At 53.6% G+C, this 119,871-nt stretch overlaps 5 protein-coding genes and 1 long non-coding RNA gene across 9 annotated transcripts; 1 reads left to right on the top strand and 5 right to left on the bottom strand.

Annotated features, from left to right (window-relative positions):
- The first annotated feature begins 3,541 nt into the window (after positions 1–3,541).
- Positions 3,542–25,686, top strand: LOC119158444. Its single transcript, XR_005107864.1, has 3 exons — positions 3,542–3,682; positions 23,646–23,926; positions 24,012–25,686. It is a non-coding gene; the product is annotated as an uncharacterized LOC119158444 (long non-coding RNA).
- A 2,896-nt stretch (positions 25,687–28,582) lies between these two features.
- On the bottom strand, positions 28,583–38,062 carry PI16 (peptidase inhibitor 16). 2 transcript variants are annotated; one of them, XM_037410846.1, is made up of 5 exons: positions 37,156–38,062; positions 34,458–34,676; positions 33,744–33,853; positions 32,898–32,986; positions 28,583–30,013 (listed from the first exon to the last, which is right to left on the bottom strand). In XM_037410846.1, the coding sequence occupies exons 1-5, from the start codon at positions 37,306–37,308 to the stop codon at positions 29,871–29,873; spliced, it is 714 nt and encodes a 237-aa protein (XP_037266743.1). In that variant the 5' UTR covers positions 37,309–38,062; the 3' UTR covers positions 28,583–29,870. The 2 variants fall into 2 exon arrangements, with proteins under 2 accessions (XP_037266743.1, XP_037266744.1); XM_037410847.1 differs by having other exon boundaries at positions 28,583–30,010.
- Positions 38,063–40,031: 1,969 nt separating this feature from the next.
- C17H6orf89 (chromosome 17 C6orf89 homolog) lies at positions 40,032–65,553 on the bottom strand. Of its 2 annotated transcripts, none has more exons than XM_037410215.1 (8): positions 65,508–65,553; positions 61,317–61,524; positions 59,873–60,038; positions 47,761–47,915; positions 47,267–47,388; positions 45,876–46,002; positions 45,054–45,177; positions 40,032–44,674 (listed from the first exon to the last, which is right to left on the bottom strand). In XM_037410215.1, the coding sequence occupies exons 2-8, from the start codon at positions 61,503–61,505 to the stop codon at positions 44,589–44,591; spliced, it is 969 nt and encodes a 322-aa protein (XP_037266112.1). In that variant the 5' UTR covers positions 61,506–61,524; positions 65,508–65,553; the 3' UTR covers positions 40,032–44,588. The 2 variants fall into 2 exon arrangements, with proteins under 2 accessions (XP_037266112.1, XP_037266111.1); XM_037410214.1 differs by lacking the exon at positions 65,508–65,553 and adding an exon at positions 61,869–64,183.
- A 4,470-nt stretch (positions 65,554–70,023) lies between these two features.
- On the bottom strand, positions 70,024–84,834 carry RAB44 (RAB44, member RAS oncogene family). 2 transcript variants are annotated; one of them, XM_037410723.1, is made up of 17 exons: positions 84,587–84,834; positions 82,980–83,205; positions 82,779–82,893; positions 82,346–82,517; positions 81,921–82,064; positions 81,474–81,567; positions 81,257–81,352; positions 80,731–80,918; positions 80,303–80,351; positions 79,878–79,972; positions 78,929–79,323; positions 74,576–75,169; positions 74,006–74,087; positions 73,560–73,674; positions 72,709–72,810; positions 71,810–71,886; positions 70,024–71,359 (listed from the first exon to the last, which is right to left on the bottom strand). In XM_037410723.1, the coding sequence occupies exons 2-17, from the start codon at positions 83,202–83,204 to the stop codon at positions 71,275–71,277; spliced, it is 2,628 nt and encodes an 875-aa protein (XP_037266620.1). In that variant the 5' UTR covers position 83,205; positions 84,587–84,834; the 3' UTR covers positions 70,024–71,274. The 2 variants fall into 2 exon arrangements, with proteins under 2 accessions (XP_037266620.1, XP_037266621.1); XM_037410724.1 differs by having other exon boundaries at positions 70,025–71,359; positions 81,474–81,564; positions 84,587–84,833.
- Positions 84,835–87,156: 2,322 nt separating this feature from the next.
- Positions 87,157–91,752, bottom strand: CDKN1A (cyclin dependent kinase inhibitor 1A). The gene is made up of 3 exons (XM_037410701.1): positions 91,680–91,752; positions 89,090–89,500; positions 87,157–88,566 (listed from the first exon to the last, which is right to left on the bottom strand). Exons 2-3 carry the CDS (start codon positions 89,490–89,492, stop codon positions 88,517–88,519), a joined length of 453 nt encoding a protein of 150 aa, XP_037266598.1. The 5' UTR covers positions 89,493–89,500; positions 91,680–91,752; the 3' UTR covers positions 87,157–88,516.
- An 11,116-nt stretch (positions 91,753–102,868) lies between these two features.
- Positions 102,869–108,945, bottom strand: SRSF3 (serine and arginine rich splicing factor 3). The gene is made up of 6 exons (XM_037410437.1): positions 108,822–108,945; positions 107,834–108,041; positions 107,154–107,288; positions 104,904–104,942; positions 104,011–104,097; positions 102,869–103,727 (listed from the first exon to the last, which is right to left on the bottom strand). The coding sequence occupies exons 2-6, from the start codon at positions 108,037–108,039 to the stop codon at positions 103,700–103,702; spliced, it is 495 nt and encodes a 164-aa protein (XP_037266334.1). The 5' UTR covers positions 108,040–108,041; positions 108,822–108,945; the 3' UTR covers positions 102,869–103,699.
- Positions 108,946–119,871: the final 10,926 nt, after the last annotated feature.

Genomic DNA, 119,871 nt, shown 5'->3' with positions numbered 1-119,871 from the left:
CTGCATTGGGAGCACCTGGAGTGAGGGTGGAGGCAGCACGGGGCTCAGCTGCTTGAAAGAATATACATGAAAGTAGATATTTGGAATTAAAACTGACCCTGAGCTCCGCTGGAAGGGATGGCAGAGCCCCTTGGCTGGTGTCAGCCCCATCAGGTAGGCTCAGCCGCTCCCCCTCCCCTGCACGGCTTGCAGGATCCTTATCCGCTGGGCTTTTACTGCATTAGCTGGTTTCTTGCCTCCTCCAGCACTGGGCATCGTCTCCCCCAGAACCACAATGCCTGCTCAGGAACATACACCTTCACCCTCAAAATTAAAGCCACCTTCTGCTGGTCACACGCCTGTAAAGCCTCCGACACCCACGCGTGGCCTGGCTGCGGCTGCCGCAATTTCCTTTCCTTTGAGGAATTTTACCTAAACCTGCACCGGCACAAGCATCCTGCCAGCAATTCCTGCCCAGGTCACTGGGACCCACAGGCTTTGCTGGAAACACCACGCATTTTGTTGGTCAATTTAAATGAAAACCACATTTCAGAGCTTTCAGTGCATTGCTTTACCTTGAAGTAGGGGGCTGCCATTCATAGGATAATTCAATATTTCCTCATCTCCTGTTTCTAACCCTGGTTCTTCGATGTCCCGCACTTTGGGATGTCCCAGCAGGGGGCCAGCACCTGGAGCAGGCAAGGAGACAGCTCAAGCCCTGGCTGGGCACCCCCCTCCCTTAAATTGCTGCCCCGTTAGCAGATTCCCTGGTCCTGCAGCTGATGCTCATGTAGCACAGCTGATGGGGACAGGGCCTGATCCTGCTGGATAGGGGACCCGGGGTGAAACCTGTGGTCAGGAGAACAAACAAAGGGTTGTAGGAGGAGATTTGGGTCCAGCACCAGGGCACGGAGCAGGGGATTTCTCCCTACGGTCCCAGCGCTCCCCTGTCTGCCCAGGAAGCAAATTTGGGTTTAAATACTGAATTTCTCCTGCACAAAACCAGGATGGGTGGAGATCGCTGCTGCTCTGGGCTCGCACGGTTTATCAGCCTGCAGTGGAGACCAGAGATTGCTGGGACTTTGGCCTCATCTGCTCCCAGTGGCCGGGGGAGAAGGGAGCACCGACGGCAGCCAGGAGAGGGAAACTCAGGTCAAGGCTGCCCTGACTTTCCGCAGGGCGCGGACGCTTGGGTCTGGTGGGGTCTGGGGAGCAGTGAGGTGCTGGTGAAGCCCTCGTGCCCGGCGAAGGAGCTCAGCCCGATCACCGCACCCTTCCCTTTTACCCCCGGCAGAGCCGTCCTGCTGCAGACCTTCCAGCTAAACCCAAACCCGCGCCCAGCCGTGCCGCTTCTCCCCGCTGCCCACCCAGGGGAGCAGCCCAGCAAACCTCTGCCAGCCACTGCACGGTGCCCGTCACCCTGGTGTCTGGTCGGTGGGAAGGCCAGGGGCTGCCAGCCCCCCCCCGCCAGCCCTCGCCAGCCCCAGCAGCGATGGAGGGGCCCCGTTTTGCAGCCGTGCACGAGGAAGTGTCGCGGTGGCGCGGCTGCCCTCGATAAGGCTGTTTGCGCTGTTCTCCCACAGTGCCCAGCTCCACGTAGACAAATCATTCTTTAAAAAACATATAGATATAAAATAATAACCCTCATGGAGGAGATCCTGCCGCCGGGGGGGTGGGACAGGCTGGTGCCGGGAAATGCTCAGGGTGGGGACTTGGACCAGCCCCAGGCGCCAGCGGCACAGTGGCCTCGTCCCGGGCCACATCCTCAGCGTGGTGGCCCCGGACCCTGGGGTGGCCTTTGCCTGAAGCTGGAGGGAGGTGGATCCCACTGGATTCCTCCCCCTTGGACAAGGGAAATCCCGGCTGGAAACAAGGAGAAAAGGCCACGAAGGGCATGGCGGGAGAGCCCGGCGCGGCGGCCTGACCTGCCACTGCCACGCTGGCAGCGGCGGCTCCGTCCGTCACCGGTGGCTGGTGAGAGGAGGCGAGGAGCTGGGGAAGCCGCTTTCCACGCTGCCCCTGGCCTGCCACGGGCCTGATTTTGGGGGGAAACTCCCTCCAATGCCCCCAAACTGAGCCACCCTGTCCCCTCCTGGGATGGCAGTGCTCCCGGGGGGAGCTGGCGGCGTTTTATCCCACCCCAAGGAGACCCTTGGGGGAAGGAGGTGGCAGACAGGCTGGCCGGCGTTGGCCGCGATGCCTTCCCCGGTGGGCGCCCTGGCCCCCACGCCCCCCTCGCCGCTCGCATGGCGCTGGGCTCCCCCATCCCGTGGGAGAAGCAGGAGGCCCGGCGAGCTGGGAAAGGGGGGGAAAAGTCTCCCCGGCTTTTGATTCGGCTCCTCTCCCTCTTCTGCGACCCGACGGCAGGGCCGGCACGGCGAGGGTCCGCATCGCGGCCGTTGTCCCAGGCACCGTCCCTTGCTGCAAACGTGTTAATTCTCCGCTCTTTAGGAATGGAGTTTCTCCCTTAAAAGCCGCCTGCGCTCTGCGGCCGGGCGACGCGGCTCTTGTCAGGCTGCCAGAGGAGGCCGGAGCAGCGTCACATGCCGCAAAGTTTTACAAGGTGAGCAAGCCGTCTGGGGAGAGGGACGGGAGAGGGGACAGCCGCACGCACGCACTCCGACACGCACGCGGAGAAACCTCCTCCGGGCTCCCTCCAGCTCTGTGATCCCAACGTTTATTATTTTTTTTTTTTCCTCCTCCTTTTTTTTTTTTTTTTTTGGAAGAACAAAGACTTTGGGGTGGGTTGGCGCGTTTGTTTTTCCGGGGTTGGTGTCGGTGGACGGGGCGGGGAAGGAGGCCGGAGGCGGAGGGGGAACCGGTGGCTCGAATGCGAGAAAGTCCTGAATTTCCCTGGCCGAGTTGCCGAGATTGTCTCTGCGAAACTTGGAGGAGGAAAGACGGGGGGAAAAAGGGGGGGAAAAAATAATTAAAAAATAAAATATGATGACGTCACTTGGAGCAGGGGTGCCTTCCCTGCTGCCTGTCAGATGCGCCTGAAAAGAACAGGGCAATAAAACAACAGCCGCCTCTGTCTCCCTCGTTAAACACGGCACTAATTGGATGTTAATTTCTCCTTGCTCTTCTCGCTGCTCGATTGTGAGGGCTCTGCCTGGCTCTCCCTCTCTCGCTTTCTTTCTTTCCTGTTGCAATGCTCTTGGCAGCTCCGAGGGACTCCGGACTGTGCGCTCCCCTCCCGCTCGTGGACTGGAATAATTCAGGAGCTGGGAGAATTAAAAAAGACGAGGCGCGGGGGCGAACGGTTCAGAAACGGGGCGGGCACGATGGATTTTGAGAGCTACGCTAATCTCCCCGTTTCCCGTGCATTGTCCTGCCGACTTGGAGCTATTCTCTTCCCATTTGATTTCTCTTCCCCCCCTTTCCCTTCGCGTTGGGTTTGGGCTGCCGGGCAAAAATCTATGTTTCCAAAAAAAAAAAAAAGAAAAAAAAAGGAAAAAAGCCAGAAAAAAAGGGAAAAGGCAAAAAAAAAAAGAGAAAAAAGGCAAAAAAAAAGAAAAGGCAACCAAAAAAAAGGCAAAAAAAAAAAAAAAAAAAAGCATGGTTCAATGACGACAAACCCCCAAACCTCCTCCCAGCTCCCCCCGTCTCGCCGCGCCGCCTAACCCCTGCGTGGAAACAGGCGTTTTAGGGAGCCGGAGCAGGAAGTTGTTGTTCTCTGTCTTGCCCAGGTCATCCTTAAAGGGTATGTGTGCCAGAGCGGCGGGTGCGCGGGGCTCGGCGGGCGCCCAGCAGCCTTCGGCCGCCCCCTGTGTTGCCTCCATGGCCGACGAGGCGGGCGAGCCGGTGGAGGGGGAGTGGGGGGCCGGGTGGTGTTTTGGGGGACGGGAGAGGGGCCCAAGGGACAGGATGGGTGGGGGAGCGGAGGGGAGGGAGCGGGAGGCGGAGGTGGGGGGAGAGAGCGAGAGCCGGGGAGTAAAGTCCTACCTGGGATCGGTGCCAACTTCCTGCAAAGGGTTACAGACCCGCGGCTTTGAGAGCCCACCAGAGGCGAGTGCGCTCTTGTCACGGTTCCAAGGCGAGATGAAGGCAGCGGGAACAGGTACAGCAGATGCCGAGTGGCCTCGTTTGCCCGCCGAGCGGGGCTTCGGCTCGATTTAAACCTCGCCGACAGGGAGGCTTCGGTGCTCCCGCCGGCGGGGGCCTCGCCATCCCCGCACGAGGCCGATGGGTGCCAAGGGTGGGGTGCGTGGGCCGGCGGTGGCGGCGGGGGGGTGTGCATGCATGGTAAGGGGGGGGGCCTCCGCTGCTCGTTCGCCTTCTCGCTGTTTGGATTAACATGCGGAAGATGCGCCTGTCACTTTGCTTACTGTCAGCGCTGGCTCGGGGATGGGTGACGGCTTTGTTCGGCGCAGCCGGGGGAGCCGTGCCAACTCGGACTTGGCAGGCGAAGCCGGGTGGGCAGGGAGAGGGGGACGAGGGAGCGGGAGCGGCTGCCGGGGCGGCTGCGGAGGGACGTGGCCGCAGGCCCGCGTCTGAGCGCGGCGGCTTTCTGGCGTGCGCCTCCCTCTCCCTCCCTCTCTCCCGCGCTCGCCTGCGCCCAGGCTGGTGCAGACAAAATGAAAACGTGTTTTGTTTTGTTTTTTTTGGCATCTCCCCAGCAGCGCTACCAACCCCGGCCACCCCCACCCCCCCCTCCTCTCCCTGGTCCCTTCCCCAACCCGTTGCGACTCCCCTTTTACAAGGGGCACAACCCAGGTGCTTGGACAGCAAAAAAAAAAAAAGGCCAAAAATACCCCCTGGCACCCAAACCACCCCTAATCCGCCACCCTTGGCGGCGACTGCTCCCAACCTTCCTCCATGGCGGGTGGGTTGTTGTTTGTGTGTATATATATGTATTTTTTTTTTTTTGTCCTTTTTTTTTCCTTCCCCCCCATCGGATGCCTCTCGCGTTGGGTGTGTGTTCCTATTCAAGGACCCGCCGCCTCCTGTCGTGCTAAAACCAGGAAGGAGGGAGCCCAGGGCTCGTTTCTGCCTGGACGTTGGGGCAGTGGGCGAGGGAGCCGGTGATGGAGGGTGTGAGGAGGGAGGAGGGGGACGAGCAGGCGGGAGAAGGAGCCTGGGGGGCCGGAAAAAAGAAAAATCCACCTCCCCAGGCCTTTTGTTTAACCTGCATTGGTGCAAATGAAGGTCTTGGCTTTGGCTTTATATTTTTTTGCTTCCCCTTGTCCTTTTCCCCCCCGCCCCCTCCCCGTGCTTGAGCCTGGTGGGGCATTTTCAAGCCCAACGGGACAACTTCCCGGAGCGGGCGGTGTCGGAGGTTGATTTTTTGGGAGGTGGCAGCTCGTCCCGCGGGTGCGCGGCTCCGAGTGCAGGAATTCCTGCCAGCTCGCCTTTGTGCCAGCCTCCGTTGGCCTTGGGTGTCTCGTTCGGATGGAGCCTGGCATCTAGGCACCGCCCATTTCTTGGCGTTGAGCTGCGAGGAGAAGGAAAGGGGAGAGAGCGAGCGAGAGAAGGGAAAAAAAAAAGCTGTCTCACTCAAACTGGCCTTTCTCGGAAAAGGATCCTTCCCCGATGATTGTCCGGATAAGCGGAGCTAAATCCAGCCACCACTCACACAACAAACCACTCTCTTCCACGGTGCGTCTCTCTTGCTGCCTGGTACGAAATCGAACCTCACTCTTAATTTGGGTGTCTTTTTTTTTTTTTTTTTTTTTTTTCCTTTTTTTGTTCGTGCGGTTGGGTTTTTTTTTTGGTTTTTTTTTTTTTGCCTTTGATTTGAATAATGTTTTGTTCCTCCAGTTGCTCCAGTCGCTTTGTTGTTGCTGTAACCTGCCTTCTCCCCGAAACCCTTTCCTGTCGAGTCCTCGGCCCTTGGTGCTAAAACATCCGACTTTAAAATCGGTCTCCTATAGAGAGGGATGTATAGCAGATATGGCAGGACCCTACGTACAGGGCGTTTGGAGGAGAACTAGGAGGGTGATTTCTCTCCCTGCCCTCACACGGCCACCCGGGACGTCCCCGAGAGCCACCCAGGGCTGGGTGCGTGTCGTGCGGGTGCTTCTTTAGTTCCCCACCGGGCACCACCGAGGTAGGAAAAAATATGTCGAATCATGTCGGATTTGCAATTCAACATGGCAGCCGCAGCTAACGTGGTGGGAGCTCCGAGCAGAGCGGCGGGCACGCGTGCTCCCAGCCGGCCGTGCCAGTGCAGGGTGGGGGCACGGGAAGGGTGGAAGGAGGGAGAGGGAGGATGGGAGGGAGGGAGGATGCCCGGGTGAGGTCAGAGGAGGAGGATAATTTTATTTCATTTTGGGGGGGTGAATTACACCAGGAGGATTCGGGAAGGAGGGAACTCAAGCGTTTTGTCAGCGTTAACTGTTTAGAAGCTGGCTCGTTTTCCACGCTGGCACGGCGTGCCAGGGCGGGCGGCAGGGCTGGGGAGATGCCCAGGAGCAGGGTGGGGGGCTCTGCTGGCCCCCGTGGGCGAAGCTGGCTGAGGGAACGCGCCGGCGGCAGCTCTTCTCAGAGCGATGGCGGCCTTTAGGATTTGGACACGGACTGAGCCAGGCGTTCCTGGGAGGAAGCTGCCTTGTGAAGGCATCGGGATGATTAATGGGGCTGCTCGCGGCCGCCCGGCACCTCCTGCCTCGTGGAGGTTCGCGCCTCTCCCCTCACACCCGGCCGAGATTTGGCACTGCCGCGCCGAAGCTCTCGGGCTCTGCCCGGCCATAACCGAGCCCAGGGGTTTGGCCCTGGCGCATCTGCCCTCTTTCTGTCAAACTTAATTTAGGCCCGTTTGGGACACAACAAAAGCAGCTTGTTTGCAGGGCAGGGTCCTTCTTCCCAGCCGCCGTGCACTTCGCAAGCGCTCGGGAGCCATGAGAGCTGCCCCTCCTCCTTCACCAAATTTTTCCTCCACTTCCCACCCCCCACCCCAGCGTTCCCCCTCCTTCTCCCTTCTCGGAAAAAAAAAAACCTCTTCCAGCGAGCAATGCGTGACCCTACAGTAAAGCCTTTGAACCGGCCACAATGCACCCCAATGCCCCAGCGCTACTTTGCCTCTGTGACCCACCAGCCCGCGCTGGCTGTCTCGGCCCTGCTCCAGGGACACCCCCAAAATTGCCTCACCTGCCCCTTGCCTCTTAGAGATGCTGTCCTGAGCGTTGTGCATCTCCACGGCCCTGCAGCGAGCTGGGTGGTCTCGGGTACCCAGGTTTGGTGGCCGGGATGCCGGGGTCTGGCTCTGAAGCTTGCCGCTTGCTGGCATGCCATTCGGCGCAGCCGTACGGGGGGTTCACAATACCCTTCTCCCCCGTTGGTTTGGAAGCCAAAACTCCCATGCTGTGGGAGCTGGCGGCAGGCGGTCATTCATGGGGTCTGACCCCCCCAAATGTGTTGGGATGCCCTCTTCAGCGGAGCGTGATTACACCCGGCTCTACAGCCAGACCCTTTGTGCCAGTGAGAAGGCAGCACAAGTGTTTTGCACCTCACTCCAGCTTTCTCCTTACAGTTTATTTATACAGACAGGGGCTGGGGTGACACCAGACCTTTCCCAGTTCGCTCCCAGTCCCTGTTGCTTCCCTGGGAAAAGCTGGTAGAGGATGGATATAAAAAAAAAAACAAACAACAAAACACTGAAGCTCCAGTGGGCTTTGCAGCGGGCAGCCCGAGAGGAGAGAAAGTCTGAACTCAAGCAAGACACTTCTGACGTGTCCTAAGCAAAACATCTGGCACCCCTAGAAGAGCCATCCAGCCAAGGGACGCAGCTGTTTTATTCCACACAGCTCACAGCAAAATAGGGCTTGTGCTTCTAGAACATGGCTGAGCAAAAAAGGACAAATTCTTGAAATTGGGAGTTGGATCTTTCTGCTGTTCATTGCCTTTGAATCCCGAGTTTGCTCTCGGGCTGCTCTGGTGAGAGCTCTGCTCCATCTCCAGGCGGGGGGTCAGGGGCTTTTCTCCATGGCTCGAGCCTCATCCAGCTGCTGTAGCCCCCCCAGCAGTCAGCAGAGCCACTCTGGATTTGCACTGGCATTCCTGAGAGCAGGATCGGGCCTCCAGGTTTGTTGAGGGTGGCTCTGGGAAATTTCCTTTCCTTAAAAGGGCCATGTTTGGCCAAGGCAGAGTTTGGATTGTGATTTCCTTTTTGCTTTTTTTTTTTTTTTTAAAAAAAAAAAACCCAAACAAACATAGAAAACTCAGCAAAACTCGCACTGGTGAAAATCGCCTAATTTACAGTTGTAGAAAATGCTGGGCTTTGTGTCTCCACAGGCCAGACCCGAGGCGACCAGCTTCCCCCATGCTGGACCATCCATGTCATTAGCTTCACCACTCCAGTGGCCACTTCTAGTGGGGAAAGAGGGGATAAAAAGGCAGGGAGATTGAATTTAGCCTTTGTGGGCTCCATCCTCAGCCTTTCCACTAATTGTTCCAATTTTGGGGCACAAATTTAACAGGATCCTTGTAGGAACACATCCAAGGGAGAGCCGATGCTAGCAGCTTCATGCACCATGGGGTACATGCAGTGGCCAGAGGTACCCAGGTCTGATTCACCATCCCAGAAGTGGTCCTCAGAAGAACTCAATATCATTTGTTTTCCTTCCTGAAGGTTTTTTATGTTTGGTTGGGTTTTTTTTGTTTTTTTGTTTGTTTTCTTCTTCCTTTCTCCACCACCTCTTTCATTCCTTAATTTCCCTCCACTTTTTTTCTGTGGTACCGGCTTGTTATTGTGGAGTTGCTCGTAGCTACTGTTTATCTTTGATGTTACTTGGCTGCTGCGAAAGGTGAGGACTGGGAGGACAAAGCGAGGCAGCCGGTTTGTTATTGTAGGGTTGCTCATGGGCACTGAGCTGTGCTGTCTGGCTTTGCAGTTGGAAAGCCCATGAGATAGGTACGCAGGGCTAATGTGTGCTGGGTTTGGCACACTAGGGTCGCTCACGAGGTAGTCCTGGCCACAGAAAATGTAAAAGAAGTAGCCCAGAAAAGGGTACATGCTGCATAAAGTGAGGTCTGTGGAGTCTAAGAGGTATGTATTACATTATCGTGATGATGATGATGATCAAATATTGCCCGGTGTGTGACAGCCAGTGGTTTCAGGAGGACCGTAGCCAGACTGGGGTGGTGGTGGCTTTGCAAGCACCTCTCCGGCTCATTCCCACCAGTGCTGTTCTGTCCTGTGGCTGCTGCCAGCACATCAGCTTCACTGTCCTGGTGGGCTTGGGGACTGAGGACCAGCCAAAGGGAGATGGCTGTGCATCCCAGAGCAGCCCTGGCCTATGCAGGACCAGGCAGGAGGTTTCTCCTCACATGCAAGTCCATGGCAAGCGCTGTGCTGCCTCCTCCTCCTCCCAGCCCGAGGGCTCCGTGGGGCAGCCACAGCCACCTTTGACTTGGTCAACAGTTCAGTCAGGACCTCCAGGGTCTGGATTGAATTTGTGGGATGGCCCGTGCTGATATTTTAGTGCCAGGCGTAGGGACCTGAAGCAGCTTCGGCTGGGCAGGGAGGTTCTGGGAGTAACACCAAGAATTCAGGGAGTGGTTCTCCTCTCCTGCAGTCTTGGCTTGCTCGGCACTGGGCACCGGCTCTGCCGAGGGGAATGGAGGTCACCGGGGCGGCACGTGGCATCCCAGCGTGTGGAGCCAGGATGGCTTAGGAGCCGGCAGCAGAATGGGAGCCAGCTAATTTACTTGCACCGAGTTTGACAACAGAAGCCCGAGAGCCAGGAGTGGAGGCACCCTGGGTGTGCGAGGAGAGGGTCCCAAAAAGCCCAACTCAGAGCAACAGTTCGGGTTATAACATCTGTCAAGCAGGCTGTGGTCCTCACGTGGAGACTCCACCAACAGTCAGGGTGGGTGCCGATACCAGCGTCCTCGACAGCTTGAATTTCTACACAGTGTGGGAGAAGGATTGGGCTAAGAGCTGAGCAGCCCCACAGGGAGGACGCCGGGGATCATCCCTCCAGCTGCGCTGCCTTGGGAGCACATCGCTGCGGCCAAAGAGAGCTGGGTACACAGAGGATAAAGGGGTCTAGGAGAGTCTCGCTCCTTTCTCCAAGCTGGCACTGCACAAAAGCCAAGCAGGTGATGAAACCTCATGTTTCAGTCTCCCAGAAATAAGAATACAGATAAGGTCCCCAACGTCACCTCCCAGTTCAGCCCAGCCAGTCATCCTACAGCCTGCTGGGGGATCGCCTCTGCTGTTTTAAATCTGCAAAAGCTCCTTTGCTCCCCGGCTGTTCGACACACACGGGGCTCCACCCCAGAAGCGGCTGCATCCCAGCAGAGACGTGGAGGTGCACGATGTGCCGAGCCCCAGCGCTTGTCTTTGTTGCACAACTCTCTCTCCTTAGTCCCAAAATCTTCCCAGCTGTTCAGAGAGGTGGCGGCAAAAGAGAGTCCGGCCACAAGCTCCCAGAGTAGGGAAACTTGAGCCGGCGGAGCCTGGCTGGGCTGGAGCTGACAGCCAGGATAGGGCCTGACCTGGGGCTGGATCCAGCCGTGCCTGAGCACTGTGGAGTTCCCATCTGGATCTCAGCTTTGCAGCCTGGGCCCTCCCCTGCCCAGGGGATTAGCTGAGATGTGGTTCCCAGGGCGGGGGAAGGGCTAATGAACAGAGACAGGATAACGAAGCAGGTAAGGGCTTCCTGTACTTTAGCACTCAGGAGGAAATCCTGCAGCTGGTGGATCTGGATACGATTAGTGTCCATTTCTCCCTGTGTAATCAACCCATCTGTTCATCCTTGCGCATCAACAGTGCATGCCCCGTTGCAGGCAGATGCCTCCCGGGTACTGTTTTTATCCACGTCTGCCACGGCCACTTCAGGCAGGCTGAGAACAAGGCTTGCTCCGAGCTGTGGATGCCGTGACGGCGTCTGCTCCCTCTCCCCGCCGGGCTCAGCAGCGTAGGTCAGGCTGGAGGGAGCCCCGGGAGAGCTGCAGCCAACAAACCGGCCAGGATTGCTGCAAACAGCAGCATCAACCCCAGGAAAAGCCTCTTTGGAAGGCAGGCAGGTGTCTTCTCCAAAGGGCTTTGAACAGAAGTTCAAAGGGATCTTTGTAACGCACCGATAAGCTCAGCTTTCCAGGCGCTGCCTGCTCATCCGAGCTCAACTTTACTGCAAGCAGGTAAAGGTGGATTATGTTTTGCTGCCAGGCTTGTCAAGTCTTGTTCATCATGTGGGACCTTGAGTACAGGCTATACAGTCCCCACGTGGCCACGGAAGGGACTGGGCTTTCAGTCCGGCTCTGTAAGAACACTGGTTGGAGTTGGTAGGTGCTCGTGCAGGATCCTCAGGATTTGTTCCACTATCTTTTCCTCGGCAGTCTTGTCCATCTGTGCAAAAAACACATGGCAGCCCTGCACTGGCTTGCAAATGCCAGGCCGATGTGCCTGGCTTGGGCTGAAACGAAGTCAAAGGAGGAGCTGGTGTGTGGATCAATTCTTTTTCATAATGCCGCAGCTCAAGCTTGCACGGTCCTTTAGGGTCTTCTGAAAGGTCAAAGCTTGGTGACAGAGTCAGGACAAAATCGAAGGGTTGTAATTCCCAGTCCTGGTGTCCTGTATGTTCCAACTGTGTCAGACTGCGCTTATATTAGCTCTTACTGGTGTCACATTTGGTTGTGGGAATGTCTTGAGGGATCCATTCTACTGAGTGCTGTCCTTAGTAGATAAAGATGGTCCCTGCCTGGAGCAGTTTATGTGCTCAGCCCAGATCTCTCCTGTGTGTAGCGTTAAGTGACCCAGGCACCTGAGCTCCTGCCATTTGCAGAGTGCCAAAACATCATTAGCGGCCAGAAACAATTTGAGGTACGCATCACAGATTAAATATTTCATTTCCTGTCAAGGGCTACTTGTTGCTTAACTTCTAAATGCAACCTGTCTTCAACCCCTATTATATTGCTCTGGACTGCTCTTCGGGTCCTAAATCTTCCGATTTTTGTTTGGTTTGGAATGCACTGATTTACCGCTGAGGAATAAATGAAAAGCAAAAGAAAACAGCAGTACTTGTTTGCATAGGCCCTACATTGTTCTGTGTTCTGCTGCTACTGAAACAGAAGTGATAAATCCTACTCCCTGGACAGAGCGAGGTTTTTGGGTGGTGGCTGTGTGCAAACAAGGCCAGGGAAGATAAACAAGCAGAAAAACATTGGGTTTAGGAAATGACAGTTGAGGATGGCCAATCAACTGATGGGTCAAAGCCAACACAACACCATCAGTTAGCAAAGACATATTGCTATTATTTCTCCAAGGCATTTTTGCATCAACAAAGAGGGAAAAGAGATGGATCTGTGTGATGGTATCTGTGGTCAAACTTGGCTGCAATTAGGAATCTGTATATTTCTGTGTTGGAAAAAGGGGTGTTTTGTAAAGAGCTCAGCCTGTGGAAAAATATGTCCACAGTTCCAGAAGGGCTCAGCCGAAAGGGTGATGAAAATCTGTCTGCTGGTGGCATCGTCAGAACTGCTGGAGATGGGAACATTTGCTAATCTTGCTTATTTCAGGGGGTCTGCTTTCGGCAGCAGTTCATTTCTGAAAATGCAACTCTGAAAATCAGCCCTTTAAGAGCCTAATACAATACACACCTCAGGCTAGGCTAGAAAGAGGGATGCATTTTTCAGACTGTAGGTTCTTGCCTGCCTAATTATGATTTTCAGCTTCTAAAGATTAGGTCTTTGCATTGTATACATGTGAGACAGAAGAAATAGCTGTGACGTTGCCTTGCGCTTTCCTTTCCAGCTGGGGAGGAACCCAGCTGAACCCGGAGAGTTTCAGAGCTTGCAGAACTGATGCGGGAGGAGAATTTTGTTTCACATTTGGAAATCAAACTCCATCTCAGTTTTCTGAGCGGTCAAAATTGTCACAATTTGTCTTCCATCTAGCCCACACAGGATGACGAGGGAACAGTCTCACATTCTTAAGGGGCAACTTTTGGCACCCTGATGAAGCACAGGGTCTGGATGGGTTGCTGCATTCACGCCCGAGCAAGGCAAACAACCCCCATCAGCTCTGGCAGTTACGTCTTTGTTGGATCCTTTCAGAACTAGGTCATAGCCTCTGCTACAGGGTTTGACTTTACTGTTCAGTTGCCTCCACAGACACATAAGGTGCTTGAAGCTGCATGAAACAGCCTTTGGATGAGCTCAGGACTGGCCAAAGTCTAAAAGGGTTTGACTTGCAGGATTCATTGCAGCTGCAGCTCCAAATCCAGTTTGGGATGGGTCCCAGCGGGGTGGAAAGCGAAGCTGCCTCTCACTTCAGCAGGCAGAGTGTTCTCTACCACCACCCGTCTTCTTGAGGAGAGAAGAGAAACTGCCTCGGGTGCGTGCAGTCCCCCAGAGCGAGGTGGGATATGGGTCACAACCAGATGGCTGGGCACATACCAAGAAGACTAGCAATGCTGTCAAAAACCCTAGCCTGGATTTCCCATTTCCTTGCTCTGGAGCCCCAAAGCTGTGTTTGTGAGAAGAGAGGCAGCCGTATCTTCATCCTTGGTGGGAGAAGCAGGCAGGAAAGAGCTTGGATGGACCCCGGCAATTTGTGCTTCAGATGTGCTGTGGCAACAGAATGAGTAATGCATGTAAGTTCAATTCTTTTCTGGCTGAGGGCAAGGTGTCTCGGCTGGTAAGAGCTGGGAGCCCAACCTTGTCAAAGCCAGCGTTGGACTCAGACCTTCATGGGATCTACTGCCTCAGGCAATTCCGTTGTTCAAAGTACATTCACTTAATTAATACATTAACTAATTAACCTTCTCAGCATCCCAGGTAGGGACTATCTATCTCCCAAAGGAGGAAACAGGCAAAGTGACTCACTAAGAATGGATGCACAAGCTCAGCAACGCAGCTGTGAAGTCTGGGTTTTTTCTTCCTAAATTATTTTGTCGCTGCTGCTGCTGCCTTATGTATATAATTCCCCTGAGACAGAAGCAGAGGAGTCCTAAAGACTCCCAAGAGAGTCCTCAGGCCCAGTGAGGAAAGGTACAGCTGGACAAACCTGGAGAAGAAAACAATCCATCCAAATACCCAGAGAAGGCAGTTTGGTTCACCCACAGCTTGCACCAGCTAAGGGAAAAAAAGCTAATACCGTTTATCCTCATTCACAAGGAAAGTTCTTCTTACCAGCAAATGAATAACCCCCCTTTGCTTCTTAACTCACATTTTTATCCACTCTAAATTTCATGAACCAGAAGCAAAACAGCCAGCACAAGGAGGAGAGAGCATGTGAGGGTTGGCAGCAGGGCTGCGTTTGTACGGACTTGCTGGGATAGGAGCAGACCAGAAGGATAAGACCTGAAGAGGCTCCAGCCAAACAGCCAGAGGGGAAGCTTTGATGTTGAGGAAGTCCACCAACTCAAACACATGACGATAAGCAGCTGATTTCCACCGCCGTACAATGTGGTAGGAAAAAAACAGAGCTAAAGGATGGGTTTCTTTGGCTTGCAAGACCCATGACAGCATCACAGACCCCTTTTTCACAAGTCCTGATCACAAACAGAAATGGGAGTCTTGTCTCCCCACCCAGCGCTGATCTGAAGTCAGACAGCATGCTTTGCTCTACCTACTATCAAATGACAACCCTTGGCAGCAAGTATATGTGTGTGGAAGAATGAGAACCAACTCCCTCATTCCATGATTCACCCCTGAGGAAGGGTTTCCTGGGGCTGAAGTAGGGGCCCACGTGCCTTAACAATCCTTTGCTCTTGGTTTTCAACTGGTTGTTGCCCAGGCAGTAAGCTCTTCACAACACTGGAAGCTTGAAGAGCAATATCAAGGGTGTGCCTTGAAATGAAAGCTCCAGTGATGCCACAGCAGCAGCACGTGAAAGCAGAAAGCATCACCAGCGAGTGACCCGTCCTGTGGAAGGGAGTCCTTTCACAGCCACATCTTAATCTACCACCAGTTTACTAAGCCCACAACAACCCCGACTGGAGGCTACAGAAATATCCCCCCTGCTCAGCACCCTTACCCTTTGTGAAGCTCCAGCATTTTCATCACATTCACACCTCCTTCTCCTAACACAAACCGTCTCAGCTCTGTCAGTAACCCAGGTCCGCAAAACCTGTGCGTTCGCGATCGCCTTCCCTTGCTCATGTGGTCAGACACCGTCCGCTCTGCACTAATAAGCCTCCCAAGCACACAAACCCTCTTCGTTATTCTTCTTATTCCCATCTTTCACCCCATGCACCCCCACCCCCCATTTGGCTGAAATACATTGAATAACCAACTAGCGCCGAGAGGCTATATGCAATTTTGTGGGGGCTATTAATGCCTCCAGCAATCCCAGCCCCACGCACATCCCTAATCCTCCTGCTCTATCTCAGGACCCACCACAAAGGTGCTGCCCAGCTGGTCGGGGGGCCCTCTTACTGGGAAAAGCAAACCACCTCATCTTGCAGATGTAGCTTGTCCCGCCTTTTTCGTAATAAGTTTTAACTTAGAATAAGGATAAAAATAAAGTTCCTCAGTTTGTCAGGGTTTTTTCTAGAAGAGAGCAGTGGTGCCAGGGCAGCTGAAATTGTTTCTCATTCCTAGCTTCAAACCGATATGCTGCATGTGACCATTTCTTGATCTGTGGCTGCGGGCGATATAGCCCTTTGCTCCGCAGGCTGCCTCGACGTGTCTCCCGGCAGAGTAATGCAGGAAAAATGCAAAAGTCTTTCAATGTGAAAGCTAGGGGCTCCGAGCGAGCCTTGCCTTCCCAAACCCTACTGCAACAAACCATACCTGGAGCTCTCAAATACCTTCAAAATTCCCAAACTACAAGGTTAATACAAAGTGCACAAACCCACCTTTGAGGTCAGACAGCTCCTCCCTGAGCCCGTATGAGAAGTGAGGATGGGCAGGTACTTGAGAGTTTGTTACAGCTGATGCTTCTTTTCAGGACCACTTTAATAAGGCTAATCAATCACAGCAAATTACTAAGCAATAACAATTTTCACCTGGAGATCTTAGGTTACTTTGCAGAAGGATGCAGTGAGGATCAGACACTGAGGAGTAGTGGTTATTAAAAAAACCCTAAAGATTTTTGGGTTCTTTGCAGGATAATTCAAGATGTTGGCATTATGTTTCTGCTCCAAACTACTCTGCAGAGAAATTGCCCTCCCCACTGACTAGATAAAGTTTAGCAGGTCCAGCCTCCAGTGCTTAAATTTATCCCACATGAATATGCCACAAAGTGCCTTGTTCAATTAACAACCTTCCTTGTAGGATTTTCCTACCAGATCTGTAGCAGCTTCAAAACTGTGCTAGGTTTTGGCATTTCCAGTTCCCTGCATCCTTAGGGGATGGGGCTCGTAACTGGCAACTCTTACCCATCCTAAGTGCTGGGAATAGTCCTGATTTTCACCGCTTGCCTCACCTACAGAAGTGGAAATCCCAGTGGGTGTTTGATTCACGTGCTCCTAAGGGTCTTGCCGTGCCGGGTGCTCTCGCACAAGGTCACGAGGTGCTTGCCTTGCTCTAAAAACCTCTTGTCTGGTTTTGGTCAGCACTGGAAGGGCTTAACCTTTGTGGTGAAGGGTGGGATTCATCTCTGTGGCTTGTTGGCTTCAGTGAGGCTGGCTGCTAACCTGGAACTCTCTCCCTTTGGGGAGAAGTGGGTCGGGTGAGGTGCTGCTCCTGCATCTCGAGCCGTAGGCGCTGCCTGGACGGGCAGCGTCGTCGTTGGTCCATGGAAGGGCAGAAGGACAGCTAGAAGTGGAGCTGGCGAGGTGCTTCGCAGGTGCGAGGCAGGGCTGGGGGGAGGCTCAGCCCCATCCTCCCCTGCCCGCCCGGCCCTCCGCTCCTCCCGCCGTGCTCAGAGGGGCAGGGGCAGACCCGTGGAGCCAAGAGGTGTCGTCGCAGACCAGCCCTGCGCCGGCCTCGGCCATGCTGAGGCAGCGAGCGAGGGAACCTGGGCTCGCTCCTCCCCGGGGCCTCGTGGCTGCAGGTGCCATTTGGCTCTGGGTGGTAGGGGCCATGCTGCCACCGAGCCGCCGTCCCGAGGCCCGCGCCGGGTTCCTCCCCCCTCCCCGCGGGTGTTATTTACACCGTTTCCTGCACAGGGAAGTTCAGGAGTTTGACGTTACCGCGTTGGTTTCCGCTCGCCTGCCTGGCTCCCGGTGGGAGCTCTCACAGCGCCCAAGCCCTGCGGGGCCGGCAGCGGCGGGGCAGGAGCCTGCCCGTGGCAGTGGCCATGCCCGGGGAAGGCAGCGTAACCCCTGTCCGGCCAGACAACTCGAGCTTAGCCCTGGGAAGGCTGGAAAAGCCGACCCCATGTCTGTCCTTCCACCTCGGTCCTGCTGCGGGGCTGGATAGGGCCGCTCAGCCCCGGCGGGAGGAAGGCAGGGCGCGCCCGGGCATCACTGCGGAGCTTTTGGGTTCCTGCCGAATGGATGCCCTCCCCTCTCCCTCCCTCTCCCCCCCCATCCTCCCTGCGCACTCCCGCCTGGCCTGCGTCTCCCCTCCCTTCCCTTCTCCCTCCCATCCCGCAGCAAACAAAATGGCTGCTGCATGGCCATTTTGTTTTCCGTCTGGAAGGGGAAAGCCAGGACGCTGGGACTTGGCTCTTTTTTGGAGGCTGCGGCCATGTTCGAGCCCAACTCTCCTGTCTCTACGTGGCACCGGCAGTAGCGAGAGAGAGAGAGAGAAAAGAGAAAAAAAAAAAAAAAAAAAAAAAGGACCTTTTGGAACGAGACCAAAGTCAGAGGCAGAGAGTGGGTAGTTTTGGCGTATGTTGAACACTGAAAATGCCTGGAATTGCCAAACTGAGCTTTTGTATTAGCAGCATAAGGCTACTCGGTGCACGCAGAGTCGCAGGGCTGCACGGTATAGCCGGACGGAAAGGTTTGTTCGCTATATTCAATAAAACAGCCCTCCTTTCTTCTGTATTTATAAAGTACCAGAGAGCACTGTTGTCTAATTTGTTTTTGGACGGGCGGATGGTTTTACACATCGGCTTGGTATGATTAGAGCTGGTCATTGCCGGACGGTAGCATTTTAACCTGTTGTGTGTCCTCTTGTTTTTGGTGAATATGATATCTGACCTTACCACTGATCTGGCAGCACTCGGATTTAGCTGACGTGATACGGAGGATTTTATTTTTTTTTAGGGATTTTTCTTTCGTTTATTGCCTTCTTTCCTTGAGAGTTTTCATCTCAGGAATACAAAAATCTTAATTTAAATATTAAAAGGAATAGCTGTTCTTGGCTTTTTAAGCCCTTGCTTTTCTTACGAGGACGGAGCTGTGCTGTGATAACAAGCTGTTTACTGCACCAGCGTGTGTATCCTGCACACGTTAAGGTGTGATACACAACAGAGACGCCATCAACAGTAACATGCCTTGAAAGTTTAAGGGAACTTGGTGACGTTACCATACAATTTTGTGCAGAAGCATGGCAAAAATACCAGAACCATGCGCCAAATAAAGGCGATATTTTTTTTTTATTATTATTATTTTTTTTTTTAAAAAAAAGTGATTCTGCATTTCCTTCAGTAGCCTGGATGTCTTGGAGTTAGTAGTCACGTCTCTTCGTTCACGGATGCTTGGAGGAGCAGATCTCTGTCCCTGTGGCATGGGGGGGATTGGGCTCTGATAAGGCATCGGTGTTGGAGCGATCGTCCTACCTTTCCTTGAGGGGCTGCCCAGACACCTGGAGAGAAGCAGACACTTTCAGAGAGGAGCTGGGAAGGAGAGCAGAAAGAGGTGAAATCGCTTTTCTTGCACAGAAAGGTATTTGCCTCCATATCTGCTTGCCTTGCTTACAAATGGACAATGTAGAGAATTACACAGGTGACGGTGGTCCTGGGGCCGGGGCTGTAGGGGTGGGTGCTGGGCTGGGGGTTCGCATTGCAAATTAAATATTTTGGACAAAATCTACATTCGGGCTGGACGTTACCTGCACACCTTGCGCTAGCAGCTTTGGAACTGAACATCGAGAAATAAAACAGTATTAATGGAAGCGTTTTATATCACAGGAAAGGATCTGCTTGCTTTAGGTATTTAAGTGAACCTTTAGAATCGAGTATGAAGCAGGTAAAAATAAACCAGAAAGGTATTTTTTCTCTTATATCTCTTGATTTTTAGTGTTTCAGAGGAATTATTCTATGAAATATCAATACCGCCTGTTTTACTTTTATGACGAAAATTCTGGGTGGGTTTTTTTTCCTTCAGGAGAGTGGAAATTATATGCTAATTTACAAAGACAATACAGGAACGTTTAGAAAAACCGTTACCTTTGTGGCCACCTTTAATAATGGATTTATCAAGGGTTAATAAAAGATAAGTAGTGTAACAAGCAGGTTACAAATGCCTGTATTACAGATAACAGTATGAGATTCATTAATAGTGATCTAGGTGTTTATAAACATCTGATAGGACTTGAGACAACCCCTAACAGAGGAGTAGCTATTTATTAAGATACCTGCTAATTGTTTAATAATAAATGCTACGATAATACTGGTATAAAATACGACCTACGTCATTAAAAGAGCATGGAGGAAAAGCATTGCTGGGAGACGGGGGCTGTTGCAGGAATGAACTTTAAGTATTTTTACTTCCACTTCCGTTTCCCTCTTCTCAGCACCTTTGATTAACGCTTTCAAAGCGTGATCTTTTAATATCGGCTCTGGGACGGGGTGACTGGGAAGACGGCCGGCCTTGCTTTTCCGAGAGGTTCGCCTGGCCTGTGAGAAGTTAAAAGCAACTTGTCCTCGTGGCTGGTTTGGCAAATGTTTTTTTATTTTTTTTTTTTTTTTTTGCTTTCCAGTAGCGCAGGGTGCGTTCAAGATGTTTTTTTGCTCCGTCTGCTGCTTTTTCTGCGAGCGGGCTCCTTGCTGCCGGCCAGTAGTTGCACGGCTCTAAATGGCACCCTACATGGCGGCAACATCGGGGAGCAATTGCAGACCTTCCTCGCTTCTTTTTGTTTGGGTTTGGTAGAGCTTTTTCAGTTGGTTTTGGTTTTTGTTTTTGTTTTTTTTTTCCCCCTTTTGCATGTTTGCTTTTTGTTTTCCCACTCCAGCAAGGCGGCGAGGCGAGGAGATGAAGGCATGACCGGCTTCCCTACTGGCAAAGCTAAGGAAACAAAATGGCTGCCCGTCAGCCATTTTGTGCCAGTGCAGCCGGCGGGCTGCAGGCAGCTTGGCATCGGCTGGGGCCGGTTCTGCCCCAGCGCAGCCCATGCTCCAGGAGCCTGAAAAGCCTCTCGGAGACTTGGGGCCCTGGTTTCCCACTGAGAAGCCCTGCCTGTCCCCAGCACGTTTTGGCACCGACACACGGGACTGGGGCTATACAAAGGCTGAAAGCAGTGTCTGCTTTTCAAGGAGTGACTTTGTTGTTTTACGGTTTCCTCCTCCCCCCTCCTCCATTGCATTCAGTGCTCCTTAATAAACCAGATCAGCTCCTCAAAGCTTCGGAGCCTTTCCAGCTACTCTCCAGGCTCAGTGCCTCCCGGCTTTAAAGGCAGAGACTTGGCCGTGCTTGGGCATCTTCGGTCTGCAGATGCTTTGAAATTTTGGGAGGCATCAGCTGGGGTTGTCTGCTGGGGGGCTGCTGGGCCAGGCCGCAAGCCCCGCTCGCTGAGGATCAGTTGTGCTTCACCTCCCTCCCAAAAATTAATCTGAAAGCTGGATGGGAAATGCCAGTTTTTTGCCAGCCTAGAGGATCTGGCTGTGAAAAAAACGTATTAATCCTTCCCCTGCCAGTTTTCTCCAAGCCTCCAAGCACTTCTAGGCAGCTGGACTGAGCGGTGGCACGCTCTGAGCATGGGCACCTTCCTGCAGGCTCTCACAAAGGCCTTTTTTTTTTTTCATGAAAATTTTATTTTTTAGTGAAAATTTTATTTTCACTAAAATAAAATCTGGGTAATTTTGAAGGATTCGTATGAATCCGGAAAGGGAAGATTGCCATGCCACTACCTTAAGGTCTGCACAGAAAATGGTGTTTTTCAGAGGTCCGGTTCCTAGCAGTCAACTATCCAAACATCTTCAAAATCTGAGCTTAAATAACGTAGAAGGCAGTGAGAGGCTTTGGGGTACAGGCTTCTGGCTCCTACAGACCCTGTTGGCGATTTGATCTGGAATTTTGCATATCTACATCCCATTCCGGCCCTTGCAATCCAATGTTCCGGCAGCAATACGCTAGAAGGGAAGGCTCCGTGTCTGGAAAGCAGGGCAGAGCTGGAACGCAGCTCACTTTGGCGATTGCCATGGGATTATTTTTGCTGAGAATCTTGGTAGACACAGTTTGCACAAATCTTATGGCTGCGTGGATATATGACTAATTCGTAACGCCTCACAAAACCTCAGTGGGGTTCTACCATTGCACTGTTACCCAGTATGTGTGTGATCTCTCTCCCAGGGTCTGTGGTTCTCCTGCAGATATTAAAATGGAACATCACTTTTTCCCTGTCAAAGACAGTCGGGAGAGGTGGGTAGTGACCTGTGCTAACCTGGTTAGGTTGGTCCAGACAAACCATTGCCCTGGCAGTGCGACCAGGGTCTGGAGCAGGACTTCCCAAGGCTGGTACCAGTGTCACCATGGGTTTGCTGCGTCATCTTTGGCAAATTTGGTCACCTCTCTGCTTCTCCTTCTTTCCCCATCCTCTGTCTTGATGGTTTAGACCACAAAGCCATCCAGGAGAGGGGCTTGCTGTCGTTGCAATTTGTATAGCACCTAGCACAAACAAGTGTGACAGTGACACCAAGGGTAGGATGGTCATGGTGATCCTTACCAGGTGCAGTGTTTCTAAATTCTCCCATTTGACTCGTTTCTTCACAGACCCTGGCAAGATCGGGATTGCAGAGTCAGCGTCTGGGTATTCCCAAAACGTATGCTCATTAAGACAATTATTACAATTAAATCTCCTGTTTTCAGGGTTACTTATAGAAGTCAGGAGGAATTCCACCTCCACCACCCCCCCCATGTATAATTAGATTTATGTGAACTAGGAAATATTTAATGTAATTTCCCACCCACAGTTTGAGATTGGTCCAAACGCCTATTCTCTGCAATGGTATCAAAAGTGACCTTTTAAATGCCTGGCCCATACATCTTGCTTATATGTTTAAAGGAATATCAATCACCAGCTTGGGAATCAGGAATAACTGCTCCTCCAAGTCAGTTGCCAAGAGTCTTTTAGGAGATGATGAGCTTTCTCTGCTACATGCATCACCTGATGCCACCATCCAGGCCACCCCACCTCCCCAGCCCTTTACCACTGCAGCGACCGCTGGCTTTCTTGCCACCACAATCCCTTCTGGTTGGTGCCTGTGGCACTAGTTTAATTCTTGGGAAGCTGAAACGCTTTAGACTAAACTCATACTTCTGTCCCCAAGGAGGCAGAGTGGCCTGTGACAGACTGGATGGACCTTTGAGCCCGACTGTAACCTTGGTGAAGCTCTGGCTGGTGTTGCGTGTGAGGAGGAGGAATGTGCAACCTCTGCGCATCCCTTTCTGTGCCAATAAAACAGGGAGAATAATATTTCCCATTGGAAGGCTGTTTGGGATGCACGGTACTTGGCACCGTGGATGGGCTGGGTCCTTCGATGCTATAGGAATCAGTCCTGCAACATGGATTTTTTGACTTTTATAGCCCTTCACACCGGGACAGGCCTGGGCCAGATGGCCTGGCACAGTAGGGCATCCTTTGTGGAGGCTGAGTTTGTCAGAGGAAATTAAGAGAATTACCTGGACGGTGTTGAACACCAGTGAGAAGGACTTGTGGACAGCTCTGCAAAGGAAAAGGGACACTTTCCAAACCTTGCTGCGAAGATATACACCCTAAACTCTCACCTCAAGGACCCCGGCAGCCACAGTTCGCCAAGCCTTTGGGAATCTCGCTTATTTAGGCTGTTGCCCGTTAGCTGGGGAAGAACAAAGCATCAGGCAGCCATCGTCCCTTTGGGGACACTTGCCTTAGCCCCAGCCTCTCCCACCGCCGCACTGGGCAGCCTTTGGGGGGGCTGGGGACACCTCCCGCTGAGCTCTCATGGGAAGCCCTCCATGGGCTGCTGGTGGCTCCCTGGTACTTACGGCTGGCTTTAATCATCAAGGGGAATTCTTTCTCATTGCAAAAAGAACCTCACACGTTTCTTTTAAACTACCAGCTTAATACCTTGCATCTGTATTTGGGTGTACAGAGAAGGAGAAAGTCTCAGAAGGTGAGCCAAAGGCTTGGGGGGAAGCCAGTCCGTCTCAGATCCATGGTAATATTGCCTGGCTGCGCTACAGCATTAAAGGGACACCGAGCCTGCATGTTGCACTCATTTGTTTAGGAAATAAGATCTGCCTTGATGTACTCGATACCATTCCATTTGCAGCCTAAAAGCTTCCTTGTACTCAGTTATTTCTAATCTGCTCAATTCCCTGGAGTACATAGCAGCTAAATTGATGGATTCTCTTATCTGGTCTGGCAGGTTTGTTCTAGATAGGCTGTGTGTTCAAGAGGTGAGGTCAGCCCAGCTGCTGTGTGTTACTTGGTGTTACTGCAGTCTCACAGGGCCATGCTACCTGCACGTATGGCCCTGGGTTCAAAGGGGAGGGCTGCTGCTTCCGTAAGCCCTTGGGTACATAAAGTCTGCGGCCAGTGTGGTTGCCAAGGGTAAAGTATAGTCCAAGTGGACTGAAGGAGGTTTAAAAAAGGAGAGAGGGCTCCAGGACAAGGTTGAGTACGAGACTCCTTTTCCCTAACATCATGAAGTCCGATGAATTTTCATGCATTTCTCTTCACAGGGGCTGCAGAGTAGCCGATGCCTGGATACGGATCATCTCATTGCCTTTGGACTGCCATGGTGCCAAGCTGTCCTTGAGGCTGAGGTAGTAGATTGAATAGTTGTGGAGTGCGGTCCTCCCTTTGAGCTAACTATACAATCTACTGTCTTTCCTAAGGAGACAGTCAGGTCTTCGGTTCTCATCATCTACTTCTACACCAAGCACGGAGGCAGGTGGTGCAAGTAATGCAAAGCCAGCGGTGCAGCCGCGAGTCACCAAGGCCTCCGTACTGCTCTGTGGAGGTGAGGTAGTAGGTTGTATAGTTTGGTGGGAGGGATTTTATCCCATTTCAGGTGATAACTATACAGTCTATTGCCTTCCTTAAAGAGCAGCAAAACCACTTGGAGGACTGGCTCAGCCACGGAGCTCCTGAGGCATCATCAGTTCTTTCTGTTGAGGATCCTAAAACACAGCATGGTGTTGTTGAACAGCGCAGTGGTCTTCTCTTACAGCATCAAGGATTGCATTCTTCCAGGGACCGCTCTGTGCCTCAGCCGTATGAGTGTGGAGCCACCTCCTTACAGAAAACTGAACCTCTCTTTAATGGGTGCAAGAAAAACAATGAAATGAGTTGGTGCATCAGCTCCTAGTGTTCCGTTCTAGTCTTTTTTTTTTTTTTTTTTTTTTTTCTCCGGAAGATGGGCTCACGTTGTAGAGGTTTTAAGCATGCCGTTCTTTTCCGGTCTTCCCTCAAGCCTGGAGGGGAGTAGATACTTTGGTACAAAGCAGATTGATCTGAGCTTGCGATTTTAAGTTTGTTGTGCCCAGTTCTGAAGTCTGGGTTAAGAACTGGCTCCAAGAGCAAGCTTAGCCCGTGGACTCAAAGCCTTGGGAGCTGATCAGATTTGGCTGTTTGGCCCCTACTCAGGAAACACATTCTGTTTTGGACAACTTCCCAGCTCTCCCATGGTAGAGGGTGGTTCTTTCTGACTTGATAATCCGTATCAGCCTAACTCACTTATATGCAAATCCTGGCAAGGACATTAGGGCTCCTGTGTTTTTGCACAGAATAAGCCAATGTTTCAGACTAACACCCTGTCCTAGAGGGGAGACAGGTGGGGAAGAGATGTGATCCAAAGGGAGCAAGTCCTAATCTTTCTGGGTTCTCCCAGGCAGGTAGCACTGTCATCTGACAACAGGCATACGAGAAGACAGAACGCTGCAGAGCTCTGGTGCTTGACAAGGGTCAGGGAGTTATTTCTTCTCTTAGGAGCAGATGGGACTATTCCTCTGCCATATTCAAAAGTAAGTAGGATCAGGACCATAAGCGGAGCTGTGACACGATCAGGGCTGGAGGACATCTCAGGCCGTTATCACTGCCATCCCACTGTTAGGGAGAAGCGTGAGATCTGAGACATTGGGGCGTGAGGGCAAGCAGAGGACACCTTCTCAGATGAACCGGGAGGAAGCGAGCTGCAAAAACAAATTGGAGGCCTGAAATTTCACCCTGACCAAACACAGAGCGAGACCCAGACCTGATTGCTTGGGCCATGGGACTCCCCAGAATGAAGCAGCTTAAGGCTTCTCCGCTTCTTGGGCTGGGGCGCAGATGCAGCAGGGCTGGGACATGACTTCCTCAGGCTGGGCAACAGCTGGTGGGTGGGGATGCCGCAGTGTCTAGCGGCGAAGGAATGCAGTCCTCTCTCCATAAATCTGGCTCTTCAGCCGTCCTGGCAACTTGCTGTGCGAAACTACAGCTTAGTCCTCTTAGATGCGTTATTATCCTCAAGCTGCTTGCTAAGGGGCAGGGCTCCTACCCACAAATTGCTTGGAAGGTACCAAAATAGCACCACAAGCATGGGAACAGAGCGGTATATCCACTTCGTCTGTAAGAGGTATCCCCTAGTAAAGAACTCATCCTGTGTCCCCCAAGTGAAACCAGTTCATCCCCCCCCCCCCCGCCCTTCCCACCGAGAGAGTCACAAGCAGTGAAACTGTGCGAGCTGGGAGCCGTGAATTACTGGAGAGATTCTCTTGTGAAAATAAACTTGGTTTGATTTTTTTAAAACAGCGTCTTTTTACTGCCTTGGAGCCAGCTTGGCTGGTGAATTGGGACCTCTAGAGGGGTGGCCAGCATTCCTGACTGTGTGTCACTGGACAGATTCTCCATTTGACCAAAACCCTGAGCGTGAAAGGGAAGCCACGGCCAGGGCACGATGAGAATGTAGGGCAGATCGGGTTGGCCAGGCAGCGGAGACCATCCGTTCTGGCTGTCAGCACAGATCCTACCACCAAGCCCTAACCTGCTTCCTCACCCTCAGCCAGCTCAAGGGCTGCAGCTTGGGCTTCCCTCTACCTTGGATGGTCCTTGCTATAAGTGTGTTTGTAACCCTTGATACCAGCCACAGAAGATGGGGACTTCCAGGCTCCACTAACCCCTCGCCTTGTCTCCAATAAATCACAACTAGGGCTCAGAAAGCTGCCGAGGCAGTACTCACCGTCATGCCGATCCTTGCTGGTACAAGGGAAGGGCAGCCCCTGCCCAGGAGGGGGGTTAGCAGGCTGGCTGAGCTCCTAAGTACGGATGTCTGGGGCACCCAGCTAACGCACTGGCCAGGATCCCGCAGCGCATCTCGGCAGGGCAGCCCTTCTGGCAGCAATGCCATCACTGGCTGCAGTGGCAAGGAGGGGCAGGCACCTTGCCTTGGTGAAGAGTGGCTGAGAAAGGTGGGTCCCTGCCAACACCTGGGACGCTGTGGGAGAAGAACACTTTCAGCCCAAGCACCCAGAGAGCATACTTGGCAGCTAGCCCGTCCTACCAGCATTACAGCCCCAGCTGCACATCCCCCAGGATGGCGTGTATGCGTACCCCAGTCCTTCCAACTCACCATATTCAGGTCAGCTTCAGGAACGGGAGCTAAGCAACCTCCTCTCCCTCAACCAGCAGCAGGCACATTCCTCTCCCCAATGGGAAACAAGCCCCAGGGGTAGAGGAACCAGGCAGGTGGGGCTAATGCAGCAGCCAGACCTTATAAACCCCACAAATCCCATGATTTTAACCCAACTGACCACAGCTGATGGTTAACACCTTCTCCTCCTCCCACCACACCCAGCCATGGGGCTGCCAGGACCTGGCAGCATCTCTTCCATGGTCTTGGCTCCTTTCCCCCCCCCCCCCAAGGAGCTGCCTGCTGGGTCATCCTGATGCCAGAGCATCCTTCATGCCAGCCCCGGAAATGGAGTGGAAATGCTGCAAAAGTCCCCCTTGAATGGTTTGTGTCCTCCCCCGTGCCCCACGCCGTACCCTGCCCTTGCCATGTTGTCACCTTCCCTCCTTCCCTGACCCCCCCTAATTTAGGATTAATCCAAACCACCCCAAATGCCTGTGCTGGCAGGGCTCAGCCCCGCTGCCCTGGGGTGCAGAGGGAAGAGGAAAAGGGATTTCCCTTCTGGTTTTGAATTTTCTGTTACAAGGAACTCTATAAATAGGTTCTTACACAAACTGCGTGTCTCCAGAAGTCAAAACCTTAAAGAAAACAGAACTCAACAGTTTTCACAAGGTTCATTAGCCCCAAATTAATGATAAAATATTTAAATCCTAGAATTATTTTGATGGGCTTCTGCTAATGCTGTTAATGAGCAGCATGGTTGCTCCTAGCTCCGTGGTGGCTCTCAGCAGGGTGGGGGATCCGGCATTGCAAAAAATCAGGTGGTGACCAAATGCCCTGATTTTGCTGGGGGGAGAAACGCTTTTCTGCTCTTTTTATTTTTTGTAGGGAGTGAATGGCTAGGTTCTTCACCCAGATACAAAAACCGTCCTGGTCCTGAAGTGCTCTCCCAGCTTCATCCCTGCCAGAATCCTCACCCCTTAAACAGGTGAACCGCAGCTGCTCCGGCTGGATTTTGATCTGTCCCTAACCCAAGGCTGGATTTCCCCCCCCGCCAAGAGCAGCTCAGCAGCAGGAGCTCAGCCAACCATGGCACCTGGGCATGAGGTTGTTTTTAATTTGATTCTTAACTACGTCTGATGCTTGCGATTAAATAAAGCCCTAAACTCTCCATAGGGTTCCGCGTAGCGAGTTGGGAGCTGCCCAGTTCTCTGCGGGGTCTCTCCCACCGCCATCTGCCGGTCACCATTTAGCAGGGCTGGCAGTGACCGTGACCTAAAACAACCCCGCAGCCAGCTGGTTTCCTGCAGCAGGAGAGCTGGTGCTGCTGGGCTCCTGCTGCAGGATTTCAGGGAGAAGGGAAATGCCGAGCTGCAGGGCAAAGCGGGGGCAGAAAGGTGGGGAAAAGCAAAAAAGCAAAGGTCTGATCCCGGCATCGCTCCTGGGCTGCGAGTTTATGCCTCGCCGAGACCCTTTCCCCGTGTGCTGCTCATCCGCTGATGTCTGGAACTACTTGGCTGAGGGATAGAGGTGGACTGGAGAAGGTGATGTTCTCCAGCAAACGTGCTGCAGAAACACAGGATCTGGGGACACACTTGCATTTAGCATCTTTCTCTGCTGTGAAGGTGAAAAATTGTGTGTTTGGGGGCGGGAGAAGCTGGCTGCTGGACCTCTTAAAAGAGGGAACCAGAAACACTCCAGCCCCCCTTTTGATCTCTTTCTTTTTTCCTCCAACTTCTCTTCCTCTTGCTTTCCTTGACCAAAAATTCCTGGCGGGGACACATCTCTGCTTTGCACTCAGCTGGGGGCTCGGGGAACATTCCCTACATCATCCTCGATCATCTCCACCTCCTGCTGCTTTTACACAGGTTTAAAAACATTAAGTTGCAACCTTGCAAAAACTGGCCCCTGGATGCTTTTGGAAAGCCGAACCCACACCCCCTTCAGCACCTCCAGGAGTAATTCTGCATAAGCACACGCTCAAGAACATTTTATAGATGGAATAAGCAGGTCCCTGGCCTCTGGATCCCCCAGCGAGACACTGCACGCCCCACAACAGGCTTTTACAACAGGATTTATTCAGTGCATGCTCTGGGGATGCACAGGACACAGCATCGTGGAGGAGGACACAAATATTTGCCTTCAGGTCATTCTCCACCTCATCTGTTTAAGAAATCAAGGGATGCAACAACCAGAGAAGGGACTGTATCACCTAGTCCCTTCCACCGCTCCACAAAGCTCATCACATATCCAACACACCTTACTGGGAACCTTCCAGTGAAGGGAGCAGAGACATGGGGCAATAAACCACAGTGTCCCAGACAACGAAAGCAGCCCTGCAACAAGTCCTGGAACCGCTGGTAACCTCTGTCACCATTCACTCGTCTCTCTTGAGCTCAAATTGTACCAGCACATGTGATGACTTGTTGCTCCTGGACCAGGTTCCACCACACGCAAATTATATGTCAACTGGGATCTGCATCTAAATTCAAATACACAGCAGTTACGCAAGGAAGGAAGCCATGCAGAAGAAAGCTGCGTGAAGGAGCCCGTAACTCCTCTTTAGCGCTGAAGGTTTTTCTTCTGTGCATGATGCACCCAGGTGCAGGCACACGCGTAAAATAAAGTGGTGGCAACGGACTAACTGTGGAATGGGTACATGCGGCACAGGGCAGAAGAGAGGAAGGAGGCAAGGGCCGAGGGGTGTGAGGAGGAGAAAGGAGTACATCTGGGTAGTACTGGCCACATACTAGAACCAGGAAGGGAAAATAAAATCCTCTCCTGTGGGGGGAAAAAAAAAAGCAAAGCCACTCTTTCTGGACAAAAAGGGAAGAGATGAAACTTCTCCAAAACTGAGATGAACAGGCACATCAGGAAGGGAAAAGAGCATTTTTGTTGGAAACTCATCCTGACAAAGACCAAACCACCACGTCTCAGCTACAAACACCAAACCCAATGACCATGTCTCATCACCACTCGGGTTTCCAAGTCATTCTGCTTTCCCTGGGGACACGGTGCAGCGGGGCCTGCCAGCCACACAGGTGGGTGGGATAGCTCATCACTTCCAGTCTGGAAACGGACCAGAAGCCCAGGCTGGCTGGGAGGAAAGGAGAAGCATCCAAGGTCACCAGCATTATGTCAGACCCTCCTGCCCTTGGGTCTCTTCAGGAAGGGGACCAGGTTCCCATGGGACTGCCAGCTGCCCTTGGCTTGTCGGGGCTGGAGCAGATAAGGCAGCATAAGAAGAGAGTGTCAACCTGAATTGTCCATGATGTCTCCCAAGCCCACCATGGCTGTGGAACTACCAATGCTGAAGAAAGCCTTGGTGACTGGTGCAGGGACAGCTGAGAAAGACCATTCAAAGCAGAAGGCCCACCAGGATGACACTGGGTAGGAGGAGGAATGAAAGCCCCAAGCAGGTACTGGGGGCTCCAGCCGTAGGCTGATCCATGCTTGTCTGATCTGAGTTTGTCTCCGGTTCTTCGGTGTCCAGGGCACCTGCTGGCAGAAGAGAAGAAAACATGGAATTAGAGGTGAAGATGTGAACAACAGAGGAACTCCCGCTCATGCAGCTCCATCAGTGACGTGCACCAAGACACTGGGAGGTGCGAGGCAGCAGTGCACAGATCCAGCGGGGGCTGGTGCGTTAGTGGGGAGCAGGCTGTAAACAGAACCATGCTTCACGAGCGAGACATCCAACCGGTCCCTTTCAGTGTTAGAGAAAAGAGTGAGGGGAAGGCTCGGTGCCACAGACAAGAGGAGGATCCAGAGGACCAGTGCAATACTGGGTCCTCCCAAGCGCTCTCCATGCTGCTTGGGGATCATCGAACATCTGAGGGTCCATGCCAGGACAGACCCCACAATTACCTTACCTGAGAGGGAGGTCTGGAAAGCAGGGCTCTGCCCTTTTTTTTCTTTGGAAGATGATGTTAAGCGCAAGAAGGTGGGCTCTTCGGGGCTGAAGACCACTGACTTTGAGGGGGTTATGAGCTCAGCTTTATTGAAACCTAACCTGATGTCTGGAACTACTTGGCTGAGGGATGGAGGTGGACTGGAGAAGGTTGATTTCTCCTTCCCATCCTCTTTGACACCTGTATTCGTTTCTGGGACTGGTTTGGGGCTGAAGGCTGGGCTTTCTAATAAGGCTGGATCCTCTGTGGTTAAGGGGCTAACAGACCCTCGAGCGTCTACCTCTGCTTCTGGAGATGCTTTATAATCCAGGTCTAATGAGGGCTCAAAAGAAAGAGTCAGCCCCGTTGCCTCAGTAGGACTGGATCGTTCTGTTTCAGGGGGTTCTGGCTTTGTGGTTGTGGAAGTTTGTGGTTGTGTCTTTGCTGCTGTGGTAGGTGCTGGTGTTGTAGTGGTGGGTTTTGGCTTTGCCGGTGTTGTAGCAGCAGGTGTTGGCTTGGCTGCAGTGGTGGTGGGTGATGGCTTGGCTGGAGTGGTGGTTGTGGTAGGCTTTGATGTGCCCATCGTTGTGGTGGGTTTTGGTGTGGTGGGTGTTGGCTTGGTGGTAGTGGTAGCTGTGGTGGTTTTTGGTGTGGTGGGTGCTGGCTTGGCTATAGTGGTGGCTGTGGTGGGTTTTGGCTTGGCCATAGTTGTGGTGGGTGTTGGCCTGGCTGTAGTGGGTTTTGGTGTGGTGGGTGCTGGCTTGGCTGTGGTTGTGGTGGGTTTTGGTGTGGTGGGTGCTGGCTTGGCTGTGGTTGTGGTGGGTTTTGGTGTGGTGGGTGCTGGCTTGGCTGTGGTTGTGGTGGGTTTTGGTGTGGTGGGTGCTGGCTTGGCTATAGTCGTGGCTGTGGTGGGTTTTGGTGTGGTGGGTGCTGGCTTGGCTGTGGTTGTGGTGGGTTTTGGTGTGGTGGGCATTGGCTTGGCTGTGGTTGTGGTGGGTTTTGGTGTGGTGGGCATTGGCTTGGCTGTAGTGGTGGCTGTGGTGGGTTTTGGTGTGGTGGGCATTGGCTTGGCTGTGGTTGTGGTGGGTTTTGGTGTGGTGGGTGCTGGCTTGGCTGTGGTTGTGGTGGGTTTTGGTGTGGTGGGCATTGGCTTGGCTGTAGTGGTGGCTGTGGTGGGTTTTGGTGTGGTGGGCATTGGCTTGGCTATAGTGGTGGCTGTGGTGGGCTTTGGTGTGGTGGGCATTGGCTTGGCTGTGGTTGTGGTGGGTTTTGGTGTGGTGGGCATTGGCTTGGCTGTGGTTGTGGTGGGTTTTGGTGTGGTGGGCATTGGCTTGGCTATAGTGGTGGCTGTGGTGGGTTTTGGTGTGGTGGGCATTGGCTTAGTGGTAGCAGTTGTGGTGGGCTTTGGTGCAGTGGTTGTTAGCATGGTGGGCTTTGGCTTGGCAGTAGTAGTGGTGGGTGCTGGCTTGGTGGGTTTTGGCTTGGCCATGGCTGTGGTGGCTGCTGGTGTTGCAGGTTTTGGCTTGGCTGGGGTTGTCATTGGGAGTGTGGTGGCAGGTTTTGGCTTGGCTGGGGTTGTCATTGGGAGTGTGGTGGCAGGTTTTGGCTTGGCTGTCATTGTGATGGGTGCTAGTGTTGCAGGTTTTGGCTTGGCTGTGGTTGGGAGCATGGCTGTGGTTGTGTTTGGGAGTGTGGTTGTGGGTAGTGGCTTGGCTGTGGTTGGAACCATGGCTGTGGGTCTTGGCTTGGCTGTGGTTGGGAGCGTGGTTGCGGGTTTGGGCTTGGTTGTGGTTGGGAGCGTGGCTGTGGTTGTGGTTGGGAGCGTGGTGGTGGGTTTTGGCTTGGCTGTGGTTGGGATTGTAGTTGTGGGTGATGGCTTGGCTGGGGTTGTGGTTGGAAGTGTGGTTGTGGGTCTTGGCTTGGTTGTGGTGGGCACTGGTGGTGTGGGTTTTGGCTTGGCTGTGGTTGTGGGTTTTGGCATGGCTGTGGTTGGGGTGGGTGGGCTTGCCTTTGCTGTCACAGAGGCCGGAGTGGTCTCTTCTACTGTGGGTTCTGGTGAGAGACGAAAAGTGCCATGGGTTAGGGCTGGGGTCCTCAGCGGATCTCCTGCACTGAGCAGGGCCAGCAGAAAGCAGTGGGGGGTGAAGCAGCAGCTGACCCCTCTCAGGTCACCCTGGAGCATCCCTCACTCTGGGGTTCCCAACCTGGAGACATCTCTACTCCCTCACGCAACCTTCTGCCCCTCAAGGGGCATCCTCACGGGGAAAAACTTGCTGGCTAAGGGGGTACGAGGTCCTTGTCCGACCCTCCTCGTCCCGAGGCAGCTGACCTGTCCCAGGGGCTGCCATCGCACCTGACGTCTCACACTCCAGCCCTGGAACTGTGGGTCCAGGGCTTCCTGATAGCTCCAGGGGGGTTCAGAGCTTGGACCCCCAACCCAGGGGTCTGGGTCCCAGTAGCCTGTCAGGGGACACGCGCCGCTTTGCTTCACTCACCGCACAAGGAGTTGACGCAGACTCTGCCCTCGGGACACTGCGAGCATGAGGGTCCTTCCTTGTACGGCTTTCGGCCTTTCATGTTACCCCTGGTGGCAGAAGACACCAAGAAAAGGAAGGCGTGAGAGGGGGAAGCGCCCATCCCAACGAGGGGTCTGACTCAGCTGGCGTATCCCAGCCAGGGCAGAACTCAGGTTTCACGTAAAAACCAGGTCTCGGTCTCCTGCCCCAGGCTGTCAGCGCTGGTTACTCCACAACCTGCCCCCAAGGCTGCTAAAACCAGGGAGACAGCTCCAAGGGCCAGATTCTCCACCACCCTTTAGAAGAGAGCAGTGGGTGGGCATTCAGACAAGTGTCCTTGTCTCCCTTCCCCTCCGGACCCCTAAGAAGGTCTGCAGGTGATGGCTGCTCTTGGTGTCACCAGCTCCAAGCACCTGGTCCCCAGTGGAAGTCCCAGGGCTCTGCAAGCGGGAACCCACCTCTCCTCCCACGTCCAACCCTTCCTGCTGGTGCAAATGGGCTTCTCCACCCCAGGTGACCGCTGCTCCTGGTGGGGAGGAGCAGGGAGTTTGTACCCTCGGCTACTGCGACATCAGTTCTGGGCAGGTCCTGGGGGGGGAACGTCCCTCCCCGCGTCAGTGCCAGGAGCTGAAGCAGACCTCGGCAGTCGCAATCGCGGGCGAGGATCACCAGACAACCCTTCCTTCCTCCGAGACCAGCCCAAGATAACAAAAGCCTTTCTTGGAATTGCTTTGCTTTTACTTCTGAGCAAGGCCAAATCCTGCTCTGCTACGAGGACATTTCCAGCACCGAAACCCACCAAGCTGCGTGAGGTGTGGGACTTACGGGGGATAATAGTTGCAAACAAGCAGGTACATGTCCTCTGTTTCGATTCCATCGATCTTCTCACAAAACTTTGCCCCACAGCCGATCTGATGCGTGCTTGCCCAGACCACCTAAGACAAAGATAGAGGGTGAAGGTGAAGTGGTTGGGTGAAGGTAGATGTCCTGTGGGCAACCTGTGCCCTGGCCTTGAAGGCTTCTCTGTCACTACACCAACAGCCCCTTCATCTCTTCACGTGTGCCCCAGATCCCACATCCCCACATTGCTCCAGCATTCAGGATCCTGCTGCTGCCTGGACCACCTCTCAGCCTAGGGCTGCAGCCCACATTCCTGTATGCCACAGCTTTCCTACCACATAGTCTGCCCAGGTAGAGCATCACCATCTCCGCTTCGGTCCTGGCACCCCCCATCCATCCATCCTCACATTTGCCACCACCGTCTCTGCTCCTCCTTGCTCCCACCCAAGACTCAGCCATCTCTGCCTAAGACAAGCTGGCACCCACCTCTGCTCAGCATGACCTGGGCTGCAGAGCATGTTTAAAAAAAGGTCTTCTCCAAAGGGCTGCTCACGGCTGTCCCTGTGGCTGACCGTGCCTGGGTCCCCCTGCGTCACCATGATTCCCACCCGGCTCCTTTGCAAGGACTCTGGGAGAAGCTGGGGCTCTGGTACAACTCCTTTCCCAACAGCCCCATCCCTCCCCACCACCGCCCGGTACCTGGGTGTAGTGGCCACACATCTGCCCGGGGACACACGTGGAAGTTGTCAGGTTGTAGTATTTCTCCTCCCCATTCCAGTCTTCCACGGCAAATTCCAGGTCCAGGGTTGGGGCCATAGCGAAGAGGTTTTCCCCCCGTCGGCCCCTCTCCTTGTTGTGGTCCCAGATGCACTTCTCTGCGTAGGCTTGAGCAAAGGCCTCCAACTCCGCGTCCCAGCTCTGAAAGGAGCTCAGCGTCAGTGCCCAGAGAGGGACACTGGGCTCTCCGACACCAAAAGGACACATACCCAGGACCCCTGGGCTCTCTGGCCACCATTTCCCCATTGACACGTAAAATTCAAATCCCTGCCCAACACGGCCCTCAGGAGAGGGGAGCTCCACCGTCAGCTCAAAGAGGAGCAGGTCAGCGCATCGGCGCGACTCTCACGACCCCAAGCACATCTAACGTCATCGCGGAGCATCCTCAGCTCAGTGTGGACCAACCGTGAAGTCGGGTGGTCGCAGGGAGGAAACTCACCCCAGGCCACGCAGGAGGGGGCTTTGGGACACCCCTCTTTGATCAGGGTGGGGATGGGAGGAGAGCGGGGCGCATCCCCCCCAGCAGCTGCACAGACACTGGGAGCACGCGCTCCTGGGGAACATCATCTGCTCGCCTGGATCTGAGAGGCGGCCGCTGGCTGCGTGCCAAGAGCCAGCCCCCCCCCCCCCCCCCCCCACACACACACACACAGGCCGCCAGCTGAGCCCACTGGCCACACTGATATGCAGGAGGAGGAGGAGGAGGAGGGGGAGGAGGAGGAGAAGGAGGTGGAGGAGGTTTTCTCGCAAGGAGGCACACGGGGAATCCTACGCTGCAGCTGTTTGGCCCGTCCTTGTGCCATTTGATGGAGACAGCCGCTTTGCTTCTGCCGCGGGCTGGAAGGCAGCCCGGCCAACAGCGTGGCCTGGGGGGGATCCCCCCATTCGGAGCCAGGGCTGGATCCAGCGAGGGACAGGGTCCTGGTGCAGGGCACGTCACCATCGGGGTGCTGAGCGGGGGAGGACACGCCATGGAGCAGCAGTGCTAAGGGACTAGGGGGGAAGGGAACACCGAAATATCTGGATGGGGGCACAGTGCTGGTTGACCTCCCGCGGTGGCTCTGGGCCAGCGTGACAGCGATGGCTGGAAACCCAGTCTGGGGAGCGCGCATCCCTCTGGCACGGAGCTGGGCTGCGTAAACGGGCGACCCACACCTGCAGGGTTTGCCTCATTAAAAACTAGAAACGTGGCTTTAGGCTACGTATCCCCCCAGCGCTTAACTATTTCCACAGCAACCAGAGCCGTGTCCCAAACGGGGTGACCTCAGCTGGGCACGGTGCCATGGCAGCAGGTGAACTTGGAGGCGAAGGCAGCCCAAGCAAACATCCCGGGAGGGAGGCGAGGACGATGCTCTCATCGAAAACCTCTACCAAGAAATCATCGGGGCTGCTGTAAGCTAAACATTTGTTGTGCTTCCAAAAAAAAAAAAAAAAAAAAAAGACAACAACAACAGCAAAAAGCTCCAGAGCACAAGCGGGTCCTGGGTGTTTAAGCAGGAGCAAAGCAACGCTGCGGAGGGAGCATCCCAGAGCACGCAGTCCAGCTGGGAGCAGCAGGCACAGGCTCAGGGTTGCTGCTGACTTCAGGACCCTGCGAGATCGTTTCTCTCAGGCTTGCTCTAAGACTTTGCCTCCAAAGCTCTTCTACTCCCAGTTTTCTGTGCCTTGCTCCGGTGGGTGCCCGCGGGTTCATGGTGCTTAGGGTGCTGGCTCCATCCCCTTCGAGCCCAAAGTCAGCAGTCAGACCCTCCTACACCTACATATCACTTCTTGCTTCATTTAGTTGGCAAGTTCTCGTCTACCAGCCCACAAAGGTCTAATTCAGCCTGGGCAACATTTGGGCCAGGCAGGGAGGTCTCCTCCAAGCACCACAAGAGGAAAGCACCCCAGCTATCCACACTAAACAGTCCTTCTCCTCCACAAGTTCTGTTAACAGCGAGAAAAACCACGTGTGGTACAAGATACAACACGATAGGCAAGTCTTAATCAAATCAAGGATGCGAAGACAAAAAGCAGCATCAGCTCGAGAGCTCGGGTTTGCTCCCACTGAGCCACACGTGATGGTGGGCATCTGACTGTTTCCCCAAGCAAAAAGGGGGATCCCCCACCCCCAAGACAGCCGTGTGCAAGGCACGGTGAGCATTAGGAGCATGGTGGAAAGCTCAAATAATGGAATGGTCGTCGTGTTTGACGTTGCCGTTCCCTCCTCTAAAGAAAAGCTTGTTCACCTGCAAAGGTGAACACCACGCAGCAGGCGATGCCCCGCAGCAGGATTCCTCCCTCCAGCCCATGGCACCAGCTCATGGCAAAGTCTCACCGGCCTGTCCTCCCCATGGCAAGGGGCCCCAGCGGGCACTCAGTGAGTGAGAGCTGCTTTGCTTTCACACAGACCACCGAGGGGCTCGCATCCCACTGAGGAACTCCCAGAAACCATCAAAGACAGCTCTATAGATGAAAGAAAACTCATCTCTTCAGAGGGAATTTGGGGAACCCCTCCAGGGATGCCCAGCTGTAACCCCGCTCTGCCTCCCCTAGAGCAAACCCCGATCCCTCCTGGCATTAGGATGGAGGCTTGCACTGCGCAAACACCTTCTGCACGCCTGCAGCAAAAGCCACTTACCATCTTCAGCATATCCATAGCAGGGGGAGACACCTGGGAGCGGTATTTGTTATGCCCGTCCAAGATTATCTTCTTTTCTTCATCACTCAGGGACCAGCTCAGCTCCAGCGCTGTGAGCAACAGGAACGCAGGAGGAAGACCTGAGCTCAGCATCGTGCAGCCAGCTTCTGCTCTTAGCAGCCCACGGCTCTGGCAGTTGGATTTAAAGCACCTCCCAAAAGCAAGGAACACCCAACAGCCTGAAGATTGGGGAGGAAATGTATTTCTTTATTAGAGTGGAGTTTCGGAGCCACGCGGTACACACCCATCTCACATATCGGCCTTGATGGAGAGGCAGCAGCATGGCCGGTGCCAACAGGCACGCAGGGTCCACTCCCCCAGGCAGACCCCGCGCCTGAATCATAATCCCTGGGTTGGCATTTTTCACCTAAACCTCTGCTGCTCCGAACGTCAGGCGTCCCCTTAGCCCCCGGTTGTGGGTCCTCTCTTCTACCCCCGTCCCTTTTCTCCTAAATTGTAATAATAATAATAATCATCATCATCATCATCCCTAAGCAACCAGCAAAGCCCTGTTTTACACAAGGGTCCTCCCCTGTCCCTGGAACGCAGCTGCGTCTAGAAACGAAGGCAGCAAGATGCAGCCGCTGAGAAGAGTTTCCAGCGACTTCCCAGCTGGGAGCCAGAGCCCACCTCGCCCAGCCCCACATCCACGCTGGCCGCACTGGGGGGAAGCAGCGGGGGGCTGAGGAATGGCCCCCCCGGGGCTCCCCCAGCCTGCTGGGAAGCGGGGAGCAAGCAGAGGGTTGATGCCCCTTCCCTGTGCCACCTAAGCAGGAGAAGAACAGCTGAAATTGCCCCAAAAAAGGAGGGGCTGAGAGTCTGTCACTGCCGGCTGGAGCGCCCCGAGCAGGGGCTGTGTGGGGACAGGCTGTGCCCCCTCCCCAGGGCTCAGCATCGGGTGTCCTGGACCCTCCAGCCTGCCCCATGGAGACCCTCCATCCCGCCCCACAGGGACCCTCCAGCCTGCCCCATAGAGATCCTCCAGCCCACCCTGTGGAGACCCTCCAGCCCCCCCATAGAGACCCTCCGTCCCACCCCACAGGGACCCTCCAGCCCACCCTGTGGAGACCCTCCCCCCCATAGAGACCCTCCAGCCCCCCCCCCCCCATAGAGACCCTCCAGCCTGCCCCGCAGAAACCCTCCAGCCCCCCCCCATAGAGACCCTCCATCCCACCCCACAGGGACCCTCCAGCCCGCCCTGTGGAGAACCCTCCAGCCTGCCCTGCAGGGACCCTCCAGCCCTGCAGCCTCTTCCTCCCCATCTGCGATTGTGCAACCGCCCCGGCTCTGCTCCAGGAGCTCCTTCGGGGATCGCAGGCTGTTCGGATCAGCGGGTGGGCAGCTCTGGCCAGCAGAGCCAAGTTAATCACACGCTGTCGGCTCTGCCTCCCCCTCTCCCCTCCTGGCTCCCCAGGCAGCGCTTTGCCATCTTTCCTGTTGCTTTGGACCATGCTGATCACCCCTCTTACCACAACAGCTCTCCTACTGCCCCCCAAATCTCTTACCTCAGCACCTTACCTTCTCCTTCGTTAGGTCCTGGCTCTGCCATACTCTCAAGAGTGGAACAATTTCTGCAAGCAGGGTCTGAGGGTGACACCTCGACGGGTGATCTTCAACTCACCTGGTCACACTGGGGCCCCCGTGTATTGCTAAGGAGTCTGGGTCAAGGCAAACCTGTCTCCATCATGAGACACCTCAACTGCTCTGCTGCTGCGTCTCTGGAGACCTGGAGAAACATCTAGAAAGGACCCACGTTGGCTGCAGCTCCTGCTGGCCAGCTCACGGGGCCCTGGCTGGCGAGGAGCAAGGCAGTGCTGAGAAGACCCCAACGCACGCACTGCTCTCTGCAAGCGAGGTGCGGAGGTGAAGGGCCAAGCCCCCCATCACCCCCGGCACGGCAGCATCCTGGCTAAGCCTGGCAGGAGGTAGCGCAGCAGCAAGGAATAAGGAAAACGGGACACACGGTGCTTGTGGGGAAAACAGCCCCGGAGGAGCCACAACCCGGGCGCGTGGCTCCCGGGGAAACGTGAGGAACAGCCGATGCGCTCGGCAAGGTCAGGCGCGGCTGCTGGCAGAGGGGGCGCGGGGCCGTTTGTCAACTCCCCAACCTGCCCCGACGGCTGTTTTTGGAGCCAACGTCTGAAGCCTCGAGATTAACAGCGCAGGGTCCAAGCCCCACCCTGGAGCCGAGAAGCTCGTGTCCAGCCGGCATTAGGTAAGCGCGTGAGGAATGCAGCTTTCCTCCGGCTCACTCACGGAACAGCCCGTCCGCCACCCCCCCGGGAGCCGGCAGCCTCAGCGCGGGAGAGGGGACCCCCATGGCAGCACCCGAGGGGGTGCGGCGTCGGGCTCAGGGCCGGTGGGCTCCGGGAAGGCACAACTCTGTGCTGGGGAAGTGAGAAACCCTCCTTTCCTACTGACCCACGGCTCGAGGGTCTTCAGCGGGGCTTCTCCGGCGTCAAACGCATCGCCTCGGTAGTGGCTGGATCCTTCTCTCCTCGCTTCGCCTGTTTTGACGAGCTCTGGAGGAGTTTATCTTCTTCTGCCCCTGAAGGGTTGGCCGGAACAATCGGGAAGGAAGGACAGAGATTGTTGTTGGGAAGAAAAGAGCTGTTGCATCAACTTTGTTTAGGGAACCAGGCTGAATTGACAAAACATTTTCCAAAGTGTTTCTTTTGACATTTCCCAAACAGAAGCATCCCGACTTTTCACTCAAAATGACCTTTCTGCTTAGATAAAGTGCCCGAAAAAGGGCTAAATAACCCCTCGGTGGCTGACAGGCAACGTGAAAAGAAAAATCAGGAAAGGGGAAAAGGTGCATTAACACTTGTATTTAATTGTAAAAAGTAAAAACTTTTTTTATTCTTCTTACATACAAATCTCATTTATTTACACACTTTACAGGCTTTTCCCAAGTATTTACAAAGTTTGCAATATATTAAATTATGACCATCCATAAAATTCTGCATTAAGTGCATATTTACATTCTTTTTTTTTTTTTTGAATCCACCACTGAATTTATAGTGTTCAGCATTGAAACAGTCTTTATGCATATATAGCTTTACCTCCCAGCGCCCCTGAGCCTTTATAACACGGCTCCCCTCCCCGCAGACAAAAAGATAATGCTAAAAATAAATCACCTGTCACTTGTTTGAATGGCCAAAGCAAAGGGGAAGTCCAGCATCTCCCTTGTTTAACTCAGCAGGACAGTAAACCCATCCTTTACAAGGAGTTTCCTGAAGAGGCGAATATATAGTTCTACATATAAAATTTACGAAGAGGAGCAAATTTGGCTTGCAGGTAGCAGAAGCTCCACGTGCACCCACAAACAGCCTCACCCCCGAAAGTGTTTGGTTCCCTTGGGGACAGCGGGGCTAAAAGTGAACCACTGAGCCTGGGACTGGCCGATGTGCGAACGTCCTTGTCCCCAGCGGTGTCCCCGATGCGAACACGGGGTTTTGCAGGCAGGAGGATCACCCTCCCGCGATGCTGGCGTTCACACAGCTCACCCGGCTGCTGAGATGCTCTCCTGCCCCCACCTCCCCTCGCCGGGGCTGTTCCCACGCTGCGAGCCTGGCTGCTGCAGAGGCCAGCCCCAGAAGGGGGGTGCTTTGTCCAGCCCAGTAAAACCAGCTCCTCTGCCAGACCATTACAGCAAGAGGACTTGCAGGAGAAGCTAGGGCCCCCAGACTCTAGGGTTGGATTTCCTAGGAGAGCTCTCCAGGGCGCTGCAAAGGGAGTTTGAGGTTGGGATTTGTAGAGCTGCCTCTGGGGAATGAGTGTGTGCAATGCCAGCGAGGAGAAAAAAAAACAAAACAAAACAAAAAAATCAATAGAAACTGGCAGCTTGGTTCCTTAGGGGATGCTGATTTCCTGGTACTGAAGTAAATAATACTGCTCCTTTCTCCTCCTTTCAGTTACCCTGAGTTCAGGAACTAAGAGCAACGGTCAATGACCCCTGCTTTTCGCAACCAGCTTTAAACCATGATCCTCCTGCCCTGCCGATGGGCGACAGCCCAGCTTCCTACCCTGACAAGCAGCAAGATGCCCCCTCCGCACCCCTGCCCGCCGGGCTCTCCGGTGGGACTGACTCGCCGCACCTCGCCGGCGTGATTCCAGAGCAGCTTTGCAGCCTCCGGGACACGGGGTGGGCAGGAGCCCATCTCCCGGCTCACAGGCAAAGAGCTCTGAAGCACACAAACAGGTTTGGAAAAGCTGGGATGCACGCGTTGCCCGAGCCGGCCGGGGTGGGGAGTGGGGGGATTGTCCAAACCAGCACATGCGCTGGGACACGCACAGGTGCCAAAGTGAAGCTGAAGGCAAGGGAGCCCCCGAAGGGACACACACCCTCTGCGACTCACCCGATCGCATCTGCCGCCGCGATGCCGGAATAGCCACGCTCCCCCTTCAGCCTCGGCAGGCCACGAGGAGCTGCCAGGCTCCCTGGGGAAGTCACAGCCTCCCGCAGCCTTCGCAGAGGCTCTGTGAAGCTGGAGCTCTGGGTGAGGAAGATGAGCTAGGCTCACTCGCAGCTGTTTGGCCAAGGTGTCAAGACGTCCTTTCGCCCATCCTAGTTTTGCCACCCCGGCCTCACGTCCCAGTTTTCCATCCCGGCTCCTCGCTGCATTGCAAGGCGGAAGGCACGAGCACTGCTTCTCTGGCAGCTGAAGACAGGAGCTGCTCTAGAAGCCGTGCTACAGACCAGGGCTCCGCACTCAGCGCTCAGGGCCAAAATCAGCTCTTTATCAGCAGGAGGATTGCCCTCCTGTTTTAGTTTAGCAGCTAATTCCTTACAGTTTTTGGAAGAGGAAGAGAAAATATACTGGAAGTTTAAAAACAAATGATGTAAACTCCAAAGGGAGCAAGGTTGGGACATATGCAATGTATCGCCTAGACACAGATCTGGAAACTTATGCAGAGACCATAAAGTGCACTTGGAAAGCTGATCTGCAAACAGTCCAGACTCACCATCTTCTGTCCAACCAGCTGCAACTCTTTGAGGGGAGAAGCAATACGTGAGAGCACTTTTGCTAAATAGGCACAAACCTGCCCTAGCCCCCCCCGCCACCCCCTCTCCCCCCAATCTAAACAGCAACCATAAATAGATCCATTTTCTCTGCTTCTTCCCCAAGGAGCCAGACGGCCACAATGGCTTAAGCGTGACTCACAAAACACAGGCGTTTCACAGACACTTGAGAATTGTCTCCGCAGCTCTTTTACAAGTTACATTCAAGGACACTTAGAAGTAACAGCATCGCCAAAGCACCCGCAGTCTCAGCAAGAATGGGTCCCGCGGGTTCTCTCCGTACGCATCTCTAACCCAGCGCTTCACAGAAATGGATCAGGTACAAAACCAGTAAGAGGTGAAATAACCTCGTCAACCTTTGAATTTGACTTGAGAAGCTGCCAAAGCGTAAATAGCAACGGTCACTAACGAGGCCCTAATTCTGCCATCACCAAACTCCCGAATTTCCATTAACTAAGATCCAGGCTTTAAGAGGAGGGAGAGGGGTGGCGTGTGTGTCTTGGCATGTACAAGATTGCATGTAGTGTCACACATGTAAAACACACCCCAAACATTAACATTACTAGTGGAAGTCTTACGAGTCCAATTCCCTTTAATATTTTGCTACAAATTAGGTTAGTCCTTTTCTGTCCCGAGAGAGTCAGACCCTCCCCCTTTGGTTCTACTAGATCTGCTGCGTGTCGGTCCCGTGTCGGTCCACTGCCGAGGGCCGTGCACACAGACTGACACGGGTGCTGAGGCTGTTCCCATTTTTTTTTTTTTACAGGAGAAAAACAAGGGTTATGCATAGAAACGTTTTGCAGAGTCAAGGCCTCACAGACTAAATTCTTTGGAGCAGGAACTGTCCTCTGCCTTATCCTCGTACAGGCACCAGACATGGCCATCCCACTTGGCAGTTTTGTCAGATGCTAGTAAGATTAGTACAGGGTTTGCTCCCATTCTCCTGGTCTTGCTCAAAACCAAAGGCTGGATAGACATTTTTCCAATCTGTCATTTTACGCGTACCTAAAATATTTACAGAAGAGGTTCTTGCTCCTGAGAACACAGTTAACTCGCTTTCAAACAAAACCCCTCCCAGTTCCATATTAACAAGTGTGAGAGTATGTCCTGAACCCCAGCTCTGGCCTATGAGTTCAGCCTGACACATCTGTAAATGATCTTCAAGAGCAGGATCAGACCCAAAGGATCAGACTTGGAAGGGACCGCAGCATCCGCAGCCCGCAAACACTGAACCCGAGCCTCTCTCAGGGCATTGGATAAAGCAGTGCTCAAGCAACAGGAAGCATGCGAAGGCAGCTTGGAAAGGACTCAGGAAAAACCAACGTTCGTTCTGAAGACACAGTTCCAGGTCTGGAAGGAGTCGATGCAAAAAAACCATGCCAGGGACGAGGAAGCTTTCAGGTGCTCCCGTAGGTACCCTGGGCCGGGAAGGCAGGCAGCATCTCTCAAAGCAAGGAGCACACGGAAAGGGTTGTGAGCCCTGGTGTCTTAGGTGCACAATCAGAAGATGGAATCAGAAGCTGCTCTGCACCCAGCCCCACCTCCATCCCGAACTACTGCACTCCCAGCACCAGCACCACCAAAACGTGCATCGGTATTTTTATAGGAAAGGAGGTGGAGGAGAAAAACCAAACCCACAGTTACCATTTGACTCACTCACAACCTGCTGATAGAGAACCACAGAAGAGTGATCACAAGACACAAAGAAGAGGCCTGAACAGATTCTTTTGGTACAAGAACGACGCAGTGGGTGAGGGTCTCTGCCCCTAGGCTGCAAGGCTCACCTCAGCCCTGGAGCACGGAGCTGAGGTCAGCTTTGCGGGGTACACCACCGAGGCACACAGCTATGTACGCGGTGGAGAGAGGGGGTGGAGTTGGGACACATCACCAATTCATTCCCTTTGTAGAGCTGGCCCGACAAGACAGGCTCAAAGCTTCCTCCTCAGGAGGAACGTACACAGAAATGTCACCCGCCCCCTCCACTCCCAACCCCTCCCCGCGACGTTTCAGAAGTGCCATAATCCACAAAGGACACAAAGTGAATCTCATCCTGAGAAATCCCTCTGCTGCTCCTGGAAAAAACCCTTCGCTGCAAACCCAGGGCTTACCTGAGGGGACAGGGAAGGTCGTGAACAGCTTTAGCTTCTCCCAAAATACATTTGAGGAAAGGCAAAGAATTACCTCAAGGGTCAGGAAAACAGTCATTTTTAAACACTGTAAACATGCAGGGTGGCAAAGCTGCCTGCCCCAGTTGCCCCAGCTCGCTCTTTTTCAAGATGTTGCCTTGGCTTCAAAGCTGAAAGTCTTCTTGTCCTGGGAACAGCTCTGTTTTCCCACCCCACCATCCTTAGCTAGCAGCTCCATCACAAACCACTGCCGGCTCTGTCCCTCTGGCCACGAAGCTCATCGTCCAGTAATCCGCGCTGGCGTAACCTTTGGAAGATGCAACGAAGAGGCCGTATTAGAGGAATCCAACCCAGGCTTAACGACTGCTCACATTTCCCGTGAAGTGCTGCGGGTGTGCAGCAGCGCTCTGCAAAGACCCAGCGCTCAACGACACACTGGGTTTGGGACGCCCAGCAGAGCAGCCCACACTGCTCGGTTTTCAGACTGAGCATCCCATGGCATCCCACTGTTTGTGTTCCACTCCCAGTCCAGAATGATCACTCCTCCGCACTGTGACAAGCAGGCACGCACCAGTTTGGAGGCGGGAAGGGCACACACCACCTTCTCAGGTGTCAGAGAAGCCTCAAGCCGTCTCCTGACTCCAAGAGATCTCCCAGACCCCGCACGCTACAACACCGGTACTCACCCAAATCTCCAGCTTCCAGCTCCACCTTGAACATCTCACAGTGTCCTCTGCACTCGTCCAGAGGCACGACGGTCAGGGTGAGCTGTCCACTTCCAACAGCAAAGAGGCTGTGCAAACTGTAGCTCTGGGGCAAGAGGAGAATATTTCAAAAGCCTCGCCAGCTTTTCTCGGGTCGGTCTGATCACACAAGGGGGAGTCACTGCCCTGCAGCAAGGCGAGACAGCACAAACCACGGGGTTCTGCTCCCCCAGTTGCCAGCAGATCACAGCTGAGGTCGGCTGCACACAAGGGTCCTCCTCCCCTCTTCTGGCCAAGGCAATGCAGGCCCTCCACCCCCCCAAAGCCCACAAAAAACGGAGGAGGGGATCAGGCTAGAAGCCTGAAGTGTCACTACCTTCAGTGAAATGCCTTTACGGCACGTATCTCAGAATGGGCGAGACACACTGCCAGCAACGGCTCCTCAAACGCAACTCTTACATGAATTCTGCCCAGCTGTGCACAAAAAGGCCACCCCCTCCACCAGCCACAGAGGAATCCCAGGACATAAACGTGAACGCAGCTGGGACACCACACAGGCATCTCTAAGTGCCGAGGGAGATGGGCACGGTGCACCACCCGCGCTAAAACCAGACACAACTTGTGGGTGGTACGGCAACCGTGAGATGCCACGTTACGCGGGAACGGACAGAACTGGCACAGCCCTAAACCCTCCTTGCCAGGATTGTATCAGCTGGAAATGTCTTGCAAATCCCTCAGAGGCTTGGGACTTCTGGAGGACAACTCAGAGATAAGGAGATAATGCCTCCGGGATGAATTTCTCACCTTATTCCCCAAATCTGGATGGCGGATGAGGAAGCAGCTCTCCAGGGACACTGTCTTGGGGAAGGAGAGCAAAGAGGAAGCGGGGAAAAGTTCCTGCAGAATCCGAGTTTTATTCACAGATTTGTTCCTAGACAAAACAAAGCGACCCATGTTAAAGAAGTATCACGCAATGATATTGCTTGTATTTAAAAGTCTGCTTTCAGAGATCAAAATTCTTCACAAATATTCATGCTTGATAAACAGCATGACAGACTAGCCCCAGGAGCTAGGAGCAAAATTCAGCCTCTCAGCTTCTAAACCTGTGCTCCTTCACATCTTCCTCTTAGTACCTGCAGCAGGACCACGTAAACAGGGAACAAACAGATCATGATGGATGCCTAAACTTAACTTCCCTGCTCTCTTCCCTTAAAATGATCCGAGTTATTGATCGGATCCATTAGTTACAAAAGATGCAGAGAGGTGGCATTGCACGCAACCGTAACTGAAACCACATGGCAAGGCGGGGGCAATCAAGTCTATTCTCCCGGCCAGGGAATGTAACTGGAAAAGCCAGGGTGGGGCTTGTTATTTTTACATCTCTGTCTAGTGGTTGACGTGATTAATACTGCTGTACCCTGATCATCTACCACTGCTGCAGTCGAGAAGTGCAGCCAGAAGATCCCACCTAAACGTTAGCCAAAGCACAGGCTCCACCATGCCCTTCTCCAGGTCTGCTCGGACACTGCTCCTCTGCTCGTGGGGATGTGCCAGGGAGCCCGCTCCGCACCAGGAGGCACCTGCCCATGTTACTTCTCACCCTTCTCCCCGTGAAAAGACTTTGCTACCACGCTGGATTGCCCTGCGACCTTACAGACCCCCGAATTGTTCACGTCTTGTAGCCACACTAAAATCCCTTAGCAAAAAGCTTTTAGTCAACAGGGGATCAGGATGAGCGTTGGCTCTTTTTTTCTGTGTGAGAACCAAGCACAAATTGCAGGATCCCCTAGCTAGTTACTCCTCAGTGTTTTGTAGAAGTCATGGTATCTCTTCTCGGTTGACCCTAATGGTGGAGGATTTCCACTGAGCAGACACAGTTGATTAGAAATGTAAACCAGTTGCCTCAGGTGACCAGACCACAGCCCAGATGATTAAGCTATGGCCTGAAGAACAGGACCAAGCACTCAGTCACTGGGATATTTTTGTCTTCTAAGGGGAGCAATACATGAGTCCCAGCCACGACACTCCATTTTTAGTGCAGAAGCCTTCTCCTTGGATCCAACCAGTGCCAGCAAGCAGCCAGAAGCCTGTAACCCACTCCTCTTCCCCCTCTCTCCAGCTAAAGTGCTGCAAAGAGCCTGGGCACCGTGCAGAAAGGATGTATACATCCATCATGTGTTTTGTCTTTGACTCACCAGGGAAAGAAAAATGGGCAGCTCCACAATTCAGCTGAATTTTCTTCTATTATAACCTCTGACAGTTCTGGATCCTGGGACTGAAAATGCTTCAGTTCTTCATAGGAGAGACGCTGCCCCGTCTTAAACGACACAAAACAAAGATAAAAGCTGTACACCTCGGGTTCCTCCCTGCTCCCATTTCCATCCTGCCAAAGAACATCCGAGAGTGACAGCCATCTAGATTGCTAAGTTTCCAACCACGACGGTAATTAGTCAGAGGAAAAACCTGCTACAGATGCAGTGAGCTCCTCACCCCCCGACATCTTCAAAGTGGCTCTAAACGTCTTCTTAGATTGTTTATTATTATATTATATATTAGAATGTTACTTAGATTGTTTAGATTGCTCAACCAGCAGTTTGAGTTTGTGGTTGAAAATACTGGGCAGGAGTCTTTGGCTGGTGCTCTTCAAGAGTTTGGACCAATTATCCAGCCTTACAAATCTATGCGTTACCTTGATTAGAAAAGGCTGAGACCTCTGGAGCTTTTCTGATAGTTCTCCAAAGTCTGTCACTATCTGAAGGCTTTTCACAGCAGAACAGACTGTGCAGTTTGCAGGAAGCGTAGAAGCGTTCTGTCTGCAACCTGCTGCCCACCAGTCCTGGCATTCTTGGGAAGAAACAAGAGAAACATGTTTAATAAGATCAAAAATGAAATGGAAAGGAGACAGACTCGATGATAAACTCATTATCCCTGACATGAAACATTAAGATTTCTTACAGCTTCCAATGGCTGCAAGTTACTCAAAAAGAGCAAGCTTCACCGGGCAGGGAGCTCATCGCTGAACGTTTCCAGCACAGGCTGAAGGTTTTGGAGATGTGGCTCAGGGTTGTGAGAAATGGGAGAGCTTTATGGAAATTCCACTTCTCTGTACGTTTCAGGCATACAGGCTAAGCTACCCTTTCATTATCGGTGGCAGGATGTCAACCACCATATATAGTGCAATTAAACTGAAACAAGTCCGCAAGTAAAACAGCAATCCAAACATGTTATCGAGGAGACACCCAGACGACAAAAAAGAAATCCAAGTTGAAAAGAGCAACTCTTAACACGGTTAGCACTGGGGCCATGAACCCTGCTAAGATACACCTGAAACCACTACCCTCCCCTTCACCTATGCGTTAATTAAGAAATACTCTGTCCCAGGCAAAGTTTGCCCAGTCCGTGACATGCGGAAGATGCTGGGGAATGCAGAATTTCCCCAAAATGTGCTGCTGCTGTTTTCATTCACCCCGTGCAGTGACTTGAAGACGAAATGGGGACAAAAGTCCCAGCACGAGGAACCCCTGGACCACAGCTATATCCATTTTAAATTCCAGAAATTGTTGTTACACCCTAATCAGCTGAACCGGCCTACAATGAACACTGCAGATACTTACACCCTCAAAAATGCAATTTTTATGTGAAACCATGACTTGCTGCCTATATCCTGCCTCCTTCCTCCAGCTTAACAGCCCTCCCAGCACAAAAAAAGTCAGTAAACACGGACAGAAATGACATGCCGCAGCACTGAATGAACAGGACAAGGGCCAATAATGCTGAATGTCCCACGTATTTCTATCCGAAAGGGTCTGCAGGAGCAGCTGCCACACCTAACGGACGTGGCTGTCATTTTGTGGCAGTGATAGCCCTGGTTCTGCAGCCTGAATCCGACAGGGAGATGTTTAACTCGAGCAGTGGCAGCAAATCCACCCAAGCACTTGATCTGTCAGGGCAGGTTAGGAAAAACCCAAGGCTCAGGACACATCTCACATGAAACACCCAGAGATCTGCCATCACAACAGGCCTACCCGTCCTGTCCAGTGCCAGCACATTTCAAAACAGCTCGTCTCCCTGACATCACTGCAGGCCACCCACTTGGGAAATGGAGTGGATGGGAAAGGGAAGAAAGAAGAGACAGCGAAGCCTGTCTAAAAAATAAAGTTGGGAAATGAGGATGCACAGCAGCTTTGCAGGGGGAGAAAAAGACCACGCGCAGCCTGCCTGTTACTGCCGCTGCGGTTTCCAGCCATGCTCATGCTCCTGTGCGTGGGTAATAACTCATGAACAGCACTTAACAGGAAAGCTGTTGCCTTAATTTTCCCTCCGACATCTGCAACAGACAACGAGGAATGTTACAGAGGATTTAGGTTCATTGGAACGTAACAATAAAGAGCAGATTTGGGATTCGCTTTGCTTTTTTTCTTTCTGAATATTTCCAATCAACTCCCAAATGCTGCATTTCCCACCCTACTGCTGGGATAGGGACTGAAAAGGATCAGGATATAATTCCTAGCCTTTCTGGAAGACGCGTCTACACTGCTTTCAGGGAAAGGGGTAAAAAGGCAAAACAAAGTGTAAAATCCTTATTGCAAGCAGAAGTCCCACTCTCATGAGAAACTGCTCCAACGTACTTTCCCTCCCTGCTCACAAGAGAAAAAAGAAAATCTTTGTTCCATTGCCTGTAGAAAGCTTCAATTTTACAACAACAAAAAACCCCTCAACTCACAAAAAACAGCTGGTCAGTGACAGGAAACAAAAGGCTGAAAGATCTCACCAGAGGAAGGGCAGTTGCCATGAAGAGACCAAGAAAACATATCTTATGGTCTGTCATCATACAGGGAGCAGCAACACTGTAATTTCTCTCTGGGCAAAATTTAGAAACCTCATCCCAGAGCGTTAAGCACAGCTGTCCCAAAATGTTTCTCTCTGGGCTCAGGGCAGTACCCCACGTAACGGGATGCTAATCAGCTTGACAGTATAGAGCTTGATTCCTTTTTGAGCTAGGCTGGGATATTTGCATTCTCAATTGCTCAATTCAGGAGGTTATTTCTTTTCCCCATGAATAACCCAAGCGGAGCACAGTTGAGACGCATTTCAAATGCCGCAAGTGGGGTTGTGGGATTTTTTTTTTTTTTTTTTTTTTGGTAATTAATCTTTTAGATTTATTGTTGAGGGTGTTAGTCTGTGCACCAGCATGTGTGTGACTGGCATGACAAGTACGGGCAGCGAAAAGTGCCTGCCCTTCCCAGGGAGGGAGGGAGAAGAGGCTGCGCACAGAGGAGAGGGCATGCAACCGCACACCGGGGACCAGAGCAGGAGTTTTACCAAGGATGCTTATTCTCTCTTTCGATTACCCTCCCTGCATTCCTTTTACATTATCACCCTGCCCAGACACCCTGGGGGATTATTTTGGTTGGAGTCGGGCGCGCTGTCTGCGTGCACAGAGTCTGCTTGGAGATTGAAAAGAAAGATGCACTCCTCATCCCAGTGCAACCATCACACGATGGTTCCATCCACTCACAGTCAACCATTAAAGTGCTGGGCGTGTGCAATGATCCCTGTGGAGTTTGAGCGCAGGGAAGCAGCTGCGGTACGGACACGTACAACTATCCATTACGCGACAGAAGCACGGGCCAGTCCCAACTAACCTCCTCTCCACGCTTGTGCTTCTGCACCCCTTTTCTGAGGGGCAGCTTGCAGTTTGCGAAGCCGAATCTCAGTTCCCCACTGGTCAGACCCACCTGGTTATTTGCTTTTACGCTTTATTAGCTCTCCAGAACAAGAGCTGTCTTCTCCTCTGTGTCAGTAGAGCTCCTGGCAGAGCCAGGCCTGGGGACTTCCAGCTGCTAACACAGCACAGACGAAGAGATAACAACTTTCCTTAAAATCCATCTATGATTAATGCTAGAAGGAGTTTATGACTGTACTTTCCACTATGCAGAAAAATAATTTTCAACTTACAATCAATTTAAAATGAGCACCCCGCCCTTCTTGGCCATTTTCACAGAGGATCTCCCAAGTTTTTGGCTGTCCCCAGAACTAGAGAGGGGTGTGTGCACACAACCCCAGAGATGCTGGGTGTGGATGATCAGATTGGAAGCTGAGAGGTTATGGAGAAGACCTGGCCCTGCTTCTGCCCGTTGCAGTGAAGCAATAAAACTTATGGAAACTTGCCCACATAGATCTGAAAGCAGGATCTCAGCAACAGCCCTGGTCTCTTTAGGGACCATATGGAGGGCGAAATACCAGTCTGCCACCACAGCAGGTTCAAAGGGAAGCCCTGTAGCAGGGTGAGATTTTGCTCCTGCAAGACACACGGAGCCAAGGGCTGCTCCCGAACCTAACAAAGTGCTGAAAACAGAAAACCTCCTGCACGTAGAGCTGCAGGTGCTGAGGCAGCTTGCTGGCTCCCCACCGAGCTGGTTTGCTCCCCAGCGCACAGGACAGCAGGCAAGCGACAGCTAGGTCCGCACAGGAAAGTCTGGTCCAGGGGAAGGGAGAACCCCCCAGGATTTCACCACCACCAGGTCTTCTGTCCTTCCAGGCTGCTGCTCCAGTCACCCCCAACAACTAGAAGAAAGCTCCCCAGAGGGCTGCCTAATGCACTAAACAGCTCCACAGTCCACAAAGGTTGGTTCCAGATCCCCGATTCCTCTTTCTGAGAATGATGCTATTCCCCAGTCCCACCGCATACCTCACTAGGGATCGGTGCTAGGAGATTTGAAGCAACTTCTGCAAGACTAGGATGAACCTGGGGCTCCCACGGAAGACCAGTCTACGCGCTGGATATTCACAAGACATCTTTCTGTCCTTTCTGGTAGGTCCATTGTACAAGACTGGCTGTTTGTTCCATTAACACCTACAACACTTTTGGACTGTCCCTCACAGGGTCCAACGTGCCCATCGAGAACTACAAAAATACTTGTCATCAGGGTAGATCTGCAGGCTCTCCAAAAGCATGACCGACCCTACACTGGCCAATTCAAAGGTAAGCTCAGGATGGGGGTGGGCTCACCCAGGCCCAACCCAGTAACTCATTTATGGCGCTGCACTGACAGCTACAGCCCCGTTCCTACATGCTAGATCCGACGATGAGAAGATGCCGATTTCCACTTTTACATTATCTCCCTACAGCCACACGTTCGTAAAAGTCAAGGGATTTGTCAAGATGGATCTGAAGAGACCCTTCAAAGGGAGGGATTAAGGCCTCAGCCTACCCTCTGCTGCCTGTGACCGTACCTTCCCCTTGGCCAAAGGGACCCTTTATGGATGTGCATCTGACAGTGGGATACTTGCCTCCTCCATTCATTTTCATAGCAGAAGCCCAACCACAAGCTGGTTCTTATGGCTGACACAGGGCAGAGCTGTTTAAGAGTCATTCAGTCCCACCTGTAAGATTCCCAGTAGCCTGGGCTGCATCAAAAGAAGCGTGACCAGCAAGTCGCGGGAGGTGATTCTCCTTCTCCACTCTGATCCCACGAAACCCCACCTAGTGCACCGTGTCCAGCACTGGGATCCCCAACATAAGAAGGGCACAGACCTGTTGGAGGAAGTCCAGAGGATGCCACAAAGATGACCAGAGGGATGGAGCACAGCCCGAGTCAGGCTGAGAGAGCTGGGGCTGTTCAGCCTCTTGAAGAGAAGGCTCCAGGGAGACCTTACAGCAGCCTGCCAGTACCTAACGGGGCCGACAAGAAAGCCGGAGAGGGACTTTTTGCAAGGGCATGTAGTGACAGGACAAGAGGAAATGGCTTTAAGTTAAAAGAGGGTAGATTTAGATTAGATATTAGGAAGAAATTCTTTACTGTGAGGGCGGCAAGGCACTGGCACAGGTTTCCCAGAAAAGCTGTGGATGCCCCTGGACAGGGCTTGGAGCAGCCTGGTCCAGTGGAAGGTGTCCCTGCACACAGCAGGGGGTTGGAACTAGATGATCTTTAAGGTCTCTTCCAACCCAAACCATTCTATCATTCTGTGATATGATTCTATGACAAAGGGCCCACGAGATCCTCAGTGCTCTGATGTCCAATTGCTATCATCACAGAAGGGCTGCAGCTCTCCCTCCTGTTGGAAATACCTAGTTTCCAGATGCTGGATTTTACAGTGCTGTTTTCCATTATTTTAAGGACAGGGATTTGCAAGGTCTAGCCCTTAACCTTAAAGTGAAGTTGCAGCTCATAACCTACTGCTATTGCTTTGACAGCCAAATATGCAGGCCAGGCTGTTCTTGCTCCTGAGAGATGACTAGCCACCTGCCGAGTCGGGACCACTGCAGACTTACAGATACTGTACTCCTCAAGCAGACAGCTTGCTACTTGTTGTGCTATGCCATTACTACATGAGTATCACCATGCCCCCTTTCCCAGACTTTACAGAAAGATAAAACAGCGTTCTAAAAACTCAAAAGCAATTTAGACATCCATTCGTGATCACAATCTACAACATGGGTAAATCTCATCGTTCTCACTTTACAGATGCAGAAATTAAGAGCTCTGTAGTTACCGTGTGGCACAGTTCAGAGGAGATACTCAGTGCACTTTGCTGCAAAAACAACGCTTCCCAAGCTCCATCTTGCTGAAATTCTTCACTAGGTTAAAAATTAATTTGATCATTTATAATGTCATGTCAAAGTCAGGCTAAACTGATGGGTTCTTGAGCAAGTCAGACAGGAATCATAAGGAGAGCTTATTAATTACAGTGTGGAAGTCCTGATTAAGGAATGCATCACAGCGGGGTTTTAAATATATACTACAAAGAAAGTCCCTGTTCAGCACAAGGTCCTCACCACTTCCTCACGCTGAACTTTTTTGTAGCTCTGAGTATACTGAATATATTTATGCCAGGAGAAGAAAGTGCCTCCCAGTTTGGTTCCTAGCATTTTTAGGAACAGCTAGCAACAAAATAACAGCTACAAATAAACCCATCAAGAAACCCCTATTTTTGTTCTGGGTAAAAAGTCAACAGCTCCAAGAAATACTCATTCATCTCACTAATGGGTAACGGCTGGTCAAACAACCAAAGGATGATTAGTCAATCTCTAGCAAAGCACAGAAATTATTTTGATCCAATGAAACATTGTGAAATCAAGTCTGCTCAGCCTAGCCCAAGTCCACTGGGGAGCAAGAACATTATTTCCAGGAGAAATCTGCACCTACCAATCTAGAAAACTGAAGGCAGGGACCAAGCTGTCAGGAAAGCCTCCAAAATCCACTCCAGCCTGCACCTCTGGTTACATGCCCTAGAAGACAGCTTGTGCTGATCTGGCAGTGTCTGCGTGAGCAATCTGGCTTGGAGGAACAGCAGGTTTTGGAAACAAACCCCTCCCAGCTGCCGCCACTTGCCTGATGGTGGCTTCAGTCTGTAAAAGGTTTGAAGTCTGTGTGTCACTAGCGCAAACAGAGCTCTGCTAGGCTGCTAAACACCTCTGCAACAGGCCACGTACAGCACACACACTCTGCAAGTGAGGAAACAAGAAATTCTGGAGCCATCAAGACATAGAAGCAAAAGGAAGAGTTTTTCATGTTCCGGATTACCACAATGATTTGTAGTTAGTTTACTATCAGCAAATCCAAATAAACAGTCCACAGGCTGAATGGACGCCAAAGTAAATGAAAACAGCTTGGCACCAGCCTGCCCTGCAAAGTCAGCCTTTTTCTTTTCCCCCTGCTTTGAACGAGCCAACACACATGCCTGTTGGTCACTCTCAGGTTATATTATAAAAGGGTTGTTTACACACACAAAAAAAAGATCAGATAAAGCAGCAGCTGTACGGCGATGGGAAGGAGTCCTGCACGGTGCTGCAACGCACACCATGCTCAAAACGCCTCAAAATGCTCCAGGCCCCGGAGCGGGTGCATGAGAATATGCATGAATGCAAGAGCAAACCAGCCTGACTTTACTTAGGGGGAAAAAAAAAGAAAAAAGCTCCTTTGTGAGCAAGAGGAGAAGGCCGCGCTGAAGGCAGCAAGAAGTTCGAAATCAGATCCTGCTTTACCTCCCAAGCAGCCCTGTGCAACCCTTCCACTCCGAGCGGGCCCCATGTTCCTTCGGCTCACGCATCACCGAACCCAGCAGGTCAGACACAGCCTGGGCTGGCAGGCTGGGGAAAGGCTGGCTGAATACCTGGGTGCTCCAGAAGCAGAAAGTCCACCCTCGTGTAAGGCAGGCGTGCTGGATGCTCCCTGCCTGCGCGGAGCTGCGCCGAGGATAAACACACTTAGGGCTACAGTAAGAGGGGAGGAGAGTGCGAAGTGGAGAGAAGCGTGGCTGGCCCATCGCAGGCTGCCTGCAAAGGGTTAAGATCAGAAAGAAGACAGGAGCTGGCCAGGTGCCAAGGCAAGCCTCCAGCTAAACTGAAGGCGGCCAGCCAAGAGGCAGAGGCTGCTGTCTTCTCCCAGTAACCCAGCCTGCTCTGACCAGTCCCCACAAACAGCTCTCCCACCCAGCAGGCTGTGACAGTGACAGGCCATTTACAAGGTGTTGCTTAAACACAGCTCCTCCAGTTGCGTTCCTTTCTCTAAAACAGATTGTGTATAAAATCCATAAACATGATTTTAGCCCTACTGGTCTAGGCAAAAAGGAGTGAGCCTTTAACACGAGGAGCCTTTAACACGAGGAGCCTTTAACACGAGGAGCCTTTAACACGAGGAGCCTTCTGCAAGCTGGGGGGTAACTTGCGCAGGATCCTTTTTCCAACACCGAGATACACGTGTGCTTGTGTCTGAAGTTAGGTGTGCTGAGTAGCTACTGATCCGGCTGATTTTGAACCGTGTAGGAGTACGCGTTCAGGGCTGGGTCTCATTATTAGAAGCCAAGTTGGATTTTCCCCGAGGTCACTACAAACCTCTACTATCAGTACGATGCACTGTTGGACGAGAGCCTGTTTGCCACTGACCCACCCGCAGGTTTTCGAGCTGCAAGGACCGAATTTACTACGGGCAGAAACACAAGTTAATGTCAGAGCAACTTAATGCTCTGCTCATCGTGTCATTGCTCTGTGCGGCTGGCAGGGAATGGTTATCAACCAGCTGACATTCAAATTCATATTTAGATATTAAGAAAGCTATGAGGATGTCACACAGTTGGGAAAGGAAGAACCACTCGGTCGAGTGACCATCATCGTCGTTTTAAAAGAGAAAATCCCTTTTCCTTTGGCTCTGATTACTAAAGGCTTGGAAAGCTCATGATTGCTTCCTAATACTCGCAGGGAGAGGGAAGCATTTGTACCTGCCCTTTGCACCAGAGAACTGCCACACAGAGGGAACAAGTTGTCTGTCCCAGCTTATGTCAGAGAGGAGAAGCAACCCCAGTTACACAGGTCCTACTTTCTCCTTGGAACAGCACTACAAAGCCTTGAGTTAACCGATGTGCCCACCCCAAATCCACCGTGTTCCTTACAACAGGTAGAGCCCAGAGGTCTGCAAACCCACCACCTCCCTGGGGGCTGCGGGAAGCGCTGATCCTGCCGGCTATCAGCTGCGTGCTGCAGCGGCGAGAGGCGTTTCCCCCCGCCCCGAGCAGGCAGCATGACCCAGCACTGGGGCTTACACAAGCTCTGTGTAAACACAAGCTCAGGAAGAGCAAATGCAAACCACATTTCCACAGAACTTTTCCCCAGCTGAAGGGACCTGGGTTCCTAGCCCTGGGAAAACAGCTGAAAAAGAGGCACAGACGCCAAACCCAAGGGTCTAAGAGTCATCTTTGAAGAAACAAAGGGTGGGAACATTCGTTTTAATATGGGAATTGATCTGGGGGAGAAAGCCAGCAAGCAACAGAGCAGAGACAGGCAAAAAGGAAATTTACTTTGGATTTAATCCTACAAATTTAACGCAAGAGAGTGCTTTGCGGACGCTGCTCCTCACCTCGGCTGCTCAAAGGTCCACCCACAGCCACCAGCAGACAGGCAGCCCTTGTCATCCACAGCCCGGCTCTTGGGATGGAAGGGACGAGGATGAAGGTGAGAGTGCAGGCAGGTCACCCCGAGACAGTGGGAGAGAGCAGCAGTATCCTCCACCCCTGCTCCTCCCAAAGCCTCACCGCCACTCTAACGTGGGGCTCTGGCTCTCGGGGGAAACCAGGCATCTGAGCTCCCCTTGTTCTGCAACACAAACCTGGCTGCTCAGCCCACACCTACCAGGGGAGCAGGCTCCAACCTGCAATCCCGGAGACAGGAAAGCTGCCCCGAGCCCACTGCTCCCCGAGCAGGCTCGGGGGGGACAGCAGAGCCCCAGACTGCAGCCCCACGCAGGCAGGCTGCCCCTGCCCGCCCAGGCGCTTCAGGCTTGGAGGAAACGGCACGGACCACCCGTGCGCCCACGCTCGCTATGGCCAGGCTTTGTCTGCACCACGTCGGGCGGCGTGGCCAGGGGAAGTCTGCCAGCACTGCCGGTGGGCCAAGGCAGCCTCCAAACTGCTAACAGGTGGCTTTCAACAGGAACAGCCCAAGCTGGATTTGAACTGGTGCCCAAGCACAGAAAGCTCCAACTTTCGTCCTCAGCCCCCTCACAATTTTCATCTACCAGGATCTACATAGAGAAAGGAAGAGGAGTCTGCACATCGAGTCCCTTCGTTAGCGGTTTTCTCTGCTGCTCAGTCTCCCTGCACGAAACCTTCTCCTATGGAAGCATGATTCAGAGAACGCCAGACCTGCCTGCAAGACCTCCCAGCCTTATGCTCACATCAACAAACACGATGGCGAGAGGCAGCTTTACGCCTTCCTTCAGCAGGCCCCAAGGCCAAAATCAAGGGCAAAACGTTACATCACGCACAAGGCAGCGCTGAGAGCGAGCCTGGGAGCCCACTCCGCCTCACGCCATGGAACTCCCTCTCCTGGGTCTGTGCTGGATGGCTTTACCACAGCCCACTCAGCAGCAAGCCATGAAGTTGACACCGGTGCCGCTGGGACAGTCCGGTGGCCACAGCTGCCTGCCAGGAAGCCAGGACATGAGGGATTCCCACAGGAATCCAGCCAAGGTTCAGGCTGGGTGTCGCACTCTCCCATTCAAACAACCGGGGTCTAGTCCAGTTCCTTTTGCTGAGGCAGGATCAAAGTTCCCCCAGCCATCCGTAGCAAATCTGCTAACTGGGACATGCTGTGGTTTCCACCACAACTTAATAGTGGTTGGAAAAACAAAGCGGACGCTGCCCTGTCCCCTTCGTGCCTCCCCTCCTTTCCCCACAGCTGGCTTGCTGCCCACCCAATTGCTCATCACTTCAGAACATTTCCAGGACTTGTTTAAATGCATATCAAATCCCTCGTGCCTCCACAACAACCTCGCATCCTTCCTTTCCATCCATCCTTCCCCTTCCCCCTGCTCCTTTGGATGCTCCCCAGTCTCCTCCCCATTCAGCTGGTTTTCCCATCAGTAGCCCAGACTTGCTCCTGCTCTTCTTTAGCTTCCCAGCAAGACACCCGTGATTTCAGGCAGCCCTTGTCCTATAAACTTTTTGCTGTCCCAAGGAACCTCCCCGGGCTCTCCCCGTCCAAGGCGGCCCTGCAGCATCTGAAGGAAGAACCTGTAAACTTTCCGAATAAAAACTCACTGAACAAATACAAGCATTCAAGTTCCTATTGGCTTCCTTCTCCATACAGAAGCAGAGGGGCGTTCGCTCCTGTCAATGCTGAAACGCAGTAGATAAGCAGGCTACTCATGTCAAGCGGCTATCAGAGCCATCTCCTCGCCTCTGTTTTTTCCTCCCTGCGAGAGATCCCAGTGTACAAGGAAGGAAAGGAACAATGGGGATACCCCGTCCCACCCATACGAACCCAAGTCAACCCAAATCCCACGTGTCAGCGGAAGAGAGGGAGACACACAGTGAAAATGCAGGACGGTGCTGGCATTTCAGAGCGCCTTTTTGAGCGATGGCAGGAAGGTCAGAGCCAGAACAGACAACTCCAACACAATGAACTGCTGAAGCTAAATATAAACCCGTCAAGGGCATGGATACAGGAGTTTGTTTTTACAGTGAGCCGACAGTTGATCAACACTGTGCCACATCCCTGCTCAAAATAATTCACAGCTTTATCATTACTGACAGTCTTTGTATTTTATCAGAGAGGCGGTGTCCATGCTTCCACCCATTTGCCAGCCTAAGTCAGTGGAAATGATTAACTGAGAATGAGAAATACTCAAACTTTTCCATTTCTATTATGCCAGTCTAGGAAAATCTATTACATTCCTCTCCCTTGATGGGACCACGTCATTAGGGAGCCACTTATCTGCCGTCCACACACACCTATTACCCTTAATGTTACGTTAATGGCTATGAACACCATAGCTCTCCAGCCCACGGTCCCTTCCCAATGCGCCACCTGGCAAAAACTATTTTTCCATAAACCCGGGTCACATGTTGAGGTTTCTACACTTTGCTCACAGACACCAAGATTTGGTTGATAAAACTGTTTTTGCCTGCCTACTCAGAAAAAAATAAAAAAAGGTGACATTTACCCAGCACAGCTATCGCGGTATGATTCTCAGAGCTGCAGAAATTTTGAGAGGAAGGGGAACTCTTGTGGAAGAAAAAACCTGAGGTGTTAAAAGCAAGGAAAAGAGAATGTGCAAGAACAAAATTATGAAGTTAGAGATAAAATATGCTTCAGCCCCAACGAATGGAAGGAAAGAGCCCTAGCTAGAATTCAGGATGCTATTTTTAAGTACAGTGGTAGGAAAAGAGAAAACCATGGTGCCATGCCAGTAACACACTTGTTATTCGGTGCTCAGGGAGACACTCAAATGATTTGCATGGCTGGTATTTAACTTGGTATTTCTTGCTAGGCTTATGTTACAGCAGAGAAATAATTTCCTTACTCTCGAGCATGTACTTCTTGGCAATAGGCAGGGAGAGCAGCCGGATGTGACCGATGAGGGAGCCCCAGGCATGGACTCTGGAGAGCGGAGCTTCAGGCGGCAGCGGGCTGTAGGGCTGGATCACGAAGTAAACAGTCAGCAAGACCAATCCCAGTGTGAGCAGGCCCTGCGAGAGAAAACAGGCACTTAATTAATTATACCGCAGTGAGGTGATGCATCTCCAGACCAGGACACACCTCCTGGCTGGTATCAAAGGGTTGTGGCTGGGCGCTGCAAGATGAACGCTCCAAATTTTTGCTGTGGCTTCTCACTCAACTGCAAAGCTATTTACGTACACCGAGTTGTCACACAGTTTTATTGTTAGGGCTGTCCAAGGACAAAATTAAGCAGCCTTCAAACCCAAGCCACACAACTCTTCGTATATTTTAGCACTGCAAATAATCCAGCACCAGAGCAATGAGGATTATCTCCAGATAGTTCCAATTCCTCCCACCTAATCAAATAAAAGCTTGCACTTCTGCCATACCTCTTGCACAAGGATTTCAAGGCTTTTTGCAAACATCCGTTGAGCCTCGAAACACTTTGGCAGAGTTGGCACCAGCTCCCTCCTCCATACCAGAATCCCAAATAAGCCTTAAAAAAGATGACATGATGCATTTCTGCCCCTGGCCAAAGTCAAAGTGAATCAACAGCAAAAACAAGAACAGAAGCCTAAAGTTCCCCTTTCCAGTTTCCTGTTCTGCCTTGTTTTACAGCTTTTTATAGGATGCAAGGAAGAAGGCTTGATTTTTTTCCTAAATAGAAACCATTGTGTTGATTTTGTAAAGACAACACTAAAATATGACTAAGTATTATGCCAGGGGAAAGGTTTTCAACCTTGCAGCAAGCATCTCGAACCTACATAACAATAGCATCCCTTTCACCCACTTTGCAAAACTTTTTACAGCGCCTTTTGGTTAAAGGTCTCAAAACATTTTTCTAGCACCAAGCATCACGGCAGCAGGTTTATTTTATAGACTAGAAGGAGAATAAAGACAGGCAGAAACTTGTGACAGGGGTAGAAACAGAAACTTCATTATTCAACCTGAACTTTAAGAATCTCCTCCTCTCCTTGCATTTCCACTGAGGGTGCTGACACAGAGAATCTTTGCCTGAAGAATCAATCCAAGTCTCGTTCTTTAATAATTTAAGGAGAGGAAGGTGTATTGACATGCAACATTTTCAGCACACATGAGCAATTTCAAATCCTGGTCAGCTGTCTTCTGTTTTCAAACCAGCTTATGGGATGAAGGAAGGAAGCTACGCTTCACAGCCACTTCACAGCTTTTTAAATAAAGAACTCAGAAAAATTCTTCAAGAAAATGCAATGGGAAATAAAAGGCTCAGGTGCAAAAGGAGAACTCCATCCCACCAACGGCCTGTGCATGCACAAAAGACATCTTACCTTGTAGAGAACCACTAAGATAGGGTATCGTGGAGGTCCCCTTTGGGGTTCGTTTCTTTCTAAAAGTTGCTTGATGAATTTCTCAATGGCTTTTTCTGACATCCCACACTGGTGGCCAGTCTGCCTCACTAGATTAATTGTCTCTGATAGCTTGTCATAAATGCTGAGCTCATTGGCTGAAAGCTCCATGGCCTCCGATGAAAAATCCCTGCGGAGAGATTCAGTACGTTAACAGAAAACACACTCCAGCCGTACAGCTCAACACCAGCACGTGCAGAGAGATCACAGGAACATCACAATGTCTAGGCAAGGAGGAAGGCTTCTCTGGAGCAAACCTGTTGGCAGCCAAAGGCAACAATTTAGCTGCAATCCCAACAGTCTCTGTGGGTTCAATATCTCCTGGGGACTGAAAAAAGCCGTGAAATTTCCTGACAAGAGAAGAACCGACCAAGATTCGCAGCTTATGTAAATGAACAACGCTTCCCAGAAATCAATGAAACTCTATTTATTCATCTATTCCAAACGAATCCGTCCCATAAAGCAATTACTCACCAAGTACAAGAGCCAGCAATACAAAGCAGATCATCACACACAGCAGCCAAGCTAAGCTCTCCTGGGCTAGAATTTTAGTCGCTTATTTTAACGTAGATTTGTTTTCATTAAATCCCCTGTCAGCAATAGGAACAGGACAGACAAATAAGCAGTACGCATGGGGCAAAGTTCAACAGTTTACAATTTGTTTAAATTTTCGCAACCTATGTCCAGGCCAACTGATTATTGAGTAACAGTAACACGATAGCAGCGTGCTCCGCAGGCAATGAAAGCTCCGAGGTTCCTCCGAAAGTTTGCCTGCAGGTCATTCACGTGCAGAAATGCCACATAAATACCGCAGCAAGAACTGCACTGTGAACGAGACGCAGAGACAAAATGACATTTGATAGCAAATCATTTCCCACCATGAAATTTCAACAGGGAAGCTTGTAAGAACACACCTATGAGCGATCGACATTAAGATGCCAAAAAAAGAGATGGGTTCGTCCACCACTCTGCCTGTCTGCCACAAAGGCAGAGCCTCGTGATACCATGAGCAGCAGATGGGCTGAAGAAAAGATGCAAAGGAATTGCTGGACAAGCTACTAGCTGCCAATATGAGAATCCCCTTGTTAAGAGAGATGTTTTGCCTTGGAAAAACACTGCTGCGAGAAAGGGAGCATCTATGAGGTCTTGCTTTACAACCCTTGTTTCTGAGCTGGGAAAACTCTAACCTGGATCAAACTGGGACAACTGAAACTTTCTAGGGAGATGGAGTTTAGCAGTGCATTGCCCTGAATGCAGAGACTGAGGACCATCACGTAAAAACACCAGAAGCGTGATCGAGGCACCCAGCTCACAGCTGTAAATGGAAATCAGGCCCCTGTCCCCCTTTTCCTCTAAATACTACCCGACACCAGGAACCAGCTCCTCAATCCAGTGTGTTGCTTCACCCGATTCCCCACCTTGCTCTGTGAAGTCTGTTGATCCACTGCAAGAATCGCTCCCACAGGACAAATCAGACATAAACGTATGTACGTATATATCAAGAAATAAGATTCTCTTGTTTCACCATTGTTTCTCAACCAAACTTGGAATCTGATTTACCTTTAAAGAACTGGCCGATGGCTCCCCACCTAAACCATGGGCTCCTACAAGTCAGAACTCAAGCAATAGCATTTTTAATATCTTTTTTTCCTGCAACGCTAGGGTGTAGTTTCAGAAAAAAACCCCACCCAAAACCCAGACACTTTTCAACAGGACTACCAGCTTCAGCAATTGCTCCTCTCCCCCAAGATCAGCTCCCTGTTCTGCTCTTGCACATTTGTTTGTGTGGTCACATGGTGAACCAGGTCAGGAAAATCATCTGGCTGAAAAATAACCCCTATTTGTTTGGTCAGCAGCTGCCTAAGCATCCAACTCAAGCAATTAATGTCAGATGTTATATTAACATTAGTGTCAAATTTCTAGCCATAGCCTTAGAAACACCACAGGAGTAAAATGCCAAATTAAAACCAAACCTAACCCCAAGCATGCAATAAGAACACGCTGCACTACATTGCCAGGTTAATTAGCTCCTGGCCCTGCTCTACTGACATTCCTTGCATTCCATGCAAATATTTGTCCCAGATCTTACCACCTGAGCAGCCCCATGGGCTAGCAAAGCTGTCTCAGAGCAGGTTTGATCAATAATATCTCATTATGGATTGTAAAGTCTCCAAGGCAGAGACCGTTTCTTCTCGTCTGTAAAGCACCTGGCATGCACTTGACTCTATAAAAACAATATATTGCTTTACTAACTCTTTCATCCATGCAATACCCTGATTCCTAGAACAAGCAAAAGCCAGCACATCTGCACAATATTAAATACCTTCCCCGCCCCCCCCAGTTTTTATGATTACTCTAGTTGCCTTGACGCTGCAACTGGCACGCTGACCGGTCTGAAAGGTTATCTAGCTTCCTCTGGCTCCCGTGCGCCAAAGCTTTCGCTTGTGAAGCTCTCCCATACCGAATTCCAGCAGATTCAGCAAGCTTCCCCTGCTCGCAGGATCCGCCTGGAACCACTTAAAACAATTATCCCTACGGAAACGCCATCAAACACGACGATTTCCCCCTTTCCAAACAGCAGGAGCATCCTACTACAATAAAACACTGGGATACATCCCAGTTCTCCCCGCCTCTACATTCGTATTCAACTCTGAGCAAACACCTTTACAGATAACGCTAAAAACCCAACGCAGCTCAGCAAACTCGAGAGCAACCCACATCCTCAGCCAGGCAGTAAGGCAGTGGGCTCCCACATTATTTTGAGAACAGATGAAGCCTTAAAAAACCAACAACACCCCATTCTATCCCTTCCTATCACAATACAAGCGAGAAAATAATAACAACAGGCTACTGTACCCGCTTCCCCGCCGCAGACACATACTGAGTGAGTCTTATCCCTCGCGAACAGCAGCCCCTCAGAGACAGGCCTTTTGTGCTGGGGGACCCATATGTTATCGCCACTTTTTTTTTTATGAACTCCACCACCCTCGGAGGAACAAGCAGCTCTGGCTGCCAAGAGGAATCGCGGCAGCTCTGGGCCTGAAGGATTCTGGCCCAAAAGGATTTCTGCCGAAGGAATCTGGCCCCAAAGATCTCGGCCCGAAGGATTCTGGCCCCAAGGATTCTGGCCCCGAGGATCTCGGCCCCAAAGATTCTGGCCCCAAAGATCTCGGCCCCAAGGATTCTGGCCCCAAGGACCTCGGCCCCGAGGATTCTGGCCCCAAGGATCTCGGCCCCGAGGATTCTGGCCCCAAGGATCTCGGCCCCGAGGATTCTGGCCCCAAGGATCTCGGCCCCGAGGATTCTGGCCCCAAGGATCTCGGCCCCGAGGATTCTGGCCCCAAGGATCTCGGCCCCGAGGATTCTGGCCCCAAGGATCTCGGCCCCGAGGATTCTGGCCCCAAGGATCTCGGCCCCGAGGATTCTGGCCCCAAGGATCTCGGCCCCGAGGATTCTGGCCCCAAGGATCTCGGCCCCGAGGATTCTGGCCCCAAGGATTCTGGCCCCAAAGATCTCGGCCCGAAGGGTCTCTTGCCTGAAGGCTCTCAGCCCCGAGGGCCCCGGCGCCGAGGATCTCCACCCGAGGGCCCAGTCCACCCAAGGCCCGGCGGGTGTTACCCAGGCTTTAAAAAGCTAAATATTCAGAGCGGATGGCTGTCGGAGGAGTCTTTAAAAGGGCAAGCTCGCTCGCCCCGCTGGCGAACCTGAAACAGTCTAAATAAAAATATCCTCATCTGCCTTAGCACCGCTCCTGCCGCCCCCTGGCCCTGCTGAGGGGGGCCTGGTCCCAGCCCGGGGGGAAGCCCCTCCGACCCCGCCACAGGCCCACGGCATCGCCCTTAGTTATCTCTGAGGCCGAGGAGCTCCAGCCAGGATTTAAAAAACTATATAATAATAATAAAAAAAAAAACCGAAAAAATTGAAGCACAAACCAGCCCCCACCCCCGCAGCTGGGCGCCTGGCGAGGGCGTCGCTGAGGCCCGGGCAGCCCCCGCGGGCCCGCGGAGCCCCCCCAGGCCCAGCCCCGGGCCCAGCCCGCCCCGGCGCTCCCGGCACCCCCGATCCCCGACCCCCGCCCCGGCCCCGGCCCGGCCCCGCCGCCTCCGGCCTCACCCTGTCCCCGCCCGGCGGCTGCCCCGCTCCGCCGCCCGGCTCCGGGCTCCTCCCGCCCCGACGGAGGCGGCCGGGGGCGGGGCTGCGCCGCTGCGTCCCGCTTCCGCCTCCGCCCGGCCGCCGGGGGCGGCACCCGGGGCTGCGGGCACCCCGGAACCCCCGCACCCGGACCCTGGGCACCCGGAGCCCCGCACCCTGAGCACCCCGGAACCCCCGCACCCGGACCCTGGGCACCCGGAGCCCCGCACCCTGAGCACCCCGGAACCCCCGCACTCGGACCCTGAGCACCCCGGAACCCCCGCACTCGGACCCTGAGCACCCCGGAACCCCCGCACTCGGACCCTGAGCACCCCGGAACCCCCGCACCCGGACCCTGGGCACCCGGAGCCCCCGCACCCTGAGCACCCCGGAACCCCCGCACCCGGACCCTGGGCACCCGGAGCCCCGCACCCTGAGCACCCCGGAACCCCCGCACTCGGACCCTGAGCACCCCGGAACCCCCGCACCCGGACCCTGGGCACCCGGAGCCCCCGCACCCTGAGCACCCCGGAACCCCCGCACCCGGACCCTGGGCACCCGGAGCCCCCGCACCCTGAGCACCCCGGAATCCCCGCACCCGGACCCTGGGCACCCGGAGCCCCGCACCCTGAGCACCCCGGAACCCCCGCACTCGGACCCTGGGCACCCGGAGCCCCGCACCCTGAGCACCCCGGAACCCCCGCACTCGGACCCTGAGCACCCCGGAATCCCCGGACCCTGAGCACCCCGGAACCCCCGCACCCTGAGCACCCCGGGGCCGCAGGCACCCCGGAGCCCCCCCGCACCCAGATCCCCCCCACCCCGCGGCCGCGGGCACCCAGACCTCCCCACACCCAGATATCCCCGCACCCAGACCCCTGGGCACCGCAGGACCCCGGGCACCCCGAGACACCCCCCACCACCCAGAACCTCCCCCGGCTCCCCGAGACCCCAGGCACCCAGAAACCCCCCGGCACCAAGACACTCCCCCCTTGGCACCCTGAGACCGCCGGGCACCCAGACACCCCCCACACCCAGACCCCCGCACCCCCCAGCACCCTGAGGCTCCCGGGAACCCAGACCCCCCCTCCTCGGCACCCTGAGACCCCCAGCCCCATCACCCAGAACACTCCCCATCACCCTGAGCCCCCCAGGCACCCAGACACCCCACCCACCCACCCCAGCATCCAGACCTCTCCTCCAGTGGCCCTAAGACCCCCCTAAGGCCCTAACACCCACCAGACCCCCTGAGACACCCAGCACCCACCTGAGCCCCCAGCACCAGCCTGACAGCTCCCCCCCACCCCACAGGCCCCCCAGACCTCCCCAGGAATGCTAAGAACCTGCCAGCACCCACCTGACCCCATGAACACCTTGAGACCCCCCCCAGCACCTGCCTGACCCCCCCCAGCACCCTCAGTATCCCCCTGCTAACCCTAAGACCCCTCCCAGAATCTACCCGAGCCTCCAGCACCATCAGACCCCCACCAGCACCGTAAGACACCCCCCCAGCATTCTGTGACACCCCCAGCATCTTCAAACACCCCCCAGTAACCTTAAGAGACCCCCAGCACCTGCCCGAGCCCTCAGCACCCCTGACCCCCCCCCAGCACCCCAAAGGCCTTCCACAACCAGGTCTGACAGCACCCACACGTCCTTCCACCCCCAAACACATCCTAAGCCCCCAGATCCATTTACCTCCCCCAGCCCCACCAAGCCGCACTCGTGCCCCCCGACAAGACCCACCCAGTGTCCCCCCGAACCCCCCCTACCCTGCACCCCGTGGGGACAGGGATGCCCATTCCCGCAGCCTGAGTGACCACGTGGCAGGGGGGTCATTCCCTAAAAACTGTGGGGTCCCCACAGCCCATCCTCCTCCAGGCACCAAAAACTCGGGAGCAAGCAGGAGCAGGGGGGTCTCGGAGGGGTCCCAGCCTCTGCAGTGGCTCCAGTCCCTAATTGCTATTAAATTCATTTTCCGAGTCAGCGGCTGAGTGTGGCCGCGCTGGGTGTTCCCGGTATCGGTCCCTTTTCAGCCTTGGTGGTGGCCTTGACCCCAATGACCCCCTGCAGTTTATTTAAATTCATATTTTTATTATTTTTTATTAATATAGTTTTTAAATTTCAAATTTATTATAATTTTAAGTTATATTTTTAATTTTAGTTTTTATGTTTATATTTTTATTTATTTATTATTATTATTCTATTAATTCAAGATTATTATTTAATTAAATTCTGCAGTTTAATTAAACACTGTGAGAATAAAGCACTTCCTATGGGGTTTGACCGCCCTGCCCCGTCGTCAGTCCCGCCGTGGGATGCGGGATGGGCTCCGCATCCCATTTTTTGGCCTTTTTTGGGGAATGGGATGAAATTCTGGGAGAGGAGCCGCAGGATGGGGTGGCCGGGGCACCCAAAGCCTTGGCTCGTGAGTCGTGGGCTCTCCGCTTCCGAGGTGGGTGCGCCGAAGGGAGTGGGGGGCAGCACCCGGGGCTGGGGTCTGCCCAGGGCAGCCCCCCGAGCTCTTGCAGAGCGCCCCAAGAATGCCAACCGGAAACCACCTGATTTATTTTTAATTTTTTTTTTATTTTTATTTTTTTTTTAAATATTCCTGTGGTCCAAACAAACACGCGTTTCCCTCCTGCTGTTCCCATCGCGGACCTGGACCCTCGTGCGTGTGGTTAGGGGCTGGCGAGCGCCAGGGGGGTCCTGGGATGGCGAATTATTAAAGCTGGAAGATGCTTCCAAAAGCAACGCTCCCACTGGGTTTTCCATCCTTTCTTCCTGCCCTCCTGGCGTTTCTCCCAACCTGGCCATGAAAAAAAACCGTTTCCAAGTTTGGAGCAGAGGTCACGGGTGTTTTATGCTTTAGGCACAAACTCAGTCCTTTTTCCTAGACGGGGTTTCCAGCGGGATAAGGAGCCTTTCCGCTTGCTGGGCTGGGAAGCCCTTTGTTTGCGGGATTCCCTGGCCAAGCAGCGGGGTGGCAGGGCCAGGGTATTCCCGCATTTGCTGCCATCTAACGGGAAAATTCAGCCTCGACCACCTCAACTCTTCTTATTTCGCGAGGAAATAAAAAAAAATACATTTTCCTGCACCCTCCCACTGCTGCCCGGCAAGGCAGCACCCTCCGCACATAAACCCCAGAAATTCAGGTGAAGAGCAAAGCGGCTCCGATGGATGCTCCAGCGCACACACGGCTGGGAGGCACCATGGAGCCCCCCAAAAAGCACATTTTGGGGTTGACCAGGCTAAAATGGTGCTTCTCTTCCCATGCAGCATATGTGCAACATGCGCTTGAATTTATATGATTTTAACATAAACCAGCAAAGCAGAAATAGTGAAAACGGGCCCCAAAAGCCTCAGGAAAAGCCATGGTTAGGGTACCCCAAACACCGGCTCCAGGCAGAGCTCTGGGCCGAGTCACATCAACTCCTCCTGAGGAGCTGCGGTCTCCAGGCTGCTCCCACTGCTCCATCGGGAAAAATATTTTATAATGAAATACGGGAAAGAGGGATTGGCATGGAACAGGAATATAAGTATATTGCATTAAGAAAGGAACGGGAATATAAATATATTGTATTAAGAAAGGAACGGGAATACAAGTATATTGCATTAAGAAAGGAACGGGAATATAAATATATTGTATTAAGAAAGGAAAGGGAATATAAGTATATTGCATTAAGAAAGGAATGGGAATATAAATATATTGCAAAGGAACAGGAATATAAGTATATTGCATTAAGAAAGGAATGGAAGCATAGATATATTGCATTAAGAAAGGAATGGGGGCATAAATATATTGCATTAAGAGAGGAACAGGAGCGTAAATATATTGCATTAAGGAAAAAAAAAAGTCTTTTAATGATGGAGCCAATGGAAGGTGGCTTGTGGAGGCTGCAGGAAGGCTTAGGTGCTGGAGTGGTGCAGAGGTGCCGGAGCGGTGAGATGGGGCATGCAGAGGAGAGAACTCGTCCCTAAAAGACTTAAAAATTCCTGTGCCACTGCCAAGTTGGACCCTGCCTGGTGGAGCTCATAACCCTGCCGTTTCTGAGTGTGAGCTTGGTCCACCAGCAGCCTCATTTCATCTCCACCTGCAAATCAACCCACCTGTCATTCCCACCGTCGGGTATCGCATGGAGCTGCTCCATCCAAAGGGATAATTCTGGGAGCAGCAGAACCAAGCAGCCTGCTCCCGCCCGGCTCCATGCCTTGCAGGTCTCTCCCACGGAGATTTGGCGTTGTCTGATAAAGGCTAAATTTAAACTGCAGTTTTTCCATCAACACGGACGTTAATTAGTCCCAGTCAGCCAGGCCTTTATTGGTACCGACGTCGGTACGTCGCGGAGCTTTGCAGTAGCTGCCCGCTGGGGAGTGCCAGGCAGCCCACGGATCCCACAACTGCTTGAAGCAGGGAAAGGGAAAACAGGTCCATAGACATGGCATCAGGAGCTCCCGAGCCTTGTTTCCTTGGAAAGCTGAGCTATAAACAGTTACAAACATGCAGAATGATTTTTTTTATATTTTTTTTAATATATAGTGTCATTAGAAAACCAACCCTTGTTGTCACAGTATTTTTGTCAAGCAGAAACTGGCTACTATTATGCTTTGCCAAAATATACATATAAATAATGACAACAAAAAGCAAACTCATCCGAGCAGAATTATTCCCCCAAATCCACATGTAAGCGTAGCCTTTAAATACATCTGTTGAGCTGCTGGGCAGCAACACAACACATGCAATATATAAAAATACTGAAATAAACCACTTATATTCTTATTTATTTAGTCTGGATGTCTTTCTCTGCAAAAGTATAGTTCTCTGCATCAAGCTGTAAAAAGAAAAAAGAAAAAAAACCAACAACTGGCAATTGTGACATGGTCTTGTTTAGATTTTTCATGCTGCGTTTTAAAACTGATCCAGGATATAAAGAAGCGGCCACAGTTGCAGCAGGGCAGGGTGCAGCACCTTGCTCTTCCCTGCCCACCCTGAGACGGCTGCAATAGTGCAAAAATAGTGCAAAAAAGAGTTTTTGCTAGCATTTACCTGACCATACATTCCGCCAGCCCGGTGCTCTTTCAATTAGCCTGGACCTGCTTTTTTTTTTTTGATTTATTTTGAGCAAAGTTTTTAGTAGTTTTCCATCAAAACCCGTTACTGCTCACCGGCACGATGGACCAGGAAAGGGCAAAACCAGCTTTGCTGTGCCTGATCGGAAAGACTGAGCAAGTGCTTTTAGGATATATTGTGTATCTCGTCGTTCCAGACCCAATCTGATCGGATGACAAAGCCAGAGCAAAAGCCACCACTGCACAGCAGCACCGACCCCAACCCCCTCGTTTTATCCCTTGGCCTTCGGGTGACTCCCCGATGTTCATTCCTGTTATCCCAAGACTCAGCTTTGCTCCCTGCTGCTTCCCAGTGTCATTCCAGCACCTCCGACCCAGCTGGGTTCCTTTTCTGCCTCATTCCTTAGCCCGGGTTTTGTCTCCTGAAGAACGAGGTGAATTTTCCTACTTCGGGAAATCCGCCCATTTTGGAGGGCTCGTGTGCTGTGGGATAACGGCAGGAGATGGACGGGGAAGGGGCTGGGGGACAGCCAGTTCCTCCACAGTGGCTTTTGCTCAGCATCCCGGGGACATGAGGGGGGGAAGGCACAGGTGGGGGGAGAGGTGGTGCCTCAGGGCTACTTGTATGCTTTTCTGGCTGTTGCTGCAGTTTCAGATCACAGCGAGGGCTCTGACCACATCAGCAGCAGCCCTTTTTCTTCTGGGGTGGCTTTGGTACCTCTTCTGCCTTAGCTTTCAACTCATCCTCACGAACTTTGAGCAACCTGGAAGAAAAGGAAGCAAATTAGCCAGGTGTTACCCCCCCAGTTTGTATCCCTGTGCTATATGTCTCGACAAACATCGGGAAAGGATGCTCAGCGTGGCTGGAAGGAGTTAGGAGCCTTCCCGGCTCATGATTTGAGAACCATGGGTTCTGCTAAAAAATGCCAACCTAAATCAAATCGCAGGCAGAATTTATTTCAGTCAACCCGTGGAGAAACCAGCAGCATCCTGAAAAAGGTTAATTTCATTAATGTCCTTGCCATGCTGGCTGTTCAGGAGACAGCGCTCATCCCCGGCTCATTCCAGCCCTGCACACGCTGCTCCGAGTTCTCCCCACGTCTGGGCACAGGGAGTCTCTGGTGATGCTAACACCCTGGTATTTGGAGTTAAAAAAGCCAGGAGGGAGCCCAGTAAATTCAGGACAGCTGGCAAAATCCAAGCACATGGCTCACCTGATGAGGCTGACCATGGACTCGGAGACGTTGTGGCCTGAGGCAGCGCTGCATTCATAAAACATGAGCTGATGCTCCTGCAAGACACAGAGCCCGGGGAGAAATGTAATATTCTTGCATTGGAATAGCTTAATATAACCATGGGACAGTCACAGTCAAGGGGGAACAGGAGGGTCTCGAGGAAACAAATAACTCAATAACTTATTTACTGGGGTATGAGGGTGAAATCCAGCTTTTCTGGTAGCTGCAACACCAACTTTTAATACCGAGGAAAAGGCTGCAGACAGAGCAAGGCGTGATGCTCTTGGGTTAGCAGAGAAAATACGGAGATGTAACTAGGTGTTCCCATGTCTTTCGTGCCTGTCAGTGACTGGTTTGGGGGAAAAAAAAGCATCTGACCCCCAATCCTGCCATCTCCATTTGTAAACTGGTCAACAGATACTGGCCCAAATCCATAAATTTTAAAATTAAGTTGGTAAAGGTGAGATTCTTCTTGCCTAATTTTTATTACTCATCTATAGTTGAAGAGTTTAATCACCCTTTAAGCTTTTCAGTATCTTTAAAACAGGACAGGCTTAGTGGTTTTAGTATTTAAGTGATGCTGGGAAGACAGGTGATGCTTCACAGCAAAGATAAGAGAAGCTGAAAACGTTTTGATTTACAGATCCAGTTCCATAAACTGTTTTACTGGGATGGTGCTGATCAAAATGAAGACGGCAAGGGGAAAGCAAGGCAGGGAGGGGTGAGAGATGGGTTCAGGGACCACTTTGCACCACGGATGCACGGAAGGCGAGTTAAGGGCTTTCATGTTCCTCCGGGTGCTCAGGCTGGGGGCACCCACCCTCAACTGTCCTGCCTCGCTCGGGCGCGCAGCACATCACGGCAGGACCAGCACCCACCTTGGCCAAGCGCTCACCCTCCTTCGTAGGGACCCGTCTCTCCGCAGCGCAGTCCGTTTTGTTCCCGAGAAGCAGAACAGCAACTCCCTCCTCTGCTCCCTCCTGGGCCATGAGAGAGGGAGGGTCAGGAGCGTGTCACCCTGCCTCGAATCACAGCCAGGGGTACCATGAAGGATGCCCACACGTTTGGGCACATAAAACCATAAATTCTTAAACGAGTTCAATAGCATTTAAGAAAGTGATTTATTTTTTTTCTTCCCCTTTAAATCATCTGTCCTGGTCTATTAACAGGGCAGGACAACTGGATGAGTTGCCCTTGTAGCGAATTCCCTTTGTGCTCAACCTCAGGAACCCTCTGGAGGATGCTCGGGCTGGGATTTATGGGCACTGAGCCAGGCGACATCCCATTTTGTTCCATTTGTTTTTGAACACTGGCTTTGTACTTGACTGGAAATCTCTGACAAGAAGTTTTTAGTAAGACACAAGTTACGTCCCATTTCCCAGGACTCAAAGTGGACTATTCTTCATTTAAAAGTGTTCTTAAAATAACTTTCAACATTTTCCATTTCCCTGTGGGGTTTTTAATTTTTAAAAAAAGTTGATCATTATCGCAATGATGCTATCAACAAATTACCCCAGGAAACACTTCAAAAATGTGAAAGTTATCAGTATGAATTTAAATCCTCCGAGAAAAAATATTTTCTAGCCAAAGCAAAGCAGAACACCCTTTACAAGGGGCTTGGTCCCCCCAGCTGTCCATCCCTAACTGGTGGCAGAGGGTGGGCTGATCTTGGGGTCACCACCGGTTCCAAGACTTCGGGGGCAGAACGAGGTTTTCCCGTTTCACCCACCTGGATGCAGCTCAGCCAGTACCGCACGTCCGAGAAGGAGTACTCCGATGTGATGTCGTACATCAGCACCACCCCGTCCGCTTTCCGAAAAAACTGCTTGGTGACACTGTGGTACCTGCGTGCATGTTAAACCATCACCGATACGGTCCAAAGGAGGTTTTGCCTAGGAGCGATCTGAAATCCCAGTGGGAAAGCTGGGAATGCGCGTCTACAAAAAAAGGCAAAGCCCAGATTTTGCTCTTATCCTGATTGCTGAGGCTGTACAAACAGCCCAAGTGCTTGTTTATATCTTAATTACTTCCTTTATTATGCTTTATCAGATCACATACTGCAAAGTCCCTCCTGACCCTTGCTCAGCAAAGCCAGCATCGTCCATCACCACGGCATCCGCCAGGAAAAAGAAAACCACAGGCTGCTCTCCGCAAGCAGACAGCACAGCACCTCACCTTTCCTGACCAGCTGAGTCCCACAGGCGGAGAGCAAAGCGCCTGTTGTCCACGATGAGGTGTTTGATCTGATAATCCAGCCCTAGGGAACACAAAGAGGGATGTTCTGATGCTGTAGCGTTCAGCCCTGTGGCAGGGGATGGATGGAGAAGGCCCGTGGGGCAGTTGTGGTCTGAGGCTGCAGCTCAAGGGCCTCATCCCAAGAGAACCTCCAGGTTTTAGCTCTTTAGTGGTGGGATTTTGGGAAGGTCTCTGATCTCACAATGAATAAAACCAGGTTGGTTAAGAGAGGAAAACACAGAGGAAAGGCAAAGCAGAGAGAAAAGCACTGGGGCTGCCGGTATCGGTGCCCTAGAGAGGGCATGGAGGACCAGCACCGCCTGCTCATGAGCATCCAGACGTGTGATGCTGGTGGTCCTACGTGGTCCTTGGTTGCATTGCACGCTTGGCATGAGCTGTAACATGCGTGTAGCGAACACCAGCAGCTTGCGGGGTGGAGGGAAGGGAATGGCAATGGAGACCCCCAGGTGGGTGCAGAGCTGTGCTGGAGAGGAGCTGGAGGACACCTACCTACTGTGGCAGTGAGGTGCGGGTTGAAGGTGTCGGCGTGCAAGCGGTACAGGAACGATGTTTTGCCCACATGGGAGTCCCCAACAAAGAGCACGTTGTAGAGGTGGTCTGGGTCCAGGGGGGCTTCAGGACAACCCCTCAGGGCAGCTCCTGACCAACCTGCAGTCACAGCCCTTGGCTCTCCTGGGCTGGGCTCACCTTCTGAGCTTGTTTTCCACCCAGCCTCTTGCATCTTCTCCTGTTGACCAACACTGAGGTCTTCGCTCTGTTCTGGCAAGAGCCGCCCCTGGGGCTGGGTGCTGCTGTGGGCTGCATCCCCCAGTGCACAGTCTCTGAAGACCATCCCCAGCTGATCATTCCCAGCATCTTCCTCCTGTTGGACCCTCGTGTGAAGGGTTAATGCTGGTGGCACCTCTTGTTTTGGAGGCTCAGCAGGTCTGGCAGCTACCTGCTCTGTTTCCATCACATGCTGTGGCTTCTCCTCCGGCTGCTGGGAAGCAGCATGAACCACCATGACCTTATCTGCCTGTGCGGAGACCTGCTCCTGGAGCTCGCTTTGGGCTGCCTGTCCCGAAGCACGTAGCTGCCACACATCTGGAACGAGAACATCCTCCTGCATCGCTGTTCCCAGCTTTAGCGTGCTGATTTGTAACGGCACCTCAGAGACGGGGGGAGCCAGCGCAGACACAGGGTCATCACAGCCTTGCTTTGGCCCTAGACCCTGAGGTTCCACTAAACTCCTTGCCCCTGCCTCCAGCGCCTCTGCCTGCACCACTTCCAGCCCTGGAGCTCCATCCAGAGGCCTGCCCTCCGCAGCAATCCTCCCTCCCCGCAGTAATCCCAGAGTCTGGGGATCCTCCAGGATCTGCCCATCCTGGCCAGTGAGTGCTCCCAGCTTTGCTCCCGGCTCAGGACCCTTGCCAGCAGTGGCGTGCTCAGGGCATGAAGCACCCTCAGCCGGGGGGGACACGTGTGCCCCCGCAGCAGCTCCCTCCCAAGGACCCCTGGTGTGGGCAGCACACAGACCTGCCTCTGGACCCGGAGCCTGGCTCTGCTCCACTGCCCACAGCCCAGCGGCGCCCAGGGGTGCCAGATCTGCCCCCATGCTCCATCCTGAGGTTGATTTCAGCTCCTCCTCCTCTGTAGGTGGCTGCACTTTTGCATCAGTGCCCTGAGCCTCCAGCGTGCCCAGGATGACAGCCTCCTCCCCTGGCCGCACGCCCGCAGCAGCCCCCTCTCCCTGCGGATCAAGCCCAGGCTCGTGGGGCAGCTCACGCTCACCCTCTGCTCGTTCCCCATCCTCAGCCTCCTCTATGAGATGTATGGCTGCAGGCTCTCCCCCTTGATGGGGGGTTTCTGGGCTGGCACCCCCAGGCAGCTGCACATCTGCCTGGGCATCCTCTGCCTCCACCAGTTCCAGTAGCTCTGCTCTGTCGCCCTGAGCCAGGGGTTGCACATCTGGAGCCACGCTCACTCCCTGCTCTGTCCCTGGGGAACTGACCTCGCTCAGGAGCTGCAGACCTGACTCCAAGCTTCCTTCTGGAGCCAGTCTGAGCTCATCCACCTCTGCAACCAGCTGCACGTTGCCATCAGTGCCCTGAGCCTCCAGCGTGCCCAGGATGACAGCCTCCTCCCCTGGCCGCACGCCCGCAGCAGCCCCCTCTCCCTGCGGATCAAGCCCAGGCTCGTGGGGCAGCTCACGCTCACCCTCTGCTCGTTCCCCATCCTCAGCCTCCTCTACAAGATGTATGGCTGCTCCTTGGGGGGTTTCTGGGCTGGTACCCCCATGCAGCCGTGCGTCTGCCTGGGCATCCTCTGCCTCCACCAGTTCCAGTGCCTGAGCCTTAACTGGGAACATCCCACACGGGTCTGGGCTCCCTGCAGATGTTCCTGCTGGGGAAGGGCCCTCGCCGTGCACCGCAGCAGCGCCCATTTCTCCCCCCAGCCCTAACTCTGGTTTATCCTCCTCCCCCAGCGGCTGCACCCCCGGAGCCCCCCTCCCTCCCTGCTCCAGCCCCCAGGAGCCGACCTCACTCGGGGGCTGCAGAGCTGCCTCCACCTCTGCAAGCAGCTGCACGTAGGCATCGCCGCTCTGCGCCTCCAGCGGTTGCACATCTGTTCCCGCTCCACCTTCCTGCACACGGGTGGGTGGCAATGCCACTGGCCATGGCGCCCCTGCACCCATGTGCCCCCCCCATGACGTGTCTCCCCCTGCAGACTCACCGGGTGGCTCCATCACCCTGAGCCACATTACCTCCACCTCGGCCTCGGCCCCGGCTCTGCTGCTCCCTCCTCGCTGAGCCTGGGCTGGCAGCACGTCAGCATCCCAGGCTTCTCCCGGGAGCTGCAGCTCCTCCAGCATCCCGGGGCCAGGAGCCACCGTCACCTCGGGGAAGGCACCATCACCCTGGGCTGCTCCCATTTGCATCTCATCCTGGGATGGTGGCTCTGGCTCCAGGTGCTCTCCTGGCTTTATTTCAAGTCTCTCGGAGAGCCCCAATGGCAGGGCAGCCTCTTCCCCCAGCGCCGTGCCCGTGGGCTGCGCACACTCACCCGGAGCCACAGCTGGATGAGGCTCATCCGTGGTGAGCCACCATCCCACTACCAGGCCTGCCTCCCCGGCCTCAGGTGGCCCCACACCTGCCTCCAGATTTTCTCCCTGGCTTAATGCCACTTCCTCAGATTCTCCCAGGACCTGTGCCTTTTCCCAGCCTGTTTTTTCCTGCGTCCATCCTGCTCCCTCCACCTCCATCCATGCCTGCTCCCCTGCCTCCATCCATGCCTGCTCCCCTGCCTCCATCCGTGTCTCCTCTCCTGCCTCCATCCGTGCCTGCTCTCCTGCCTCCATCCGTGCCTCCTGCTCCCCTGCCTCCATCCGTGCCTCCTGCTCTCCTGCCTCCATCCATGCCTGCTCCCCTGCCTCCATCCGTGTCTCCTGCTCTCCTGCCTCCATCCGTGCCTCCTGCTCCCCTGCCTCCATCCGTGCCTGCTCTCCTGCCTCCATCCGTGCCTCCTGCTCCCCTGCCTCCATCCGTGCCTCCTGCTCCCCTGCCTCCATCCGTGCCTCCTGCTCTCCTGCCTCCATCCATGCCTGCTCTCCTGCCTCCATCCGTGCCTCCTGCTCCCCTGCCTCCATCCGTGCCTCCTGCTCCCCTGCCTCCATCCGTGCCTCCTGCTCTCCTGCCTCCATCCATGCCTGCTCCCCTGCCTCCATCCGTGTCTCCTGCTCTCCTGCCTCCATCCATGCCTGCTCTCCTGCCTCCATCCGTGCCTCCTGCTCTCCTGCCTCCATCCATGCCTGCTCTCCTGCCTCCATCCGTGCCTCCTGCTCCCCTGCCTCCATCTGTGCCTCCTGCTCCCCTGCCTCCATCCGTGCCTCCTGCTCTCCTGCCTCCATCCATGCCTGCTCCCCTGCCTCCATCCGTGTCTCCTGCTCTCCTGCCTCCATCCGTGCCTCCTGCTCTCCTGCCTCCATCCGTGCCTCCTGCTCTCCTGCCTCCATCCATGCCTGCTCTCCTGCCTCCATCCGTGTCTCCTGCTCTCCTGCCTCCATCCGTGCCTCCTGCTCTCCTGCCTCCATCCGTGCCTCCTGCTCCCCTGCCTCCATCTGTGCCTCCTGCTCTCCTGCCTCCATCCGTGCCTCCTGCTCTCCTGCCTCCATCCATGCCTGCTCTCCTGCCTCCATCCGTGCCTCCTGCTCCCCTGCCTCCATCCGTGCCTCCTGCTCTCCTGCCTCCATCCATGCCTGCTCCCCTGCCTCCATCTGTGCCTCCTGCTCCCCTGCCTCCATCTGTGCCTCCTGCTCCCCTGCCTCCATCCGTGCCTCCTGCTCTCCTGCCTCCATCCATGCCTGCTCCCCTGCCTCCATCCGTGCCTCCTGCTCTCCTGCCTCCATCCGTGCCTCCTGCTCCCCTGCCTCCATCTGTGCCTCCTGCTCTCCTGCCTCCATCCGTGCCTCCTGCTCTCCTGCCTCCATCCGTGCCTGCTCTCCTGCCTCCATCCATGCCTCCTGCTCCCCTGCCTCCATCCGTGCCTCCTGCTCTCCTGCCTCCATCCATGCCTGCTCCCCTGCCTCCATCTGTGCCTCCTGCTCCCCTGCCTCCATCTGTGCCTCCTGCTCTCCTGCCTCCATCCGTGCCTCCTGCTCTCCTGCCTCCATCCGTGCCTCCTGCTCTCCTGCCTCCATGCTTTCTCCCAGTGCTCCTTGCAGATGCTCAGCCACCTGTAACATCAGCTCCTTCGCACCAGCACCTTTTCCTTGTGAGAATAACATCCTCTGCACCTCCTCCGGGCTCTCCCCCTGCTCTGCCCCTGGCTCCTGATCCCTGAGGTGCCCAGCTCCCATGGACGCACCAGCCTGTGTCACGTCTGGAGCACAAAGCTCAGCCGCAGCTGGTCCCTCGTTCAGGTCTCCTTCAAACACCTTGTGACCGGTGTGGCTGGGGAGGGCGTCTGGCAGGACCCCAGGAGTTGTGCCTTGGGCTGTGCCTTTCTCCAGCCCCATTTGGGGCTCAGCGTCATCCTGGAGGTGATGGGCAGTGTCTGCCGGTGTGGGGGGTGCACCCAGTGCCTGTGGCTTCAGCTGTTTGCTCAGAGCCACTATTGCATCATTCATCTCTCTTAGCAAAGAGCTTTGGTCAGAAAAGCATTCCTCCTTCAGAGATTCTGGGAAGGGGTCCTCTTCTGCAGAGCTTGCTCTCCTCGGGGAGCCCAGAAGGCTTATTTCTGCTGGCTGCATTTCCCAAACCCTGGAGAAGGCAGAAAATGCAGGGGTCAGCCCAGTCCCCACGTTGGGCTCCATCTCCCTCCTGCCCACCTGGGCTGATACCAGGGGGTCTCTGATCTACGCCCCCCCCCCCCCCCCATCCCTCTCCAAACCCCATTTCATTGAGCCCCCGGGTGTACTGGAGGCTCACGTGGGCAGCGATGGTGACAGGGAAAGGGGGATGCACACCCACGGAGCCTGACCCAGGGCCGTATCCTGCCCAGCAAGTGAGCGTGCCTCTTCCCAGGCTCCGCGTTCACACTATCGGAGATGAAAAGACAACTCCTGGCCAGATGTGCTGGGTGCCTGAGCCAAGGGGGTGATGCAGGGCGACAAGCTGGGGCAAGAGATCTGATCTCTGGGGTGAGAGATGAGCGAGTGGAAAAGGAGCATTAAAGGGACTAAATATCGTGTTTTCCCTGGGGAGGGTGGAGGACTTGGTGCTCAGCACCAGCTCGCAGACCTCGGGAGCGCAAGCTGAAGCAGCAGCTGGTGCTCAGGACCCCTTACACTCGGTGGGTGCTCAGGACCCCTTACACTTGGTGGGTGCTCTTGGATTTGGGCTTGCCGCCGTGGGACCCGAGCCTGATCCGCATCTCGGAGCGGTATTTCTCTCTCTTCTCTGGACTCATCTGCAGTGAACAGGGTGGGAAGAGGAGAGAGAAAAGCGTTGGGCGAGGGAGCGCTTCTACCTGAATCGATGCTGAGCTCTCTGGCAGGTATCCAGGTGTACTCACCCAAAATCTTGGGGGTACCAGCACTAAGGGGCTGCTACCCCCCTCCCTTCCCAAACACCTGTATGGCACCATGCCGACCCAGTTTGAGCAAGCTTTTAGGGGAGGCACTGCCTCTGCTGCAGCAGCACCCCGTGCTCTTGGGCTCTCCGGCAGCCCCAGACCAAACAGCACAAGGCTCCGGAGCACGGACACCCTGTCCCATCCCCATGCTCCCAGTTGAAGTACCTGTGGGGACACTGGTGTCTCGCCAGGCAGCTCTGCCACCGCTCTGTCCCTGCAAACACAGAGCACAGGGGTGAAAGTGGCAATTGCATCCCATTCACCACGTCCATCCCTGCCCCAGGAGCAGCAATGGGCTGGAGCAGGACAGCAAAACCCACGACCCATGGATCAGTCCCGGCTGGGTCCCTCTGGGTGAAGGACATCCCCATCTCTGCTGGCACTGCCCTCAGGAGACACGTTCAGTGCGTGGTGCTGACAGTCCTGGCTTTTTTTCTGATGCTTTTCACATCAAGCCACGCTTAATCTGCACCGTGGAGACCATTGAAGCACCGTGATGGCTGAGACCCATCAAACTCATTTCTCCATCTGCTGCAACCCCCAGGGGCAAATCACGGCACGAAGAGGGACACGATGCTCACTCAGCTCCTCACCCCAGCTCCTCCGCCTGCTCCCAAGCCACGGCTGCTCTCGCTGTCCGCAGGCGCCCGTGGGTCTGCTGGAGCTGCTGGTGGAGGTGCTGCAGGCGGTCCTCCAGCACCCGGTTGCTCTCCTCCAGCTGCTGGTTTTCGGTGCTGGTGGCTTGCTGCGTGCTGCGGAGGCTGCGGCACCGTGTCTCCAGCTGCGGGATGGCAACCAGGACACTCACACCCCGCCAGAACCCCCGTGCAAAACAAAAATAAATAAAAAAAAAAAAGGTGGATAACCTTCTCCTCTAGACCTGGGGCTGAATTTCCCTGCCACCCCCCAAGAGTGGTGGGTGGGAAACTCAGCTTGGGTCGTCTGGGGATGGAGGGGATGGCAAAGGTGGGGATGGAGGTCCTATGTGACAACCTGCATCAGGGGCTGGTGGGGACAGACCGGGATCAGCTGTACAGCTCCGTGCTGCTGTTACAGCCCGGCTGGGGTAGCCCATAGGCACAAAGGGGGGCTGGGGGCTGGGGGCTGGGGCCATCTCACCTCCATCTGCGCCGTGACCAAGCGCTGCACCTCCCTCTCGCTGGCATCCAGCACTCGCTGCAGCTCTGCGCCGTGCCGGTGGCTCCGGGCCATGCTCTGGGATGGCAACAAGGACATCAGCACCCACTCACCCATCTGGGAGCTGCCGTGGGGGGTCGGGGGTGCTGGATGCCCCCCGGCATGGGCAGCAAGGGGAGAGGAGCAGCCAGTGCCCCACCTCCTGCTCCAGCCGCTGCTGCTCCTGCCGAATCCGCTGCTCCAGGGCCTCGCAGAGCTGCTGCACCTCCTTGTCGTGCTCGGCCACGCGCCTGCTGGGGACAGCAGGGCCGGGGGGGGGGGTGGTCAGACCCTGCTGCAGTGGGTGCTGGCCCCTGGGACCCCACATCGCCCACGGGAGCTGCAGCCGGGTTTGCCTGGAGGGGTTCACCCCGCAAGGACCGTCCAGCAGCCCCAGTCCGGCACTTTTGCCATCCCACGAGTGACTGCAGAGGGAGCCGGACCCCAGACATCAGCTCCCAGGGAAACCTCCACTCCAGCCACTGGTGGAGAAGCACCCCAGTTTCTCCCTCCTTGGGTACGTCTCCACGGCTGGGGTGAGCAGGGGCCCCATCCCTGTCCCCATCCTTCGCACCCCGTCCCTCTCCGCTGCCCTGGCGTGACTCACGTGTTCAGGGTCACCTCCAATGCCGCCTTCTTGCTCCTGGCTTCCTGGATGCGGTGCCTCATCTTGGCCAGAAAGTCCTCCAGGTTGCCCAGGAGTTGGGGTTCATCCTGCCGGAGCTTCACCCAGAGCTGCCATATCTCCTGTCTGCTGGGAAAGGGGGGTTTTGTGGTGAGCATCCCCCCCCCCCGAACCCCCCCAAGCTGGGCCAGCTATGGGGTGCTGGGTCGTTTAGCTCGCACCGTTCAGGATGTGCGGTCCTGGGGGACAGGTGAGCATTGGGGTGATCGTGATCCTGTCCCCTGCTCCTGTGCTTGGGCCAAAGGCACCTCCAAGCCACTGCTGGGCTTGCTGCCTGCACGGAGACCTCCCGCCCCAAGCCTTTCCATCCTGCAGGACACCCATGGGTGCTAAACAGGGTGGCTTACTCATCAGAGACACTGTCCATGCCCAGCTGCTCCATAAAGGCGGCGAAGTGTCTCTGCTCCTCGCTGTCCGCCCCCTCCAACGCCGGGCTGGGGAGGACCAAGCGGACCCTCCGGGATGCTGTTTTCCGCCGGCGGTGGCCCATGGCAGCTTTGTGGGAGCTCAGGAACTGCCCTGCTGACAGATACCCCCAAACCCTCCGTGTCCGGCCAGGGGGACAACAAAGCCCAAACCCCAACACTTCTCACCCTGTGGCTCCAATAAGCCGCTGCAGCACAATAGAGCGAGTCATGGGCTGAGACCCAGGCACGGGGACACTTTTTGGGTCATCCTGTGCCACCCAGCAAGGGGAGAGTTTCAGGTTCCCCCTGGCAAAGCACCGAGGCTGTGTCCAGGATCAGCCCAGGCTGCTCGGAGATGCGTGCTGGCACTTACGGAGCCCGGCAGTGAACTCCTCAGTGCTTAACTGCCCGGTGCCGGCAGCATCCAGCCCATCGAAGACGAGCTCCAGCTCCTCTGTGCTGCACGGGAAATTTTCCTCCTGCAATTTCTAAAACCAAACCAAATCAGGGGAAAAACCTACCCATCATCCAGCTTCCAGCCACCCCGGTAGCATTTGACATCCCCATCCCATACCTGCATGTCCGAGCGGGTGACAAACCCCGCCTGGTCCTTGTCCCGCTCCCTGAAGATGTCCTGCACTCTCTGCACCATTTCGGATGCCCACGGGGGCTCTTCGCCAGGGCCGGGGGCTGCTGCCAGTGCCTCACCGGAGCCTTCACGCAGCTGCTTGCGCCGGCTGGAGCCCAAGCGCCGGCCCTTGGCAGCCGCCCGCCGCTCGGATGTGGCTGCTGGCTCCATCCTGCCAAGGGGCAAACCGGTGCTGAGCCTCGGCCGGCTCCCTGCTTGCCAGAGCCCTTTGCTCCGGCGTGGGGGGACCCAGCTAGAAACTCGTTTTGGATGGTGTGAAGGGCCCCAGGTTTGGCAATAGGAAGAGGCGCTTATCTCTGATTGCGCAGCACAAACGGAGCCTCCACCAGCAGCGAGCACCAGCCGTCCCTGCCGGCTTCAAGCCTAGCACCCGCCGGGCGAGCAGCTTCTCCTGCCACTGGCCAAGTGGTCACCCCAGATCTCCCCTGCTTTGCCCTGGCTACAGAGGACGCGCAGGGCACCGGCACTGCCGGGGCTCGAGGGCCAACCGGGAGGTGACACTGGCAAAGGACCAGCCAAGGCGATGCTGGAGGTCTGGGCAAGACGTGGCGGTTCTACCTGCATCCTCAAGCACATCAGCAGCTTTTAAAATTCCTCCCCCAGCTCTCAGGGCTGTGAGTCACCTCCGGGGAGAGCTGCCCGAGACCTCGGCTGCTTCTCATCACGCCTTCGTGCTTGCCCCGGCTTGTGGGAGTTGAGCTCAGGACCCCCCCACACCCCCGGCGCCCCCCTCCCCATCCTGGGTGGGTAGCAGCGTCACCAGCAGCCACCGTGCCATCGCCGTGAGGGTTGTTCTCTGCATGGCAAAGCCAAAAAACCAAACGAGGGAAACCGCAGCCCCGGAGAGCAGTGACGAGAGCGGGGGCCATGCTGGCGCCGGCCGCAGCCCAGCTTTCCGCTCCCCACCTGGGGAGACCCCCGGCTGTGCCAGCCCCCTGCCCCTTTCCTTTTGCAATGGCCATTCTACTAAATCCCCAAGTGCACCAAAAACGTGGGAATAAGCCCCAAACCCATCCTCTTCCCTTAAAGCATGAGGGTCTTGGGCAATTGCTGGAGTCCCACTGGACGCTGGGGCTGGGGGGGGCAGAAGCCAGGTGCCTTCTGGTGGTCCCAGCCTCCCAGAGAGCAGAAGTGGGAGCTCTGGGGGGCAAGTGGGGTTGTTTATGGTGTGGAGAAGCCCCCAGTTACCTGCCCCAGCCCTGGGGCGGGGGAGGGGTGGGGGGGGCAAGCTGAACCCACCGCACCAGAGAGGGACGGAATGAGAAGGGGGGGCTGGGCTGGGAGCTGCGCACCCCCCAGCCCTGGCTGTGCAGGGATCCCTGCGGCATTACTGATTCCTGGCGACCTGCCCCCCCCTCAAAACACCCCACGCTGCTCCCAGCCGTCAGAAAAGGGACACCAGACACAATCCCCCGACAGGTAGCGAGAAAAACCTCCCCCCAGCTCACTGGTAGGAATTAAAAATCAAGTTTTCCTGGCTTTTCTCTTGTTTAAGGTGATACAGGAGTTATCCCCGGAGCAGCAGAACTCACCTTTCCCACCTGCCGAGGGGGACCCTCAGGTCCGGGGTGCGCGGGCTGGCGAGGATGCTGCTCCCACGCCGAGGGTGTTCGTCCTGCCCCGTGCCGGGGTGCTCACCCCTCTCTTACCCAAGGCGGCTTTCCGTTTTCGGGTTACGCTCAACTGCCGGTGCTCACACGTTTCCTGTTTGCTACGTTGCAAGCGGGGTGCGGGAAGGGCCTGTCCGGAGGGTCCCTGTCCCCCCAGCCCCCCGATCCCAAAGCAGAGGCACCGGAGGCATCTCCAGCAGAATTCCCCATCCTTTCCTTCCGTATTTGCAATAGTCCAGCCAAGGCTGGGAGGCGTTTGGGGCAGAGGAAAAGCAGCAGAGAAACAGCAAACACTATTTTAAGAGCCCCAATAAGCCGAAGGACAAGACTTGATATAACCCGCCGGTTATAGCATCCTACCGAAGACCGGGCAAACCTGCAAACCTCCCCCACGAGGTTCTTTGGACCCAGGATTTGGAGGTTCCCCTTCGCTGTGCTGCTCACACCAACGTTTTTTCAAGGCTCCTGCCTGAATCATTAACTCAGTTTAAAGCTGGCACCAAACACGCCGACTGCCCCCACCCCCTGGCAAGGGCGTGGGGGGGGCAGGTGGGTTCTGTGCATTTTTCCCTCGCTTTAACTGCAAAATGAGAGAGATTCCAAGCAAGGGGAAATGCTAATTACTATCTCTAGGTTATAACTAGGATTCCCATCCCCTGGCTCACGGCGCAGGCATGGAGCAGGAGCCGTGGGGTGGAGGGTGATGCCCTCCCCGTCTCCCCCCATCCAAGCTGGGAACCGGCTGCGGGGGTGCCCAGCCCCATCGCACCCTCCTGGGACCCCAGCCCAGCAGCAGCCAGCTCAGGGGCGTCTGCAGGCGGGTGGAGGGCTCAGCTCTTTCTTCTCCGCTCTCCCAACAAAGCTGGCACTGGTTCTCCCAGGTGGAAGCAACCCCGCAGCCAGGCTGGGGTGCTCAGCTCGCAAAAGCCACCTCTGAACTCAGCTTGTCACCGTGTCTCGCAGCCCCCGGGGCTGTGCGCTGCCACATGAGGGCTGAATTTTGGCTTGGCTTTGCCTAAGGATGCTTTTTGGGGGAAAACCCCTCAATACCCCTGGGAGAGCTCCCCGATTCCTGTGCTCTGCCCAGCAAGACTCCGGCATCTTGCTCCCAGCTGCCGAGCCCTGCCAGCAGCCCGTGCTGCGGTGGGAGGGCACGATCCAGCCCCGAGGAGATGCCCAGCAGGTCCCAGTGAAAGGGGATTGAATATGGTGGGGAAAGGAGAGGAAGCGCCTGACCCTCCTCCCAGCCCCTCTCAGCCATCGTGGCAGGTTGGTCCCTGCGTCCTCGCTCTGCACTGAGGCTGGGCTGGGAAAGCAGCAAAATACAACCTGGGCTGCAAGCACAAGGTTTCCATCCATCCCTCAGCTGCTGGAAGCCCGGCACCGTTTTGCATCCCCAAAGCGGAGGGAACACGGTCCTCTTCGACCTGGGCGAGGAGATGCAGGGCTGGAGTCTCCCGGGGGGATGCAAAACTCCAGCAGAGGTACCAGCTCCCCCCCACCCAGCAGAGCCAGAGCCTGGCTGTCCTCAGAGCCCCACAAACGGTGACAAAGGACTATTTGCTGATTTATTTCTCGCTGCCTCCGCCGCTGCTCGTTGGGAGCAGCAGGCAGCAGCCAAGGGGGCTGCGAGGACTGACACGAGGAACATTAAAAGGGCTAAATCTGTAGGACTTGACTCAGCAGCAGCTAAAAGGCAGCAGGATTGTGCTCTGCAAACATTTCAAGGGGCATCAGCATGTGGGGGTGTCACCCAGCACCGTGGGGACCGGCAGGTGCCTTAGGGAGCCTCAGCTGAAGGATGACAGACGGTTGTTACCATCAAAATTTTGTTTTCACCTGGATCCTCTGCAAACAGGGTCATTTACCACATCAGCCGTAACGAGCTCACAGCCCACACGTGAGCCTTGCTCGGTCCTCAGAGGAAGCAGCTGACGGTGGATCCAGGGGATCCAGTCCTGGCATCCAGCAGCTCCAGTCTCAGCCAGGACTCGGTGCTGCCACAGCACGGGGCACCCAGGACCCCCTTAAGGGGGGGGTGGGGGGTGTGACCAGCTGGCCATGGCTAACAGCCACCTGCCCACGAGGCACTGAGGGTGAGGAGCAGAGGACCAGGGTCACAGCAAGGGAGGGGGAATTCTGTGAGCAGCAGAGGAGCCCACATGCACACAGGGGTCCCACGGTGAGATCCCACACGGCTTGCACTGGCAGCACCGATCCTGCACCCAGCTGTCCCAAGGAAGCAGAGCAAAGCATGTGGGTTGTGGGGAAGGTTTTGCCCCCCCCCCCGCTTGGATGTTTCATGGTGGAGAAGAGTCACCCAGGGCTGTACCAGCCCCTTCCCACAGCTGGGCTTGTGCTGCCACCAGCCCAAAGGCAGCACCCCCAGAGTGACCCCCTCACCCCCAAGCAGAGACCCCAACCAGAGCATCCTCCTCCCCACAGCCAGACCCTGCTCCCAGCACCACTCTCTATGAACCCAGAGACACGGCTTCCCTTACGCAAGGCGAGTGTTTATTCGGAGTTAACATTTGTAGACAAACAGGTATTTCCCCTTCCCCCCCATGCAGACTTAATAGCATTATTATTTTTCTTTTTTCATAAATAAAGATTTAGTGCTGGGAGCTTGCCAGCTTCACTGAGAGCAAAGTGCTTCATGGTGCAAGGCAGGTCGACCCCATCCCTTTTCTGCCTGGGACCATCTTGCACCGGTTTCCAGAGCCCAAATCCAGCAGAGCAGGAGATGAACCCCATGAAAGTGCTGAGACCTGACAGTGTCGAGTCCCTCAAGAGCAGGGACTCATCCTTCAGCGCTAGAACATCCCTTGGTCCCAGAGGCAACCAAAGCCACTCACCCTGCAGAGCTAGGTGAGGGTCCTCTCTCACCCAGGCCCAAAGGAGAAAAAAAAAGTCCAAGAAAAAAAAAAAGCTACAACTTCTTCTTTCGGTGTCATCCCTGCTGGTGAGCAGGATGCGTCCCTAGAGCAGTCCAGAGCCGGAGCAGGTAGCTCCCCAGCCTGGTGCCAGTGGTGATGGAGGCAGGAACATGGGGGCAAGCAGCACCACTCGACAAGCCAACAGGGTAAGGAAGTGGGGGGTTGGGTCAGCAGGGTGCAGGGGACCCCAAAGCCTCCCCCAGGCAGCGCTGGTCCCACAATGGCTGTGCCGAGCTCAGCACTGGGGACCTCCCGCGGGTTTGTCACCATCCGCAGCCCATCTGATGGGTGGTGGCACCATGAGCCACCCAAGGGCTCTCCAGGGAGCAGCGCTCCCTCTCCCAAGCAGCCGTGGGAAGGAGCAGTCCCCACATCGCTCTGCTTCCACGCACGGACAAGGGTTTACCACCCCTGGGTCCATCCTGCTGGCTAGAGGGCCACCACCACGTGCCAGCAACCAGGGTGTCCTCAGGGCCAGGCTGTCCCAGAGCTCTGCCCCGTGACCCTTTCTTAAGGCTATCTGGTGCCACCGGGTGGCTGGGACGCAAGTGTCCTCCACAGCCAGCCATCAGGCAGGGGAAGGACCACGGCTGGGCAGCAGGACGGTGCAAGGACGGTGCTTGGCCCCACCACTCCAGGGCAGGGGACACTTTCTTCTCTGCCAGCAGGGCAATACCTTGGTCCCACCAAGCCCATCTCAGTCCTCCTCCATTGGGCTACAAGCCTCAGCGTGGGCTACTCCTCTACATTGCACACAGTAGAGGTCCCTCAGGACCCCAGAGCTACTCATAAATAGGAAACTACAGACTCTACGTTGCTTCAGACAGGCAGCATATACAGTACAGGGTGGGGGAAGAAAGCCACGGACACCCCCCAGGGACATCAGCGTCAGCAGCTGGCCCCGAGCACTGTCACATCACGGCTTGGGCTTGTCGGGGACCATCCTCCGCTTGGAGCTGTAGAAGTCTGGAGGGCAGAAAGAGAGAGTCGGGAAGTGCCTCCAGCCTGCTGGGAGCAGCAGGGCAGGGAGAGGGGAGGTGTCCCCAAGGAAGGGTCCCAAAACCCAGCCCAGGTGGGACCCCCCCCTCAGAGCCACCCACCCCAAAGTCCCAGGGAGGAGAGCCTGTAGGTCTCCATCTCTTCTTTGGTCTCACTGGCATTGCCACCCCAGGCCCTGATCCTGGAGGACGGGCTCAGGCTGTGGGAACTGAAGGTACCGAACGATTTTTGGGGGCATCTTCAGCTATAAAACCCACAAGCCCAGTGCAAGCCCCCTGCCTGTCCCCCAGCAACCAAAATGCCCCCCGTTTGTGGCCTTTTCCCCTTGGAAGATTGATCCCCAGGAGAAATGCATGGAGGGTGGTCCCCTCCCCACACCCAGGCAGGGGTCTTGCACTCAAGTCCCCTCCATCTGTCCCTACCAGGAGAGCCATGACACCGCCAATGCCACCGAGCACGCACGGAGTGACACCAAACCTCCAGCACTCACCTTTCATGGTGGTCTGCCGACGTTTCAGGCCCTGTGGGGAACCAGCCCTGTAGACCTCCGAGCTCTGCTGAGATGCCTCAGGGCAAATCCTGCCAAGATGGTCCTTGGGGGGGACCTTGTGGACCAAGGAGCTCCTGCTCTCACTGCTGATGCCCGTGACCAGGCTGTGGACCTCCCGGGACGGTTGCTCAGCCAGGAAGACCCTCTCCCACTTGAACTGTCCTTCCAAGGGAGTCTCTGTCTCAAAGTTGAAGTTCCAGCGCTCCTGAACTTCCTCCAGGTGTTGCCTCATCAGGTCCTCAAAGTCATTCTTGAGTTGGTGGTGGTCCACAGGGCCAAAGAGGTTCCTGCATGCCTTGGTGCTGCATTGCATCTGCCCAGCCTTGCTGTGAGACAGGGGCATCGTGGCGGCTGGGAGGAAAGCAGAACAAGTTACTGGGGTGTTGGGCAAGGCACCCGCAAGCCCAAGGGCCAGCACACTTGCTACCAGAGCAAAGCACCCGGTAGCCAAGGTGGGACAGGCTGGGTTGGGCTCAGCAACAAGGCAGCCCAGAGGGGACCTCCATCTGCCAGCACACATCCTGGGCCCAGACACCTGGGATTTCAGCAGTGTCTTAGGGGGCAGAAGCTTGAGCATGACCAAGGTCAACCACCACAGCCTGGTGTGACACAGAAGGATGGGGAAGGTGCAGACGGTGCTCGCCATTCCCCCTCCAGCAGGTAAAGCCCTGCCGGGGCAGAGCATCCAGCATCCCGATGCTGCCGCCGGTTCCATCCATGACCCCACCGCAGTCTCACTTCCACGCGGGCACAAGGCAAGTGAAGCAACAGGGTGTTTTTCTGGCCAGGTTCTTCATCTCAAGAACCCAGGCCCAGTGGCAAGGAAGCCTTTTAAGCAACTGCAAAAACATGCCACAAGCTTGACCACTTGGTTTACCACCCTCCTTATCCGCAAGGAGCTGTTGGGCAACCAGAGACAAGACACTTTGTTTTTGTGTTTTGTTTTTTGTTTTTTTTTTCCCCCCTCAAACTGATGCCAAAAGCCTTGACCTTCATGGTTTTGGCAGAGTCTTCCCTTCCGAGCAGTCCCCCCCCCTCACACGTGCGGGGGGGGGGAGGCTAAGGGACCCCTCACGCCACCCACCCTCATGGGGAGCCTTGTTATCAGGGCAAAGCAAAGCAACGCTCTGGGATTTGACGGCTTGCAGAGCTAAGGCTTCATCCTGCTTGGATAACCAAGCTCATTAAATCTGCTTTAAAAAAAAAAATAAAAGCTTCATGGAAATAAAATCCCTCTGTACAAGATTGCTTTCTCATTGTCCACCAGATCTGGGACCCCCAAATCCACAGCAGATCGCCAGGCTCGCACCCCCAAACCTCCCCAGGGAGGGGGTGCTCAGCCTCCTGCAGGGATTTCTGCCCAAACTCAGCACCACCAGCCCCCCCGAGCCCAGCACCGCATTGCCAGGTGTGCCATCAGCACAGCTGGAGACCCTCCAGGCAGGGGGCTTGGGAGGGCCACATCGGTCCCCAGGGCCACCCCGACCCCTCTGCCCTGCTCCCAGAGTAAATTACATCCTGGAGTAAAAATAGCAATCCAGCTTCCCAAATCCAGCTTCCTATCTCCGGGCTGCCGGCGGCACAGCCGGGGTGACATCACTGAGCACAAGTCCCAGCATGTCCAGGCAAGCCCTGGCAGGTAGCGGGATGGGGACACACTCTGACACCCTGACCAGGCACCCCCGGCAGGGTTGGGCACCCACATCCCCCATCCTCATGCCACCCACGTCCCCCATCCCCCGGCCACCGCCAGGGCCCAGGTGCCACCCCACAGGAGGCAACAGCGTCACTCTGATTCATAATTCCACATCACCAGAGCCACCAGGGGCGAAGGGCCAAGGCCAGCCCCTCCCCCCCCAACCCCCATGTCCCCCCTGGGGGTGGCGATGCTTCCAGCAGCCCCTGCAAGGGCAGAGCTTTGGGGGTCCCCACGACACCGAGCGATGCAGGTGCATGGCTGCCTTAAGCCTCCCCCAGCCTGGCGACGCGGGCACTCCCGGGGAGAGGGGTACACACCCTCCCCCACCCCCACAGCCACCTGCAGCACCCAGGACCAGTTACACCAGTTGGGGAAGGCTTGCGGGGGGACGGGGACAGGAGGGGCTGGGAGCACAGCACCCCCGACGATGGATGGAGCCGGCAGCCGCTCACGGCACCGATGACCCTGGGGGGGAGGGGGGGAAGGGGGGGCCGGCGGAGCTAGGGGGTTGAAGACCCCCCCCCGTTGCCATGGCAACACCCCGTCGTCCCCCCCCCCTCGGTATGCTCCGCGGCGGGGGGCTCTGCGGCGACCGCAGCGCAGCCGGGGCGGAGGGGGGGGCACTCACCCACTCCCCCGGCACCGGGGGACGCGGACCTGGCCAGGAGCTGCCGCCCGTTCCCGTTGCGGCGCGTTCCCCTCCCCCCCGAGCCTGCACCGGTGACACCGACACCCACAGCCCCCCCCCGCGGTGACACCGACACCCACAGCCGCCGCCCCCCCGCGGTGACACCGACACCCACAGCCCCACCGGCTGCCGCCCGCACTCACCGTCGCGTCTCCCGACTGCCGGTGCCCGTCGCGCCGCGGTTTATAAGCGGAGGGACGGGGCGGGGCCTCCCCCCCCCCCCCCCCCCCCCCCGCTCCGGGATTTCCCTCCCGCCCAGCCCCGCCCAGCCCCGGGGGTGCCGCGACCGCCGTCACTGGGTGCGGGGACCCCCTGCCTCGGGGTGCTGCAGGGATCCCCCCCATCAGGGCATATAGGGAGCCCCCCATGAGACAGGGACCCCCTCACCAGGTGCTAGAGGGAGCCCCCCCCCCATTAGGAGATACAGGCACAGCACTCCACAGGGATTGCAGGGACACCCCCAGAAGGGGATGGAGGGACCCCCTTCCTTGGGGGGGTGTATGGACCTCCCCATTAGGGGATGGAGGGACTCCCCTACCAGGGGATGGAGGGACCCCCCCCATCAGAGGATACGGGGACCCACTTCCTATTGGGATGCAGGGATCCCCCCCAGAAGGAGATACTGGGACCTGCTTCCTGCAGGGGTGCCAGGATCCCCCCACGGGGGATACAGGGACCCCCCATTAGGACCTACAGGCACCCCCCTCCTCAAGGGGGTACAGGGACACCCCCCAGAAAGGGGGTGCAGGGCCCTCCCCATTAGAGGATGCAAGGACCCTCCCCCCCCCAAAGGATAGAGGGGTGTCCCATCCCAGCTGGGAGACGCAGGGTCTTGGCTGGCTGGAGGGGGGTGTCCCCATCCCCCCCAGGCTTTCCTGCCCCCCAAGTCACTGTCGGGGGGGGAAAACGGATTAAGGAAGGGGCGACTCAGCCCCTCGGGGTGCCCAACCTCGGAGCCACGCTGGGGTGATGCTGCCCTGGTCCCCAGGCAGTGCCCGACCCCGGCCCGGCCGCAGGCTGCCCCTGGCCCCTCCTGCAGGATTTTCTCCCGGGGGGTCTGCTCCGCCGACGGGACCCCCCCGGCACCCCGGCTTCGTTTTGGGAAGGATCTGCTGGTCCGAATCCTGCAGGCTGCGGGGCAGGGATGAAGAGCAGGAACAAGCCCGTGCATGTCCCGCAGGAACCCGCGAGGAGGATCTGGAGGGATCTGGGGCTTAACTGGGAAACATCCCAGTCCACAGGCAGGAAAGGTCTGAACCCAGGGCAGCCTCTGCCGGGGGTCAGTGCAAGGCCGGAGGGCACCTGCCCGCGCGCCTGGTCGGTGGGTCCAGTCCTGCCCCACGGCCGAGAGCTGATGCCCTCGGAGCCAGCTGCCCCGCGACGGGGGGGCCACATTCGGCAGCACCCTCCCGGCACGGCACGAGCTGCCCAGGCCCCGCGGGCATCACGACTCGTGCAGCGATGCTGCGGGGCCTCTGGTGGGGCGCAGCAAGGTGGGGCGCAGCAAGGTGACACGGTCCCAAGTGACCAAGGGTGGGTTGAAGCAGCCCCATGGGAGTGCCAGGCACCCTCCAAGGCCCCTGCGGCCGGCGGGTGCTGGGGTGCTCAGCAGGACCCTGGGTGTGCAAAGCACCCACGTTTCCCTGCTGGACCAGCAGCTTCCCGCGGCCCGAGCGGCTGGGGAAGGTGTCTGGGCGTGTTTGGCCGCAGGCTGCCGCGCCGCGGGGGTGTCTGCCATCGCCGGTCCCCCCCTGCAGCGCTGCCGCCTCTGGATGGGCACGCTGGGATGGGGAGGGAAGGTGAAGGACGGGGAATGTGAAAGCATCCGGAATGACTATCACACGCTGCAGAGATCTAGCCTGGAAAGCTGGGATCCATCCTGCCTTTCCACCTGCCAGACGCAGGGAAGGAGGGGGCGAGCAGCAGCCGCCTTCCCTCGCAGGGAGCGGGTCCCTGGTCTTCCCATCTGGGAACTGGTTTTGCTCCTGGTTGCAAAGAGCCGCCTTTCGAGCTGCACTGCGGCGGGCTGCCTGCGTCGCTGTGCAGTAGCGGATCGTTTCCTCGCCAACCTCCAGCTCTGCTCCAGCTGCAGCTCCTTGGCACGCTTCTGCTGGACGCGAGGAAGATGTCCCGAAGGGAAGTTGGACACCGGCCCAACTGCAGCACCATGAGCATCCTCCCCGCACCGGCTGCGCCAGGGCTCTGAGGCGAAGCAGCATTTACCAAGAGGATACTCACTGCTTAAACGAACTCTGCTTTTTGTAAAATCCACAAAAGGCAACGGGACCGTCGGAACCGGCAGCTTTTGAAATTGGTGCCCAAAGTGGTGGAGACAGGAGCGGCCTCGCTTGTGCAGCCGGCGGCGAACTCCAGCCACCGCGGATGCAGGAGCGAGGGATGAAAACAGCACCGTGAGGCGGGATAACCAACGGCTGCGAGCATCCCACTTACATGGGGGATGTATCCCAGGGCAAAACCAGCCAGAAAATAAATCAGACCTAAGTTATCCCTTAGGAAAAGAACTCTGTAACTCTCTCTGTGATTTGTTTTGGTGGGGTGGGGGTCCACTCCCTGCGCCCCGGGATAGGGGGGGGCAGGTTTCTGGCTGTTGCAAACTCCGCTGTCACTCCCCCTCCTCGTGCCCCCACACCAGGAGCTGGGAGCGCTGGCACTGGGGGTTACTGGAAATGGGAAGCGGGGAGAGGAACAGCGGCGGGGTCTGGGTCAGAGAGTCCGTGGTGAAGCCTGAAGTGGCATCACCAGAAAAAAAAAGTGGCGGGGGGCGGGGAAAAGTGTGATTAATACAAAAGGCAGTACAGGAACTTAAAAAAAAAAATCTCAAAGGTGACTCATGATGTTCAGCCCCAGCAACACGTAGGAGGAGGTCAGAGGCGCAGGGCTGGGGACGAGCAGGGACAAGGGTGGGGGGGTGTCTCCTTCTCACCATTTTTAGCCACCGAGTGGGAGCTGTCACCTCTCCCGCGCCAGGCTCGCCCTCCCCGAGGGGTGTCCCAACCCCCACCCGGCAGGGGTGTGATCGCTGGGGAATCCATCCTTACAACTTGCCTGAAAATCCCATCCTAACGCCTGGAAGCAAATGGAATCACATTAAATAACCGCAGATTTCACAAACGCCAACATAACCTTCTCCCCAGCACCGACAGAAGCCGGGGTGGCTGCCCTGGCCGGGGATCCCTTGGGAAAGTTTCTTTCCCAGCGGATCTCCCCAGGTGGGTCCTGCCGGGAGGGGAAACGGCTGCAAAGACATTATTCATGGCAGGCAAAGTCGGTGCGTGACTCAGCCCGTCCGCAGCACCGGCACAACCAGGGTTTCATCACGGGAGCGTGCCCAGGCACATCGCCTCCACCGCTGAGCATCGTCCTCACTGGGGACCCGGGGCGCAGCACCCCCAAAGCCCCGGGGAGCTGGGGGGGAGCTCTGGCACGCGGCGGGGGAACAGTTTGGGTCGGGTGATGGAAGTCTGGAGGCCCCAGGCTTGGATGAGGTGGAGGATGGGGAGCCACAGCCGGCAGCCCTGAGCCCCAGGAGACGAGCCAAACGGCGTGCCCAGGAAGGATCTCAGCAGGCCGAGGGCCAGCGACTGGTTTAAATGCACACAAATACCTACACATAAAGATTTGATAAAGGCAGAATAACCACCATCAGTAATATGTAAGCACGTGGTCAACCTGGAAACATTTTCCCAGACCAAAGCCTGCCAGCGCCGATGGCAGAAATGAAGAGATGCGCGCGGTTCCTCACCCAGCCCTCCCCAGCAGCGGGATGTGGAGACCTGGCGGTCCAAGCTGTATGGGAAGTGGTATTTTTGGGGGGGAAATTCATATTCCTTTAGATCAACCAGCGTAGGGGGAAGAAACAGAAAAGGGCTGGGCGGATGAGCATCCATCCTGTTGGGATGCAGTCGGCAGTGACAGAGCAGGGCACGCGCTGTTGTTTTTCCAGGTGGGATAATTGTAAACTCTGCAAAAAACTGAATTTCTGCCCAGGGAAACAACCCAAGAATGAAGGAACTGGTCTAGGACACACCCCACCCCACCCCGGCGCAGAGAGCGGGGCTGAGCACATGGGCTTTGAGGTCCAGTCCTGCCAAACGCATCATCCAACACCCCAAAGGTGTGACCAGGGCTGTCGCCCACCTCTACGGATGGCGGGGGGTGACTCTCCCTCTTGGAACAGCTTTTACTCGCACGAACACCCCGGGCAGGTGTGAAATCCCTCGGCTCGGGACAGCAGATTGACAGGCACTCGCTGTAGGTGTAAGCGGCTCTGCTGGGGACAAAGCCCCGCAACAAAGCCCTGCGTGTTCAGGCAGTAAAAAACCCTCTTCAGCAAGATTCAAATCTCCAAGATTTTTTTTATTATCTCCACTAACAAGCTTTTTTCTTTTAAGTGGGAAACGTGAAGGCTCTTAATGAAACACTCACGCTCCAGCAAAAGTCTAAATGAACCCAGTGTTCAGCTGAATGGCGTTTATATCCCAGCGAAGACTGTTTTCCCATCAGCTCTTTGAAGTGCCCAATTAAGTGATTTTATACTAATAGGATTTTCCCAGGAAAGAAAGACAAGAATGACAAAACGCTGAATGCTTGATTAACTCTGCCCCTAAAAGAACTCGGATCGTGTTAATTGACTGTTTCCCTGCCATATACAGCCCTTGTTTGCTCCATTTATGAAGGCATTTTGATGAGACACCGGACCCAGCAGAGTGGAAATAGAGTCCCACCGAGCACAAATGGGGGATGCGACAGTCCCTAAAACAAGGCCCTTCCTTACTGGAAATACTCCTGGGTGCGTGAGCCAGGCTATGAATCGGTCGCTTCATTCGGCCCCTCACTCATTTTCATCCCAGATTGTTTTTAGCCCCATTCATAGTCATTAACGTAATTGCTTCACTGACTTTCCATGAGCAGCTTGGAAGCTTTGTGTGTTGGGTTTGGGGGTTTTTTTTTGTTGTTGTTGGGGTTGTTTTTTTTTTTCCACTGGCAGCAAAGGACCTCATTGTTCAGAGCCCGGCGAGGGCAGCAGGGAGTACCTGGCTTCGAACCCCGCGTTCGTTTGCCTGTTTATTTACTTGCTGCTTCACCTCATTGACTACGGCCCGAGAGCAAGGCAGGACCGAGCAGCCGGCCGGCACCCACGGAGGGGGCACGGGCACCCCGCTGGGAACCGAGGCGGGCGCTCCAGCCTTTTGGAAAGCTCCACGCAGGGAACATGGTCCATCCAGAACATCCACAGGTTTTTGGTTTTTTTTATTGCAGCCACTTCTTCCCATGCAGGGAACACGGTCCACCCAAAACATCCACAGGGTGGGTTTTTTTTTATTGCAGCCACTTCTTCCCATGCAGGGACCATGGTCCACCCAAAACGTCCACAGGGGTTTTAGGTTTTTTTTATTGCAGCCATTTCTTCCCCGCAGGCATCCCAACGAGGGCAGGGAAAGCTTGCCGTTGAGGCAGCAGCAGGCCAGCGGGATGGATTGCTCCAGCACCTTCCACGGCAGGATTCACAGCGTGGGTGGGGATAAGCAAGCGGAGCGTGGGGCAGAATTGCTCCCGTCCACGTCTGTACGGGGTCCCCAGCCCTCGGCAGCTCTTGGTGCAGCCAGGCCCACGGGAAGCCATCAATCGATCCGACTTCTTTTCTTCCCGATGGATGACACGCGTGGCACGGTGCTGCTGCGGGGAGATTTGTTGCTCCCCGAGCTGTGGCGTTGTTCAAAATCCACCAGGAGCATGATCTGGCCCTTTATAGCCGTGCGTGAGAAGGAGGTGACTGTGGAGAGCTGCTGACTAATGCTTGCTCACGATACGACCTTTAAAAATAATCCCGATTCGGTGCAGTCACAGGAGGATGGGGTGTCTGCGAGTCCCTCGGCTCCCGCTTGCGGAGGCAGCGACACCAAAGCCCAAACCTGCGGCTCCGGCAACGTGTGCTGGCCCGCTCCCCGTCCGGCACTGCCAGGCGGTGGCTCACCGTGTGTCAGCACCTCCTGGGATCTCCCCGCTCATGTCACAGGTTTTGGGAATCCTGTCACCCGGGGTGAGGGCAGGCACGGGGTCGTGATTCACTTGGCTGTGGGCGAGGAGTGGGGCAGAGAGGGCAGGGGCAGCACGGCCCCATGGCACTGGGAGCGAGGGGACGGCTCAAACGGCAGCGGCAGGAGGGCAGCACCCGGACCACGCGCCGCAGACGGCTGTCACGTGCGGTGACCGACGCTGTGCGGGGCAGAGGTAATGGGAGGGGACAGCTGTGTGTGCACAACTTCCAATAAAGCCACCGGAGAGATATGACAGCCGCCACCTTGACGCCGGGATAAGGGTCAAAAGCATTTTCATTCCTACGTGTCGGTCGTGCACAGCAGGACTTCCTGGAGCCGGGGTGAAGGAGCAGCTGTCGCCCCACACCGAACCCCGCCGGCCTTGACACCCAGCGCTGGCACAGAGCTGTGCCACACCTGCTGATGGGGACGGCCGTGGGCCACGCACCGTGGTGGAGCTCTGCCCCGCTCCCCACGACGGGGATCCGAGTCAGGGAGTTCCAGGCGCCAATATGGAAAGGAAAAACCTTTTTCTTTTGGTTTCAGCTGCCCTCACTGGTTTCCCTGCCTCGCCCAGGAGAATCCCCACTGCACCAGGGAAAGGCAGTCTGCTGCATCTTGGAGCTGCCGGCAGCAGCGCAGGAGAGGCTGGGAACAGGCTGAAAACGCCCTGTACTGCACCCGCCAGCAGCGACGCTGCCCCAGCGCCCTTCCCACCTCCCGCAGCAAGCCCGGGCTTTGCAGAAGACCAAAAGATTTATGGATGTAACCGTAATATGCCACAAAGAGCGCATATGCCACAAAGCGCGGGAGGGAGACAAAGAGGGAGGTGGCGAGATGTAAAATGTGAAAACCTCAAAATGTCTATAGGTCAAAAAATACCCCACCAGTCCCTGTCAGACTGATCCTGCGGAGGGGGAAAAAATCTGGGGAGGGTTCAGCCCCGAGTTTTGGAGCAGAACGTGTCAGCCAGGCAGCGAGAAGAACGGCTGCTGGCAGGAGTGGCGGCGTACCACACCTGGAGCCTATCGCCCTAACCTCCTCCCCAAAAGCTTGACATAACACTGCATGAAAAGCTGCTCGATCCACGTCGTGCAGCACCAGGAAGCACAGCACCCAGTCCAGCCGGCGGCCACCCTGCCGTGCCCGACCGCCTTTTAATGCGATGGCAAATAACGTCGGTATTAGTCAGAAACGAGCGACTGCAAACATTTTATAGCGAAAACGGATGGCAAGCCCTGCATGGGCAGCGGCGGGGGAAAGGCTGGGTGGAGCAGCGGGGCTTCCTCGCAGAGACGCCCCTGAATATTGTTGAATATTCATGGGCAACGCAGCCCCCGCGTGCGTGCGGCGGAGATAATGCTTGGCTCACAGCTGGCAGCAGCGATCTTCCAGCCGGCTCCAAAGCGACACCCAGGGTGACACGGAGCCCCACCCTGATACCACCGCTCCACCCTGATACCGACGGAGGGTTGTACCGGGGCGCGCGGCGGCGCCGGGCTGCATGGCGGGGGACGTCGGGCAGCGGCGCGGTGTCGCTGCGTGCTGGCGGTACATCACAAGCCGTCAGCGTGTTGGCCAGCCAAGTGTCCAAGGACAGGGCAGGATGAGTCCTGGGGTACCACGGGAAGGTTGTGGAGGAACGCCGCTGACATCAGTGGCAGATTCTAGCTGGGAAGGACATACACTTCCCTTTTCCAGCTGGGATAACCCCCCCAGAAAATCTGACAGCTAAAATTATTTTGAGGATCGAGCAGAATCACCACTTGAATCAACGTGAAGATTTGTCCAACTAGAAGTTTTGTCAGCTAATACATTATTAAATAATAGATGAATGCATCACTTGGGAACATAGCGTTCCTATTGCATAGTCTATTTTCTATTTGTCTGGATCTCATGTTTATTTTTGTCCATGACAGGATTTGCTTGAAGGGCACTAACAGAATGTAACTAATGGCAGCATCTCAGCGAAACTTCAGAAATGAAACAGAAAACCAAGACAGCGCCAGCATTTCAAGGAAGCCGGATGGCTTCTCGCGTGGGCTGGCAGGCTGGGGCGCTGCTTCAGCTTCCCCACTGCTTCACCGCACGGCTGCCAAGGGAAAACTGCCTTTACTCTGCCCGTTTGGGGCAGGCTGAGGTGTGGAATCGGAGCTCGGGAAACCGAGACCCGCCTTCGTGGCAGGTCCCGGGTCCTGTGCCAGCGCCCGGCTGTGCGGGAGCTAAGGTCGAACCAGAGCTGCTGGAATTCTGCCCTTTGGCCTTCTGTTTGCAAAAGGGGTTGATGCTCCGGGTTTTTCACTTTCTTTCTTTCCTAACTACTGCTCCATCAGCACCAGCGTCAGACAGTTCATGATGGTGACTGTAGCTCAGGTTTTGGGACAATATTTCTAGGGTACGATTTGAACACAGGTACAAGAACGCGGATTGAAAGCAGCAGAAATGGGAGAAAGTTTGGCAAACGTTCGGGTGCTTTGAGGATCTTTATGTCGGGAAACATTGCAGCATCTCATGGTGATGAGTAGAAGAAAGTAAAACTGGGAACTGAGAAGTGACGTTAACAGCAGAAGAAAAAAAGCCACAGAACTGCTGGGGCACTCGTCACTTCCAGCCAACGCTGCCGACAGGTCCCCACAGAAGCACGCAGAGATAAGAGGCATAACCTGCCCTGCCAGGCAACGCTGGCTGCTGCAGGAAGACCCAAGGGCACAGCGCAGCGACTTCAGACAAAAAGAAATGCAAAGACAGCCCAGGGAAATGCATCCATCTTCTATCACGAACCTATTTTAGTTCTCAGTGTGACTGGAGCACAGAATAGCACAGCTCCCGAAACGCATTCGTTCCGGAGGTGAACTGCAGCAGCTCCCCACGGCAGCTGAAACAGCGTCTCGTTAACTGGAACCACTGCCAGCGTTCCGTACGGCTGCAGCATCTCGCCAAGCACGACCCTGGTCAGCTGAACCTGCCTGAAGGCCGGTGAGACACATCCTACTGAAGAACGAACGAACATATCTAACCTCTCCATCTTAAGTGCAAGGCATGTTCTTAAAACGACCCTCTCTGCCATAAATAAAGAGCAGCATGTACATAAAAAGAAAAAAGCCAAACCACCCTTTTCTTCGCAAAACCACTCGCACACAATGCTCCCCCCAGGGAGAGCGTGAGGGAAGAACGAACTGCACATAGGCAGAGGGTCGTTACGTTGTTCTAACGCGCTTCTGGGATGTGCTCAGATACTGCGCCGACGGGCGGCTGAGCAGCTCCGATAGCATTAACCTCAGGATGCTTCTGCTGGGCAGAACGAGGGGCGGCTAAACCTCTCCCCAAATTAGAAACACAGCTGAAGACGTCAGCGTGAGCGCTACAAAACCCAGCCCTGAAACAATTTGGGAAGTGGCAGAGAGCAGCAGTTCCCCTGCCAGCGCCCAGGATGGGGTGCAGGCCACCCCGTGCCGCCAAGGAGCCCCTGGATGACATCGCTCTGCCCGCTCCAGGCCAGGCCACCGTGCTCCGTGGCCCCTCCTGGTTTAAGGATCTTTGGGGAAGGGTGAGGGATGTCCCAAGCCTTAGAAGGTCAACACAAACATTTCCTTGTACGTTTAATGTGAAAGAATTTTTAAACGCAAGCACTACTGGTAAAGAGCGCTCCCAGGCTGGTGGCCCTCTCACAGAAGCAAACTGGAAGCCTTAAGTCCATGAACATGTTGCTGCATTAAAAATACCACCTGCTAATTACACCCTGGGAGGAGGGCTGTGCACAGTCAGCATTCACACACTTCCCATCTTTCTCTAGAAGCTGCTCATTTTGTTCCCCATCAGAACCCCACCTGACAATCTAAAGCCAGCTGCCTGCTGCATGCAGCGGGTCCAGCCTCCTCAGGCAGCTGAGGAGCAGGATACAAAGCCAGAAACCTGGAACTGATAAATATTCCCAAGTTCCACCGACTACCTCGCACACTAATCCCACAGCGTACGCTGTCCCCAGTCAGCTTTCTGTCTGTCCTTTCCCCTCGGTAGCTGATGCTGAAGGTTACTCGTCCCAGTCCCACACCGCTCCCTCCGCACCGCGCCACTGCAAGAGGAAGCACCTGCCGGCAGAGCCACAATCCTTCTGCAAATCAAACACAGGGATTAAAAAAGGGAACGCGGCCGTGTGTGGCACATGATGTCATCGCAGCCCTTGGCTGCCTTTCCCCTAAGGCAAACATCCCGAGGGGAGCTGTCACCGTTTTGAGACCAAACCCGGCGGGGCAGCAGCAGGCCAGGAGCCCCAGCCGGCTGGTGGGGCCACCCCGACCTCTGCCGGGGAGTCGCGACAGCGCGTCGCAACAGCCACAGCTCGGCTGCATGCCGGCAAGAGGAGGGATGCGGCTTTGGCACCTTGGCAGCTCACGCTGTGCCCCGCTTGGGATGATTTAGGGCTGCTCAGCGACGGGGAGGCTGGTTACACTCGTAGCAGAGCACCAAGCACCGCTCCCCAGGGAACACCTTGACGATAGTCCAACCACAAGAACTACTGAGTAATTAACAAAATAACTAGATGCTGTACTTCGGCGGGGAAGAGGTGCCCCAGCTGCCGAGGGCAATGGATACACAACTCCCCTTCCCAGCAGCATCTCTTTCCGATACAGCTTGTCACAACCTCCTCCCCACCTGGGTACCACCAGCAAAGGAATTAAAACCACCAGCCCAACCAGCATGGCAGATTTAATCTGAACACACATCTCTGCGTTTAGCTGCAGCTCATCATCTCCTGGATACAGAACAAAGGAGCCCCTGGGCTGCCCGGGAGCTGTGGCTGCACCCCAGCCTTGCCGCAGTGTGACGGTGACACCTCCATGCAAAGCGCCAGCTCCCAGCCCCACCATTTCAAACCAGCCATAAAACCTGTGTCGTTACCAACCCCCAGCCAGGATGCGGAACACCCCAGGGTGAAGCTCTGGCTGGTTTGGGGTGGGAAGTGCTTAGGAGCTCGCCCTCAGGGGGGAAGTCAAGCCAGCATCACCAACTATGGTCACCTAGGACCAACATGTGCCACCAGCACCAGATGCCCAGCCTTCTGCCAGGGTGAGAGATGGCAACACCATGGCAGCAGCCACCCGCACTGAGAGCGGCGCCCGAGCAGTCAGCGCTGGTGTCACAGCGAGACACAGCGGTGTCCTCTCGCCCCGTACTGCAGAGCGTGTTTTATTTGAACAGTTGTGCCACGAGACCCAAGCGTGCGTTTCACAATGCCAAGGTACACAGCAGGTACTCAAGTTAAATACCGAACAACAAGTTGTAACCAAAACTTTAATCCCAAGGATCTCACAAAAGACATTTTACAAGTGACATGAAAATTCTTGTACAGTAAAGAAATGTTTAATTCTTAACTTTTACAATGTACCATTACACACAACACATCCACTCCAGCTGCAGTGCTGCTGTGTATTTGGTCTATTCGGAGGTTCTGGAATAGATGGTCTGTCAACAATCACCTACGCAAGTACTCTAAAGTACAAAATTAACTGACCCTACCACTAAAAAAAATTGTATTTCACATGATATAAAGTAGCTCTGTTCCAGGTAATGGAAGTCAGAACTAGAGCTCTGGCTAAAACTGCAGCCCAGCCATTCCCCTCGCACACCACTGGCTTGACATTCCCGACTAGCTCAGAGAACTGTACTACAAAGCATCTACATCTCCCCCTGCATGACTAGCACCGCTCACAGCCACGCTTCTGCAATGAGCATGTCTCCATCGCGTGCCTCCTCCCAAGAGCTGAATCCCAGCACAACACAGCCCAAGCACATCAACACCAGAAGCATTCTTCTATCTACGCAAGACAAACTGCTCACCATTCAGCACAAACACAAAATTATGTATAATGGTATATTGTAAAGCGATTAATATTACAAATCATATGTTCTGCTCAGAACCATATACAGATTCACATCTTTACATTTGCCACCTGTTACAAGATACAAGGAACAAAGCAAGTTCAACAGCTAAAACATCTTAAAAATGCACCTAGCTTTATGAAGTTTCAAAACAAAACAATGTTCTGTACATACTCCTCCTGTCCTCAGATCTAATGACTTCCTGTACACAGCTCCTCATACTCCTATTTCCTCTCGTTTGACCTGGAGCGACTGAAGAAGAACAGACACATTAGTACCCAGGTGCCAAGAGCAGCAGATTTTGCTTTAACACACAGCCCTCCCCCCCAGCCCAAATCAGTGATTATGTTTATGCATTTTAAAACCACTGTTCATTTAATAAATTAAATAAATTTAAATAAAGTATTTAATTTTTCAAGGTGAAGAACCTCGTAAGACACTAGAGACAGCTCCCCACCACAGCCTTCTTCAGTATCACCCCAGACACCAAATCATTTTTAGGCATTTGCTCAAAACACCGACAGGCTCATCCTACCTGCGAGACCTGGAGAAGGAACGAGAAGGCTTGTGATTCCTCTCCCGTGAGAGTGATCGCTCTCTTCTTCTGTCTCTGGAGAGGGACCTGTTCAAGATCACAATGCCAAAATGATTACAGTGTCAAAGCTAAATTGGGTTGAACAAAGCTATCGGAACAGCGTCCCTTCAGGGAGTTAAAAAGTTTTTAATTATTCATCTGGGGGAAACCCACTGAAGATCATGGCATTAGCCTTTCCTTCAGGTAAGAACAATCAGTTGAGCCATACAACACAGCTTAAGTTGTGCTGCAAACAGGCATCTATCTCTCCCTCTGCAGCTGTGTACAGCTGCTCGCTCAGACGGCGAGCAACAGTGCCTCTGCTGACACTGTGCCCACATGCGCTTATGCACCCCTGACAGTAACGCAGCACTATGCTGCAGGAACATAAAGATCGCCTCCAGACTCTGCGAGCTTCAAAAAGCCTAACACAGAACTGCGTTACAGTGCTGGGCCATTACCACCTGGCATTCTACAGCCCACGACAGCAGAATGCGCTCACTGTGTTTCTTATCTGCTTGTGGCTCCCAGCATCTGGGGGAGTGTAGCACCTTAACACAGAAGTTTTGGGAAAAACTGACAGGAACGCTGGGAAGCTGCAGAACAAAAAAACCCCCATAAGTGCTTCCATTCTTGACATCCTTCAACTGATAACCCTGGAACCTAAAATAGCTGTGTAAATATATGAACTCCAATCAAGCAATGACAGAAGCAAACCCATTACCTCCCTTTTACTGGGTTACAGCGCTTGCCCTGGAGTCTCTGAACGCATACAGCCCAAACATTCAGCTGTTCCTGTTTGTTTTTAAACCTCCTGGACAAAACGGCCCATGCAGTAATTAACAGATGCATACCTGCTGCGGCTGCGAGAAAAGCTTCTCCTTCGTGGTGATCTAGAACCAGAAAAAGAAATGTGAGGCTTTTTATCAATTCTTTTAGCATTAATGGGGTGAGGCATTTCCCAACTTGTCAAACTCACTGTTGGGCCCAGGGAACGTGCCAAGAATAACTGGCATCCATCATCCAGTAAAAGGCATGGAAAGATTAGGCAGTAAAACCAAGCTCAGTGTGAACAGCACGTTTCCAACCATGAATTCACTTTAACTAAGAATGCTTCATAGCAGAGTTGTCCAATGCAACACTTTCCATTTCAACTAAATACACTGCCCAGAACACCACACCAAAGTCCCACAAGTGGTTCCAAAAAAAAAAAATAGCACAGACCAAATGTTTTGGAACCCATGCAAGCCAAAAAGGTCCATAACACGACATAAAAGAGATACCAAGTGGAAAAAAGTGAAAATGCGCTGTGTAAATATTGATAATGCCATTAAGTGCGCTACATTAGAACTGCATATTGTGATTGTCATTTTTAATGCCATAGAGTGTGTTTAGACTATTTTCTTAAAGAATAAAAATTAAAAAATAAAAAAATAATAACCTTAGCTCGGCCCAGTTCATCCCAAAAAGTAAATGTTTTAAGTTTTGAAAACTGTTAGTAAAACCATTTAAAGGTGATAGGATTTTTCTGGCAAGGAAAAGCTAAGTTTGTTAGAGCTTTATTAAAAATTTAGTTTGGCATCTCACATGCAAATATACTGGTTTTTACGTTATTCAGTGTAAGAGCTTCCATATCACCCTTAAAAGTTTTCTCAAGCAACATATGTACGTTACCACTCAATTATGCACAGCCAGCCTTTGATTGAGAAAAGTAATTACTTATAAGCCGCTTACTCCTTATTTTAACCAGCAGTAAACTGTATAAGCAGGAAAAACTTACTAGTTTTTGGTTTCAACAAGCTAGAAATGGTGAGGTGAGGCTGCCGGACTGACTGCCAAGAAGAATTTGCTGAAAAGGTTTTGCCAGATGTTGCGTTGTATTTAGTTGGTTGGCGAAGGGGGTGTTGTGGATTTTTCCTGCTTTTTTGTTAGCCGAAGGCTGCTGCTGTAGTTGTTGTGAAGACATTTGGTAAATAAACAGCTGAGCTGATTGGCCGGGAATGTGTGGGCGGTCGAGGTGGCTGCTGCCGATTTGGTTAAGGTTGGAGAGAAGGCTGAGAGAAAACAGCATGCTCGGGAACCAAAGGGCGGTGCAACCTGACGACTGGCCATGCCTGGGTCATGTGAAACGACACCAGCCAAGCTGAATGGGGCGCGCTGGTCACATGACGCTGAAAGGGCTAGTTGACTGGCTAATGCAGACTCAGAGGGTGGTGAGAAGAGACATGATGGTGACTCTGTAACGGGTTCATTTTTATTAATAGATGGACCAAAAAGCATAAAAAAAATGAAAAACAAGCCATCAGTACAACCATCTATTAGCTAACAAATACTCCTAATGTGTTATTTTTCAACAGCAAAAGGGTAAGCTCGAAACCCTGACTCGTGAGGACTTCACTCACCTGCAACAGGTAAATTCAGTCCTGCAAAAACCACGTTGCAGACTTAAACCGCCAGACAAGCTAGTCTGGGTCCAAGAACGTGTCAGTTACCAAAAATCCTGCTCTATTTTAGAGCTCGGTTTGCAAACCTCAAGTGACAGGATCGTCACCCAATGTTCAATGTTTTAATTCCAAACTAACAGTGAAGTGTCAAGATTCTAGATGTTTAGAGCAACTGTTACTCGGTCTATTATTCAACAGCTGCCTACTTGGAAAGTATTTCAATTGCGCAAACAAAGCGGAGAAACACATCTGTATGGAAATGCTAAGCTGCCGTATGTCATGTTTTGCCATTATGGAATAAAGCAAAGGAACAGCCTAAGTTGAAGTATGGGGAAGAAAGGGAAAGTGTGACTAGAAGATGAGCAGATTTTAGGAGGAAGGAGGACAAGTCCAGGATAGAGGGCACTGACTACCAACTTGCACAGTGACCTAAGGACAAAAGCCAACATTCAACACAACTTAAGTTCACCTCGATTTTGTGGGGTTTGGGGTTTTTTGGTATTTTTTTCTTTGGGTTTTTTTTTTTTAGCATTTGCCATCTCCAAATTGTGATCAGATAGATGAATGTTATCCATCAACATGCTTTTAAAAAGCCTGCTTCTAGGATGCTACGTGGTAACAGTGCCAACAGCTCTATGAGTGTACTTTGACCTAGGGTACCTGCGACGAGGAGGAGGACTTCTTCTGCGATAGTCATCTCGAGGACGCCTGCCCCAGGATGGAGGTGGACCACGGTTCCGACTCCGTTTCTCACCATTGGAGAGCTCCACTCTGACACGACACCCACAGAGGGTTCTGTGAAAAAAGACTGACATCCATTAGCATTTCCAGGGACAAGTCTGCATGCACAAGAAGCCCTATGGACTTGAGAGAGGCAAAAGGCACAGACAAGGGCAGAACCATTGTCTATACACATCAGTCAAAATACGCAGTAGTCAGTATAAAAAAAAAGTGGATTCCAGCACAACAAACAAAAGGTTTGGCCATTTTTGAAAGCTTGCCATGCCATTAAAAGCAGGCACAGAAGGAACCAAGCAGAGTCTCCCTGATCAGTTTTGCCTCTTTATAGCAACACCATCCTGGATTTAACTCACATGCACCACGAAGTCCAAGTCATGTCTAACTTAGAGTCCAACTCTAAAATGTAAAATTAACCATCCCAACACTATTCCTGCACTATGAAGAAACATTATCCTTGTATCACTGTACAAATAAACACTGCGTAACTAATGTGCCAAGTCCTTGGTTTCGCCAGCTGAAGCCTCCCAATTCAGACTATCACTACCCACACCTCCTGATTTTTCACCAGGCAAGCCAAACACACAAGAAGCTAATTTTACCTTCCATCTAGTTCTCTTACTGCATCAGCTGCATCTCGTGGATCTTCAAATTCCACAAAGGCAAAACCAGGAGGATTTCTTGCCACCCATACACTGCGCAGAGGTCCATAGTAGCCAAAAGCTCGCTCTAATTCAGTTTTGTTGCCATTGTTTCCAAGGTTACCCACATAAACCTTGCAGTCCAGCGGACAAGAGTCACGATGCATTGCTAGGACAAAAAAAAAAAGCTCATGTACATTTAATATACAGCACGTGTTTATTCACTTACAAGGAAGTAATGCTGTTGGTTGCTTTTTCCAGAAACTGAATTTGATAGAAACATTAAGCTGCGTGGAACTGGGGGTGGGGGTGGTGGGGAAGGCGTCTAAAACCAAACCAAACAACTAGCTGTTAGATCGTAAATCACTACTTTTAGGAATTTCGTTCACTTCTAAGGCCTCCCAACTTTGCAAGGGGGTGTTTCCCTGAGGCCCCCTCCCCGGCCCCCGGGTGAGGGCGCGGGCCGGGCCGCAGGGGGAGCGCTGCGCGGGAGAAGGGCTCCATTGTTCTCGGAGCGGGATCCAGGGGAAGCTGCACACGGCGGAGGAGGAAAAGCAGCGCCATCTCCGGCGGAGGCCAGGCCGGGAGCGCTCGGGGAATCCCTCCGGAGCGCTCCGCAGCGCGGCCTGAGGAAGCGGCGCTCCCGCCGAGCGGGGGGAAGGCGCCACACCACCCCCGCGGCACCGCCCGCCCGGCCGCGCCTCGCCTCACTGGCCACGCAGGAACGGCGGCGAGCGGCCTCTCCAAGGCAATCCGCGGCCTCCCCGCTCTCTCCCCGCCCGGTTTTCCTCAGCGTAGCGGCAGCCACCGCCCGCGGCCCAGCTTTACAAAATGGCGGCTGCTCTTTGTTTGCCGCCACCGGGCACCGCCGCTTCCATCCGCCCTGCCGGGGACCGAGACCGCGGGTGCCGCCTCCTCCCCCCCAGCCCTCCGAGGTGAAGATCCTCACCGATGCTAAGAGGGAGGGCGCGCGAAGGGAGCCCGCGCTAAATTCGTAGCCGACTCGACCCTCAACGAGACTCCCGCTCCGCTTTTCCTCACTGGACAAAATGGCGGCGGGCCCCTGCCCCGCCCGCCCTTATATACGGGCAGCCTCTCACACGTGACGCAGGCGGCAGCAAATCAGGAGGGCGCTGTTCGGCTGATTGACAGCTCGCCTCATCCCGCCGCCTCCGCGCGGGCCCGAACGGTCGGCGGGCGGGCATCGCCTCAGCGGCGGGAACATGGCGGCGGGGCGTGCTGCCGGCCCGACCTGCGCCTTACGGGCTGCTGACCGACCGAGGGCTCCAGGCCCCTGGCACCGGGAAACGGCAGCGCACCCAAGGAGCCCCTTTTGCTGCCTGAAAGGAAAAGGGAGGTTTTCTTTTCTCGTGGAGCCTCTCTGAGCCGGTGGGATGCATTCAGGCTATGTTTGTTAAGCATCATCCCCTCGTTGTTAGGGTTTTACACGTCTGAAAGCTTCAGTTCACTAGTAACCATTTTCCCCCATGAGCAGGGGTTTTAAATAAACACGTTGAGCAAAGCAGTGTTAACTCAATAGTTTTTGGTGAAATTTACATCTGGGCTTGGGCCTACTGAGGCACCACAGAAGGAATTGATTATTTTTCAGCACTCGGTAGAAAACAGGGGGATTTGAACTGAGCAATTTTAGCCTCAGAGAGCACTGTCTGTGGTGTTTGCGCTTTACTAAACTCTCATTCATTTAGACAGGATATATGAGTTTTAAATAACTTGCTCCAGAAGGGTTGCCGTAAATACCAAGCCCCTGGTTCCGAGTTACCAGGCGACAGGAAAAACCCACCCAGGGCCGCCGCTACAGCAGCCTCCCCAAATAAATGTCCCTGGGCAGCCATGTCTGGAGGCTGTATTTAATCCTTTTTGACTTGTGCCAGACAAGACAAAATTACCTGTTCCAAGTATAATTAATAATACTTGCAGTGCTATTATATGCGATAAGACATTTTGAGTACAAATGAATGCACACGGATGGTGTTTTCCGAGCAGGAACTATGCAGAGCATGGGGTGCCCTCAGTCTGCTAGAATTGTACCGGCGTATAAAGAAAAAAATTATCAGAATTTAAGACAACCAGCTCATATAATTCATTAGAATCTTCCAAAATCTTTTGCAGCATCCCTCATTATTTTTAACAACTCTTTTCAGTAAAATCATCCCAAGGGTCAAAATTGGCCAAGGGACAGAAAACCAAGGATTTGGAGGTACTAGATACTCTACAGTATCTTTATCGTGTTATCTGACAGTTACCTGCTTTTAATTAAAGAAATATAACACATTGTAATCTAAATTAGCTGATGGTTAATGTCCTGAGGCAACACAAAGAAAGGAAATAATTGAAGCAGACGTGGGGCTGTTCAGCCATTTCACTTGATGATTTTTTTGGAGATGATGATCTCCCCTCCCTTCTCCGCTGGGGTTTACAACATTAACTAGACCCTGCCTCATACCACACAATGTACATTTGCAACAAGATTTAAGTTTTGCAACAATATTTAAATAAAAGAAACGAAAACACATCAAACATGAGTTAGAGAGCAACGTGGACAACCTTGTAATCTTAATAGATCTTTTAATTTCACACCAAAGTTACACCTGACATATGAAAATAATTACAGATGACAGACTTGATAACAAAGGATTTATTCAGAAGTAGGTTCTCCTCGTGCAAAGTAAACACAGTGTTCAGCACTCACCTAGGACTCACCTGTTCTGTTCAAGGAACTTCCTGCATGGGCTTAGGCCCAACACCATGCTTTGTAAATCACATAGCATAAAAAAACATGTAATCCAAATCCAATCCATTTTCAGTCTGCTTTTGGCATTATAAAGCAACTCAACGTGGCACATCACGGTGACAAAAGGCAGAGGTTAGAGGCAACTGCATCCAGCCAAAACCCCAACCTGTTTCTGCAGTCGGTTTTAGGATGCCCCAACACAGCCACACAACATTTCAGTAATTTGAAAAGTCAGCGTTTTGATTGTGCTCTGAGAGATGATACCCTGACACAGCTCTGAGCAGCACTATATATGTGTACATACACCTAGATACGAAAGCTGCGCTGTGCTATGTTACTTTCTTCCTTATTCCAGGTTTCTAAGATAGTGTTTGAAAAATCCTGCTGCGTTGCAACTCTTTTGCTTTTGCAGTAAGAGAACACCAGTTGTGCCCAATATTTATGTGATGTACAGAACTCTGACATTCATCGGCTCTTCCGTACAAGGAAGGTGAGAACACTGACCTTACAAGCAAGACCAGCTCTAAACAGGTGGGCCAAGACTGGACTCAAAAGGCACCTAATGCCGGCACGCTGTACAGCGGAGCGCAGCTATCTATTTTATAACGTGGCCAGACCGGAATCCATGGCCAGACTGACAAGGAGGAAGGTATTATATTCAAGCTGCTATCATGGCTTCTGAGATTTAAATGTCACAAAAGAAAATGAGCCTATTCCAGCCATTATGATTTGGAAGAAACCTCAGCCACGTGAGCTAAATTTCAGGGATACTTCAGGAGAGAGACAATATTTACTGAAGAATATTTCTATCCGCAATAGGATCTCTTAGAGTTGCTCCTCAAGCAAAACTAGACATTAGCAAAAATACTTATTTACTGGCATGATTCTATCTGTGGAAAACGTCATTACACAAACACAACAGGAACTGGTTGAGGGGACAGGCCTTTACTTAGTCAGAAAACTGACAGCAGAGTCCTACCTCAGCTGGCTACTTGTGAAGGTCTTGTGGATTCACCCCATTTTCACATCCTGCCAACAGACTAATCTTGATGAAGGCTATTTTCTAACGAAGCAGTGACTTACACTTGCCTGATCTTTTGATACACTACGTTCAGCTTGCATAAGCTTATTCCCACCACAACGGCTCTTCTGTTTACAGGGTGCAAGTCCCTGTTCCTTATTCTTCCACTTTTAAAAATTATAAATTTTTACACTGTGAAGGCCTTCAGCTGTGCCTCAGACCTCAAGGGAGAGTGAAAGAACAGACGATAATTTATACATCACAGACCTAAACTAAGGCACACTCAGCACCCAGCGCAGGGGCACAGCATGTCCTCAAGGGCACTGGAGGACTAGTTTGCAAGAAGCCAGTTTACTTGAATGACACGTCATTGGGGGACTCTTAGTTCCTCAGCCTTCATCCCCACCTTTCCAGGCATGAGCCTTCTGCCATTGTTGGGGTCCCACTTCCTGCACCTTTCACACCTAAGGGCTGGGTGTTGATGGCCACCCCAGACCCTGTGCTGGGAGCCCCACGACCTTTGCGTGGTGGCAGGCTGATGCACCACTCTCCCTCAGGACCAGTACACCATTTGGAAGCACACCAGTGCAAGATCCAGCACACCAAGTGTAAGGTCCTGCACCTGTGTTGGGGCAACCCCCAGTTATCAATACGGACTGGGCAGAGGATGGATTGAGAGCAGCCCTGAGGAGAACTTGGGGTTGCTGGTAGATGAAAAGCCCAGCATGGCCCAAGAACGTGTGCTTGCAGCCCAGAAAGCCAAACGTATCCTGGGCTGCATCAAAGGAAACGTGGCCAGCAGGTCGAGGGAGGGGATTCTCCCTCTCTGCTCCGCTCTGGTGAGACCCTCCCTGCAGTATGGCATCTAGCTCTGGGGCCACGGACCTGCTGGAGCACGTCCAGAGGAGGCCACAAAGATGCTCAGAGAGCTGGGACACCTGTAAAGACAGGCTGGAAGAGTTGGGGTTGTTCAGCCTGGAGAAGAGCAGGCTCTGGGGAGACCTTACAGCAGCCTGCCAGTACCTAACGGGGCCGACAATAAAGCTGGGGAGGGACTTGTTACGGGGACATGTAGTGACAGGACAAGGGGTAATGGCTTTAAGTTAAAAGAGGGTAGATTTAGATTAGGTATTAGGAAGAAATTCTTTACTGCAAGGGCAGTGAGGCGCTGGCACAGGCTGGCCAGAGCGCTCTGGATGCCCCTGGACAGGGCTTGGAGCAACCTGGTCCAGCAGAAGGTGTCCCTTCTGGGGTTGGAACTAGATGCTTTTTTAGGTCCCTTCCAACCCAAAGCATCCTATCATTCTATAATTTGCCAGCACCATTAAAGAAGTAAGAAATCCAGCCCAGCTGCGTCCAATCTGGTCCTTTAAGAAACACCTTCTTGGTCCTACAGGTATTAGCAGCTGGGCACCCCTGCTAGCATAGAGCCTGGGGGACAAGACACCCGATTCTCAGGTAGCCTGAGGGCTGCCCTGCTTCTCAGGCAGGATTTAGGGGCTGCCCCTGAGCCGCAGCCCCGGACCCACCGGGGGGTCAGCACCCCCTGCCCAGCCAAGGCGCAGGCACCAGGTGGCGGCAGTTCTCCGCGCCCGAGAGCTCCGGGGCAGGCCCGGTGCCACCGGGAGAAACGCCACCTCCTATTTTATTTCTGCTCAGTCGAGGTTCTCGGCAGACTTCTCCAGGCATCCCGCAATGCTGTCGAACCAGGGATAAACTCTGAGGGTGCAGCAGGTGTTACAGAAACAGCAGAAAGGCCCCGAGGCTTTGCATCAGCTTCATCCAAATTTGTTTTGTGCACAGAAAATATTCCCTCTGAAGTCTCTTGTGGGAAGGAAAGGAGTCAGCCCCAGGCTTGGCTTCAGGGCAGGTTTTGCAGGACAAAACACTTACCCTTGCTGCTGTGTTCAGAGAGAACTGTGAGTCTCAGGCACTTCTGTAAATCTGGCTTGAAATTAGAAAATGGAAAACGGCGAGCCTGACTCATGGCTGTTTGACTCTTAATTTTAATCCCCTGGAAGACCGGAGTTCTCTCTGGGGTGATGCAGTACGTAGTGGAGTAGGGACCAGGATTTCAAACTGCCCCATGCAGTCCAGATGCTGGCTCTGGACCCTACCTGCCACAAATGCAATTACTTAGGGCTCTCCAGATTGCACAAGACGGTCCCGCAGCGATCACAAGGTGATACAGAAGAGCTATGAGCACGGAGGGGAAGCCTGCAGCCTGCTCCCCAGGAGCTGCAGTTCATCTGCTGTCAGTGGTTATGGCTGTGCTGCTGCTGCTGGCTCCTTCCTCCCAGGGCCGAGAGGGCTGGTGTCAGCCCCGTTAGTGCCCAGAAATGCGGGTGCAGTGGTGCAAAAGGCTTTGGCCTCTGGGTTTGCTGCGAGGTGTCATTTCCTCCGACCTCTCAATTAGGGAGGCCAGGAAGGGAGAGCAGTTATTCATTAGCAGCTGCTTCACCAGCAGCTCAGGGGAACTATATTTACCAGCCAAGTGTGGTCAAACAGTTTCCTCTCAACAGGGCGGTGTCTTTCTTTCCACACGCCGCACTGAACAGCTCATATGAATTTTAGTCTGTTAGGCTAAGAGCAGTTAGGGGGAAAAAAAAATAAAATCCGGAAAAGAACAAGGTAGATTTTTGCATTAGGGAAGCACGAAGCCTTCTGGAGCCCATCCTCCTGTTACTGGTGAGTAACAGAGAACAGCACGTGGAAAAAATTCATCGGATCCAGCCATCTCCCTACAGATAGCAGACCTCTTTGATGCAATACAGTCTTTGTTTAATTAAGTCTTCAAATCCCAGGCAAGAGGACCCCTCCTGCCCTAACGAGGCTATTTGCACATTTGATTTGCTTTCTGTTCCCTCCCCCCATCCCTCCTTCCCCCTCAGCTGGGCCTCCAGGCTTTCTCCTTCCTTTTTCTTTCATGCTCTGCACAAGCCATATTCCCTTCCTCCCCCACCTGGCTCCCTGGGGAGAGGGCTGGAAAGCAAAACAAAGGAATGGCTCACTGGGAACGGGGAATTTGCACAGCCCTCCTCGCTCAAATGCTCCCACTGAAGAAGGTGATGGAGCAGCAAAGGCACCCTCTGGTGCGAAGTCAGCCCCTCCGACCAGGAGAAGCTGGAGGGTGGGAGCGAAGCCTTTGAAGCCAAAGCAAAAGCCTTTTGATGGCTCCAAATGTGCTTTGAGGGAGGCCCCGAGGTAACCAAACGCCGATCAGCTGGGTTTGCTGGTTACATCCCTGGCAAAATGGGCTCTTAGCCTGCTCTGCAGTACTCAGGGCAGAGATTAATCTAGACCAGCTGAAAATAGCCGCTGGTCGTGCTCTTTGCACGATTTGTCCTTGTGAAATTAGCAACATTCCCATCGTAGTTAGAAATACTAACTACTATGTGTGTGGCTGTGGTATCAGCTGTGCAACTGACACGTTTCGTACTTTTCTTAGAAATACCACAAAGCATGGAAATGGGTCCTCGCAAGCACCTCTTCCCCACTGCGCTGCTAGTGCTGGCAAGTCGTTCCGCGGGATGCTTCCCAAAGGTGGATCGTAACTTCAGCGCGGTCTGTCCTCACGTACGCCTCAGGCAGGCGTTGCAAAGTCAGGACCAAGGTTATTGTGACTTCTGCCAAGTCCTTGGGTGGAAAAAAAGATGTGGAAGAGTGTAGCCACGGCGATGCGGTTTGGCCGTTTCAGAATGTTTCAAGTGCCTGTTTACCCACCCCATGTCAGTGTCTCTGGCCCACTGCAGCCACTCCGGTTAGTGTGGTATTACCTCTCCCGGTAACTGCATTCAATGCAAATCCATTATATAATGGAGGCTCGAAAAGTTCAAGGATGAATGAGACAAGATGTTTTGGACATGACTTTGGGCAATGCTCGTTAGTCCTTGAAGATGTAGCTAAGAAACCTTGGTTTCACGGGTGGATAATTCAGTGTAACTGCAGCATAACTGCAGCATAACCGCTACCCTGGAAACTGAGATGTGAAGTAGGCCCCTGTTTTACCAATATTTAACAAATGTCATCTTTAATTGGTGATACACTTTGTTCTCTTTAATGAGTGAAACGCTCCTTAACAATTGGGACTCGTGTCATGAAATCAGGAATGCTTATTTGATTGCTGCAAAACCGTGGGGCTTAAAATAAGCTGTCATGAGGAATATAATAAAGAGCAATTTGATGTCCATAGAAGCGGCGAGAACGGACGAGGTCGTGCGAGCACTGCTAATAGGGCCTGTTGCCATTCGGACAATGTGTTTGCATTCACCTGAGACTGGGTTTAACGGGAACGTATGGCCGTGTCTTATGTAAAAGGAATTGATAGCTTCTGGTTAACGCTAAGCAAATTACCTTTTCAATCCTTCCAGGGAATTTTTCCACAGAGGTGAAAAATAGATTCATTTTTTTCTTTCACTTTGAGAAATAGGAACTGGTCCTCTTAAGTAGACTCGTGTTTCATCTTAATGGTCCAGCCACATCCTGAGTATCCAAATTCTATTGAAATTACCTGGTTAGAGATCATAAAGTGATTATCAAGCCTCACATGGCATCAATGCATAAGGTTTAAAAGCATATCATGTGGCTTTTTGCCTGAGCTACTACTTGCATTTTTATTTAGTCAGTTTTCTTTGCCACATTTCCCCAGTTTCCAAGATTTAAAGCAAATACGTTTAGTGTACAATCAACGGATTTAAATGAAATTTGTGCTGAACATTAAAATCCAGTGGGATCTTATTTATCAACTCCTCAGATTTTCTGTAAATAACTCCCATTTTGCTGATTGTATGCTAACTGGCATTAGCGAGTTCATCAGTATTGTTGATTTAGATTCCTCCTACACAACTTTAGTGTCCTACATGTGAGTTTATGAGGACAGCCAAGGAGTGAGCCCTTTTTTGCATACCAGAGACATTTTTCCTGATCAGCCTTGGAACAACTGGTTTGAACATCCCTCTTCCATCGTCTTGGGGCACAGGAATGCTGTGTTAGAATAAAAAGTTCTCACAAAAAAGGAGAGACAGCAAAGGAGTAAGAAACTGTCCATGAACGTGTCACAGCTGAACAGAACATTTTAGAATCCAAGATTTATTATCGCTGGAAATGAGGAGCTGTCTCATTTCACTGACATGAGAGGAAAGGTCTTAGTCACAAAATGCTGCAGAGATCATTTCTATTGTTTCTGTGGTTTCTGGGCTGGTATAAAAGAAGGTGAAAGGCACTTGTCATTGCAGCTGGAACATCACGACAAGACCGGCAAGACAACACATCTGCACAGATCAGAACTTCACTGTGATCGCTACAAGATCATCAGTAAGTAGAAACTGTTACTTTTGCAACTGGAAGATGCTTTTAAATTAATACCTAGTGTACTGTTGATCACCCTAGGAAAGTACAGCTTATCTATTACATATGAGCAGAAGTTCTGCATTAGCATGACCTAAAATAATTTAGCATGTAAATACACACACATCTGTGTATTTATGTGTATGTATCTGTATTTAATACAGTTGCTTTTTAATCACAACTAATACCCATTTGTTATTTGATGCCTAGTTTATTCTGAATTTATATTGGCCAAGGAAATCACTCACAATTTAGTGGAGTAGACTTCTTAAGGACAAGCTTAATTTACAACCAAATGTATAATCTGCTTTTCTATCCAGTCATTGACAATTCAATATTCAAGTTAGTATAAAGAAAAATTATTTGAGGAGATGTTGAGTTTTTTATTGACCCAAACTGCTTCTGCACAAAAAGTATTTCTTCAAAAAATCATTGTATGCGAACATATCTTTTTTATTCTTACATAACAATTTAAATGCTGCAATTTTTGTTTTGTTGTCCATCTGGGTTTTGATGTAACAACTAATACAGCAATTGCTAGTAAATAACTAAAGGGACAGGTTGGAGCCAATGCTAAAAGCAGGGTACAGTCATTAGTGTAAAAAATGCAGAAATTTTAGCAGTAGACCTGGCGATAAAGGAGCAGTGGGGTTGAAAGGATGGGTGGGTAGAGGTGTACCAATGCCAGCAGCAGATGTAGAACTGACTGCAGTTATAACTTAGATTAACATAATCATTGCTCAATTAGAATTTCTAGTTATCATTTCCCAAAGCCAGAAATCCACTTCCTTACAGAAATCTAGGATCAGCCAAATACGGTTCTCGTGGACTGGCAGATTTGGATGTCAGCACTTGTGTTGCTCGTGGAAAACGTGTTATTAAAGGTCTGAGTTCCATGGCGTATACACCTTTTAACTTGATCTGCATGGTCCAGTCTTAAACTCTTTTTCAGTTTTGTGACAGATTTCTTAAGCAGCAATCCTGATCTTTTTGTTAAATTTCTGGCAAGTTTTTATCAGGAAGGTCTCTCGCCAGTTCAAAATGTTCAAAATCTCCTGTGCTTCCAAATGCACAGAAGTGGGAACCAGTATATTGAGAAGCAATAGCGGAGAAGGAGATTTAGGACTATGAGCAAGGAAATGTAGAAATATACTATGAAACCTATTAATCTTTTACTGGTATATGTTACAAATCCACACGTCTGATGTTCTGGGAGGTCCTGGGATGATGCACCATAGTACAATGCTCCACTTTTACCAGTGCTTAAAGGCTGAAATTAATTTTGTCAGGTGAAAGAAACAACAGAGGAAAAAAAGATTTTTGATCATACTGTCAGCTTCTTGTCCTGTGCAGAAGATTTAAAGAAGAGAGAGGATGTTCCTGCCCCAGAGATCTCTGCAGATGGTTACATTTTTGGCAGTTCTTTTTTTTGCCTGTTTTGCAACATGTCAAGACACTGAAAAGTAAGCATTATCATCCTTTTACTTAATGTTCTTAGAAGACTGCTTGCCTTTGATTTAATAGGCTGTATTCTCTGCTGCTGTCATTTACTCCGGGGCACGATGGAAGGAAAATTCTATGCATTTGATATGGCAATATTTTACATCTCCCTCTATGCAGTATAAAATTAGACCAATTGCATTTTTAGATGTGTAACGTATATCAGCCGAATCTTTTAAACGCAGAGTAGCAAACCATGTAAGGCTGTTCAGGGCAAGCCATGGAAATAGTGCACACTAAAATTCCCTATTTAGGTTCCCATTCAGATCCAAATCTGCAGTGGGAGCCTATAGCTGCAGTTAGATGTTATCTAACCAGCCTGAAATCCAGAAATATTTGCATCCCAGAATTAGACTGTCCTCCTTAGTATTTGGCTAGAAATTTTTGGTATATCTGAAGAAAATATAGATTTGTTTTCATTTCATGGACGCCACTGATTTCAGTTAAATCAGTCCTGACTTCCATCTCTGGAAGGAAAGCAACAAATCCAACAAGCCTAGAACACTAAGGTCATGAAAAGGGAAAAAGAATCCAAATTTGGGAAAGACCCAATCTCTGTAAGAGCTCTTTAAGCCTGCTAAAGTCACTTTGTCGCTGTCTCCCCAGTTTGCTTTTTTTAAAAAAAAGAAAAAAAAAGAAGGAGATTGGAGGTATATGTTTTGGGAATGGCCGTGTTTCAGCTTCCCATCTTCAGGAACCGGCCGTGGGAGTGCTCCCGCTGCGGGCTTTGCAGGGATCAGGCTGGCTGTGAGCACCAGCACCACCAGCCTCACCTCTGGGCTGTCCGCATCACCTGTAGGCACCACCGGTACTCCTGCCTCAGCTTAGGGAAGCCTACAAAATGGATGGGTGCAAATCAGTTTGAAAGAGGAGCTCGGATCTGGCTGTGCTTGGTTCCTAATGAACTCTTTTTTTCCTGTTGCAGTAAGAGAGCAGTGACAGAGCATCAGCTCATGCATGACAAGGGAAGGGCATTTCAAGGGCTGAAGCGCCTGATGTGGCTCCACAACGCCCTAGGTAGCGTGCACACAGCCAGCAGCAGGGATATTTCGCTTTCAAATGCCATGTGGGATTCGCAGAAGAGCCAAGATCCCTCAGATCTCTACAACAGCATCAACAGAGATGAGACTTCAAGCCTGATGAAGCAGCTGCTGGAACTCACGGAAAAAGAGCAGGGCTCCCCCCCGTTACAGCACCTGGGTTTGCTGCAGTAAGTGAAGACCCCCAAGGGTAACTGGAACCCGCAAGACCCTTTCCACCTCCTTCAAATCAAAGAGCTAGGCAGCAAGAGAAACCCTAGCACCCAGCTACAGAACTATCCCCGCTAGCCTCAACCCAGCTCAGCCCATTGCTTTACCCACGTGACGATCGCAAGGAAAA

The sequence above is a fragment of the Falco rusticolus genome, chromosome 17 (genome assembly GCF_015220075.1).
Source record: "Falco rusticolus isolate bFalRus1 chromosome 17, bFalRus1.pri, whole genome shotgun sequence".
NCBI lineage: Eukaryota > Metazoa > Chordata > Aves > Falconiformes > Falconidae > Falco > Falco rusticolus.
The sequence above is the reverse complement of the archived record's forward strand: the minus strand, read 5'-3'. Positions and strand labels throughout refer to the sequence as shown.

Excerpts from the sequence above, each read along its gene's own strand:
- PI16 (XM_037410846.1), bottom strand. The coding sequence starts at position 37,308 with ATGCTGAGCTCAGGTCTTCCTCCTGCGTTCCTGTTGCTCACAGCGCTG. Across the intron at positions 34,677-37,155 it reads CTATGGATATGCTGAAGATG|AGCTGGGACGCGGAGTTGGA; the intron begins GTAAGTGGCTTT and ends AGCTCCTTTCAG. Across the intron at positions 30,014-32,897 it reads CTGCGTCAACTCCTTGTGCG|CAGGTGCCCTGGACACCGAA; the intron begins GTGAGTGAAGCA and ends CTCTTCTGCCAG.
- C17H6orf89 (XM_037410215.1), bottom strand. The coding sequence starts at position 61,505 with ATGGAGCTTTCAGCCAATGAGCTCAGCATTTATGACAAGCTATCAGAG. Across the intron at positions 47,389-47,760 it reads CTCAGCCTTTTCTAATCAAG|ACGGGGCAGCGTCTCTCCTA; the intron begins GTAACGCATAGA and ends GTGTCGTTTAAG. Across the intron at positions 46,003-47,266 it reads TGCCCATTTTTCTTTCCCTG|GAACAAATCTGTGAATAAAA; the intron begins GTGAGTCAAAGA and ends TGTTTTGTCTAG.
- RAB44 (XM_037410723.1), bottom strand. The coding sequence starts at position 83,204 with ATGGAGCCAGCAGCCACATCCGAGCGGCGGGCGGCTGCCAAGGGCCGG. Across the intron at positions 73,675-74,005 it reads GACTCAGCTGGTCAGGAAAG|GTACCACAGTGTCACCAAGC; the intron begins GTGAGGTGCTGT and ends ACATGCACGCAG. Across the intron at positions 71,887-72,708 it reads AGGGTGAGCGCTTGGCCAAG|GAGCATCAGCTCATGTTTTA; the intron begins GTGGGTGCTGGT and ends TGTGTCTTGCAG.
- CDKN1A (XM_037410701.1), bottom strand. The coding sequence starts at position 89,492 with ATGCCCCTGTCTCACAGCAAGGCTGGGCAGATGCAATGCAGCACCAAG. Across the intron at positions 88,567-89,089 it reads TCGGCAGACCACCATGAAAG|ACTTCTACAGCTCCAAGCGG; the intron begins GTGAGTGCTGGA and ends TCTGCCCTCCAG.
- SRSF3 (XM_037410437.1), bottom strand. The coding sequence starts at position 108,039 with ATGCATCGTGACTCTTGTCCGCTGGACTGCAAGGTTTATGTGGGTAAC. Across the intron at positions 104,943-107,153 it reads AGTCCTCCTCCTCGTCGCAG|ATCACCACGAAGGAGAAGCT; the intron begins GTACCCTAGGTC and ends TTCTGGTTCTAG. Across the intron at positions 104,098-104,903 it reads TTTTCTCGCAGCCGCAGCAG|GTCCCTCTCCAGAGACAGAA; the intron begins GTATGCATCTGT and ends GATCTTGAACAG.